Source organism: Tympanuchus pallidicinctus, unplaced genomic scaffold (genome assembly GCF_026119805.1).
Source record: "Tympanuchus pallidicinctus isolate F22 unplaced genomic scaffold, pur_lepc_1.0 scaffold6, whole genome shotgun sequence".
NCBI classification, from domain to species: Eukaryota; Metazoa; Chordata; class Aves; order Galliformes; family Phasianidae; genus Tympanuchus; species Tympanuchus pallidicinctus.
In genome coordinates, this window is record NW_026294780.1 from 38,895,163 (window position 1) to 39,025,324 (window position 130,162).

At 36.1% G+C, this 130,162-nt stretch overlaps 1 protein-coding gene across 2 annotated transcripts; it reads right to left on the reverse strand.

Annotated features, from left to right (window-relative positions):
* Positions 1-35,594: 35,594 nt before the first annotated feature.
* On the reverse strand, positions 35,595-121,280 carry PCDH17 (protocadherin 17). 2 transcript variants are annotated; one of them, XM_052705564.1, is made up of 5 exons: positions 117,695-121,280; positions 94,514-94,572; positions 94,187-94,356; positions 47,423-47,497; positions 35,595-39,760 (listed from the first exon to the last, which is right to left on the reverse strand). In XM_052705564.1, the coding sequence occupies exons 1-5, from the start codon at positions 120,302-120,304 to the stop codon at positions 39,078-39,080; spliced, it is 3,597 nt and encodes a 1,198-aa protein (XP_052561524.1). In that variant the 5' UTR covers positions 120,305-121,280; the 3' UTR covers positions 35,595-39,077. The 2 variants fall into 2 exon arrangements, with proteins under 2 accessions (XP_052561524.1, XP_052561523.1); XM_052705563.1 differs by having other exon boundaries at positions 94,187-94,359.
* Between the last annotated feature and the right edge of the window lie 8,882 nt (positions 121,281-130,162).

Here is a 130,162-nt window from a genome sequence, read left to right on the forward strand (position 1 = left end):
GCTAAAATAAAATCAAATAAATGATGAATGAATTTTGCAAAATTATCATATTAGTAAAACAGCTCTCAGAGTACATATTAACACTGAACTAAGACACTTAAAGGAACGTGGATGTCCAAATACAAAATTTACAAAGTTTTTTATTTGTATAACACAAGATTACTTCAACATGGCATGTGCCTGATATCCGTCTTTCATTTGATCAGTATTTATGGACATTTCCTTGGTGACAAGAAGTCATTTCTAGTCTGCCTCAACAACTTATATTGTAAATCTCTCCACTTTACATTACATATGAGAAAACAACTAGGAGATTAGGTTTCACATTTTGAAGTGATTATTTCCACAGTGGACACAGATCCACTTAACTTTTTCTCAATCTCCTGATTTAAAAGGTCTGTGATGAAGAAAGAGAAGTAAATTATGACATCAGTAAGCAATATCATGTTTCTCGCTGTTCATAATACACACTGTAATTTGTGAAGTGAGGAGATGGGGAAGAAGTGTTCCACTGCAGATTCACTGAATGTGCAATTGGTTCTACAAACTAATCTCAGTGCTGATAAAGTGCCTGGAGCACCTCCTGGAGCACCGTATAAGGAAAGGCTGAGAAACACGGGTCTGTTCAGCCTGGGGGAAAGAAGACTAATGGGGGGATCTGATAAAAGTTTATAAATATCTAAAGGGAGGTAGGAGACAAGTGGATGAGGCCATGCTCTTCTCAGTGGTGCATAATGATAGAACAAGAAGCCATGGCCTAAAACTTGAATGTAGAATGTTCCACGGTAGGGATGAAAGACACTAGATCAGGTTGCCCAAGAAGTCTGTGGAGTCTCCTTATATGGAGATATTCAAGACTCATTTGGATGGTTAGCTGTGCAACCTATTATAGGGAACCTGCTTTAGTGGGGGATCTCTTGAGGTCCCTTCCAACTCCTGCAATTCTGTGATTCTGTGTGATTCTGAAATGCCTAGTGCTTTCAATAACATGCTTTAACTTTTGGTTAGCCCTGGAGAGGTCACACAGTTGGACTAGATGATCACTGATCCTTCCAACTGAACTATTCTATTCTATTCTATTCTATTCTATTCTATTCTATTCTATTCTATTCTATTCTATTCTATTCTATTCTTGTTATGTAAAGAAGAGACAGCAATTGGGCATTCCGTATGCAGTAATATATACCTAAATCTTTTAGTGCCATGCCTTTCTGTTGTCTTCTTATACATATGCTTTACCAAGAGCATTTTTTTTTTAATCTGAAGTTGTATACACAGATGAACTGCTTTTAAATTTAGAGTGCATCATGGATTGACTTTGGGGCAGAGGCTCACACTAAGGGGCCCTTTGCAGAGGCAAAAAAAGAACCTTCTTCTCTCCCTGTAGAGAGAATAGCAAAAATCCTCACAGTGGTGAGTCTGACACACTATGGGCAGAACCAGGAGTGACAGCAGCCAACACCCCCATGTACAGGTGGTATTTCCGTGGAGAGCAGTGAACAGGATGGGCAATCAGGTGGCAGTTTGTGTGGCAGTTCTTGTAGGCAGAGTGAGCAGGAAGAATGGATTGTTTCTCCTCAACTGAGGGACAAGCTCAACTATTGGCTGCCTCCCAGGCTACAAATCTAGCCATGGTCTCCACTAGACAGAAAGTTCTTGCCAAAAAGAATGTGGTAACTCAGACATAATTTGCCTGACCAGAAATGTGGCTCTTCAGATCTCTGGCTGCAGTAAATGCCTGAGCCCCTTACTGCTATTGGAGGGTACTATCTATCAAGGAAACTACCTGTGCGAGGTGTGAGCATCAGTGAGAGGTGTGAAGATCTGCTCAATAAAGTGGTGTAGTTCAAGGAGGTGGAGAGATTAAGGAGCACCAAGGAATGTGAGCAGGAGATAGACTGGCGGAGCAACTGCCTGCCATACCCACAAGAAACAGACCGGGATGATACAGCCCAAGGAGTAATGGACTCCCTGCCCTGCAACTGTTGGGGTTGCAGGCAAACCCCTTCTCTACCAACCTCGATTACCCAGCTTCCTCTACATAATATGTTTGAGGCTCTGGTTCTTGAGAGAGAGGTAATTAAGGATGCAGTGGAAGCTGCATCCAAGAGGTTGCCTAGGGGGAAGGAGTCTACTCCATGGCTCAAGATTCCCTCCACCAAGGAAAGAAGGGTAATCGTTGTAGGCAACTTCCTTCTGGGGAGATCAGAAGACACCATATGTTGGTCAGACCCTATCCACTGGGAAGTGTGCTGACTCCCTGAGGCCGGTGTCAAGGACATTACTAGGAGACTGCCTAGTCTGGTTTGCCTCTCTGATTATTATACTTTACTGATAGTTCAGGTTGACAATGATAAAGTCACTGAGAGAAGCCTGAGGGTTATCAAAAGGGATTTCATGGGAGTGGGGCAGACAGCAGGCAAAGTGAGAGTTCAGGTAATGTTTTCCTCTATCCCATCAATGGCAGGAAGAGCTATTGAGAGGATCAGGAAAACCCATGTGGTAAATGTGTGGCCAAGAGTCTGGTGCCACCACAGGAATTTTGGCTTTTTCTTCCATGGGGCTGTTTACTCAGTATCTGGCCTGGTGGCTGCAGGTGGGGACCACCTAGGTCAAAGAGGGAAAATAATTCTGCCCCAGGAGCTGTCCAGACTCATTAATGAGCTTCTAAACTGGGTTTGGAGGTGGAAATGGGTAATAGTGAACCTGCTCACAACTTGAGGTGGGTTAACATAGCAAAGTTAGAGGAACAAGGAGCTAGTGGGTACCCTCAGCCTGCTGCATCTTATGATGATGAGGGCAAAAGGAAGAAATGTAACAAGACCAGCTGCCCAGATGAAGTTCCCCTACACCAATGCACACAGCTTTGGAAACAGAGTAGTTGTAAGTTCCCATGCTACTGGAAAACCACAGTGTAGCTGCTGTCAGTGAAACCTGGTGAGATTATTCCCATGACTGGAATGTTGCTATTTATGGCTACAAGATGTTCAGAAGAGACAGATGAGGAAGGAAAGGAGAAGTTGTTGCCTTCTATATCCAGTAAGGAATAGAGAGTGAGGATCTGTCCCTGAAGAATGGCCACATGTAAGTTGAAAGCCTATTGATGAGAGTTAGACTGAGGTAAAAAAGAGAGCTTTGTGGTTAACGTCTATTACATCTCACCTGATCAAGCAGATCCTATCAATGGAGCTTTCTTTCTCTAGCTACAGGAGGCATCATGACTGTAGGTTCTTGTCCTGTTGGGGCACTTCAACCACCCTGATATTGGCTGGAAAAACATCATGGTGAGATACAGGCCATCCAAGGGGCTCCGGGAATGTACTGAGGGTAACTTTCTGAGCCAGCTAATGGACAGTCCGATCAGAAGAATGCAAGCTGGACCTGTTGTTCCCCAGTGCTAGTGAACTGATTGGTGACATCAAGGATTGGAGGCTACCTGGTCTGCAGTGACTATTAGTGGTGGAATTCAGACTTCTGAGGGACATCAGACAGACAAAGAGTAAAATTAGGAAGCTCAATTTTAGGAAAGCCAATTCCCAGCTCTTCAGGGAATTGGTTAACAGAACTCTCCAGGAATCTGTTTTCAAGAACATGGGAGTGGAGCACAGGTGGAAGATCTTTAAGGAAGCTTTCCCTAGGGCACAAGAGATCTCCATCCTTTGGTGCTGGAAGTAAGGAAAGGAAGAGAAAGGTATGGCTGAATTGGGAACTTCTGTTCAAACCAGAGACAGAGAAGAAAACACAAAGGTGGTGGAATCAAGGACAGGTAACCAGGCAGGAATACAGGGATGCTGGTAGGCTCTGTAAGATGGTGTAAGATGGCCAAGTCCCAAATGGAACAGCACTTAACAAGAGGCACAAAGGACAAGAAAAGCTTCTATAGGTACGTCAACTGGAAAAGGAAAGTCCAAAAGGGTGTAACCTCCCCAATGAGAAACATAGGTTGACTAGAAACGATGGACAAGGAGAAGGTTGAGGTATTCAACAACTTTTTTTTTTTTGCTTCAGTCTTTACTAGCAACTGCTCTACACACCACACTTGAGAGGATGGTTTGGGTGGTGGGAACCATATCTCTCCTCTGCAAGCAAAGATCAGATTTGCTACCACCTGAGGAACATGAACGTCCAAAAGTCTATGGATCCCAATTAGATTCAACTGAAATTCCTGAGGGAATTAACTGATGTAGTCACCAAGCTATTCTCAATGATATTTGAAAAATCATGGCGAATAGGTGAAGTCCCTGGGAGACACAACGTCACACCCATTTTTAAGAAGAGCAGAAAGAATGACACAGAACTACTGACCTCACTACTACCTCACCTGTGTACCAGGGAAGATCATGGAGCAGATCCTCCTGGAAGGCACATGGAAGAGAGGGAGATAATAAGAGATAAACAACACGATTTCAACAAGGGTCAGTCCTGCCTGACCAACCTTGTCACTTTTTATGGTGGTATAACTGTGTCAGTGGAGAAGGGAAAAGACACTGATGTCATCTATGTGGCATCAGGAAGGCCTTTGACTTCATTCCCCATAACTTCTTGCCTGCTTCCTGGCTTCCTCCCATCCCCTGCAGTGACCAGATAAGTTCCTGAGAACAATGGACCTGCTACGAACCTCACTGGACCCATGGTGGTGATTATCTCTCTCTTGCTTTCTATGGAGACTCCTTGCTTTTTATTTCCTATCACTTTTCTATCACCCATCTCTCCTTCCCCATATCCCTAAACAAGTAGGATTTGTAATAAACTGGTCAGGCTAACATTTGACCTGTTGTGTCTTAGTCTTGCCATCTGGTATACATATATTAAAAAGAACCTCTTCTCCCTCCTATAAATTGGAGTGGGACAGTTGCAGTGACCCCCTCTATAAGTACAAACTAGGTGCTTAAAGGATGGAGTACAGCCCTGTCAAAAAAGGACTTGAGGGTACTGGTGGATGAAAAGCTGGATATGAGCCAGCAATCTGCCTTCACAGCCCAGAAAGCCAACTGTATCCTGGGTTGCAGCAAAGGAAGTGTGGCCAGCAGGTTGAGGGAGGTGATTCTGCCCCTCTATTCTGTTCTGGTGAGACCTCACTTGCAGTACTGCATCCTGATGTGGAGTCCTCTCTAGGTGACAGATATGAATCTGTTGGAGTGTGTCTATAGGAGGACCATAGAAATGATCCAAGGGTTCAAACATCTCCCCTACGAGGATAAGTTGAGAAAGCTGGGTCTGCTTAGCCTGGAAAAGAGAAGGCTCGTTGGAGACATGATAGTGTTTTTCAGTTTCTAAAAGAGGATTATAAGAAGGAAGACTGACTCTTTAGCAGAGTCTGTTTTGATAGAGAAAGGAGAAATGGTTTCAAACTAAAAGAGAGAAGATTTAGACTGGGTATAAGGAAGAAGTTTTTTATAATTAGGGTGGTGAGGCACTGGAAGAGGTTGCTCAGACAGGTGGTGGATGACCCATCCTCACATTCAAGGTCAGAACAGACAGGTCTCTTAGCAGCTTGACCTAGCTGTAGATATCCTTGTTCACTGCATAGGAGTTGGACTAGATGACCTTTCATGTTCCCTTCCAACTCAAAATATTCTATTATTCTATGACTATGCAAAAGCAAAAAAGTTCTCTACATAGCTGTCATGATCCCATGGCTGTTGTTGGGGCCGGGATTTCGGGGTGTACGCGGTTAGGGTCCTCTCGAGTTGTAGTAGACTTTCTTGAGCTTGGAGAGGAGGAGATGTAGTCAGCAACTGCGAGACCCCCCCACAGGATGTGACGCGATAGGCCCTCTCCCTGCTCTATGATTGATGTGTGGCACGTGCCCTTAGGGGCGTAGACGAAGCACATAGGTTATATAAGCTAGAGTTCACGTGTAATAAAAGCCATTTTGCTGTTCATCATATTGATGTGTACGTGCAGTCATTTGGTCCTGGCCTGGTTTTAGGTCAGTACCGTAGGAGGCAATGCAACACATGGCAAGTGAGTAGGTATTATGTTGCACAAAAAGAAGTGTGTAAAAACTTAGGGTTACTAAGAAATAATATGTATTACTATACCTTATTAGTTGGAACAAAACAAAAATAAGTATTAAAAAGATATGGCTCAATTAAAAAAAATGTAGGCATTTTAGTTTTCTACAAAATTGATTCTAAGGACCAATATACAAGATAATCTGCATAATCAGGGTTAAAAAAGCCAATGTTCTCAGAAAGGAAAATAAAATTAGTTTCATCTTTGTTTTCAGTTAGCTTCTTCTATTAACATTAATTCACTAGGATAAATAAATAAGATTATACCACGCTATGCTGCTCCTTTTTTTTTTTTTTTTTTCCCTTCTTTGATACAGTTGGCCAGGTCTGCTGCTAGAAAGAGCTGCAGAAGACAGCCCAACAAATCTTCAGAGCCTCAGGCTAGCTCACTTAACATTAAGTTGCTCTCAGACCAAAATAAATCCAAATGTTTAAGACTATGCGTAAGTTGGGGCTGAGAAAGACAGTGATACACAGCACACTAATTCAAAACTGTCCATAAATATGAACATAAGGACTGAATTTATACATAATAGAAACATGTAATGAATTCTTTATCTTTTCTTAAATTACTACCATCATAACTGCTTACATACTATTGTAGTTTTTAATAAGCTTTTAATAATCTTTTGTTAAATATTGAAATAATTGAAATTTGAATGAATTTCTGAGCCTTTTCTAGTTGATAATGATATAATAAAAGAAAACAAATTTTTGTTTTTTGAGTCCTGAAGCATTCTAACACTTCACTTCCTCATCAAAAGGTCACATCAAAAGGGGCATGCTACAAATGATTCTGAGGCTTCAGAATCCTGCTTAAAAAAATCATAGAATGGATTGAGTTTGAAAGGACTTTAAAGATCATCCAATTCCAATCTCCATGTTGCTTACTAGACCAGGTTACGTAAGGCACCATCAAACCTGGCCTTGAATAATTCCAGAGTGTCACAAGTTGAGAGTCTTTTGCTTGTGACAGGGGGCCAGGACCCCTACCACCTTTCCCCTACAGGAAGCTAGCAAAGAAGTGAGAAGGAGGAGTTACCCTAATAATGAGAAAAATATTTTACTAAAATAGTAAAGGAATGTGATATAATACAATACAACACAAAAGAAATCAAGAGTAATAGATCACAAAAATAGGGATGAGAGAATATCTCCTAAACATGTGTTGAGCTTGCACAGAGTGGAAATAGGAGGCACATCCTCTCCTCTTTCCATCCCCTGAGCCTTGTATCTGTTACTCAGAGACACTTAGGGATCAAGGGAGCAATCCTTCTGCTCCCAATATAGAGGGGGGTTCAGTCTCCTTATCTTACATGCTTTTGTTCTTCAATGTTGGGAGCAAGCTTTGCTTCTTCCCCTTACAGAGAATTATAACCAGGATGTCAATGTGTCACTGCATAATACCATACATCAAATTATCTCTCCAGTTCCCAAATCCTGCACTGCCTGTTGATTTCCCCTCACAACTTGACCACTTGCTCAAAACGTTTGTTGAGCTGAGCACAATTTGCACCCATGACTTCACCCTCAACCCTCAGAAACTTCCAGTTGCTGGAGTTCCTCCTAGGTGAAGGTCTGAGCAGCTCTGTCAGTCTTTGGGAGGTCTGCTAGGGTGCATGGTTAGCCCAGGAAGGTTGTGTCCCCTTTATCTGGTTTTCCACCTCAGACTGGCATTTGCAGCAGATGGTCATGTTTGCTAACAGAGTGTAACTCCCTGCTGCTCCCAGAAGAGAAAAAGTGCCATCTTCTGCCCTCCCTTCACAGCCTCATGATCTGTTAACTGTCACCCTAATAGCAGCACGAGCTGCCACCTATATCCAAAATGCCCTCTCTGGTCAATGCACTTCTGGACACTCACAATCCCTGGGGGTGCCTGTCCCTATGTAGAGCTGTTATGCTGCTGCTCCTGGCCCTGCTGAAACCTGCTCAGCTGCTCTCATGAATGCCTGGAGCTCTTGGCTGTTCCTAGTAACTCATTCCTTGCCCTGGGGTCAATTTCAAGAGTCATTAGAAACTTAATAAATGTGAAATTGTCATGTCTGAGAGGGAGACAGTTTACAAAGTATTGTTGGAGGGAAACTTTGTAGGATAATTGAAGAAAGGAGAGACAATTCCTGCAAATCTCGCTTGCAACATTAGGGAGAAGAACTCACTGAGAGCAGTCTGTTGAGAATGACTTGGGGGTACTGGTGGACAAGAAAGTGGGCGTGAGCCAGTGGTGTACTCATGCAGCCCAGAAGGCCAACTATATCCTTGGCTGCATGAAAGGATGGGTGGCCAGCAGGGCAAGAGAGGTTATTGTTCCCCTCTACTCAGGTCATGCAATGCCACATGTGAAGTACTGTGTCCAGGCTTTAGGCCCCCAGCATAACAAAGATGTAGAGCGTTTGTAATGGGTCCAGAGGAGGGCTACAAAGATGATCAGAGGGCTGGAGCACCAACAATTGAAAGACAGAGGGAGCTAGGCTTGTTTACTTTTGGAGAAGAAAAGACCCCAAGGGAGACTAAATTTCAGCCTCCCAGCGCTTGGGAGAATCTTGGAAACAGAAGGGGGACCAATGTTTGTACAGTCTGACAGTGACAGGACAAGGGTTTAAACTAGAAGAGGGGAGATTTTTGTTAGATATTAGGGAGAATGGTGAAGGATTGATACAGTTTTCCCACAGAACTTATGAAGGCTTCCCTGAAGCCTGAAGGCTTCCAAGGCCAGGTTGGATGGGCCCTAGGCAGTCTGATCTAGTGGGCAATAACCCTCCCTATGGCAGGGGGTTGCAAGTAGTTGTTCTTAAAGGTACCTTCTAACTAAAGCCCTTCTATGACTACGATTCTGCAATTCTATGATTCTGTGATTTTTGTTACTGTAACAAGCTGTAACATTTTTCTGTCTATATTCAGGACACTGTTATTTGTTCAGAATGTTTCTAGATGTACTGTCATTATCTCATTACCTCCATTGCCTCCTCAATAGTTGCATCAGTTCACTTCAGCTGAGATTCTGTTCTGCATTCTCAACTGGACAAATCTATACTGAAACCTAGGAGCCAAAGGTGATGAAAGTTTAAACAATAAAATTATAATCACAGTTCAGCGCACATCTGATTTCAGAAGTAACTTGTTTCTACCTCCAGATACCAAAATTAGGCACTACTCAGCTTAGATATCTTCCATATTAAATGGTGACTTGGTTTCAGCAGAGACTGTGTTAATAACACATCGATGTATTGGTTGATGCTGAATGATGGGCGGGAATGTAAAAGTACCCACAGAAAACTAAACAGACACCTAAGCTTTAGATTCTCTGCATGTACAGAACAGACATATATTAACATGGTTGAAAAAAAAGTCATCACACCTCAGAGCTGGGAATTACGTGGTGGATGTCTTTCCTGTTGTTACATTCCAAGAAGGATTCAGTTCAGAAGCTTTCTACAGAGCACATGTAGCACATCCCATCACGACTGGTTACTTCCCAAAAGGCAGTGGTAGAGCCCCAATTTCACTTTGTAGCATGTCCTAAATGCTAGCACACCTCCTTTCACAAACAAGTAAGATGTGTGGGCTCAAATTCTTTCAAGCCTGGTAGCTTTCTAACACAATTTAGTCATAATCCCATCCACAGTTCTTAACTAATGGGATATAGTCCATCTGAAATATTGGTACAGACATTCGTACTGATCAGAAAGAAATTCAAGATTCATTGGTACAGACAGTATTTATTATATGTCACTTACACTTATGCTACATCTTTTCATACAATTTCTCCAATGCCAGGCATCGGTAATATGAGGCTGCTTAGCATCTTTTCATTGATTAGATCAATATCAACATCTAGACTGTAGCTGTCTCTGTTGGACCTGATGAAAGATACTTTAAAGTGAAAAGAAGAAAAACTTGGAAAATTACAGATGGTCAGATGGTAGTTGTAGCCTGATATATTTTTAATGGCAATGTTAAAATACGGGGAAAAAAAAAAAAAAAAAAAAAACCTGAGAAAATGGGATAAAAATAAAACAAACCAACCAACCAACCAACCAAAAAAAAAAAAAAAAAAAAAAAAAAAAGGAAAAAAAGGAACTCCACCAAAACCATATAATATGTATTAAAAAAAAAAAAAAGTTAACAGAGAGGTAATACAAGGTTTCATATAAAACTCAGTTCTTTTTAATACATTTCATTAATGATCTGGAAGAGAAGATTGTGCAGTGAAATGGAAAGATGAGACAAAAATGTCAATCATGACTAGAATGGACTGTGAAAAATATTAGGAAAGGAAAATATTAAGAAACTACCTGATATCCAATTTTCTGATTTTTTGATTAACAGATGATTGTTTGTTGCAAATTATCTTGTCATGGAGTTATCTTTAGATCTGCATCCGTGATAGGGGGACAGCAGGCCCACAGACCAACAGTTGCAGAAAAGAAGAGAGAGAAAAGAAAAGTGCCAGTGGTTTATGGCTTGGTCTGGCCTGGCTCCACCTCATGAGGCTGGGAACCAGCGAACCTGCGCCCCAGGAGAGGGGAAAAGGTGAAAGGGCAGGGAGATGGTAGATGGGTCTAAAAACAGAGCAGCGGCAACCATCTGAGGAGGATTGTTAATTTACTGAATATGATATCAGAATGCAAGATAACACAATACAATACAAATCAACAAATTGCCAACAAATGAGAGAGAAATCAACTGAAAGTGTCGAAACCAAAGGCCTTACTCTAAAGCTGCAAAAAGTGTCAAGGCACCGTGTGCTTCTCTGCAATGAACAAAGAGAAGGGCTCGGGACCTGCTAGGAGCTCCACCTTTCTTCCTCTGAGTGAGAAGTCCTGAGGGGAATGCAGCTCCTCCCCTCACTCTCTGAGAACAAAGTACCCAGAAGAAGTGTCAGTGGGACCGGAACATTACCTCTTTAACTCCCAGTGCTTTATATGATGTTATGATGTGGAATACCAATGACAACAACAACAAAAATCACAAAACCATGACATATCTAAAGTAATTGATGAATTGTTTCAGAATGGACATACACTCCTAGAAGGCTCAGACAACACTGTAGAAAAGGGTGAGAAAATAGAGTATGCACTGGTGAAAATGGAAAGGATATTCTACAGTACATTCTCTGTGGCTTCAGAAATATTTGGGTCCCAGCCTAAACTCCTGAACTTTGGGAATCTCTGTAAATATGTCAGTGAAATCTTTGGATCAAAAAGGCTACCAAGTTGTTTGGAAAAACAATGTAATAGTTATTAACATGAGAAAAACTATGTAGTCTTACAGTACCCTAGTGTGGCTTTACCTAGTGAGCACTGCGCACATTACTATCCCTCAGAAAGATTTTTCCAAACTGAAAAAGTGCAGGAAAAAACCAATGATAGTGAGAACTCAGAAAGAAAATCTCACAGAAATCATAGTTGAAAAATGTAAGATTGCTAAAAGGAGGACAAGACTCAAACTCAGCAGAAAATTATCTTAAATATTATTTGTGTCATTTATTCACTAGTAAGTTTTAATGGCTCTGAGCAGCATCACCTGGATGCCCCACTGGCAGTGTCTACACGTAGGAAAAGCTGGTCGATTTCAGCTCAGCCTTGCATCTTCAGATCCTGTTTGATTATAGGGGAACCCGTCTCCAGGCCTACCTCCTGGATGGGCCCTGTCCCTGTGCTATGGGTAGCTTGTCTCCTGGCTGGATCTTTCAGACATTATTTTGTATCTTGGCCCTATCTCTTGTTGCCCCTATCTCTTGTTGCCCCTATGGGATCCCCTGGGTGTCCTCTGCATGTGATGCATCGTTTGCCTCCTTGGAAGCTACTGGTGGACCATCCCTCTGTTCTTCTCACTGTGCCACAATTCTGACAGTTTAGGAAAGAGTTAATTTTTGACTTCTGTTTGATGTGGACTCTGTGGCACAATTAATGTAAAGATTTAAATTTATTGTCATTAAAGCAATAATTCGAATGAGAGACATAGAAAGAGATAGTAGTCTACTTCTGCATTTTACATTACAGCCACTGAGTAAAGGTCTGAAATTATTTGGGGAAAATTCAGGCATCTTAGGCAATAGTGTCTCTTGCCTCTCTTGTACATATCTCATTCATGATCTGCATGTCTGATTTACAGAAGTGTTAGAAGTTGTGCTCTGAACATACAAAACAGAAGTTTAATGCCCAGCACTTTGAATAATTAGATACAAGTGATCTCAAATTGGGCATTTGGCTGTAACATTCTTGTTGTGCTGGTCTCCACCTTTAACATAGCATCCAATTAACACAGCCTAGAAGAAATGATGACGTTGATTCAAGCGTTTGAGACTCTAGAGAATCACAGTCTGTGATAAAATCACATAGAATGGATAGGAGGGGACCTTAAAGACAATCTGGTTTCAACCCTTCCTGCTACAGGCAGAGTTGCCACCTACCATATCAGGCTGCACAGGCTCCCATCCAATCTGGTTTTGAATGCCTCCAGGAATGAGGCATTCACAGCTTCTCAGGGAAAGCTGTTCCATTGCCTTACCTCTCTTTGAGCAAAAAATGTCTCCCTAATATCTAACCTAAAACTCACCTCTCTTATTTTAAAGCAATTCTCCTTTGTCTTATCACCAACAAACTGTGTAATAAGTCAGTCTTCCTCCTGTTTCTAAGCTTCCGTCAAGTACTGGAAAGCTGTAATGGGGTCTACCTGTAGCCTTCTCTTCTCCTAGCTAAATAAGCCCAAATCCCTCAACCTTTTTTTCATAGGAGAGATACTGCAGCTGTCTGATCATCATCATAAATAATTCTATGTCCAGAGAAGGATCTGAGAGGTGTACACATTTTGAATAATGTGAGTGCTGAATGAAGTCTCTAAGTACTGAGTGACACAGCTGATTGTGTCAACGAAGACAATTATCACAGGATAAATTCCAGTTGCAGTAAGAGACAGATACAGCTTGTTCTTTAGCATGAGGTGTCTGAGTGCTCCTGAAATAGGTGCTTTATAAATGGAAAAGAGTTATCATCCTTGAGAGTATTCAGGGAAAGATTATTTCCACTTATTTAGAAATCTAAATGTTATTCTGAATCAGAATTGGAAACTGAATTACTAGCACTTTATAACCTGCAGTTTTTGATTTTTTCATCCTTAATTACGATCTTTCAGAGACATTTTCCTACAACATATTCTGTTCGCATTTGGACTACTATCTAGTAACATTCTGAAGTGTCTTCCAAAACGTGGAAGGGATTTCATCTTGCTATTATTGTATAGTAAGGTTGAATAACAGCTGTTGCTAGTATCTGTCGCATAATGCATTGTGTATATATATGCATATACATATAGTCTCTTCTAGCTTCATGTTCTTTTCTCTTGAAATGTAACATTTCCTGTAAACATGATCTTTCATCGTTTCTTTTTCAGAATTGCTTATATTTCTAGCAAAATATTAAGGTCATGTGAGATGCTATAGTGCAGAAAACAATTCATACCTTGTTTACTCCTGTATTTTTCATTTACTTTCAGTCTAGTCTGTGTGTCTGACTCTCTACCACTTGTTTATTTTGCAACTGCATTGCATCTTTCACAGCTGTCTCCGTGGAAACCATGCTCCTAATTGCAGATTTTAAGGTTAAGTTGCTTCTGTTAAAAGCTGAATCTCTGAGTGTTCATTACTGTGCAGAGTAGGTAAAGAATCTCTGGTTTTCACTTTAGTCATCACCAGCCTAGCTGTATTCAACTACTCACCCCAGCTTTACAATGTTGATTGCTATATTTCACTTTGTGACTGAAATTAATTGGGAAAATATCAGAAGGATTTTACAAAGGTGATATCTATAAGAAGGGGGAAGATCTTCCTCATAAAAATTGATAGAATAAACTTCTGTTTTAATTTATAGAGAAATAGTTTATTTCTCATTTAGTTTCAAATCCTTCTGTGTGAGCAAACAGTTTACATTTGCCAAAAGTCACATGTGGTTTGTGCAAGGTCTGCTAGCAGTGTTTTTCAGTAACACTGATTCCATTTGATTTTTTTTTTTATTTTTTTTCCCCCCCCAGTTCTCCAGAATCTCCCGAATCAGGATATCTCTAGATACACTACCCATCAATGGATTTGTACAATGAGAACAACAATCTAGGAGGCTGAAATGCAGCCCCCATAATATTTCTAATGCTTCCAACTGAAAAGAACCATGCAAACTGAAACAGCGTTCTATCTTAGAGCTGTATTGTAGTTTAACCTCAACAGGCAGGAGAGCATGACACAGCCACTCACTCCCACTGGTGGGAGAGATTTGGAAAAGTAAAACTGTGAGAACTTGTGGGTTGGCAATTTAGTAAGTAAAGAAGCTGCATACAGAAGCAAAGCAAAGTCAGTAATTCATTCACTACTTTCTATTGGCAAAGAAGGGCTTTTCACACATAATGCTTACTTACGAAGACAAATATCATATCCCTGAGCATCTCCCCTTCTTTTTTTTCTCCAAGATTTATTGCTGAGGATGATGTCATATATGATATAATATGATATATATAATATGTAATATCCTCTTGGTCAACTGTCCTGGCTGTGTCCCCTTCCAGCTTTGTGTTTACCACCAGCCTCTCAGGTGGGATGGCAGAGCGAGCAAGAGAAAAGAGCTTGACACTGTGCAAGTACTGCTAAGCAGCAGCTAAAACACCGATGTGTTATCAACACTGCTTTGGTCACAAATCTGAAACATGGCACCATCTAAGCATTAACTCCATTCCAGCCCAAATCATGGCTAAAACACGGAGCCCAAGGTAGACATTAAATTGTGTCTAGGAGACACTAACTCTGAACAGTCTGGACGTGAATCACTGTGCTTGGCTGTAAGGATCAGCAATCATTCCCTTGCAGTATGTTGCTACTGCTGTCTTTTAAAACCAGCTGCAGGCTAAAAGAAAAAAGTACCTGGAGTTCAATTTATGCCGAGCAAAATGTAAAAAAAGAAAAAAAGTTATTGCTGCATCATGTTCTACTTAAGGCAGAATATGCCTGACTTTTGTGTAGGCAGATATAAACATTGTAAATATATGTATTATTTATTTAAAATATATAAATAACATTTAAAATTTATTTAAGTAAAATCATGATTGCACACAAAGCCACATTCCAAGGTACTCTTTCTTCAAACATGTTACACGGACATTATGAGAGCACATGACTTGTTATATTATATTCCCTTGAAGAAATTAAAAAAATATCTAGCTCAAGTGGGAGATAATTAAGTTCAGTACAAAATTCAGTCTATAAGGTGGAATTTCTGGAAATCCTACAATTCTCATAAAAATATTAGTTTGTCTATAACAGAAAACAACAGGAGGCTCATGTATTCCAGCATCTTGGAGGCTGGATCAAGTGAGTGGGAAGAATACAAGCAGGGAAATAATGAAATGACACCTTTTCTGGTCTTGTTTTCCTTTTTCAGACTCAACTTGATGAGGTTTTCTGAAGTTTCACTAAGGTTACTCTCTTTACACTACAGATACAGAACAGCTTTACAAAACCACGGAAAAATTTTACAAAGCTACAGAAAAAATCTTCATTTCTTGAGATACTTTAATACATTTCTGAGATTTTTCAACTTCCTATGAAAATAAAATTTACATTTTAATTACATTTTAGTTCTATGTGAAAAAAGCACTTTTTGATCATTACGAAGCTACTGTCTGCTCATCTTCTAAGGTGCTCTTTAGATTGTGAGTTATGGAAAAATCTACAAACCTACTCTATATAATTTATGTTTTCACTCCTCCTGTTTTTTGTTTGTTTGTTTTAGTTTTAGTTTTTGTTTTTGTTTGTTGTTGATTTTTGGGTTTTGTTTGTTTTTCCTGGTTGTGTTCCTTTCTTAATTCAGCTTTTCTGGATACTCAGCTGTTTACAATTTTTGTGAATGACATTTTTTGTGTATTCTTATAGAGCTGCATTTACAAAACCTATTGAAAACGTGTGTGTGGTACACAAAAAACAGGTACTTTCAAAGAGCAGTCTTTTCTCTGATTTGAAATGTTTCCTTTAAGATAGCTGTTTTCTTGAAACAGCATAATATAACATTCTATAACAAGCATCCCTTTTCTAACCCTGAGTAGAGTTCTGGCATTGGATCTTTTTCAAAATTCCAGTAGGTACTTTGAGGGTTGCAACCTTTTCAAGGCTTTCTTCTGAGATTCAGTAATACAGCTCAGATAATTTTCAATTTCCGAGATTTTCCTAGAAGTGTGGGTATCCCGGTGTACCTTGTGGATATCCTGGACTTGCGTTACTTGTAGAAAAATACAGATGTTTCACAGAAAGGAACTATTTTAAACAAAACTAGTCATCTATACTTTCTACAATCATCAAAGGAAAGAAATGATGCTCAGGTTTCTTCTGAATCTCTGTCCATCATGCTAATGAGTGTTTTTAGCAGACAGATCAAAGACTTCCAAGAGGTAGGGATGGAGAATGCATTCCTTCAAATCTACTCAATAGAAGTCCTTTGATATGTTTGGTCATAGATGGTCAGGCAAGGAGAAACACATGCTGTCAATATTGCTTAAGAACCATTACCTGACTGACAGCATGACTACTGCAGATGGCACTAGACATAAGACTAATTATTCACAAGGTGAATTGAAGCATAGTAGTTTGAAAGAATATAATATAACCCTTAATAAATATGTCTTTCAAGCTCTTACACTGTTTGTTCTGCAGACTGTGTGCTTTCTTGCTCCTGTGAAGCATCTCATCCTCCTGATTCTCATACTTCCTATCAGCCTAGACACAAACATATTACGTTCTTGGACTCCTTCCAGTGTAGGCTATCCCTCCAAATATTATTTCAAATATTTTGAATTGATGTTTACTGCTATTAGACACATACTAGTCAATTATGCTGTGGGGCACCACAGAGATTCTAGAGGAGAGCTGGGGCTGAGTGGCTTGTGTCCCATGGAACCAGACTACTCTGGGAAGAGATAGCACTGAAAAACATGAGCAAGAGTCCGTGCCTCAGAACACAAGTTTTGCTTCAGTCTTATTTTGTTTACTAATATAGACATTGTCTTCACTGTCTAGGTTAAGGAATATCCTTATGAGTGCATTTAAAGAGAAACAAATTTTCTTGAATAGATGGCAATAGCCTCAAACTACATTCTTTAGCAATTACATGACATATTACGTGACATAGCACATCCAGAGAAAATTGTACATTCTAAGGTGAATTTTTCAAGAACCAGGACGAAAATAATAATTAAAAAACACACACAAGCAGTACCCAAACATTCCTCTTCACATCTGAATTTTTAAAACTATTGATGACAAGCGATATAAAATGAAATAAAAAATATATACAAAGAACATTGTATTACAAAGAATTTAGCAACTGCAAAAAATAATCTCTGAAAATTAGTTTAAATGGTGATGCATTCATGTTGCATAAGCAAATATAGTTTTCAAGTATTAATGAATAGAATAAACAAGAGTGATTCCAGTGTCTTTATTAGAAAGGAATCGGCACCAGGAAGACTTGCATGTAGCTCTTTGATTATATCAATCTGTGAACCTAGTGACATTCTGGATCAGACCAGGAGGTTATTTAATGTGGTGCTACGTTCTGACATGCCTAGTGCCAAATATTTCAGTGCAAGTTGCAGTAGTTCCCTGGAGTGAAACATCATAGAATAAGCTTCTCATTAAGGGGTTTTCTCTCAACTGCCATAATTCAGCAATTGTAGCATATTCTGAGGTATAAGGATTTCATAGATTCATCATTGCTAAGACTGGAGAGCATTGCTATAAATCATCTGCTTTGACCTTCTGCATAATGCAGAGAACTTCTGTCTCTAATTTCTCTGTCAGGCCAATAAATAACATAACAAAAATAGCACTTTTTGTACTTAAAATTCTATTTAACAGAAAGGAAAATTTTTCTCTCTTCACATAAATATATTAAAATATTCTATTGGACTTGACTGTAAGTTCTTATTTTTAAAGAAGAGTGATCAATAATATTGAATAATCCTGTCATCATTATTATTTTAAATTATAATATTTTTTGCTTAATGTTCACTGAATGTTCCCATAGAATGCACATTATGGACACAAATTTTCAAAAGTATCTAATGGTTTTGCATCATTCATTTAGGAAGAAGGATTCATTTAGGAAACTTGTGCCATGTGAAAGGAAAAAAGGCTTTATTTAATTTTATGTGGAATATTAGGCCACATATAATGCTATATAATGTAAGCCATGTTATATTTTTTTCTGGAATTTTATTTCTGTACCTAATTTTACCCTAGTAACCTAAAAGTTACATGTTTAGCCAATTGTGTACCTAGTTCTAGTCAGGAATTGTTTTAATACATAAGAGATGGCTATAAGAAGGAACATTACTTTATAGCTACTCTTTCCATTATGGACAGACAGCAAAGCACACAGGGAATATGTAAGAAAAGGAAGAAAAAAATAGTTAAAACATATGAAAGGCTGAGGAAATGTTAGGAAAGATTTTTCATATCTTATAGAATATATATACCAGCTTATAGAAGAAGAAATACATTTATATTGAAATTTCTAATTTCTAATGAGGAAGGCAGACAAGAATTGCCAACTTCCTAAGCACTCAAACCCCTTTCTCGAGTGCTAGTTGGGAATATAAATGCACAACTAAAGAGGACTTTCTACATATTAGATACAAATAACATCTGCAGAACCTGCCTCTCCCTTCCTTCCTTCCTTCCTTCCTTCCTTCCTTCCTTCCTTCCTTCCTTCCTTCCTTCCTTCCTTCCTTCCTTCCTTCCTTCCTTCCTTCCTTCCTTCCTTCCTTCCTTCCTTCCTTCCTTCCTTCCTTCCTTCCTTCCTTCCTTCCTTCCTTCCTTCCTTCCTTCCTTCTTCCTTTCTCTCTTTTTCTCTCTTTCTCTCTTTCTTTCTCACCTTCTTTCTTGCCTTCTTTCTATCTCTTTCTTTCTCTTTCTTTCTCTTTCTCTCTTTCTCACTCTCTCTTTTTTTAATTATTATTATTATTATTTTAAATAAATAACTCTTTCCAGGGAGAGTCTGTCATACTGGAGCATCTTTTTCACTGTAATATCAGCACACGTTTTTGAAATTTCATTAAATTTGCAAGAAGTAGTCATGCAGATTAACGTAAACATCTTATTTTGTCCTAGCACCAGATTTCTGTTAGAACAGAACAAATCATTGCATTCATTCATCACCATTTGGCTGTGAGGTTCCAGGATGCCAAAAATAGTAAACACTTGTGGAATCTACAATAATTGAGAGCAACAGTAGATTGCATTTTAAGTGCTCATCAAGGTGAGAACAAGGCACTTCATGGCTCTTCGTTCACCCTTGTTAGGAATTTTGCCAAGCTAAAAGAATGCGCATTGAAGTTGCAGGCTTTAACCTTCTCTTGAGTGTATTTGTGTGGTCCAAACCCAGTGATTTTTTTTTGAGATACCTAATGCAGTTAAGACAAAAATAAAAGAGAAAGCTGAAATTGCCTTGGATGGAGAACTGTACTAATGCTTCTAACACATACTGCACTTGTGCTCAAATAGGATAATTTAAAATGCGATGTGGATACCTGCTTTGTTTCATTTAGTGTTCAGGCAGGGCAAGATGTCATGTTTAGCCATGGTTTGCTACAAGAATAGTTCTCTCTAAGGCACAGCATCAATGTCTTAACATCAAATACTGCCAATAAAGCAGCTGTTGCTTAGTTTGTCAACATATGCATATGTTATATAGCTCATAGGAACACTATCATAGAAAAACCAGTTCCATTAGAAGGTTTGTTTTCTTCAGTTCTGCACTTATACAGTGCAATTCAATTGGACGGAAAAGGTTGTCTTTGGCACTAGCTAGGCACATTAGCAATGTTTGAATTATATCTTGGCTGGAACACCATTACTTGGTCTTGAAAAATCAGTTACATTTCTAGTTATAAAATATACCTGATCTCCTTGTGCCATAATCAAGATTCCAAAAAATGAAACTGGTGCAGCTTATCTGTCTACAAAGAGACTAGGAAGGGTTTGATTCCTCATGCCTATTCTCCATTTCATTCTTTAGTATATGTAGAATGTAACAAATTAAAGGTAGATATCTTTTTTTTTTTTTTTTTTTTTTTTTTTTTTTCCTTCTAGAAACTCCTGTTCTTAAAGAACAGAAAGAAGTATCTTTTTTTTTTTTTTTTTTTTCCTCTGATTGCTCTTCTCTTTATGGCAGGTGGCTCCAAAGCAGTTCAAGGTAAGAAGCAGATGGTAATAATTACTGTAAGGCTTTCTTTATATATATGAAACATCCAGGGAAAACATATACATTAAGACAATGATTTGTAAAAATGTGTATAGGAATCTGTGTTACAGTGAATGCAAATTGCATTTCTGAGCTGTACAGGACCTTGTTGATTGTGGTCATATATTATCAGGTGACTTAGATAAATCTTCAGAAAATATAATAGACACAGAGATTCACTTTGAGATACTCTGAGTGGAAATTGCTTCCCCTTTCATTTTCTCAGCAAAGGAGACAAACAGCTTTAGAAAAAATTTTTGAAAGGTTTTGTCCTATACAGATAAAAACACAAGGCCTCCCACATATCTTGTTTCTTCTCTTTGCAGTTGTCATGCTTTGGTAAATTACTAAGTTTGCTGATTGTTAAAACTATTGAAGCTAGAAATATCAGCCAGAAATGTTACAAAAATGTATATTTTTGGAGGGAAAATATAGTATTCTCTCCCCTCGTTCTCTCCTCTTTCTCCTTGTTGGCTTAAAAAAATTGATGAACATCATTTGGGATAAAATACTGGCAGAAAAAAGTAGCAATGACACAGTGCTGTGGGACAAGTGAGATAGTACTAGATACTCATGCTTATTTAATAAAATCCATAGGTATGGAATAAATTTTTATGACTTATTTTTATCTTAGTTTTGTCTTGGAGAGGAATAGGAAGGATCAGTTTCTGCTACCAGTTATTCTGTCTTTGTGGTGCCTAGTTTATATGTACTGTGTTTTGAATGTGCCATCTCCAATGAAGAAAAAACTTTGTTATAAAAATGTGGAACAGCAGAAATCAATGCAGTCACTGGTTATTTGTTATGATGAGAAACAAACTGTTAGGAATTTGTGCAAACACAGAGGTATAGGAGAGGAAAGGCTGCCAACTGTCCTGTCAAGATGATCCTAACAGGATGTTTTCAGATAGTGAATTTGATGAAAAGTTAGTGGAAAGCGTATTACGCTTTTGAGTCCTTTGATGCATCTCAAAGGGATTGCAAGAGTACTGTGGTCCTGTAAGGACATCAGTATCCACAGAAGCTCTCTATGAACCATAGAAGAACTATACATCATCAGCCAGAATTTATCTTACTGGTAACACCAAATGTAAATCTTGGGCTGATCACAAGGCCGTACTTAGTACTTGCACAGGTGATACTTCTCTGGCCTCAAGTCTCAGCTCTAGCTCAGAAGATTTGCTAGACACTTTACTAGCACTCCCATTTCAGACAGCAGCTCTTTGTAACACACAGGGAATTTCATAGAACTATATGAAAGTTGGTTGGAATGGATGTCAGATTTATATCTAGTCTGTGCTATTATAGGACCACGGAATCATAGAATCATTAAGGTTGAAAAGACCACTAAGATCACCTAGTCCAGCCATCAACCCATCACTACCATGCTACTAAACCATGTCACTCAATGTGACATCTACATTTTTCTAGAAAACTTACAGGAATGGTGAATCCACCACTACCCAGAGTAGCCTGTTCCAATACCTCACCACTCTTTTTGAGAAGAAATTCCTCCTAATATCCAACCTGAAGTTCTTTTGGCATAACTTAAAGCCATTACCTCTCATCCTATTGCTAGTTACCTGAGAGAAGAGGCCAAATCCTACCTTTACAACCTTTCAGGTATTTGTATAGAGTGATAAGTTTTCTGCTGAGCCTTCTCTTCTCCAGAATTAATTACTCTAGTTCCCTCAGCCCAAAACTGAGCATGGTACTTGAGGTGCAGCCTCAACAGTGCTGACTACAGGAAGATAATCACCTCCCCAGTCCTGCTGACTATACTGTTTCTGATACAAGCCAGGATGCCATTGGCCTTCTTGGCCACCTGGGCACACTGTTGGCTTGTATTCAGCCAGCTGTCAGCTAACACTCATATCTTTTTCCTCTGTGCAGCTTGCCAACCACTCTGCCTCAAGCCTATTATTCAGATTTAACATGACAGAAAAGGAAGATAAAAGTATTATTAATAATAATAATTAAATATATAAAAACTGAGTGATGCCGAATGCTTACTACTCACTGACCAATGTCCAACCAATCTCTAAGCAGCACCAGCACCCCTCTGCCAATTATCCCCAGTTGTATTGTTTCACATGTTAGCTGTCCTGGTTCTGACCCTTCCCATCTTCTTGTACACCCCCAGTCTGCTGCTGGCAGGGCAGCATGAGAAGCTGAAAAGTCCTCAACCTCCTATAAGCCCTGCTCAACAATTAAAACATCAGTGTGCTTCAACGTTATTTCCATCCTTAGTTCAAAACTTCGCATACCAGCCACTACAAAGAAAATTAACTAGCTGAAACAAGGACTACTCCCAACAGTTTTTTCAGCACATACTTCCTCAGCTTCCTCAGCTCTGCAAAAATGAGAAAAGCCTTCCTAAAGTGGAGATGAATTCCACACACTACCTTCTCTTGTCATGTACTTGGTCATTAAAGCACACAAAGATTATAGATGTTGTATGCAAAATTTATTTTTGGAAAATCCATTTTGAATATTCCTGACTACTTTCTTGATCTCCACTTCTTGAAAGTAGATTCCAAGAGTATTAATTTATTGCTTTTCCTATAGATTGAGGTGGGACTGACTAGCTGACAGTTTCCTTTTGTTTCTTTTAACAATGAATTGCAGCATTTACTTTTCCTTCAAGTAATAGGATAGGCAGCAGTCTCACTAACACACCAATTGTCTCATTCAGAATCTGTTAATAAAATATTAATAGCCTGCTTATACAGAATACGTCTAATTTTTTTTTTCTGATAATGAGAACTTTTTTTTTCCTACCTTTACTGGTATCTACAGAAGTAAATTAAATTTTTCAACCTTTTCAGTATTGTTCATGGTTAGGTTGTCTTCTCCCCCCATCAGCCTGCTTTCCTTTTCCCTCTCATTCACTTTGCAAGTATAGAATTTCAACCTGTTAAGTTTTATTTTTTTTTCACCAGTTTTAGTTGTGGTTGGAATTTTGATTTCCTGTTCTTGGCCCTAATTGTCTGAGTAATTTCTCCATACTTCTCATACTTCTCTTTTGTTGCCATGATTCCCCTCCTTCCTCCCCCCCCCAGGTCTTCTGGATTCCCTTTGTTTGTTTCAGTTTATTGGGGAGTTGCATGCTTAGTCAAAAAGTTTTTTTGTCAAAACAATCAGTGTTCCTGAACAGGAGATGATTAATTACTGAGCTCTCCTCTAAATAAATCATCTCCCTTCTCCTGTCTGTCCTTGCCAAACAGTCTGCATCCACTTGCAATTGTCTTGAAGCCACAGATGCCAAATTCAGGGTCCAGGATTCAAATGTTTTAAAACCGTGATTTTTTTTATTTGTTTTTGTGTGCTTTTTTCCTTTGTTTATTTGTTTTAATTATAAGAATTCCAGAGGAGGAGGGAGTAGTCCGCACAAGTTTTGTCAACATCAGTTAGGAAAAGGTTTGATGAAACCTCTCATTAAATTGATTGAGAAAATTTGAAGTGTGGAATTATGGATTGGTTTATTTCTTTCTTCATAAAACTTGTTATTTTACTCTTTTGTTACAAAAATATTTTAAACATAAGGATATTGACAACTCTTCTTTGAAATAAGTGATTTATGTGTATATTTTACATACATATGAACTTAAGTTTTCAAGATGTCATGATTTTTTAAATGATTTTTGGTTATTGATATTCTTCACCATAACATCATACCATGCACTGCGAGTTAAAGAGTTAAGGTTAAAGAGGTCTCCAGACCTCTGAATCTGAGATGTCTCAAAAAAAAAAAAAGCAAGAAACTTTTTGTCCCTAGTGCCAGTAAGCATATTAGTTGTGGAACCAGGGCAAACCAGCCCGTAAACCATTGACACAAGACCAAAAGCTTTTGCCTGAATAGTACCATTAGAACTGTTTCAGTGACATCAGTTCACAAGATAATATTTATAAAAATGCCAAAAAATGTGAAATCTGAGATTAAATTAATCTCATCTCAAATTGTAGTGTTTAGCCACCTTTATATGTAATATGAATGCATGATCAAATGGGAGACTAAAATTTTACAAAGTTATAAACTACTATTATTCTCTGTCCCCTTTCAGAGAATCAAGACATACATTTAATCCCCAAATGAAAGAACTTTTTTACTTTTTTTTTTTTTTTCTTTTTCTCCCAATGATGGTAGTACAGTTACATAATTTGTGGACCGAGACTCTATTTTTCTCAGAAGATATTAAATCTTTCCTTGCATAATATAACAATCCCAACTGAAATCTGATGCAAAAATCCCCACTAGGAATTATTATTTATCTACAAGAACTGCCATTGAGCGATTAACAATCAATGCCATGTTTTTTACCTCTTGAAGCTCAGGGAAACACAAGCTTTCTATTCTTCCTCAAAAATCATAGCAATTAGATTATTCCATCTGGGAAAATAGTCTTAATATATGCTGCCTCTGACAGTCATACAATAGACATTAAGGACTCAGAATGCAACAGATGACAGAATACTTGGTAACAGTTCCTTTTAAATTTTGTACATAAGTTTCAATTCATCATGGTGTAATCAGGGGGAAAAAAGAACACAACTCATGCCATGAGGTCTGAAAAAGGCACAGAAAAAATCAGGTGAAATAATTTAAATTAATATTGATTAGTTTAATTTTGGCTTAGAAATAAAGGACAGTATCACCTGTTAAACAGACCAGTTTACTTAGTAGATCTCACTATGTTTTCCTTGGAGACATCCCAAAAATTGACTAGAATGAGCTACACTTAGTTGACTGAATCTGATACAACCAGATACTATGGTAAAATATCTGTTGTGTACACTGAAAATAAAGCTTTCATGTTTATTTGCAGTTCACGATTTTTCAGTGTCTATCACTGAATAAACCACAATGCTTTAAATCTAAGTAATCTTGTATTTTAGCTGTAGTAGGAATGACAAGGAAATGGTAAGGTTAGAATGTGTAAGGATAATTTCCAAATAAAGATAAATTAATGACATGGAAAAATAAAAAATGGTCTGCTATGAGGAAGTGCTGATAATAATCCAATGTTTAGTTAGGTTAAAATAAGGTTATTTTATATATTTTGCAAATATTTCTTCAAACTGCAGTTAAAACAGTAAGCGAGGGGAAAATGTCTAGATGCCGTTTCAATATTTTTAATTTAATGGACTGTTCAAAATCAGATTGAAACATGAAAACAGAAAACTTGAAATTACCATTTTATTGTAAGTGAATATGTCTAGGAAAATATTTGGAACAGAATACAGCTTAGCTGAGCCTGTGTGCCTGTTTTAAATTTTTCACTTTCCTGTGATCTTTCTCTTTGTGTCGCTGAGTGTGTGTGATGTCATAATTTAAATTTTAATTTCTGTATTCCATTAAAAGCCACTTTTTTCATGATGCTATTTTCCCTACTTTCTTAGAAATTCAAATGGGAATATTCCTTATTATTATTTAAAAGAACTAAAACCCGTGGCTTCCACAGGGACGTCACTGTCTCACCCATTCGTGTTCTATTATGAATGCCAGGTGTTACTTTTAGTGTACAAAATGGAACTCAAGCATATTAAAAAGACTTTTGTACAGGTTTTTTTTTTTTTTTTTCCCCAACACATTTATATATCATTTTGAATATTATACATGCAAAGGTCAATTCATTATCTTAAGTCAAGACTAGTAGTTTCAATGATACACTACCTATTTATCTAAATCCCTATTAAAATCATATTCCTTCTACTAGAAAATTTGACTTTGAAAAATCCATAGTTAAAGCAGCTATCTGAATCATATAACAAGACTGAATTACACCAGGAGGTATTGACTGATATATCTGATAATGTAATAAAGATGCCAATCATGACAAAACTTGTTAGTTTGAAAATATGGCAAAGAATCATTTTACTGGAAAGCTGGCTAATGAAAAATATTGCTTATGGAATGATGAGATCTATCAAGTAGATTTATAGCATACAACATTTATCAGCTCTGAAACATTTCAAAAAGATTTGAAGACTTATGCAATAAGCAATATGACTATTTTCTCTGCAGAACAATTAACACATTAAAAAGGAGGGTAAGATCTGACAACCAGCCTGAACAGTAAAGGGCTTTCTATGTAGTAAAACTCTTAAGCAGAAGACGATGCTTCTTGAGCTTATACAGGCACAGTCACGGCTGGACCACCACCTGGATGTTTTGCAAGCCCCACTATTCAAAGAGATACTGCTTGTGGGGGATTAAAGGCTGTGGATCAGATTCAGTGAATCCAAATCCCAGCAGAAGTTTGGCAGAGGACTGAATCAGTTCCTGGGATGCCAGCATTAATGGCTGAGGGCCAGACACTAATTCTGGATGCACGGCACGTGTCGCCTCCTATCTCGATTAAGCCACGTCTCTGACTTGCACACACAGCACTTAACAGCAGATTTTCTAAGGCATATGCTGATCCCAGTGCCATATGTCTTAGTTAAAAATCTGGTCCATAAGGTAGGACCATTTCTTTTCTTTTTTTCTTCAGTTATTTGATGAAGAAATAAAAACAAAATCAACAGAAATTCATTAATGGCACTCACCCTGTTTTACTCCTCTGAGTGTTTCTTCATCTCATATTCCCCTATTTCCGAAAGATTTGATCTGTACATCCCCACAGTGAAATTAAAGTAATAGTAGAAGTAGCATAGGAAAATTATTTTTCCCTTTGTGGGACATGACAGGATTCTGAAAACTCAAGTATTTACTCTTCAGGCAAATTTTGCAGAGTTGTAAAACAACATGCAAACTGCAGGGTAGAGAGAAATAAGAGAGTCAGCATAGCAAAACTCGATTAGGAAGTTTGATTTGATTATCTGTTCCTTATTTGCATCACACTGCTGTTTCACTTGGAGGTACCTGACTGGAATACTTTCACTGCAATCTGAGTATGGAAACTGAAGCTATCGGCAGAATACCAGACTGCAGGAAGCACAGCATTTTATGTTGAAACATTCTAGCATGAGAATTGTCGCTTTGGAAATTATACTCCAAACATGTTCCTGCTTCATTTTGCCTCTTGATTTAGGTGGAAGATGTCCAGAAAAAAAATGTGGTTGAGCTTGAAGATGAGAAATGGGAGATTGAGGAGCTGAAAGGTAGAATATAAGTGGATTGATGCGGTGTCTTAATGTACTGGCATTGAACTAGACAAACTTGATGGTGAATTTAGCCAGATTAAGGAGAATAAGAATCAATCAGTTTCTGATGGCTCTAAAAGTCACCATAAAAGAGAAGATGGTTGTGTATTTATCGTCAAAGAGCTACACAGAAGACCCTCTTGTGCAATAATAATTAAAAAGGCTCAGCTAGAGAGGTTAGCTTGCAAAAGAAAAAAAAAAAAACCAAAAACTGACCTTTCTTTTCTTAGAGTAAAGCCCATTAGAGGAATGATTGATTTTGTGCTTCACTTTTTTCTTTTTCTCTTCTTTTCTTTTCTAATTCTCTAAGTTACATGAAAAGCCTCAGTTTATTTTTAGCCACTTAGTCCAAATTGGGGAGGGGTAATTGTGAAGCTAATTTAAAAGTCTCACTGTATTGAATTTCACTTTCCGTGAACTACTTTTAACCTTCACATTCTGGAAGGACAGGCATCAGAAATTACAGTGCTTTTAAGTGTTCTCTAAATGAAAAGAAGAATCAAATTTTAAAATCATATCCCTATTTCTCTGATGTATACTCATCAGACAGGAATTAACAGTTACAAGAAGGCATTCTCGTACTTCTCAAATGTTGTGACAAAGAATGCTCTTTACAGTCTTGACTTTACATAAGCCTCTCTTTCACACTGGAATCATATATAATGTAGATGAGATTGGTAGGGCAAGAAATCTTAATTTATTTATTGTACAAGCGTAATTCCAGCCACCTCCTGTTTTCATTATACCAATCTAATGCCAGCCATTTCCTGTTTTCATTAGACCATTGTAATGCTAGGCTCCTACTGTTCTCATTAGTGCAGGACTGTGTAATGGCAACCACCTCATGTTTTCATTATAACAAAACTGTATGGTGCCAGCTGCCACTTATTTTACTTTACAGAATAGCATTTGAATGTAATCCATACTCTTTACAAAATATACATAGAAATGCCAAGGACCTTTGATGCCTAAGCCCCCTCCAGACAATGCTGGGAAACACCCTTCCTATTTTACCACTAGAAGAATGGAAGAGGAATTACACAGAATATACAGAAAAATCATTAAAGGCTGGGGAAATGTTAAACTGTTGTGGAAAAAGTTTAAATTCTAGTAACTGTATTTCTGATCCATAATCTATCTGGGCTTCCAAAAGATATAATGATGGTTGTAGTATTTTTTTGGTCTGGAGTGTGCTTTTAGGGAAATCAAAGTTAAATTCCCAGCTCCAGTGCATATTACCTACCTATGTAGGTAACATACCTACCTGCCTAGATAATTTACTGTAACCTGTAAATTTTCAGTCTTCTTAATGGAGCTGTGACTACTGAGGAGATAGTAAGATTTTCTCTGTCCAAAAGATTGGATTATTTAGATTTGCTTTGTTTTTATCAACCCTTTGAAAAAGGAGTAATTTCACTACTCGCAATTAATGATTTAAAAGAATCTGTGACTCCTTCTTCAGGTACAATTGGAATGAAATTAAACAGTATTAAGAACAGCCTGATGGCGAGAAGATTTTACACTGTGGGAAAGTCTTAAAAGCATAACTTTTCTGAAAGTTGGAAGGATTCATTTACAAAAGTTCAATTAAATTGTGGATGTACTGCAAATGAATGTGACTATTTTACCTTTTGCAATAGGTACTACAGTAGTAATAATAAGTAAAAAATAAACAAACAAGAAGCACTATCATGCTGAAAGGAATACAGCTATGAGGTACTGTGAAAATATTTTCAATTCACTAAAAGTTTGTAATTTAAATGCTTAGTTTTTTGCTGATATTGTATTTTTATGCATGAATATCCAAAATAAACCCATTATTATTGCTCTGTAAAGTTTATGTCACTAGTATGTAGATGTTCTGCAATTCCACTGAGATTAAATATCTGCTTTATATGGGGAGTTACAGCCTCAGGTCTCTAATGTACGAATTTGCAGTGTTTTAGTCATGAGGAGAACCAACACGTCTGTTGGTATGCACACTTCTGCTGCTTCTGTTCTAAAGCCCCGGGAGCTTGAAGGACTTGCCATCAGGATCAGAAAAAGCACCACAACAAAAGCCCATGTCTGTACCTGACCAAAATGATCAGTTCTGCAGTGACTTTGGTTTTAATTATTCATGTGATTCCAGCTTGTCATGTTTTATCTGTTGTAAGTTTTAATGATTTATAGCTTCTCTATTGCTTATGAGAAGGTGAAAGCTCTATGGGCAGGTACCACAAAAATAAAATGTCACTGTTATTATAAATATTGGTACTTATATTCACTTATTTGAAAGAAAACAGCACCTCAGAAGTACTTTTTTCCTGATTCTTTAGTCTTGATGTAAAAAGTGTGGTTTCATAAGAAGAAAAGTGTTCTTTGTCATTCTCAGATTACTGTACTATTCACATCACTAAATAGAATAATTGACAGATGTGTGTAAGTTTTGTTAAAATGATTAAAAGCTCTGGAAATCATAACCTGTCACTGTTCTCTGGGAAACAAAGCCCTTTCCATCTGTTGGGGGACTCTGTAGATGAAAGTAAAGAGTCACCTGCAAAATGACAGCTGTCACCCATAGGATTTGAGCCTTGAAGGAAGTGTAAAAATATATGTAAAATCTCTATCAAAAAATATCATTAATTTGTTACTATTTTGATCATCTCATTGTGAGCAGGAAGTAATAGCTTGTAATTTGTCTGTGATCTCTAGTGTCTGAATTAGGTCCAACTCAATAGGAAGACAGTTATTTTAAGTGATATTACAGTTTGATAAGGCACTATATGTCTATGTATATCTTCTCATGTTCTCTGTCACAGTCTTCACAATGAATAAAATTTTATGAGAATGGTAGTATGTGATAGCAGTACATTTTAAAATTACTACTTCTGAACTGTGATAGCCCAATAAAACTTTAGTTAGGGGATGGAACTGAGGGAAGTCAAGGTTTCGGTGTGCCTTTGATTTACCTATGAATACAGTGCATCTATACACTCTAACCCCTCAATACTTGTTTTAAGAAAGCTAAATGATTTTTCACTTCTTTTCCCATATCATTGCTTTCCCTTTCTGACACATTATCTGAGGTAAGGCAGGTGGAATCATACCATTTTCTGTGAAATAAAATGCAAATTTTGTTATGCAAATGGATCATTAAGAACTGAATTAAATTGAGCAGTGGTGGTAAATCAGCAATTATATTGTTGTTGTTTTTTTGTTTTGCTTTATGTTTTATAGCATGATTCCAGCTCAAATAAAATAGAACGAGACTACAACACATGTTCTGGATGGTAATATAAGTCACTACTAGAAGAGAAATCCTAGGGATGATGATGTGCTTTACTGAATTTGGTATGCATTTCACCATCACTTTGATATAGTCTTTAAAGCTAAGGATGCTGAGCAAAGTACTTTGAGTCAGCTGGTAACACAGTGTATTAATTACATCTCATAATAACTTCAATTTTTACATAATTGTTGCACATTTGTGCATGTTAAGCAAATAAAATCCTCAGCCTGGACTGGTGATTGTGATTAGTATTTATGTTGCAGTTAAAAATGAGCTTGCTTTCAGCTTCACCAATGTTGAAGACTTTCTGGATTATGTATAAAATTAAACAAAAACAGTAATTAAAGAAATTCCCAAACTGAGCAAACAGGGTTCTTCAAATACAATTCTAACTGGCTGTAAAATGCATTATGTGCTAGCCAATACGTTCACTGAGCAAGGATTGGTCTTCCTCCAGACCACCCTTCAAGGCTTGGAAATGTGGACTAGCATTTTCTAGTATGCCTTACAAATACCCAGGATGAAGGAAATAAAGAAAGTAAATGAGGAGAGCTGGCATCCACTTTCAAGAAGCTATGTTATTCAGGATTTGGCTGCAGCACCTGGTAACTCCTCACAGTTGAATGTTGTCATTGCCCATAGACATTTGAATTTCTTCCAGGAAGGAGGTAATAGAAATAACTCCTTAAACTAGAGAACTACTGGTTATCAGTAGAGCTGTCTCAGTTTTACATTCTTGATCTCACATTAAGTTTGGCAAACTACCAGGAAAGCTCTTCAAAGAACAGAGCTTGATTCATTCAAACGTCCTGCAATTGTTCTTACTGCTCCCACTGTTGCAATAATATGGCATTTCCCCTGGGCTGAGACAAGAACAAATAGGAAATGTGAGTCTGTTCAAAATATCTTACTGTTTTTCCTTCTCTGTCATGATTTCTGCCTTCAACCACAACTTCTGAATTTGAAGTGGTTTTAAGTTTTAGCAGTCCAAAGTTTATTGATAAGTTTTGAAGAAATCTTTTTTATGAAGTGGATTGATTCAGAAATTATTCTACTGAATGTTCTAAACATCACGTTACTGTTCATAGCTGGGTTTCTAGAAGCAGATGGCACTAAAGAAACCCAGAGTTTGTCTGGACAGGGCATTTATTCCGAAGTCTTCTGCTACCACATAATTTGAATTGAGGCAAAACCTCAATGTTTTTAAAAAGTTTATCTTATGGCCAAAATTAAGGCTCATGAACAGTTAATGTTTTCTTTTCTAAATCTCTTATAATGGTATATTAATGTTGTCAAAATATCTTCACATTATTATTTTCTGCTATATTTAGTATATTCACTTGATGTTATACAAATTATTATTAAATAATATAGCAATGGCTCTCATTCATTTTGTTCTTCATCTAGAATGACACGCAAGGACATAAAAAAAATCATACCTATGGCATGAAGTGTAGGAAGTCAAAGAATAATAAGAGTGAATACAATTTGTCATATGGTTTGAGACAGATGCTAAAAATGGACTGGTAATTAAATACAAATTTATTATCCATAGTATAGTTGGAAGATATTAAGTAGTTATTCAGAATATACATCTGCTGCTTAATTTCTTCATATTTTCATTTAAAAATGCTAAAATTATCTATTTTTTCTACAATAGCTGCATGTTCAATTGTTACAGAAATAGCCTGATTTAGAGCTGGCAAGTTTAAGAACTGTGATATTCCTTTTAAAAGGATCTCCCATTGAACTCAAAAGTGTGAATGAAGAACTTGTCCATAAAAAGATAAGTGCTTTAACTGGAAAATAAAAATATGCTTTAATATTTTAGCAACTATAACATGATCAAGTTTTAAAACAATTTGAATTTTAAAAAATAAATGGAGATTTTGTCTGCAAGTACTATTCTTAGTTTTTAATTGTATAGAATGGTATGTGAATTCTTTACTGAGATAAATTTGCAATGTAAAGTATTCAAAAGGATGTCATGTGCTTATAATATATAGCATGTAGCATCAAAAACGTATCTTTTAAAAGGGTTAAAAATAAGATGCATAGAACATCTTACTAGAGACAGTAATAACATAAATACATAAATGTTATTTTCTGGTGCTCAGAGATATATTGTATTTCCACTTTACTTTTTATGCCAGCCCCATAACTCATTTTTTATCATTCTCAAATCAATCCAATAAAAAGAGTTCTGCATGTGATTGCCCCTGAAATGATAGAAAATTTGCAGCTATTACAAAATGTAATTGCAGATTTGTTAAACAGTATTTCTTATTTAGAAACATATTACAAATGTTTTTTATGAACTGCATGAGCAATCAAGTGCTTTATTGCAGAAGCTCGAATGTTGGTTTTAACTTGGAAAAAGTTGAGGACAACTGACTCCCTGATCCTCTAGTTCTCTGATAGCAGTTCAGTAAGTTACATTAATAAGAATTTCATGAACTTCAAAGCATTAAATACAAAATATTTTCAGATATGGAATTTTAATTATTCAATTTATCAGTAAGTCAAAATCTAAATCTGTTATTCAATAGTCTGTGCTTCAAGCCATGTTCACATTCTTGCATTCTTACAGAATGGACATTTTTAATTACTGCCCAAATAAAATCTCTAATTCAAAGGATCTACGGGAAGAATCCCTAAATTAAGGAAAAATATTATCATTATTTATTTATTTATTTATTATCCATCCATCCATTCATTCATTATTAAGGAATCAGTCTCCCAGAGACTGGGAGAAAAGTACTTCTTCAAAACTTGAAAAGAAGGTTTTTGTGAGCCAGGCATTATCAGGAACCATTAGCAATAAATAAACAAAGATAGTCTGCTCTCTTCCCTGAATCATGACATATGCATTATAGAATATACATCTCAGAAATGTTTAAGAAGGCTCATTAATTCTCTGATTCATTTCTGCATGTACTACTGGTACTTAGGTGACATTTCACAAATCAAGCTATACGTATAGAAGAGAGACACCCCCTGTTTCCATTGGAGAAATATAATTTTTAGAGAAACATTATTAACTGAAAGAGTAAGCTTTCAGCTGCTTTTATGACTTAGACTCAGTAAGGGATAAAGACAGGGCATTTATCCCATGAGTGAACATCCTGAAGCAGTTATATGTGGCTGGCTTACAGGAGATCTAAGAATCTTTGTTTGACAGTCTGGCTACCTTCCAAATGAGAAATCAATGACTCTGTATTATGGGTAAAGAAAAGCCAGGATGGTTTATGACTTGTTCTGCATATACTGTGGATCCAGCCAAGCTCTGAATTACACACAGTTGAAGACAGCAAGACAGCAACATCCCATGTCCAATAATGCCTTCAGCAGCATAAGATACATTCTGGAAGGACTCTGCACAAACAGTGGCTTCCTAGATTTTGGAATTCAGCCTGTAGAATGACAAATATATGTAGCAGGAAAAAAAAAAAAAGGAAGGAAATAATAGGGGTTTTGTGTGGTTGGGTAGCCAGCTAATTAGATGCAGGCTGGTTTTGTTTGGGGCAAGGGGCTTGCAGAAAACATGCAATGGCTAGAAGGTAATCTTACGTGCAGGACTAGTACATATCTTCGTAAAACCTGTTGTATTCTGAACAATCTAAAATGTGATCTAAAATCTAAAATCTAAAATGTGAGCCACACTATCTGAGGAATTAACGAGGTTCAAACACAGCATTTCTCTTTTCTTTCAAAAAATAAAAATAAAAACGATTAACCAACGTGTTAAATTATAACTTCAATCAGCTGGACGTAGGACTTAGCTGTATTTTCTCAGCATTTTTCATGTTGTTTATAGCAAAATGAAATAAATTACTTTTCTCTATTATAGGCCCATAAGAAAGATATATTTTTAAAAAAAAAAAAGTAAAACAAGCTTACATTCTTTAGATTATTCTACCTGCTCGTATATTTGTATATTCGGGAAGTACTTTTAACTTTCTTGGTGGGCTGATAGCCTTTGAAAACTTCTATCCTTATTTTATAATGTTTTTGGTGAACTCAAACCAGTGTACTGAACCAAACTATCCTTTACTCAGCTCCATATACCTGTGAGCAAATAACAGCCTGTAGGGATTCAGCACATCAGCTGCTTAAAAGATAAACCTACCCAGCTTGATGAAAACTCTTCACCAGCTTCCTGTTGAGAGAAAACAGTTACACATTTCTAATAAATGAAGCAGGAACTGTCATTTTTTTGGCAAACTGATAACTAGCTGTAACAGCCACAATGCCACAAGTTGCTTTTCCAAAGTAATTACCATCAGGCTCCCTGTGGTATCCAGTGTTTAACACATTTTTTTCTGTGTTAATGAATGCAAAAGCAGGAAACACAACTATTAGTAATTACTTTTTATTCGTAGTCCTCATTTTCCAGATAGGTCACATTAAACACAGCCATTGAACAATAGCGGTTGAAATAATTAATACAATGTATGCTGCTTTTGTTTGTGGATTTTTTTGTTTGTTTGCTTTTACTTGTTTGTTTGTTTGCTTGTTTCTGTTTGTTTTATTTTTAGTGTGTATGTGTCATTCACTAGTCATTGGTGCAACTTTGAGCCATATGGGGAGACAGGGACTAATAGATGCAAATGCCAACCTGTAGCACTACTGGGCCAGAGAAGTCAAAATCTTAATCAAGTTTCACTCAGCTACACTTCAATAAATCTTGATAGCCAAAACTCCCACTTCAATTAATGGAACAATAATCACCTCCTAATCTCAAAATAGAGTAATTAAATAATAATGAATGGGTGCACATTATGCTTGGTTTCAGACTCATTTTTGACCTAAGCAATTTCCCTTTCCTTAGGCAACAAGGAGTTGAAAGTTTGTTTGAATGATGTACCCTGCTTCATGTGAGCAATTTTTGACTTCTGGATATGGCTTGGACTTCAAAGCCTAATACCTCAAGTGGCAAATCATAGTTAAGAAGACTCTTTCCTGATAAGTATGCCAGGAAAGAAGAGGAGGAAAGAAAAGATCTGATTTAGAGTCCTGATTTGACTGACCAGTCTTTTAAGGAACTTTCAGTTGTTCGATTTCATTAATCTAAAAAATAAAAATAATAAACAAAATAAAACAGAATGCCTTATGTTCTATTCACAGTGTACAGTACAGTTTTATTAGTTTTTTAACTTGCTTTCCCTTAGCTCAATCATTCTCTCTATAGTCATGTGACAGATATTTTATTTCAGTTTTATAAGACATATACATAAGGAATGAGAGAAAAAAATCGACTTTGTCTTCCATTGCTGTCTCTTTCTACAGTGGTGATTGCAAAGATACCAAGGAGAGAAAAAATATTCTAATTCTTTTGTTTGTGGTACTTCGGATGACACTTCCTTCACACATAATCATATTCATTTTGACTCAAACAGCAAAACTCACATTGTATATGCTCTGCTTGTTTGTTGATACATTATGTATCAATTCTAAATTATGAAACAGATTTTTTAACCAGGGATATGCTTACTGGAAGCCGTATGCTAAAAATCTACAACACAAGGCAGTTGTCGGCCAAATTAAATAAAAGTAAGATTTCCTAAACTCTTCCATGAAGCTGTGAGTCATGAATTCTGAATTATCTCAGTGGTAAATAAATAATCACTACTAAATACAGATAATGTGTTAAACAACTAAAGCTAGTAAATCACTAGTGACAGAGAGCCTTAAGGTAAATTCCTCTTACATTGGCACAGCCCTTTCTCAGAATATTGTGGTTTTATGTCTTCAGACATATACAATGAATTGTACAATTGGTTACTCAGTGTTAAAATCATTTATAAAATACACAAATCTCCATCACTTGACTGCATTTACATACTGGCTTAGATTTTGCTGAATAATGGATCTCACTGGCAGAGCTAAAGACTTGGTGCGCAGACACTGAAGTGATGAGCACCACAGAAATACGTATAAAAGACTGTTCAAACAATAAGAAATCCTCTCCACTATGGAATTTTAAGCTATCAAGCTATCAAGCAAAATCAATCTTGGGTCTTCTGGCCAAAAAGAAAGAAATATATATAACACAGACAACACCACATTTTAGTTACATAAATTGTCCAAAACATGGAGAGTAGCTTGATAAAACATGTACAAGATCATTTGCTTACATGTATTCATAGACTTTTTTTAACAGCAGGAGCTACGAGCAAACTGGAATGGGTGTTTCCAACAACCAAAGACAATTAATTGTAGGACTAAGTGATATCACCCTTTAATGGTAATACCAACACAAAAAAAGAAAGTTGGATGAATATTATTCCTTGAATTGATGAAAAGTATGGCTTTGTGATATTTGAGGTTGTGAAACAAAATTAAATAAAATCTTTTATATATGTTTTTATAGTAGAGCTTTTGTTTAATTTAACCAGGTGCTGTTTTCAAACAATGTGCTGTAGTTTTATGTCCAACACAATATCTGAAGCATACAGGGGACAGATCCTGAGCTAAACATTTTTTTTTTCTTGTTCTGAACCACATTCATTCTGAATGCGGTCGATTTTTTTTAAACTTTCATCTGAAGGCAATTTTGAATTTTTCAAATGCAATAGAAATACCCTTAGAAAACACAATAAAAAAGTTGAAGCTCTCCCAAATTATTCTGCAAATATTTTTCAGAACAAATGAAAACAAAACCAGAAACAATCCCCCAAAATTTACAGTATATAATTAGAACTGCAGGATGCAATTGCACAGTCTAAAGAAACGGAGAAAATACTGCTATGCCTTGACAAGTTTTGGCACTGACATACGTTTCAGATCTCTCAGCTAAATATCAAAACTTTGAAAAGAGTGACATTTCTTAAGAAGTCAATCAAATATCCTGCACTAAACAGGCTGGTTACACATATTTGGGGAAAACAAAATAAAACAAATCAAAATAAATAAGAAGGTTCCAGGTGTTGGTTCAAGAGTAATTTTTGTTAATAAACATGAGTTTGCAATAGAAGCTTCTACAAGGACTTGCACAAAACCATGACTGATGGATATATTTGTAGGCCATTCAGTTAGCTCCACTCAAACACATTTTGAACAGATTATGTACTGCAGTACTTCGTAGACCATACATTAAACAAGAGACTTTGCTCTGAGCCACTGCTTCCCAAAATCCATGGGGAAAAGGAAGCAGAAAAAAACAAAACTCATAGAGTTCGACAGCTACCGAGGCAACACTTGCCATTTACAATATAAGCCCAAATATTTTTGCAACACAACTATATATTAATTTAATAAAATACACAATATAGCTCTTATACACTCAACAATTTGGCTCATATGCACTGAATCTGCAATAAATCAATAAAAATATGTCATTTGATGTAAACACACTGAATCTTCTTACATTTGCACATTTATATGATCGTGTGATTTGTGTGGATGTCTAAGACATTTTCACTTTCCTGAGCTATTTTAGTGTCCACAAATGAATTAAAAAGTGTTAAGAACATTAATTTATTTTGTGTATTAGCCTGAAAGGTAACTTTTTAAAAGATATTTTTCTCCTCTTTTTTCTTTTTAACTTACTACTAACTATTTATAGTTTTGTTGGACACTAAAATGCTAAATAGATACTATTTTTTTTCTTCTTCTTCAAGTGAATTAGCTGATGTGTGTGCAGGACAAGATGGACTATATCATTTTACATTTAATCTTAATATGATATGAAGTGTTTTACTGATGATCAGGATATGTCTGGTTGAAAAATGATCTGGAATGGTGTTGTTTTTGTTTTCTTGTTCTTCTTTTTTTTTTTTTTTTTTTTCTTTTTTTTTTTCTTTCCTCTCTTATTTGTGGCAGATAACTTTGTACATAAATGTTTACCACAAATGAATGTTAATGTTTGGTGTCGCTTGGACTACTACAAGAACTCTTTTAGGACTTTCTGTAGAAGCCTGTGGTGACTGCTGGCAATCCACCACAGAATAGAAATATTCAACCCTGTTTTTCTTGGGGTTTATACGTAAACAGTAAAGTCAGCATCAGCTATTGAGGACAGTCTTAAAGTATCAGACGTATTTCCATTCCACCTTTCTCACACCTTTCTATCAGATTGTCAAAATGGCACCGTCTTTCCTTTATTCATATAGTTCTTTGTGTACTTGACTCTGTCCTAATGAAAGTTTGGTCAAAATGAAACCAGTGTTATCTGTCAAAAAGAAAGAGCAGTGAAAAGAACATACTTGTGGGTACTTCAGATGTTCACTAAAAGCCTTAAAGCAGCATTGGTCTTCCTTCATTCCTGTAAATCTGTTACAACCAGGGGATTTTATTTTTTTTTTTTTAATTAGTTTTAATCAGCAGAAGAGGAATGTAACTGCCAGCCTGTCCTTATTTTCCCCCTCACTTTCTGATGGCCACAGGGTCATTTCCCCGACAGTCCTGCAAGAGCTTGTCTATTTCTCTCACAACTTCCTCGGCATCCACCGACTCCCTGCCTAGATCCCGGGCTGAACGATCTAACTGTTCCAGAACAGAGTCCATCTCACTCGAGTCTCGGCTCACTCGGGAATGCACATCTGCAAAGGCCCTAGCCATCTGATCTGATGTAATGAAGGGAGCGTCTTTTGACTGTTTACTAGGCGATAGATACTGACTGTCAGTTGACAAGTACTGGCTGTTTGGTTCAGCCAAGGCTCCTGATTTCACTTCACAACCATCCAGAGGTCCTTTTGTTGAGGTGCAAGGCTCAATGCATGTCTTGGTTGGGCTGCTCGATGCTGAGGGAACCTCCTGAAGCAGAGGACTCAGGGCACGTTTGGCTTTTAAATAAGGTTTAACATTGGCAATGAGAATAGTGTGCTCTCTCTTGTCTTTCCCAAATGTACAAAAAGTCTTTTTCCCAGTGGGGTTCACAGTTTCGTAAGTCTCAGTCTCAACATTAGCTTCAACTGTGGGTACAAAGAGATTTGTGCGATAATCTGCATTCTCAGCCTGGCTGGCTGCAGGGAACTGTGGCATCCAACATCTGTCAGAATGACCAAGCACTCTGCATTCATCTGTGCAGTTAACACATTCTTCTTGTTCTGTAAAACAAAGGAGAAAGAGAAAAACTCTAGTTATAAGTGGATTTCTTTAATGAAGTATCTATGATCAACTTGTGATGGACTTACTTGACATCTGGTGTCTTAACTATGGAGAAAAAGAAAAGCTATAATTAAAATATTTCAGAAGGATGGCATAGATCTACTAGTCGAGACATTAGATTTATTTAATGCTATTCTCTATGTATTAAAGCATTCACACAGCCCAGTGGAAGTAAAAAGGGGTCATTAGAGAATCATTCTCAGAGGAACTGAGCTTCAGCTGTAAACTAATCTGCTGTAGAAATCTGTTAGGCTTTGTTCTGTAAAACTCATCCTAGAAAATAGTGAGCAGTACTTAAAGAACTCAAAAGGCATTATCAGGATTAATTTTTCAAATCAAATAACTGAGCAATGACTGCCTTTCTGGAAATACAAACACTTCACAAGAATCAGCAAGCTGGCTTTTCATTCTTGTCACCTCCATTTCTTTTGTAATTGTTATGTTGTATGACAGTCACGAAATAAAAAGGTTTTCTTAAAAAGCCTACTTTTCCTGCTGAGAACAGAGAACTAGAATTTTCCATCAGAATGAATTAAATATAAGCTTGTCAAAAAGCACATATTGCAATTTTATTAGACATGAGTATGGATCATGTAATCAGCTTTACCATTTTTGTTTTGGTGCAATAACTGAAAATGGATTTGCTCAATACATACGATTTGGAAGAATGACAAATTATGACATACTATTTGAAATGATAATGATTGTAGGATTTCTATATTCTTATTTCTTTCAAAGAATACAGTTAAATATATATATATTAATTCACTACATTTCTAGAACATAAATTTTAATACTTCCCATGCTACAAAGCTTTAAAAACCTTAGTTTGACTGCATTTTTGAAGTAACAGAATATGTTTGAACCACTACTCACCATTTTGAAATTGTATACATGACCTTAACTCAATTTCAGGAAGCAGGAAAATTCCAGAAATGTGCTTTAAACAAGGATTTTGTGAAGGTTGGTTGTTCTTGTCTTGTTTACTTTTTTTCTCAGGAATGACAGCTATGATGCAAATTACCTTCACTTCTTCCTTGATTTTTTCAGTACTCTCCAATCAATCATGACCCCATAAATCCTTTTAGTATCTCTGGGCTTTGATCAGCCACACATTGCTATTAAGTATTTTGATCAACAGAGTGGACATAGTGGTTTCAAATTTGATTTGAGGAATTCAGTACGTACAAAATGCCTTAAATTCCAGTTGCACTGCATAAACCTGACATAGAAGAATCATTACTTTTGTGAGTATCCAATAGTGTAAATAAATTTGTTCACATTTATAAAAAGACGTGAATACAATATGGTTTAAATTTACTCAAAATTGTCTTACATCACAATGATCAGTTGAATTGGAGTGAGATAATTCATAGAATCATAGAATCATAGATTGGTTTGGGTCTTAAGGGAAAAATCTTGAAGGAAAGGACCTTTAAGATCACCTAGTTCCAAACGCCCTGCTATAGGCAAGGACACCACCCTCTAGAACAGGTTGCTCAAAGCCCCATCCAGCCTGGCCTTGAATGTTTACAAGTGGGGGACATCCACTGCCAATCTGGGCAACCTGTTCCAGTGTCTCACCACCTTCACAGTAAATAATTTCTTCCTAATATCTAGTCTAATAAATGAAATAAATACAACAACAATAATGATAATAATAATAAATTTTAAAAAAAAGAATCAATTCAATTTGGTTTTTACTTTTGTTTCATTGTGTTTTGTTTTGTTTTGCTTTGGTTTATTTTATGGGCTTGTCTGGTTTTAAATCTAACATATTTAGTTACTTGTGATAAGAAAATGATATGTTACTCAAAATTTACTTAGATCTATGAATTTTTAATACAGTTCTTAAAAAAAAAAATTCTAATTCTGTATAAATACTTCCTTCCTTTCTTCCTTAAATCTAAGAATGGTAAGATTTTCAGAAAAGAAATAACAAAAGCAAGAGAGAATGAAGTACAGTTAGAGAAGGATACAGAGTGATTTTTGAGGAAAAGAATATAACATGCATGCTTTAAAGATAAAATCTGTAGGGGATCTCCAAGGATAAGCAAACTTCATGCTGATTTTAGCGTACAATACAAGCTGAAGTAGTCATAATGAAAAGCAAGATGAAAATACATTCCCAGCCCTAACACTGCAATACACTGACAGAACTAGGAAAAGTTCTGATTTTGCTTCACTCAAATAAGATGAAATTGGCACTCATGCCTGCAGGCACAACAAATACAGGACAATTGCTTAATGAAAAATGTAGTTATAAATTTCATACATATGAAGGAAAACTTAGACACCTCATTCCAACCATTAGTTCACCTCCACTAAGATTTTGGATCTTGTTTCCTAGAGCTTCCACAGCTTCAAACAGCTGCTGCATTTCAAACAAATCAAATCACAATATTCTAAATGGGATATATAGAGCAAAAATACTAGAAAAGAAGGTTTCAAATTTTCAAGTTTTAACAGGGAATGGGCAATAGATAATAAAAAAGATTGGTTAGGTTTCATTATGCATAGAAATCCAACAGAAATAAACTATAAAAAAAAAAAAAAAAAAAAAAAAGTGCTCCAAGGCCAATGCAAACCAAGACCTTTCCATAATAATTCTGAAATTTTAGATTTTGCAGATATTTTCTCTAAATTGTTTCTGCTATTTTTTCTCTTTGTCTGAATACTAGAGAATGGATTTGTGGTAAATATAGCCTCTGGCATTAAAAGTGGGTCTAGATAGTAGTGAGAAGTAATAACTGCTTCATACTCTTATATGGAATGCACTACAATGCTGAGTAAAATTTTTGGTTCTTTTAAAGGATTCTCTAGGAAATTAATTTATTTTTGCTAACTAACTGTATTATTTTGCAAATTTATCTGCATTTTGCATCATTTTTTAATGTATGTAATTTCAATTCCTTTAAATAAAATAATAAAAAAAAGATGATGCATTTGTTAGCAGCTGTTAAATGCTCTGTACTGCATAATCAATGAACAAAGATTTCTCCCTATCACTTTGCTCTCTTTTAAATTATTTCATGAAAGCAGAAATAATCTTTTTCCTTTATATCTCGCAGAAAACAAATAAATACATAAATAGAATGTAGTACTGTCTGTAAAACATAATAATCATATTTAATGCATTAAGAGCTCACAGATTTTACAGCCCTTTAGCCACTTAAAATTATCTTTCATAATTTTCCATTTTTTACATTCAACATATATACAAAGGCTGCTTCAAAAGTAGTATCTCCTATTTTATTACCTTGGCCCATGACATCAGAGGCTAATGTCAGTTGATGGTATGGCAATAGAGGTTGAATCTCCCTGCCACTATTTCATTGCATTTTGTTGCTGTGTGACAGATGGCAGCAGAGAGGCACTCTGACAAAATGATGTCTGACAGGAATGTGCATATGAAACAAAGGGATGTTATTGAACTACATGCAGAAAAAGTTACTCCAATTGATATCATCAATGTTTGCTGAATGGTTACAGAGATCAAGGAGTATAAGCACAGTGAGATGGTAGGTGGTACATTCCAGCAGAGGTGACAGTGACACGGAAGACAAACCAGATTCTGGATGGTCGTACACATTTTTATGATCATGGCATTCAGTCTCTTGTTCATCACTGGTGAAAATGCATAGCTAAGGGTAGTGTCTGCATTGAAAAATAGTGTTTTGCAGCTTCAGGTTTGCTCTTTCAGACAGTGTTATTGTATTGTTCATATCTGTTGTAGTTTCCATGGAAATAAACAGGAGGCATTACTTTCAAAGCAACCTATATACATATAAAATGCAGAGCTGAACAACTTATGTAATAAGAGATTCATTTTTCCAGTCTCATTTTAAAACTTGGCTGTACTGTGCTAATAAAATTATTCCCCAAACAGACTGAAATGAGCAAACCTGAGATGAAAGATGGAGATCAGAGAAGTTCTCAGCCACTGGAAATGCAATAACTACACTAGATACTTAGTAGTGTGCCAAAAACTATGCTTTGAGGTTTTCAAAACTGATTTGTTTAATTTTGTCACTGAGTTATGTTCTATGATTTGAATTTATTACTTCATGTGTGCACACATACGCTGAATATGAGGATAACTTACAGTATTTGCAGTATTCATTGGCATCAGTAAAAATACAAATTTTACTGGCAATCTCTTTAAGTAGCAGAGATATATAACATATAGCATATATATCATGTATATTGCATGTCACATCTTCTTTTCCCTTCTCACTTCCTGCATTTGCTACAGCAGGATTACATTCATACTCATAGTATTGACTAGTTTTCCATTTCCGATCCTCGGGCACCTTAGCAGTGAGAGAATTACATATGAAGCCAAAAAAAGAAGGCAGTTTTGTGAAGAAAAATATCCTGATTGACCTTGAAGTAAAAAGCACCTATTCATGGCAGGTTCACGAGCTTCAATATTCTAGTTTTGAAAATCTGCATCTTTCACTACACATTTTTTGCATCACGCTGTGGGAAATGGATTTCAAATATTGATTATCATACATTATAAGCCACTCATCTCACTATTAGCTTGTAATTTTGCCTGCTACATATAACAGACAGTGAGAAAAATAGAGCAGACCCACTTAGTACTAGCAGTAGAAACTACAAATATGAAATGAACTATCACCACCAAAGGCCAAATTAGTGTTTGTGAGAAAACTGAATAAATTTAAAGGCACATATATAAATATATAAATATATATACATAAAATAGGTAAAACATTGCATTGTCCATCAAGATGCGCTGGTAGAGCAATATGCAACATTGGTCTTTATTTCTATGATTGTCTTCCTCGAGTTGAAAACAAACCTTTAACAGTGCAAGAGTGTACAATAAACAGAAGCAACCTAGAGGTTTTCCAAATTCTCTGGAGCTCTAAGGGTAAACAGTCAGAAGTGCTTCATGCACTTCAGGGAGAACACACACAAAAATAGAGCTGCTAAATTATCTGCCATCAAAAGAAAGAAGAAAGAAGCTGTCTGGAAACAATAGTCACCTAGATAGGAAACTTACTGTACTGAAATTTAAGATGGTTTAGGAAAAAAAATATGTTGGAAAAATATAAACTGCAATGCAAGGTATGTATTTTAGTGTAACCTATGACACGTTATGTATTTTATTCTGCCTTAATAGAGAAGTTAGTAATTAACGTCTGCATTCTGTATCAAGTTTGTTGCAAAAGATGATCTTGTTTAATTTTCTATTCTTTCCTCATAAATACTATGAATACCTTTAAATACAGGTACTGATTTCACTGTAAACATATTTTACTAATTAATTGATTAATGCTTTGGATATTTGGCTTCCTTCAATGGCTAAAACTGAGATATTGCAATTGAATTTATTAATCACATAAAATTAGCATAATGATAACACAGAAATTTGTAATTTTTTATCTTAAGAAAAGCAAAAAACACAACAGTGACTTACTGTAGCCAAACTGACTTCATAAATTAATAGTTTTCCAACTAAGTTGGGCCCTAATTATTTTAATTGCACACACATACATGAAGCTGCAAAGCAAACAAAAAGTAAGCAATCCCTGTACATAAAACCTCAGCATATAAAAACTTCCAAGAAATATACCTCGTAAGATGAAGAAAACTGTAGTCTGTATAAAAGTACACCATGTAATGCAATGAGGAATGTGAAAGTCTGAGCATAACGAAAATCAGATTTAAAATATATGTTTGTATGTATGTGTATGTTACCTTCACAAAAGCCTGGACATACACAAGCATATATATATAAAATCATTTTTCTCCCTAAACTTGTAAATGCTTTTATCAAATTGTGTTTGAAGTGAAGCAAAGCAGACACAATTTGGGTCATAATTTATAAGATTTGACTTGGTAAATTGTCATTCATGTCCATTCTTTTCCAAGAGTTTGTTACTCACAAAATGTAAAACAAAAGTGTTCCTCTTTACAAACATGTGCCCATTAGTGAAGATTAATTTAGTATTTGTATAAATAAATACATAATTAATAGTGAATATTTTGTTATATTGGATTGACCTAGGCAACGCAAATTACTCCTCCAGACGTCCTGCTCATTTACTCCTTACCTCTCTTACAACAGGTGACACTTAGTTTTTACTACCACATTAATAACTCATTCTAATAGATGTGATTTTTTTCCTCTTCTTTTCTGTAAATACGGAAGCTAAAAAATAATCAATAATTTTCAGGGATGGTTCACTGGAATGCCTCAATGATAACAGCTCCAAATGAAAAATACACTGGAGGACTGATCAACAAAAGTGTATATTCTTTCTGAAGCTTGTAGTTGGACACTGCTATCCACCTTCACTGTTGAAATACTCTATTATTCATTGCATTACACAGGAGGCAGTGATTCACGTATTTACTGACCCTTGCTTTGCTTTACAAAGAAAGAGACTAATATTTGAATGCATATATACAGTTCACACTGACTTTCTATCATTTTACCCTTGATTTTGTGAATTTGTGTTCATTGTTAAAAGTATTTCCACTAAGAATTGACTCAGTAATGAAACAAGGTATATGTTCTGTAGCGCATATTTCTCTGATCTGACCACAAACATGTTATGAAGGGCTTGGAAAGGAACAGTATTTCCTTTAGGTTAGTAGAATGAAGTGTTTTGTGTATTTTAATAACTTAAAATAGACATGACCTGTATCTTCTGTACATATGTATAAACAGATGAACAATAAACAGCTCATGTCCAAAGGAGAATATAAATAACTATCCCTTTCAAAACTTCAATTCCTGTAATACACCTGAAAAACTTTGGATTTGAGACAGGCAATTGCCTTTACTGAATAACTGTAAGGATGGTATGTAGATATTTATTAGAAGAGGAAAATAATGGGCTTCTTTGACACGTCCTAAGGACTATGGCTATATGATACTTCTGATAAGAACAATCAGCTAAAGTACTTCTTCTGTGGTTGTATTCCTGTTTAATTACAATTGATTTTGACATAAATGAGCAGAGGTAAACAAATACTTCTATGCACATGTTTGCTGTTATTAAACAGAGCTGTCTCCATTCTCAGTATTTATATTGGCTTGTCTGTTTAAAGGCTCCTTTCTGTTAGGCAAAGCAATTATGTAGTTCAGATTAGCAGTATGACTGGCAGTAAAATAAGAACAGAATGCCACTTTTTTAAACCTCTTAGATTTTGTGGTCTTTTTCTGATATTAAAACAAAGCATTTGAGGCCTATAATCCTTACAAAGTTTTCCCTTTTTTTTTTGTTTTTGTTTTGTTTTGTTTTTGTTTTTGTTTTCTTGGTTGCTTACTTGTCTTTTGGACAGAGGATAAATAGAATATATTTCTAATGTTGACGTGGCATAAGGCATTTTAATGTAAAAAGAAGCTGGTGAGCTTATGGATTTAATTCTAGTTCAGCTGTCCAAGACCATAAATATTGGAGAAATATTGCAGTAATACAATAAGCACTACAGAACATTTAATTATTATTATTTTTTTTTTTACATAAACATGCTTTGAATTCATATTTACAACCTAATTTAATTGCAATCATATATTTCTAGTTAAAGACAGCATAACAGCAAGAAAACATTTTCATTACCTGAAAATTTTCCATCCTCACAACGGGCTGGTCCACAGATCCCAACAATGGGTCTTTGGCCTCTGCCTTGCTGTTCTGGAGGCAAATCAGACCTGTGAGTCACAGACAGGAATAGGCTCTGCTTCCAAAATTCCCAACATTGTCAGAACTTCCAAGGCACAAAAAACAGTTTCTATCATGTTCTGGGCATAACCCATGCCCTTTGACATTTATCCATACGCTTCTCAAATGTATGTTCTCAATGTATAAACACAGCCCTTTCATAGCAGACAGTGGACTGAGAACATACTCCAGCCCCACACACTGAAAAGGCAAAGGACATCCCAACAACCTCCCACAACCTTAATGGGAGCTGAGCTGCCTTAGAAACTGTCGCTTATGTTCTATTGCAGCAACTTGACAAAATCACTCAGAAGAAAGGGGATGGGATGCTTCTGGAGGCTTCATTATCTGCTTTCCTATCTGGCTGGGGCAGTTGTGAGGAAGAGTGCCTCTTCGAGTAGTAATTTCTTCCTACTGAAGAAGAAAGAGGAGAGGCTAAGAATGGACACCTAGTTTTGGTTTCTAAAGTTCACCTGTAAGTCAGACTGGTACCTTCCATAATTTGCATCAAAAGTACCACATGGCAGTCATAAAAAGATATTTTGGCTTCTTCCCCATCCTGCTGTAAAAGCCCTTCCTAGTCCAGTGCTGCAGGCAGGAATGTACATGGACTCTCTATGCCAACTCTGCACTTAGCAGTCTACCGGGCAACTTTAGTGACTTGACAAGTTCATGGTTTTAAACAGTAAATCTTACAGAGCCCAAAAGCCACTTCCTGGAAAAGAAAGGTGACGAAACTGCAGTGATTAGCAGAAGGAAGTAGGCTTGAGGATCTGTTAGAAGAAATATCTTTATATAACATATTTTCTTTCTCTTGATCAAGGCAGTTCCACAGCTTTTACTGTGAGATTATTTTTGTACTAGCACTCCAATATCAGTAATTTCCATATCTAATTTGTAACGTTTAGTAAAAGCTAACACTGTGTATTGTGTTGTGATGTTTAAGTATCCAGTAATTAAGCAGCCCCATATTGTTGCATCCTATACAAATAACGATAGATTGTACATCCAGAGACAAGGTAACAAGTGACTATAACAAACAAAAGCAATGTATGGGAAAGAAAGAAAAAACTTAATGAAAATATAACCATGCTGTTGACATTTCCTGAAAATTTTGATGTAAAAGCTTCATAACGTATCCTCTTTTGTCACACTGTCAAGCCACCAATGATTAGCTATATATTATACTGGTGAGCCTTCCTCACCAGTTGCCAATTATCTCAGCATACAAATCGTTAATTACAAAGCACTAAGCTTTTTGCTTTGTAAGCTTGTTTCAAATTTAGATGTGACAACTTGTTTACAGACATTGACTGATGAGGGTGCAACTGAGGAGAAAAACAGGCTTCCAGACAAATCTGTTTCTGTATGTTTCGGTGGCTCCACATTCTGAATATAGGTAAATTCTCTTGAATTGAAGAACATAAGGTTCTGTATAGGAGTTCAATTTTATCCAATAATGGATCAACACATGAAAGATTTTCAAATGCAGTTCTCCTTTGCAGAATCTCTCTCTCACACACAGAAAAGATATTTCTAAAGGCTATACTCATGCTGAATCACTCAAAATCTGGCTACTTTGGTGAAAAAAGGAATACAGCTTCCCCCATGTACCTACCAGCATGCCTGGATTTACAGTTAAAATCTCTTTTACCAGGCATAATGTGACAATGTCTGTTTTATACTGATAGATGGAAAAGCCCACTGGGTAACATTCTTTGCTTCAAAAGGCTGATATAAATGTCTTACACTTTGGACTTCATGGGAGGCGTAATGCATCTGATCAAGCAGGAGGAAGAAGGTCACAGGACTAAAAAACAACTTAAGAGGTTCAGGCATCTTAAGGAACTCTTGTTTGGACACAGAGACACAGACATATCTTCCCAGAAAAAGAAAATAAATAATTTAACAGTTTCATATGGAGTCTCCCTATGCCATTATAAGTAGCATATTCATTATTGTTTGATTAGATGGTGCCCTAGACTATTGTTTAGCAGATTGCTGGTGTTATGTTTTATCACTACCTTCAAAAGAGATCTTAGAATGGGAATACCCTTGTGCCAGTTTATGGAGCACTCGCACTCTTTTAGGAATTCGAGTTTCATAATGCTTTCCTACTTAGCTTTCTCCCTGCATGGTGCTTTAATTAGATCAATCAGAAGAAATAATAAGGGATGCCTTTTTAAATTTGACTCTCTAAATATAAATATTTTGGTAAGGAAAATTGTACATGTAAATAGATTGAATAAAATGTTTTCAAGTTCTCCATGAACTGTAAATGAATCTCCAAAAGGTACTAAAGATGATTTCAGGGTATGCATGTCTTCATTTCCCCAGATACTTCATCAAAACCCCTATGTTCAAGATCTCTTTCATCTATTTCAAGGATCAAGGAGACTATATATATTAGCAACACTGAAACAGAAAATCTCTCCTGGCAGTTATTTTTATTTGCAGCATCTGAGCTGCTCAATTGAGAGTCATAATTTTACTTGTCGTCTTTGCATTTGTTACAGCTTCGTTTATTATACTGATGTCAGAGGACTGTGACATGACCAAACATATCTTTAAGAAAAATGGATAATTTAGGATCTATTTTCTAAGATGTTGACATCGTGTATTCATTGTTTTCACTAATATCTTCAATTTTTAAGACTGCTAAACAGTAAAAGTAATTTTTCTGGTCTCTGGAAATCTTTCATTGGTGTCAAATTCCTATAAGAAATGTGTTTCAGTTCTGGAAGTAGCTAATTACAAAAACCACCACCAAGTCAGATGTAGCCAAGGTAATTGCTCTTACAGGTGCCCTCAGATAACTTGTACAAAAACCCTTTGAAGGAAACTCAGCAGTGAGGTAATAGATAAGTTAAACATTTTCTGCCAAAGTGAGTAGAAGCTGTAGCTGCTCCCTTTAAAGCTGCTGAAGGATTCAGAATATGTCAGTCAGTGACTATGTTATATATCTTTAAGAAAATCGTTACTGTGCAGAGATGAGGGAGATGCTATACCCTTAGAAATAGGACAAACATGCTATAAAATGCTGCAAAATACGATTAAGTTTTGAGTGTTTTTAATATTTTTCCATTTATTGGAAGCCATCATTGTAATATTTACATCATTTACAGTTTCATGCATACCTTCCACCATGATTTCATTTAAATGGGTGCAACTCCTCTCAACTTTTTTTGTTCTCTTGGATAGAAAACACAAGAGTCAATTCCAGATTTTTTTAGTTTTCATTTTCCATTCACAGCTAATGAAAAGGGGAGAAAACTGGATCTCTCCTGCCTTAACTCCCAGGAAGACAAAAAAATGTTATGTGAAGCACTGTGTTTGAAATTAAGGCTCAGTGGCTCAGTCTGACCTTCCATAAATTCTGTAAGGAACTAACATATGAAATAATTGTCTTACAGGAAGCAAGAAAACAAGCTTTTTTTTTCTTTTTCTTCAGTTCATCTGTTACAACACGCACATAGTACATTTTCTTCTCAGGTATCTAAGACACACACAGTTTAGCAGAGCGCTAAACTTATTTGTAAGCTCTCAAGTGACTTCCCAGTTGCAGCTGAAGATGGATACAAGGCAGCTAATTTGCTGCCACCAAGGGAAAATGTTCTAACATAAAAACATTCCCTCCCATAGCTTCAAAACTGTTGAGCACCTAGGGAGCCTGACTATTTGTAGAGTTGATACTATGCATATGCTTCCTCCGTAACTGTTACATGAATACATCTGGCATCTGTCTCTGTGTTAAACAGACTTAATTGTCCTTAGTATTAGTATGTAAAAATCCTCTAATCTATGTGATTAATGCAAAGGAAATAAATATTAGGATATTTATAGGTTGTTTTTGTTTGTTTGTTTGTTTGTTTTGTTTTTTTGTTTTTCTTAGAGCTATTTTTGCATTATTGGCAAGGTCTTCTCTCACTCTCTCTCTCTCTCTCTTTTTTTTTTTTTTTTTTTTTTAACGTTCTTGGTTGTACCTCCATGTTCTTTTATCTATATTAGACTTCAGAGCTCTCAGGTATTTGCCAGACATAGTTGGACCTATTCTGAAGATATGTCATAATTTCTTTAGGTGATGTTAGGGTGACTCTACATCCTAATAAATTATTCTGCTCACTGTTGCCAGTGAAGTCAAACTCAGGCAAAGCACTTGATTTCTGATTTCAATATATTTTGAAGAGATCAAAGAGCATGGAAAATCCTGTTCTTTGGTTAGTCAGACCATGCAGAACAGTAATACTCTAAAAGATGCAGGTAGTTGCATAGAATGAACAGTAAACTGAAGACTTTTGGAAGTTATTTTAGCCTGTCAATGTTCATCTCAAACCCTCCAGCAAAGTAATACAAATAAACACAAACAATAATCAGTATTGATAATTTGACATCTGCCATCATCCATGGTAACAAAGTTAAATATGCTTAACATGCATCTTTTACAAGAAGTTGTTTCTACAAGAAAGACTATAAAGCATACTCTTTCCTAAAGCAAATATAACTGCCTAAGTCTGTTTGGGATACTCCTTAAAGTTCCAAAATTGAACTATGCAGTCATCAAATGACCTGGCTGAATCTGCAGGTCCTATCAGGTACATTAAATCATATTGAGTATGAAGGCAAACTATAATTTTATTAGCTCTCTTCTTTAAACTTCACTAGCATGCAACAAGGAGACAAATGAGATCTTTCATCTAATTTAAGAAATTCTGGGAGAGTTCTCATAGGTCAAAGAATTAAAAAATGTGCACAGAAAGTGGACTGAGGTGCTGAATATCATTTTATTATCTGATGCTTAATAGCAGCTATAAGAAAATGAATAATCTTTTAGAAGCAGAGACAACCATATAATCTAATTTCCAGCAATTAAAATTAGCTAGAATTGTTATGATGACTTTAGAGACAATGGAGAACAGTGGATTCAAAGAGTTACTTTGCACTTGGTAATACGTGCCAGGTAAAATACTACCTTCACTAAATGCACAGGCAGTGTGCATTCAGGTAGATTCTGAAGTTGCCTACCTCTATTTCAGAGACACATACACACAATGGTTTGACTTTTTCAGTTAATTGGTAAAGCTTTTTAACACTTAACTTATCATTTGTTGCAAGTCTAAGGGCCCAATTTTCCTTTATTGAATGGGACTTAGGTGTGTAACTCAGCATTATGAATACTCTTTTCCAAGATGTGCTTCTAATGTGTCCATGTCAGTATGAAAAATGACCCCTTGCAAAGGAATTTTCTAGAGATTACCTGCATGTGTAACTTTCAGGATATTTACAGAATGCTCATTTGCTGTCTAGTCAGATCAAAATTCTTTTTCCACTGAGATATTTCTATGCAAAAGCAAAACAACTTATTTTTTTCCTCCAATATTGTGCTGCCACACTAATGGCGAACTACTGTATCTTTCACAAGTAAAATTTCCTTCAAAGTACTGCAGCTTGAATGCCTGCAGGAACACACAAGAACTTGCTCCTCTTCACTGAGGAAAACTGTAGCTGATCCATTCCCTCCACAAGACAGCAGCTATGGTTCCTTTGACAAGAAGTCTGGTTCTGACTTCTCGTCAGAGCTACAGCAGGGAGTGGCTTTGCTGATGTACAAGGCTGCCACCTTTATACAAGCAAAATCTTTGACCAGTATGAATAATTCTTTATAATTCTATTTAATTTTATATTTTTATTGCCAGGAATTTAGCAAGATAAATTTAGAGCAGCTGATCAGCTGCACTTCGTGTACAGAGCTAGCTGGGATAGTAGGCAGCACATAATCCTTCCTCCTGATTGAATTTAGAGCCAAACTCCCCACCAAATCTCCTGAGCCACTGTACCTTGATTTTGCTGCCCAGGTTCTGTTGGCTCCGAGTTCTATCTGAATCCCACAAAATTCATGGCACTGAGCAGTATGCAGAAGAGTGCTAAATTCCAATTTGCTCTCATATAAACAGTTCAGACCTACAAATCTTTTGCAAATATTACCAAAGCATGCATTTAAATTATGCATTACTAGGAAATTAAGAGGAAGACAGCTTTATGTATCAGATTCTTCGTGCCTTCCTGCTTGTCCTGAGAATGCAGAATTGATAGCTCTGGAACTCAAAATGAGATTTTAGGTTTTCTGAGATTCTCAAAAATACAAAATATACAATATGCCAAAATAAAATTTATTGGTACGGAGTAACATACCTCAAACACCCATCAATCTCTGAGTTCATTCCCAGAAATGGTTCTGAGCTCAAAATTCCTATTTTAAATATCCAGTAGGCTTAAGCTTTCCCATTTATTATATCTATGTCTTTCCAACATTAGCCCAAATATTCATCCCTTCTTTAAATAAATTATCAGTTTAAATTTGGCATATGCTTTTTGATTAAGTGATGGCGTTTCTGAGGGAGTCAGGCTGAGATGATAAACAGGGATCCCCACACTGTCAACAACTTTCATAAAACATCAGTCACAGTCCTCTGAAAAGATGACATGCTTATTTAGCAGTTATTTTTTTTTTTAAATAATCAAGTGGAAAATCAATGATGGTAATCCTGTAGAGCACATCCGCATTTTCAAATGTTTCTGTGATACATTAGCATGGTTACATTTAGCCACTACAGCCTACTGGTTTACATGATATTTGAATAAACTCAGTTACAGCTGGATATTACAAACTGCTTTCAGATTTTCAGCCATCTTATCTTGAAATAGATATTCTCAGCTTCAACAGAAAAAAAAACCTAATGGTATATTAAGGAAAAACAATGATAAAATTGTATGAAAAAAAATATAAAACTACTAGTAGTAGTAGTCTTCAATAGGTTAACTGCATAGAAAGAAGCTACTATGTAATCTAATTTTAAAGTAAGAAAAATGAAATCATATATTAATTTTAAATGTTTATGCAAAATGTCTCTCTTGAACTTCCCTCGAATTCATCAGAAATTAATTTGATTAAAACTCTTCCTTTGAAAGAAATAATATCTAAAGTAACATTATACTTTGCTTACTGTGAGAATCTCTTTTATAAAACAAAGAGCAAATTATCAATGAATATAATTTCCCATTTAATTTCAAACAGGAAAAAGTGGAATAAAAATACAAAATAAAGCATTCCACACAGAGAGGGATATATATACTTTGGTCACTATTTATTTTCAATTTCTGAAAAAGAAAATACAACATTTTGTGTATGCTTCCACTGTCACAGTTAGCCTTCTCTTTGATGATAACATGCATCTCTGATGACATGGATGAATACATCTAAAATTCAAGTCTTCCTTCTAGCAAGACTGTAATCCTATATAGAAGGTCAATGACAATCTACCTATTAATACCAGCTGGTTGCTAGTAGTAAGCAGCATTTTCTTATTTGGGTTTTTCTCTCTCTGCTTTGCTATTTCTGATTTCTATGGGGACCTCCATCTATTTACCACTCTAAATCCTGTTGTTCATGTAACACATACTCTTTGTTCATTTCCTAGAGGTAGACAATCAGAACTGGCATTATTGTTAGCATTCTCTGAAGACATGGTCAATGCAGATGTAGCTAATCCCCTCCTACTTGTTATTCAGCAACCAGTATCTGCCAATAGGATTTGGGAATCCCTAAAGACAGTGTTTAAAGGGAAGGGTTAAAATCAGCTTGCGTAATGACATTCTCAGTTCTTGAGATCATTCATCACGCTTATGGAATCTGTTCCATGAAGAAAACTAAGGTTGCTGATTAAATTAACTTAAAATAGATGGACAACCATCTGAGTGAATGAGATCACTGCAACTTTATTATATATGCTGGTACAAATACTTCTTTTAATCTTTTCTCAAGGCCCACGTATTCCTTGTGAAAGTCTCCATTTGGGAGATATCACCTCTAGAGCTCAACTCCCTGAGAAGCAATCATATTAAGTGAAACCTGCTGGGGTACTTGATTTAACATTAAAGTGAATTTATCAGCTATTCCCAACTTTTTGAGAGACTAATTGAATTATCAAAGGCTGCAATGGGAAATGTAAAGCCTTCTGAGATCAGATTTGTAATATAGATAAAATCCTTAACTTGTGCCATGTGAATATCTTAAAATGTAGTAACAGGCTGAGGGCTAGAACACACCTGATGTAAGATTTATTCTGCCTGTACAAAATCTCTCTCTGCCCACCAAAATTACAGGAAAGGTCTGAAGTGTTATAGACAGGAAAAGGACAAAAATTACTTTAAAACATCATCTTCAGGTATGCTGCATGCCCACATGATAAAGTTGCATGATTTTTGATATTCAAGTCAAGTTACATACTTTCACTTTTCACTTTTAATCCCTTTCAGAAGGAATATACAATTTTCTTCATTTTAAGGAAGTGACACATGATCAAAATCAAGCACGAATACATTATGTTCTTGAATTAGGGCACATAATATTGACACTATTTACACAGAAAAGCTGCTGAACATGAAGTTCGTCTGTGAAAATTCAGCTTTGCCAAAAATTTTACAAAATAATTACCTAGCAATTTATTCATTTTAAACTGTTTGTCTTTGATGTGCATATAATTTTGGAATTATAAAATGCATCTTGGCAAAAGAGACCATTTGGGGCAAAATTACAGGGCAAAAGCAGATTTGTATCCCACTGACAATTTGACAGAGAGATCTTCATACAGATACATAAACATAGATGCTCAAAGGATATCATTTAATATTTATTACAGAAACAAAGCTGTCATCTTCCATATGCATGAAAAAAAAATTATGCTATTAATATACTGCAATTATAAAAGTACAAAAAAGTCAAGCTGTTCTCATTTGCAAGAAAGCACTTTTATGAAACGTCCAATGACAAACATGCTAAATATGCAGTTTCACTTTACCCTCTGTATGATAACCTGCTAACAAAACATACAGTTCCATGAGCTATGGAACTAATTAATGATTATTTTCTGCAATTTTTTTTTTGTTATTGATTGATGTATTGAAAGGTAAGTCCATCTGAAGTTTTTGTAACAGGCATTGATAATTGTTTCCTTCAGTCAAGAGTCTCCAGTTTTTAATAATCTGAGATAATCAATTTTTTAGTTATATTGGGCAATTATATATTCTATTACAGATGTCTATATCCAGATAAAATGCAGAAACTTATTTATGAGCCCTGTGTGCTTGGGTAGATACTGTTTCAAAAGCTTCTAGTAACCAAGAAACCAGTCAAACAAACACAGCAATTTCAGGAATTTCTAAAAATGAAAACAAAATAAAACTTGAAAAATGCATCTAAAAATCAAATCATTTTATTATTATCATTATTATTATTATTATTATTATTTCCATAATTGCTTTTGAAATACTGATCTCTCTAACCAAGTCTTCTTCTTCTTGAGTATGAGCAAAGCACCAAGGAGATTGTGAACACTACTGTAAATTACATACTGTCTAAGTTTTTCAAATGTCACTGTCTGGCCTAATCAATGTAAAATATCTTTAAATGACTCCTTGTGGAACAGCTGATAAGCATGTGCAAAGAAGTTCACTAGTGAGTCCAGATTGCTTCTGACACTAAACTGATGTCATTTACGTAAACTTGAGCAATGCCTTTGACATGATCCGCAACAAATCCTTGTCTCCAAATTAGAGGGATGTGGATTTGATGGGTGACCACTCTATGGATAAGAAACTGGTTGAAAGGCTGCAGATAGAGGGTGGTCATCAGTGGTTCTATGTCCAGGTGGAGGCTGGTAATGAGTGGCATCCCCCAGGGGACTATCTTGGGACAAGTGCTCTTTAAAATCTTTATCAATGACATCTTTATCAATGACATCGACGACGGAATTGAGTGCACCCTCAGCAAGTTTACTGATGACACCAATCTGAGTGTTGTGATTGACACAGTGGAGGGAAGGGACGCCATTCAGAGGGACCTCAATAGACTTGAAAGGTGAGCCCAGGTGAGCCTAATGAGGCTCCACACAGCAAAGTGCAAGGTTTTGCACTTGAGCCGGAGGAATCCCAGGCATCCATAAAGGAAGGAGCGGTCCTTGAGAGCAGCCCTGCAGAGAAGTACCTGGGAGTCCTGATGGATGAAAAGCTTAACATGAGCCAACAATGCGCTCTTGCAGCTTGGAAAGCAAATGGTATCCTGGGCTCCATCAGAAGAGGAGTGGCCAGCAGGGATAGGGAGGTGATTGTCCTCCTCTACTCTGCTCTTGTGAGGCCCCATCTGGAATACTACATCCAGGTCTAGAGCTTCCAGTAGAAGACAGTTGTTGGAGACGGTCCAGAGGAGAGCCACAAAGATGATCAGGAGACTGGAGGACCTCCCTTACAAAGACAGGCTGAGGGAGCTGGGCTTGCTCAGCCTGGAGAAAAAAAAGGCTGTGAGGTAACCTCATTGCAGCCTTTCAGTACCTAAAGGGAGCCTACAAACAAGAGGGGAATCAACTCTTTGAAAGGTGTAAGATATTATTCTGTTAACTTCACTGTCTCGAAGCTTGCTGGGGACACAGATGAACAAGTCCAGGCAAGTCCTCAGCGAGGGTTATGAAATCCTTTGTCTGAAGATGGACAAGCCAGGGGCAGCAAGAGAGAGATGAGCTGCAGCTAAATAGCTGTGATGCGGTCTTTTCTGTGGACTTATCTCAGGATGATGGCCATCTCAGGGGGTACTCACATGACTCTTGCTCAAGCACCCAGGGATGTCACGTAGGCAGGAGGAAAAGGAGGATAAAAGAAGAACCAAAAACCATGAGGATATGTGTCTGACATCAGATTCCTCACACTACGGAATTCCTTCATGCTGACAAATTCTCCTGGGCCTGCTGCCTGGTCTAGTGTTAAATGGGGAGGTTGGAGGCCCTGCCTGTGGTAGGGGGACTGGAGATTCATGATCTTTGCGGTTCCTTCCAACCCTGGCCATTCTGTGATTCTGTGAACATCTACTAGTATTTTATGGTGTTCATACAGCTGTATACTTTTTTCCATGTGGAATGGAAGTGGGACATAATCCCAGATTCTGACACTTAGATGACTCCAAGGAAGGAGGTTTATACTCCAGCTAGGTATCTAAGTTCCTATTATAGTAAATATCAATTTAAATCTACTTAAAAGAATCAACAGAATGTTTACCTTAACCTAGACAACATTTGAGCTGAATCCCACTGCTAAATAGCTGTAAGAATTAATCTAAATGTCTAAATAGAGATGTAGGCTACCACCTTTAAATAGAAGTATACAAAAAGGCCTGGTTCTCTACCCTAAATACAAAATTGTCTTCTATGAATGAAGAAGATATATATTTTTAGAAGAAATATATTTTGCACAAAATTTTGGCAGAGATTATGAGCAGAGATGCAGATAAGATTCATTTTGTTTCCGTGTTAGGAAAGGTCTATTTTGATTTATCCGTCTTAGTACAAAATTGTGCTATTTATTTCACAGTGGTATTCAAGGAAGCTGTTTTGAAATTTCTTGGAAGACATGCTCCAGCTTGTTGTGCCCAGCTGTCTTACATCACATAAGTTAATGAAACTCATATTCTCCTATGCCAGTCAAGTAAGATCTGATTTACGTTAACTTGTTCATGTTCCTACCTCTTCCATAAGAGAAAAGTAATTTGTGCACAGATCTCCTAGTACTACTTCCAAAAACTGAGCAGAGTAGATTCTATACTCTCATATTTTGAGCAAAGTTTAAGGAAAGGATAAATTTCAAGAGATTAAAGGACAACTTGGTCATAAGAGGCCAACATATTTCTATTAGATATCAGATCAAATTTTAAGGACTGGAGAGAGTGGGAAAGGCAAAAGCATTGGGCATAAAATAAGGATTAGAAGTTTAGACTTATTATTCTGCAGAACGCACTTTTTAATAAACATTTAGGCCACAATAATTTAAATGTCATTTATCTGGATACAATTTTAATAGGCATTCAAGATCAGTGCAAACAAGGGAGGGAAATTTATGAATATAAACTGTCAGGTCTGAATTTCATTATGGAGAAAAAAGGGAAACTTTAAACCAAGTATGCCTAAGCATGCCATTTTTTACATGAATTTAAAAAACAAGTAAAAAAGAGCATTTTTTTTTAACAAGTCATTTTGAAAAATGCAAAAGAAAAACAACATTTTTAAAGTTCCTAAATAATATGTTTTGGCCAACATAGAATAAGAGGAAAGGCCTAGTGTCATATTTATGGGTCAAATCCCATTAAAAATAAACCAGCAAACAAAGCAGTGATTACCAAAATCTCCAAACCTACCTCTCAAAGCAGTTTCTTCTTCTCAGTAAGAAATAAATGCTCAAGCTTTACCTGTGCTAAATAATTGTGCTTCACTTTAATTGTGTTATGTGTGGTTTGATTGTTTCGCCTTTTTATTTTTCCTCCTTTGAATTGATATTAAGCAAAACTGAAAGAAACTGTTACGTAACACAAAAGAAGTTTGTCTCCAGTAAGCCCTAAACCAGAACGTGTTTCAGCAGAATATTTTTTTGTGTCAAGGTTTTTTTTCCAGTTTTCACTGTGTTATGAACATACAGCAATATATTTGTATATACTTATACATTTATGTAACCAATTCAATAAACAAAATTTAAGAATTAAATTAGCTTTGTAAGGAAAAAAAAAAAAAAAAAGAGTAAAAAAAACTGGAGTGTAGCTGAACTTTAACTTGTTCCACGCCTCCCTGGGACTCATCCAAAATTAGATGAACAAGAATTAAGGCAGTAGTGCTTTTTTATGTATGTCAAAAAAAATCTGCTTTTAAAAATGTGCATCTGTAGTGATGAAAAGAAAAAATATCTACATTAGATGTATTTTAACTTGCATGAATTTTAAACTGTTGCCAACTGCATGGAAATTTATATGTTCTTTAATAGTTATTTTTATTTTCTTCCTTTTTCGTATTCCTCATTCTTTTGTTTCACAATAAGTATTTCTGTTTATCTGCTCCTGTTCCACTTCCTCTATTCTCCTCTCAAAATATATAGGACGATGCTCTTTAATACTTGAGATACAGTTCTACAATGTCCACATTTTCACTTTTTCACTGAACAAAAATATACAGAAATAAACCAGAGAATTAATCTCCAAAGCTGAACAAAACCTAAATGGTTATCAGTTCAGTCTATTTTACTCGGCATATTGTCGTAAGTTCTAGTATATTTATCTATTTATTCATTATTAAGTACTGATTTAATAAAGTCATAGTTGTATATTGACTACAATTATATAACTGAGACACTGAATTGGTCACATGCATACACAGTGGCAAAGAGCAGAAATAATGTCTTAAGCTTGATATGTGTTTTACAGATACAGAAAATCTCACAGTATGAACAGACATTTTAATTTAAAATCTTCTTAATTCTTGACTGGTACCTGTGTCTTGCAGTAGGGCAGGTAGTAACAAGGCAAAGTATTTCATGCACTTTAGCAAAAAATGCCTTTTTCAACAAATTTACACTAGACAGTAATGAGCTATATTGTGTGGTGCTCAGTCTTAAATAAGTGGGAAGAAGTTCCTCTGCCCAGCTCTCAGGTATTAAGTCTGTACATCTTTTATGTTGACAGTTCAGCTTCAGGCAATAAAATAGAAGAACCTGTTCTACATGTACTGTTTAAACCAAGAGCAGAAAACCTAAACCTCCATCAATCTACTGTCTGTTTTACGGCTTATCTGTGGCAAAAATGAATCATAAGAAAGATTTGTTCTGATTTCACAGACTGATCCATCAACTTGCTGATATCTGTGAACCATGCTTTTCTACAGAGATTGCTAGTAGTGGCACAGTTGTAGTATTAAGCAACTATAACACCAAGCTACTCTCATTTGCTTCCAATTAGAGTATGTAAAACTAGATCTATAAAATGCACGTGCACACACTACATACCCACAGTCATACAAGTTGACATGGTTGGTTTCTTTTTATGCATAAGCATTTTCTAAATTATGTATTCTCTTTTAGAAGTTCTACCACTACCAAAGAACTAGAATAGGAGAATGAATTAATTCTAAATAATTTTTCCTATTAATTTTCCATCCAAATTCTTTGAATACAAGATACTTAAGGATAGGCAGTTTCTTCAGCAAATTACTTGTAAGCTCTTCAAGAAATAATCTATCAAGTTCTGAGCTGTGACTTTTTAAGCTGTGACTTTTCAAAAGACAAACCCTACACGGCTTTATAATCTCATATGTAAAATCTGGATCACAAGAGAAGACAGACAGCAGACAAAGTGTTTTCTTACCTGAAAGAAACAGTTCAACAGAGACTGAAGTCTATTTGTGGTGTTATGTAGGGTGAAAATAGGAAAGAAAAGCAAAATTGAGAATGCTTGAAAAATAAAGTATTTTTCATTAAAAAACAGAAAATTAAAACACTGGGGCAGGAATTCATTTTGCTTTTGAATTCCTTCCCTGCAGTGGTCTCTGCTTTTATGTTAACCTCGTGAAAAAATATCTCAAAAAGTGCAGTAGCAGTGCCATTAAAGTGCCTGATTTCTTTAGTTAAGGGCCACTGGTCAAACCCACAGGGTCCATTCAGGAATTGCTTTCATTGAAATAAACAATCTACTCAGGGCAAAAAGGAGTGGACAGTGGAGAGGTAATGGAAAGGATTTAATGTAGTAACTATGCATGTAATTTACAGCCCCCTTTTTCAGACAGTTATATCGAGACCACAATTTTATAACACATTCAAGCTCAGTGCCAGAAAATAGCAACTAAGCAGAGAAAACAAACAAACAAATAAACAAAAAACTGGGACATTCTTAAAAAACAAAAAAACAAAAAAAAACAATAGTTCAATATGCTTTAAATTGTGATGCAAGAATGAGAAAAAAAAGCGATTGAAAGACACTCGAGTGTAATTTAGTGGCATTTATTCCATAAACATTGTTAAGAAAATGCATAATCTATGGATTATTTAGGTATTTTTACGTATGAAAAAAAGTCTCAAAGTGTAAGCAATCAAGAAACTTCTGAAGGAACAAGCTTACAGAGTTTCTGACCTGATATCATATTCATTTAATCTACTTTAGGAAACTGCTTAAGGAAACATTCTGCTGCTTTCCGAAAGACTGACTTGGGGATTATTGGAGCTGTGTAATTGTCCAGCTGATCAGACTAAAAAGAAACACTTTGGTTTACACTTACCTTGCAGAAATGGGCAATTAATTTGAGACATAGATTGCTGCCTAAAAGTCTTGCCAAAATAATTTCTATGGGAGCAGCTATATATACTTTAAAACATACATATATTTTTTGAATTGCCTCATTTTCTAATGCTCCATCTTTATATAACATCTCTTATTTTCCCCTCGTCTGCAACATAATTATGCAGAAATCCAGCATAAAAATAGGTTGATAGGTTAGCTTAAATATTTTTAATATGTCCAGCAGATGTTTGTTCTTTTTTTCCTTCTTTCTTTCTATCCTTTTTTCCTTTTTTTTTCTTTTTTTTTTTTTTTTTTTCATTCAGCTTTTCATTTGATTTGTATACATCTATTTCTCATCCTCGAAATATGTTCAGTCAATATATGGAAACTGAAAAATAAGTCTGGAAAATGCACATGCTCATATCAGTGCATTGCAATATGTAGAGCATATAATGAGACAGAGCAAAATTCCCAGTTTCTGAAGGGAAAGTTAAAGGAGGAACTTATCACTCACCACACTAACTCCAGAAAGGTTTCTGGTTCTTTTTAAGACATTCTGTGTAAAAGTTGACAGCGTTTCAGTATATAAGGTCCTGCACTTTGGCCACAACTACCCCATGCAGTGTTATAGGCTTGGGGACGAGTGGCTGGATGATTGAGAAGAGGAAAGGGACCTGGGGGTGTTGGTTGATGCTCGGCTGAACATGAGCTGACAGTGTGCCCAGGTGGCCAAGAGGGCCAATGGCATCCTGGCCTGCATTAGAAATAGTGTGGCCAGCAGGAGCAGGGAGGTGATCATCCCTCTGTACTCAGCACTGGTGAGGCCGCACCTCGAGTACTGTGTTCAGTTTTGGGCCCCTCATGACAAGAAAGACATTGAAGCTCCAGAGAATGGCAACAAAATTGGTGAGGGGTCCAGAGCACAAATCTTATGAGGAGCTGCTGAGGGAGCTGGTATTGTTTAGTCTGAAGAAGAGGTGGCTCAGGGGAGACTACATTGCACTCTACAATTTCCTGAAGGGAGGTTGTGGTGAGGTGGGGTTTGGCCTCTTCTCCCAGGCAACAAACAGGACCCGAGGAAATGGCTGCAAGTTGTACCAGAGGAGATTTAGGTTAGACATGAGGAAAAACTTTTTCTCTCAGAGAGTGGTCAGGCACTGGAATGGCCTGCCAAGGGATGTGGTGGAGTTGCTGTCCCTGGCAGTGTTCAAGAGGCATCTGGATGAAGGGATGTGAGACATGGTTGAGTTTGTGGTAGCAATGGTAATGAGAAGACGGTTGGACTAGATAATCTTATAGGTCATTTCCAGCCTTGTGATTCTATGATTCTATGATTCCATGTGTTTTCTTATCTTCAAAATAGGTTCACTTTGCTTTTCTACTTTTGACATAAACTCAGTGTACATAGCAAAAGTAATCATGGTTTCGTGATAAATACTCCTCATTTTGCAATACTTCATTTCAACAAGTAGTACTTGACATTTAGCCTAAAAGAGATGTAAAATGTTACCCTGACAGATGTTTAAAAGGTCCACTAAAATATAAGAGTTCCTCAGTGCAGAAAAAGGTACAAGATGTTATTTTCCCCTCATTTTCCAAGATAATTCATTAAGATAATTAACAGCTCCTAATACACCCCCCCCCCCCCCCCAAAAAAAAAAAAAAAAAAAAAAAAAAAAGCTTAAGAAGTTGGGTCTGAGTGAGAAAGAACTAGTGGAAGTCTATTAATTCTTCACTTAATTAATTAAAAAGAAATAATTAAATAAATAAATAAGAGGAAAAGAAATTACAGAAGATGATACTATGTGAAATAGAATGGATTTCATTTTGTATTAAATGTGTAAACAAGCAAAATAGAAATTACAATCTATCATAATTAGAGGAGCCTATCTACTTGAACCAGAATTATTCAGAAAATGTTGAACTGATTTATAAAAGAAATGTGTGGATTGTTCTGTCTCATATTCTCATACTTTTATCTCTATTTAATATTCAAAGTATTTCAGACCACTATTGTATATATATTTTTATCCAGGCTTGTGTAAAAAATTTTGCTTTTTAATAGTATTCCAGCCTGCATGCTGCACAGAGTGTTTTTTACATTTCTGTGAAGATTCACTCACATTTATTATTTTACAGTTGAAAGAGATGGTATCCTTTATTAACAAGACGCCATGTAATCTGATGGCTCCTGCTGGAGGAAAAATAATATATGCTTTCTATTTTCATGTAAAAGATGAATAAAAGCTAAAAATTACCACAGAAGACACACACAAATTCTTAGTGTGTGTGTATGTGTGCATGTATATATACATATATATAGATAGATAGATATACATATATATGTACCCATATATAGGTAACATATGCACCTTCTAAACTGCAGGCTTTAAGGAAAAGAGAAATTGTGCCATCATAATAGTACAGTAAGTTTAATACTGATTAATAAAATAATGATTTATATCTACATATGAATTTTAAAAAACATCAGAAAGATTAATAGCTATTCTTTGGGAAAAATTACATATAAGATAGCTAAAGATTATCCGATTATTTCGTTTTCATTTTTCCTTTTGAAAGATGTCTGGATGTCTCTCCAAGTAGATTGAAAAACATTTTCAACAAAAAAAAAAAAAAAAGAAAAAAAAAAAGAGAAAAATCACCCTCAATTTTCTAATCTCTCTTAGTGATAAGGTAAGAGAAGCATTTGATTTTTTCTTTTAAATGGTATCTAGTGCTAGAAGCTTCTTTAATAGGAAAAGATTACATGATTTTGTCAGCTTGCCCAGCAAGGTTAGCCATAAATATGTGCATATGTAACAGAAAAAGAATTCTTTTGTAATGCAAAATATTACTTTTTGACAAAATAATATTTCCATGCTGAAGGAATTCTTCAGGATATTCTTGAAAGGACTCTCTTTATAGTTTCTCTTTTAAGTTACTGAAGTTGCAGAAAACTCTCTGTTTCACATCACCTTCAACTGCTCTTAGCAAGGGAATCAAAGTACAAGAGACAGTTTAGAAGGAGATAGGAAAAGCTAAAGGGTGTTAGAAGAAACTGCAAAACATCCTGCATCTTGTATATACTGAAATTACCTTGGAAGACTGCTGAAAACTACCTGCTATGTAGTGCATTGCTACTTACTGTACACTAAAGTTCCCCTAGAAAATACAGATCCTTGGAACTGATCCAGACAGACTGCAAGAGAAGGGCCTTATTAAATTATTTTTATTATCAGTGCATCATAATAATTAAAAAATAGTATAATAGTTATAATAGACAAACAGCATCATCAGTGTAAATACAAAATGCTGTTGCATGAGAGATGGTTAGTTTATGGTAGAGATTTTCTGATTATCATAGATTGTATGAACAAAACTGAAATTCTGTACTGTTGCATTGCACATTATATCATACTTCATTGGCTTCACAATATCACTTCAGGATGTTGATTGAGGAATATGCTCCTGTACCTCTGCATTACTTAATACTGTCAGCCACAAGATCTGTCTAGTTTGTTTGAACTAGGGAGAACACGCTATATGATTTTTTGTTATAAATGAGAAATGGCAGAACTTCCAGAAGTATTCTCCATGACAAAAGCCTGCATTTGTGCTGATCTGCATAACAATCAGTTTACTTTCAGGTCCTATAAATATATAAAATTTAATCATTAGGGGATATATGATTTATATTAGGTGATTAACATAATATGGAGTCAAAAGTCAACCGTTTTTGTACAGCAGACAGTTTGAACCCCCTTTATCAATGCTTCCTTCGTCAGGAAGTTACTTCTCAGGTCATGAAGGACTATTAAATAGTTCAGTAGGAATTCAACAGAGTAAATGGTGTTCACAGACCCACAGAAATATTGTAAAGCTCTCACAATTATAATGTAGTCTTCTGGGGCTGAATTCGTACCACTATGAAGAACAAGATAATCTATATACAGGGAAGGCTATATCACTTAAATATGAAAATTAGAAAGTTACCCTTCCTATGATCCCTTTCAACTCAATAGAAAAAGAGAGGGCAGTTCTGTTTGGATTCTTGTTGTAGAAGCTAAAATTCTTTCGAAGTAAGTGCCTGCACTTGTTTGACTAGCAAACAAATGAAGAATAGTTATTAAATCATGTATCTTAACATTGTGGTTTTTTGCTAATATTAAGTTCTCACAAAAAAAAAAAAAAAAAAAAAAAAAAAAAAAAAAAAAAAGCCTCTATAAAAATAATGTTTTCTCTTTTTGCTAATTAGCTACAAAACTGTAAAAAAAAAATTTCAGGTGGAAAGTGATCTCTGCATTTTCTCAATCATCATTTCACTTCTTTGATTAAATGCCACATAACTGAATATGGGTTTGTTTTTTTTCATGTTTTGGCCAGAATTAAAAAAAAAAATTAGCTACAATTGGAGTCCTCTGGGACACAGGATACCAAGCATGCATGAATTAAATGTTCAGGCACTCAGTTGTTTTCTCCTCCTGGAGAGAAAATGAGAGATCTTAAGTCAAGAGCTTAACACACCACTGGGAAGTACTCAAAGAATATTGTGATGAGTGTCAACAGAATGAATAGAAATATTTAATAGATTGTGAAAATGTGGGAAATGTTGACTTTCTGTTCTTTTCATGATAACTTAGTAGCATATTTGCAAGGAATGCATATGTATGTATTATTTGCAAGGAATGCATGTATATAATCTTTTTTTTTCTTCTACTACATGGTGAGTATAGCAATCTCCTATTCTGCTCTGCTCATGTCTGAAAAGACTGATTTCATCAAAGACATATGCCTTTCACTTCCAAATTGAAAGTAGGGCTGAAAGTTCTTGATGCTTTTAAGTTACTAAATTTTGCTTGAATACACATGGACTCTAATCATAAAGATGAGATAACTAATAAGAACAAAGCTAGCAATAAGCCATTAGTTTGGTGGTAGCGCATAGTGAGGTAAATCACACAGTGCAAATGCTCGGGTACTCCATTCCTGTTGGACACTTGTTTTGAAGAGTAAATTAAAAATAAAAAAAATAAAAATTAAGAAGGAAAAAAAAAAAAAAAAAAGAAGGTCTTTAGGGCAAGAAGGATTTGGGGACATTAACCTTGACAGAGCTCTCTTTGCCCTAAGCAATCTTTATGCTTTTGTAACATGCGCCATCAATGTTTATTTGGAGACTGAGATGAAAATACAATTGTATTTCACTCATGAACTAGTACTTATCTTTTGTTAAATGTATCCACTTAAACACTGACATAGGCTGCTGTTCATGATGCATCGTAAGAGAAAAAACGATTATTCAAATTTGAAAACCTCACATAGTATTTCTTTTCTTATTCAAATATTCCAGTAATTTTGGCTATGTCCAGAATGACTATGTAATCACATTTGAATTACTTCCCCAACTTTTGGAGAACTGCCAGTAAGTCACAAACTTTGACTTCTAAAAAAAAAATGTAGTTTTCAACTAAAAAAAATAATACACTGAATTCTTACTAGAGACAGAAATTAAGATTAGAAGCAATGTTTGTGATTAGAAGAAGTCAAACTAATAGAAAGAGGTTAGAGAAAAAAATGATAAGAAGGGGAGCAGCATGCAAGGGAAAGCAATGACAAGATTAAAAGAGATGCCTTGTGGAAAATAAGAAAAAGGTGATCAAAAGCTAAAAAGCTAATTATAAGATCAGAGAAAGCAGCAACATAACATAATTAGGAAGTAATAAGCAAAATAAAATATGAATGTGAAAACATTAAGTGACTAGAAGAATGATCTAAAATAATAAGAAAGATATAAAAAGGTAGTGCAAGAAAAACTATCCAAGAATGCTCAAGTATGTGAAAAGGAGAAAACATTAAAAGTAAAAGGCTGGAGGAGAAATATAATGATTGGATCAAAGGAATGTGGTAGAAGTCACATAAGTGTTACTAACAGTGATAAAGAATAATAGTAATGACGAAGAGGATGATCGAACTGAATTGTTTTAAAAGTCAGAAACTAAGAACTATTGCTATGGAAAAGAATAAGGATCACAAAAGGAGTAATTCCAGGTACTTTAAAACACCAGCAATATCTGCAATCTGACTAAATATATACTTCCTAATGCACATTTTAGTGCCCATCAACAGTACATAAAATATTACACAGAAATGCATTCATAATAATACAACCTAAACCATTCAGCTGTATCACAAATAATAATTATCTGGGACACTAAAAGATCATGGCAAAAGCTAATCTAATAACTCTTCCATTATCCTTTAATACTTTAAAACTGTGCCGTGAGCTAAACAGTTGTCAAAATTGACTTCTGTTTACACCGAGCTGAGTAACAGTGAAATAAACAGAGATCACTGCTGAGCTCTAATTACAAAAACAAATTGTTCTCTCTGTAATCAAGCTGAAAAGGTTAGTCTCCTTCCCGTCCTGTCCCCCGTTAGACTTTATGCTTATTGGAGGCACAAAGGCGGATGAGAGACCATATGTCATTTGTTGAGCAGATAGGAATTGTAAGAGAGGGGACATAATGGAAAGACCCCACCAGATAAAACTGATTAGCCAGTGCCTTGCAGGGATGAGGCCACAGAGAGCACAATATTGTATTTCGTTTTAACTCAGTTAATGGCATACTCCCTTCTCTTTAAAGTAGAATGGATAAAGCATGGTCTACCAGATAAATGCAATCTACAACTATCCTCCTTCAGAAGGGAGGTATAGACAGGAGAGATTATGCAGACAAGCATAAGGGATTTATTCTCTGCTAAAAACTGAAGATAATATATACTACCGTTCCTCATATCACATATGTAAAATTGCACATGCTCTGTCTTCTGCAAATTAAATATATTGTAAATATTTGGGGAAAGTTAACAACATTCTGGAACTAAACTACGAATAACCCTGCATCAGAAGTCTGCATTCAGATTTCACATTGTGAAGTACTGCTGGTATGAACACTCAATATGAAAGGAAGTAGAATAGCTCACTACTTATCATGTCTTCTAAGTTTTTATTCATTCCTACCAGGGAAAGATTGTGAGCTCTTCACTTTGAAACAACTTCAAGCTTATGTTAGTAGGCACTTTGATGTCCAGCTTCCCACCACTTGGTCCCCTTGCCAATATTTTTCTTCAATCACAATCACAGATTACCTAGTGTCTGGCACCAATATAGTTGTTCATGCCTGAATATAAAATACTGAGTGCATATTAACAGCCATCGTTGCCTGTACCATCACGTCTCTACAGATACGTAATTCATTTCTTGAAAAAAATGCTATTACAATACAACAAAAATAACACAGCTGCTCAGCAGGTACCACTGTGGTGAGAATAACCCATCGCAGTACTACTATAAAAATCTGTTTTACACAAGCCAGTCTCTGCTTGTTCACTATCAGAGACAATACATTTTGCATCATCACTTACGTGGTTTTCCTCATCTGGCATGATACTTACAATCTCTATTTCTCAGCTCTGTGCTCCAGGGACTAAAACTATCAAAGTACAAGGAAAGAGAAACACGAATAAAAATGCAATACCAACCCATCTCATGAACAGAATCAGTCACCTTTGATTTTGTATGTGCTCACAGCCCTATCCAAGACAGCTGCTAAATTACTACTTTCTAACACTGAAAGCCAGCATGAGAAAGACTCTTATTTTACAAATAACTGTACCTAACACACACAGCCTACCTCAGATAGGAATACTGATTCATTATAACAGAGTTTTGCATCTAGAATTCAATTCAAAGAAAGGACTACTGAAAAACTTCATTACGGTGGCAAAGCATACTGTTCTTTTGAATGGTAAATTACAAGCACAAAAACAATAACTAAAAAAAAAAACCAAAAAACAAGGCAATTAAATCTACTTAATTCCCACGTCCTACAAAACTATATCAGATCTAAAAAATTAAGGCTTGTTTAAAGCAAATGGAGTGGGTCATTAACAGCTTGTTGAAGATGTCAATCAACTGAAGATGTGGGAAGAATTTAAATACATGTTAAGTACTGGCAGTCCTCATTTCTTAATTTTTTTCTTGTTTTACTAAGGGGAATATTTCAGTCTTGCACCCCTATTAGAACAAAACACTTCCTCACAGTGAAGATTTCCAATTATAAATCTTTCATAGGAAGTCTCTAATACCAAATGCATTAAGAAACCTCACACTCCGTACTACCTTCTTAATCCAAAATAATTGAATAGAAATAATTTTAAAGTTTGCTATTAACACCTTGGAATTTCTAACATATATATCTAGATGCATTTTATATGCATTTATATTATATTATCTGCATAAACTGACTTTTATAGATGTTGAGATGTTGTTTTATTCAACAATATATACATTATTGTTCTGTATTGCAAGTCTGAATTGTCTGTTAAAGAATCACTTCACAATAGCTATTCATGACTTACATGAAAAAGAAGTCATTCTTCGATATTCTCTTTATAAAGTCTATAAAGCCTATAAAGTCAGTATTCTAAACAGCAATAAAAATTTAAAAATTGAATAGAAATCTGCACCATTTGCTCAGACCAGAATGATGAAAGTACACATTTGTTTGAGTATTTACAAGCAAACTGGGATTTGTAATCTGATTAGGCCTTCAATACAAACAGAAAATATTAAACAAAGAATAGTAGTGGAACTTCTATGCTCTTATCTGTAAATATTACTTATAGTTAAAATATCTCCTTTGAAATCCACAGTTTAAGCATTTGACACCTTGTACTACATAGTGCTAGCTTCTATCTTTCTATAATCCTACTTTAGTAATCTGAAAAGCTAACCTGCTGCTTAAAGCTTGAGACCTACTTTTTTTGCACATTCAAATGGGCATTCATTCAAGCTGTATGCAAGCCAAATAGCTTACATTAAAAAGACAAAATTGAAGGAACAATCATCAAAAATAGATTGAGACTATCATTCAAAATCTTAGCTATGTATATCAGAGGCATTTACCCAAATGATGTAAATGATTGTAGAAGATGAATAAAGTATTATTATTATTATTTTTTTTTTAAGAAGATGAATGAAGTATTTTTCCCCCCTTTTTCCCTCCTTTTTTTTTTTTTCTTTTTTCCTCCTTTCCTGGTTACAGAATCTGTGAAAACAATCACAGAAAATTCTGTGCCAAGCTGCTACAAACTCCAGAAAACTCTAAAAACTCCACCTAGATACAATAACTGCTCACTTATTCAAAAAATAATTTTAAAAAATTACACAGTTTTTTTTGTTTTTGTTTTTGTTTTTTTTTTTTAAGACGTTTGCCATGTTGTTTTTTTTCTTTTTTTCTTTTTCCTTTAAGCAACTTTGCACAGAGGATTTATGACCTTTCGGGCTAGCAAACACTGCTAGAAAAGACCTAATTTTGACAGAAGCAAACTTTTCCTTTTTCTAGGCTGTGGCTCCACACCTTGTCAAGCTAACAAAAACCAGCAGTATAAGACATCTGCTCAGGAAGCATTCCCACCCTGTTCCTTTATGCTAGCACTTTCATGTTATTGGTTCAAGTGGCTAAAAGAGCAAAAAATAACACATCACTGCCAGAAAATAAAATAAACAAAATAAATAAATAAATAGTAATAATAACAATTAAAAAAAAAAAAAAAAAAAAAAAACCCAAACATTCAGATATTTAAGAAGCCATGACAAATCATCAGGAGCTAACACTTGCCAGAGACAATCTGTCACATATTTATCCCTCCCTTTAAGGGAGGTTTTTTTATTCCTTTAAGCTCATTAATTACATCCCAATAATTGGCCTTCCTAGGCACCAACTGCTCCCACTTCTAAAGAAGCCTGGGCACACAAGAGATTTCTAGGATGTGAAGAATCTCTCCATGAAATTTAGGACTACAAGTATCTTTAAATTGTCTTTGCCATATACATGACATAGCTGATACAAACTGCAAAACGATGGACCGTAGGTTTATATATACTTCTGAAGCAACATCATCATAAAATTGTCACAAAATTCAAAGAACAAAAAATAGCTGTATCATGGAATTCAAGAACCGCAGACTCACAGAGTAGTTTGAGTTGAAAATGACCTTCAAAAATCATCTAGCTCCAATTCCTCCTGCCATGATCCACCTTCCACTAGATCAGGTTGATCTAAGTCCCAGACCTCTTTCTAGGAATGGAGCATACATAGCCTCTCTGGGCAACCTGTTCCAGAATCTGACCACTCTCATGGTAAATAATTCCTACTGTATATCCAAGTTAACTCTAGTCCTTTTTAGTTTAAAGCCATTACTTCTTGTCCTACACACCCTGACAGTCTCTCTTGTTTTTCCGCCAGCCAAAGAAAGAAATGATAGCAGAAATAAAAACATTCAGAATATCTAAATACTAAGACTGTCTTTTGTTTCCTTAAATCATACACTTTGTGCTTTCTCAGTACAAAAATTGAAGATATGTTTAAGATGGGATGAAATGGGATGGGATGGAATGGAATACAGTTCAGTAGGAAGAGATCTTTAATGATCTAGTCCATCACATTAAACATACAGAAGAAGGAACAGGAATTCCTTCCTCTTACTTCAGTGTTTTTGGAAATCATTATCTCTCTATGTTGTTGTTGGATTTGATAGCTACCACCATTATGTTAATCTCTTTCTTTTGTAATTAGAATCATGTGGAAATCATAGAGTAGGAATCTGGCATAAGAGGCACAGAATAAGATAACTAGTTGTTCAAAAAGAAAAGCTACCACAACATATCATGTCAACAACTCATATTTTCCACTGATTCTCAAATTGCTTTCGAAGCCAGTTCAAGAAACTGGTCATAATATTTAAGGCTTTTACTAAGTAGGATGCATCCCAGAATAATTTTCTGTTCACTGCACAATAAGACAGCTGCGTCCCTCTAGGCCACTCTTGTGAGTGTGAACTTCTCAAGGCTAGAAATAAAATGTTCTCCTTTGATGACTGTCATTTGATGGAAAATACACAACACAAGAAATAAACAGGGGCTTTGGTTAGATTCTCCTACACTGAGGAAATAATCAAAGCCAAGAGCAATAATGAAAGTTAACAAAAAACAGAAGCTAAACAGCAGTAAAAAGCTATCTGTAAACTGAGGGTTGAAAATCAGAGCCCATCTTAAATTCCTACATGGCTACATTAAGTATCACAGTGTGGTATGGATCTACTAAGATATACATCTTGTCTCTGGCTTCCTAACCACACATCTAATTCTTATTCTTGTAGCAGAAAACTATATGAAACAAGGGAAAAAAAAGAATTCAATAGAGTTCTGGGGTCCCACTATATATTTTGTAAGAAACTAAGCACAAGCAGATCTCACCACATAGGTATAGTGAAATCTAAATTATATGAGTTGTTAGATGTAACAGATTCTGAGGCACCTGGAAATCTGAATGAGGTGTAGGTAAGATGTGAATCTTATGTACTTAGCATACCATATTTACCAAAATCAATGTGTGGTATCTTTTTTTGTCCTTTTATTAGATATATGACTTGAACTTTTTTTGACATTCTCATATGTTTTACAAGAAAACAAGAATCTTTTTTTTTTTTTTTTGCTTTTTCCCTTCAAATGTCACTACTGACAATTTTTATTTATTATTTGCCCAAATTCACTCTCCTCACACACTATATCTACAAAATAGATGGAAGAGCTGCTTTGGAATCAAAATCATTTATCTTGGATAGAACAAATGGCAGGACATGCTTGAAGAGTTTACACCATTAACACATGCCACTGAGAATAAAGCATATAATGCTAATTCTCAGCATTTATCAGGCTAGAATGCAAGCTCAGATGAACAAGGTGCAGATATCCTTGTCTGGCTTTGAGCTGTTCAGCCTGACAGTGCAGTGTACCATAGCTTTACTTTCAAACCTATACTGTTCTTTTGGATGAGGAAATCCTGAATAAAGGACTAATGGCATGGCTCATTTGAATAAGCAAGAAAGCTATTGGAGGGAGATTACTGGATCAAATACACAGAAAATATTTATTTATTGGGTATATTTTAAATATACTTGAGATAATCAAAAGCTCTCTCTGTGTGCTTCTGTGCAACCTGCTCTGGTTGTCCATGCTAGAGTAGGGGAGATGGAACATGTGACATCCTGAGTTCCCTTCCTAGCTCAAACATTATGTGATTCTGAGAGTCTGTTATTCCACAAATTTCAGGTTCTATCTTATCATCTTTTTACAAGAAAAACTTAAAGAAATTTGTTTTTGTAAAGGCAGACAAAGAATTTAAAATCTATTGGAATTCAGTGAGAATCAAAGGAAAAAATGTAAAATCTCTTGTCCTTCTGTAAGTTATGAACCTGTGAAGTTCAAAACTTTAATTCCTTCTTTACAGATTATTTGGTCTAAAAGAAGCAAGCAAGTTAGATATGTCACAATATGAAACTGTTAATACCACTTAACTATTGTACCTATAGCATCTGTATGGTTCTAGCGATACCCAGCACACCTTTGGTCTAGAACAGCTCTCATTCTGCCAGGCAGTTTTAGACAGGGCTCAGAAGTTAGCATAGCCAAGAACCATGGCTATTTAATAGCTCTGTTTGGCATAATTTTTATATTGGATTTTACTTTCTACCTCAGTGAAAATACTGTGTGAAAGACACAGTAATTACAAAAGCGAATAACTTTTCTGTGCTGCAAGGTAATAGAGAATGAATATATTTTTGTAGCCAGATCACAGCACTTGGTTTTGGGGATTGAGAACCCTTGCAGTCAGTGCTTCTCTACAAAGGTAAGATATGTGGGTTCTGACTAATTCTGAGTATAGGCACATTACCAACATGCTTCTTTCTTATCTTCCAACTTTTCCTATGTCAGAATCAGCTGTGAATTTGTAGCAAAATCCAGAAAGCTGCAGAAGACTAGATAGGAGCTACAGTGTGAATGGATCTCACTGCAGAGATCCATGAAGCAGGACATGGAATACAGTAGCAGTGTCACGGAGTTTAGTAGATCAATCTATGCCTGTGACAGGGGGGCAGTAAGCCATCCAAAAATGGGAAGGAAAAGGGAAAAGGGGTAGGGAGATGGGAGCTGGGCTCAAGGGAAAAAAAAAAAAAGAAAAAAAAGAAAAAAAAAAAAAGAAAACAAAAACAGAACAGTGACAATGATCTTAGGAGGAAAATTTATTTTACTAACTATGATATCAGAATGCAAGATAATATAATACAATCTAATTGAAATTGAGACTAATATATCAAATAAAATAGGAGAGAGAGAGAGAGTTTCTGAGACCAATCAAACCGGAAAGCTTGGGACAGCTAGAAAGCACCCTCATGGCACCCCCTGCAAGGCAGTAAGAGTGAGCCCAAAACAAAGAAGGGGCCAGATCCCATGACTTCTGTGACATATAGGGACAGGTACCCAGAAATGGAGCATTAACACTTTAATTCTCGGTGCAATACATGATGTTATTCTGTGGAATATCCAAAACCAAATTCACAAAACCACGACAAGCAGCCTAAATGTGAAATGAAATATCTCCAAGATGTACCATTGAATGCCGGAGTGTGTTAAGATCACAAGTGTTTGACTGAAAGGAAAGTAAGCTTCTCTGAGGCTACCAAGGGAGAAAACACTGGAAAGTTAATCCTTATCAATTATATGGGTGAGTTTAAAGAAGATTTGTTAAATCACATTAAACCACTTTGTGGGTATTCTTATATTCTTGTTCTTTTATTTTTATATTTATTCAGCACTAAAATGCTTCTGATTCAGCTTACTATGGTTCACTTTGGAATTGATATAAGCTTAGCCACTTTTAAGCACATTTTAAGCACAAATAAAGACATCTACACTGAGATTTAGAATGATGTAAGTAATCCACCTGTAATGCTAATTTGGACAAATTTTCACAGCTGCTCCAATGCAGAAAAAGACAAAGGCATTAAGACATGCACTAGAATGGGAAAAACAACAACAACAACAAACAAACAAACAAACAAAAAACAGAACAAAACAAAAGAACAGTGACAATACTGAACAGTGATGATAATAAACTGATGCTTATATTCCTAAGTGGCATTCTGCAACTCTTTCTCTGTGAAAGAGCTCTAAAATTATCTTTCTAAAGATGAGGAAAGTAAAAATGACAATGGTGTAAGGAACAGGGCTAAAAAAAAGCATTCAATGAGTTGTGTAACAAAGGAAAAATTAAAATGTCTGAAAAATACTGACTTTGATATGGTATAACAAGTAAAAATGTAGACTATCTGTACATCTATTTAATTGTTATTCCTATTCACTAGAACACTCAGGAAGTGTGAGAACAAAAATCATATCTAGTTGAAATTAGGAAATATTGGCAGTGACTAAACACTAAAAATATAACCAATATAACCTGTGTTTGTTTGTTTAGTTGATGTTGTTCTTATGGCCATTGTTTTTCTCGAAAAAGGAAGAAAATTTTGCATTTTTACTTGAATCTTATATACAAGTACAACAAATGCGTATCTCTTTCTTAAAAATAAATAAATGAATAGATAGATAGATAGATAGATAAATAAATGAAATTTTGAAGAGACAGACTTGAGTCAACTAAATCATAAGTTAAAGGCAAAATTCAAGATGAAAATGAGACAGCTGTCTTAGATACAAGCTCATTTTTATTGAAAATTGACTTAGACAAGAGGAGGGAACATTTTAGTGACAAAGGGAATTTTTTTCTGTGGATGGAACATATCCAAGAGGAACAGGCATCATGTAAGCCAGTGTGGAAAACAAAACAAAACAAAACAAACAAACAAAAAAAACCAACATGTAATTTCTGATGAATTGTCATCAAGTATAAAAGCAGAAACGGAATACTCAAAAAGAATTAAAGCTTACCATATTTCGTAGTTTACCACTTTTGGGTCAGGGAATAGCAAAGAACTTCAGCAAATAAAATCCCAACTGAACAAGACACATAAAAATTGGAAACCAAATATTTACTTGATTCTATACAGTTTGTAGTTATTTGGGTTTTTATTTTGTTTTTTAAAAGGAGAAAAGAGAAAAGAAGAAAAAAAAACAGCAGCAGTGAGGAATCTGATGTCACAGATACCTCATAGAGCCAGTGGAAATAAAACTCAGTGTAATCATAATGCCAAGATACAAATTATATAGGAATGATGAAGTGCATTGCACTTAAATTAACTAGTCCAAGATTTCATAAGGGGATATACATTGCTAAAAGAATTTAGTTTTTAGTCCAGGGTGAAAATATAGTTACTACTGTGCCACGCTGTAGTGTTGGCCAAAAAATCTCAAATTCAGTGCCATTGTAGAAAAGAAAAAAGCAAAAACGTCACTACACTTAATGTTTAACTTCAAAAAATGGGAACTGCCTGAACATGACAGTGCTTTTTAAAAGAAAACTGAAAAGGGCACGTAAAAGACTAAATGCTTGCAGATAGTATAACAGACTGCTTAGAGATACTATATTAGGATTTCAGAGTAACTGTATACCACTTACCAAAAAAACTTTAAATGGACAGAAAAATGGCCAGCATGGAAAACAGCAGAGTAAAGGAAGCTATTAGAAGTAAAAATATTCTCTTAAAAACGTGGGAGTTGTGTAAATTAGGAATAGAAAAGCATAAAACTAAACTGATGAAAAATTACAATAAAATGTTACATAGGGAAGGATGGAAAAAGTTTTGTAAACTATTTGTTTGGGACATAGTAAGTAATAATCAGAATTTTTATAAGGAAAAGGGAGGGGAGGGGAGGGGAGGGGAGGGGAGGGGAGGGGAGGGGAGGGGAGGGGAGGGGAGGGGAGGGGAGGGGAGGGGAGGGGAGGGAAGGGAAGGGAAGGGAAGGGAAGGGAAGGGAAGGGAAGGGAAGGGAAGGGAAGGGAAGGGAAGGGAAGGGAAGGGAAGGGAAGGGAAGGGAAGGGAAGGGAAGGGAAGGGAAGGGAAGGGAAGGGAAGGGAAGGGAAGGGAAGGGAAGGGAAGGGAAGGGAAGGGAAGGGAAGGGAAGGGAAGGGAAGGGAAGGGAAGGGAAGGGAAGGGAAGGGAAGGGAAGGGAAGGGAAGGGAAGGGAAGGGAAGGGAAGGGAAGGGAAGGGAAGGGAAGGGAAGGGAAGGGAAGGGAAGGGAAGGGAAGGGAAGGGAAGGGAAGGGAAGGGAAGGATGCCAGAGAAACAGTGCATCATTGAAGGTGACAGAAAATCAGCATATACTGCAACACTGAAAGATAAGGTCACTAGCAAGCTTCCCCTCCAACAGGAAGAAAAAAAAAAAGAAGCACAGTGCAAAGGAGTCTAGGGAGATTCCAGCACTGCAGTTATTCTGGGGACATAAATCAGTCATAAAAATTGCCTGCAACTAGAAGACTAATAGTTTACGTCTTAGAGAAAAATGGGTAAAATGACTACCAACAAATCAGCAGACGAGATGGAATCCAAATATGAAATAGGAGCATTGTAACACTATCACTTAAGTTAGCTTTGGTGCCACACAAATATAACACAGCAAACATGAATGGTAAAATGTGTGATTGTGAAGAGCTGCAGATAGCTGTTGTGGTATTGTGTGACTACAATAAAATGGCACATGGGATTCAGTGTCAACACATGCAGGTAATACACACGATGGAAAACAGCAGGAACTGTCTAAATGTAAGCTATGAACTCTAAAACAGATCTTAGTATTATCCTGGACAGTCGAGTGAAGATTTCAGATCACAGACCATGCAGAGATCAATTAGAATGGGAAGCAATCTTGGAGAAGGAATAGAGATTTAAACACAAAACATTGCTCTGTTTAAATCCACAGCTGCTGTGTCTAGATTTCTTATGCAGTTCTGCTCATTCCATGTTCAAAAGAATATAATAGAAATAAATATGATCAAAGTTTTGAAAAGGCTTTCATAAGATAAGAGATCAAATAAACTAAGTTTTTTTTTTAGCTTGAAGAAAACAGGACAAGAGAAAGTATGGAAAGATTTGTGAATTGTGATTGTCACTGAGAGGACTAATAGGAAACAACTATCTACTGTTTCTCCTAAAGCAAGAACTAGGCACTGCCAGTGAAGTTATCATATGGCAGCTTCAATTGACAGAACTGTAATTGTGCACACACCTAAGTATACTGTGGAGATCATTGCTCGGGACATTATGCATGCAAAGGCTCCAGAAAACAATTGGACAAATTCATAGAAGAAAACTCCAGCCGGGATTGATGCAAATGCATCTTATTTATTTTCTTGGATTCTCTTCTTTCGCTTTTAAATACAGAGAAAAGTAATTGTCCTACAATCTTGTTTAATCACTGGAGAATGAGTGAAAATTCCACAAGGTGACTCAGATATTGCAGCTAGGTGAATCACTGAATTACCTTCAGCTGGTCTAAGTGAAGTGCAAACACATGTACATTTGCCATAGGCTGGACGACAAGAGTTAATTTGTTACCTGACAGAAACTTCCGCAGCTCAACCCTTACTAGACAGCTGTATTCATATGTTTTTAAATGCCTGCAGATGTATATCTTATGTACCAAAGAAAATGTTTAAATCAGTGCAGTAGTTGCTGAATCAGTGCTTACACTGCACCTTCCCCTCGATTTTTATTACTCTTCCTCTCATATCCATTATTCTGAATGCCAGAGAGCTATTTTTAAGCACTTAGTTCAGTTTAATAAAATATATTAAAATATCTACACCAGAAAAATTATAAGAATTTCTTATTAAGAATTTATTTTCATAAAATCAAACGCATAAATAGCTAACTACATTACTAGTGCAGACAAGATGCATTTTACAGGAATATCATTTTACAGTGTACTCTACTACAGTGACATGGAAAAAAAAGAGATGAAATCTTGATTATGATTAGTCACAGAAAGTATACATGATTTTTATATATATCACTGACTAAAAATGTTAGATGTTAAAGAGAAAATTTGGCCACCCACACAGTATTTAATATGATCACTATTACTGCAAAATTAGCACTATTAGATGAACTTACATTTCAAAATTTTAAATCAATCTCTCCTATTCCCGAAAGGATAATACTTAATTATGCTTATTTACAAAGGCTCCTCTAAAAGTAATGCCTCTTGTTTTATTCTGTTGACCTCTAACATCAGGGGCAGACATTGGTGGTACGGCAGTAGAGGTGAAACCTTCCCACCAGTATTCCGTTACATGTTGTTGCTGTGTGACAGATGGCAGCAGAGAGGCAGTCTGACAAAATGGAGTCTGATATGGAACTGTGTATGAAGCACAGATGTGCCACTGAATTCCTTCTCATAAATAAATTCCTGAATCAATAAATGTCAATATTCACTGATGCTTGTTGAACGTTTTTAGAGACCAGACAGTGGATGTGAGCACAATGAGGCAGCAGGTGATGTGTTTCAGCATTGGTAACAGTGACAGTGGTCACCTCCACTGGTGCAGATTTTTATCAGCACAGCATGCAGGTTCTTGTTTATTGCTGGCAAAAAAAAGCATAGCTAACAGAGGTGATTTTGTGGGAGAGGTAGTTGTAGCTGAGAATTTGCTCTATCAAATTGTATTATTGTGCTCTTTGTATCTGCTGTAGATCCCATGAAAATAAAAAGGAAATATTACTTTTAGAGCAACATACATAATATCATATTTAATTCTAGCGTTTATTAGGATGAAACTTTCTGGTGATTTTCTATGAAAATTAAAAATAATAATACCAAAAACTACTTAGTCAACTTTCAAAAAGGAGGTAATTAATGCCAAAATCACAATCTTAGAGTAATAAGTTTGTCTGTCAGTATTGACTCTTGGAAAATGATGCATGACAACATATAGAGAAAAGCTGTGTAAAGCTCTAAATTAACCAAAGTTATATACTACTTTACTATAAAGCCAGTTTTGCCTTCTTATTTTGTGAACTATACACAGCCTGTGAACTGTATATCTGACTGTAAATAACAAAGCCTGAACAAACACAATAGGATCCTGGTCTGAATCACACTTTCTACCATTTTGAAAATATATATCAGTAGCCACTAAAAACTATCACTATTTAAGAATATCATGAAAATTTTGAGGTTACTGTAAGAATTTATTTATTTATTTTTAAGTAGAATGGATGGTTGTGTGGTAAGAGAAAAATAAACAGGGAATAGTCAAATTTCCCAATGTAAACTGACAATCTTGAAGAAAAAAAAAAAAAATCTGGATGAAATGTTATTTCAGTACTTATTTATCAGTTAACAAATTTGAAATAGCAAACACAAAAGCATAAGACAGTCAGAGGTATCTGACTTGCGCAACACATCAGATTCCCTGAGACTTTTACTTCTGAAGGGTACTTACAGAATTAAGTATTTTTTGTAGTGTCACTTTGAACATGAGAAATTATGTGACACATTCTTGACAATCCTGTTCAATTTGCCAAAAAATGTAGTTCAGTCTCTATCTGTGTGAGCCTTGCAAGAAAACAGAATATGTTCACCATTAATAACACTGATACTAAATAGCATCTTGTGAGACCTGATCTATATTGTGAAGTATTGCTGGCAAAGCTGTGTCATCTGGAAGTGTGAAAAAAATGACAAGGTCGGTTCACACAGCTATTTGAAGGAAAACCCTGTCATGCACATAGCCGTACCAGTACATATTTAGCTTAGTTTATCTCTTTCAGGGAGAGAGTACAGAAAATTTAAGAGAACTTTTTGTGCCAATGTGTGCTACATCTTCAGTAGATAGCTCTAGCAATGGAGTTAAGAGTGGCAAGTATTCTGCTGCAGATAAACCTCCTTTACCATCATTAATGACATGTGCTACACTGGTTGTGATACAAGAAGTTAGACCTCAACCATCTTAAGAAAATATTTACTTAGATTTAATAAGATTGTTACTGTATGTTTGTGAAATGCCAGTTGATGCTTAAATGTATTTGCCAGGGATTAGAAGCCATTTCAGAATCCACTGTTCTTTAATGAACATACAAGAAGCGCCTTAGAAGTAATAAGTTAGGTTTAAGAAGATCATGAATTACTTCAACTCACCAAGTGATAAAAATTTACTGAAATTAACACTATGTATGATACAGATATCTTATATAGAGGTTAATCCTTAATATTTTTAATTCATGTCTGGATATTTAATTAACATAAATTATAATGGCTCAAGCGGTCAGATAAATTTATTTCGGTTTTAAGCTGAGGACCATAAAATTTAAGACCATCCCCTTCTTTTTCTGCGAGTCATTTCAGTAAAATGTTTTGGCACATAGGGGTTTTTAGAAGCCAAAGTACAGGTTGAGCTCAGAGTCTAATTTTAAATCTCCAACATGCTAGTTTTTATTGCTTCTGGCGCCAGTTTTCGCCATAACAAATCAGGAGAAAAACCAAATAGATGAATATTTAACCAAAGCATCAAAAGCTATGAACCTTACACAGTCACCCAGCTCTGTGAGTGAAAAAACTGCTTCCAGCTATAAATACATGGAAGAGAGAACAACAGCTGTGCAAATAGAAATTATATTCCTCAAATGGAAGAGAGATTCAACATCTCTACGTCATGACACTGATGAAATGAGAACAATTTGTTGAATAGAACCATTAGCATCTGTAGTGTAAGTAAAACACAAAAGCCAAAAAGTTGAGATAAGAAATGGCTAATGTGCAAAAAGCTGTTTCCTAAGGAAAAAAAATACTGAATTGCAGTGAATCATTCAAAACTTTAGACATCAACAAATACTGAACTACATGAGAGTTATTCACCTCATGAGTGTTTTGAGGGCATGATTCATGTAAAATAGGTCAAATTAATCATGTTCCAAAAGTATCCGTTTCTCTCTTCATTAATTCTAAAGTGTTTGTCAATTAATTAACTATATATAATGAGGGTGAGTCTCACAGAAGTAGGGAATATGGAAGATTAAATAACAGGGACCAGGTTCCCATGAATTTGTGCACTGTTCTCTTCTTTAGAAGTGCTGAAAATGTAGAGGTTCAAGTAACTAAGCTTTTTTTCAGTTTTCTTAATGAACAAAACTTTGAGATCCAGGTTTTCCAGTTTCCTTCTACTTCTGGCAGATCAAATATTTAGGAGAAAATCTGACCTTAGTTTTGAATTGATTTTTGGAAAGGTAAAATTCACTCTAAATAGATGTAAACTAATGTTCTCTGGATTTCATTAAAATTTTAAAGAATATTTTTGCTGCCTTGAACTTTTTTCTTTTCTTATATTTTATCAGATAATCTGTTTCTAAATCTGTTCTTAAATCTGTTCCTAACAGTAAGCTGAACAAAGACACTGCATCTCTAAGTAAATATATTATCATTATAATAATCCATATTTTGATAAAATATTTTTGTTCAGTTAAAAATGTATAATTCAGCAAAACAAATACCACACCATGCTTGTCCAGAAGGGGTAAGATGGTACCACTCCACTGACTCTGCTCTGAAAAGAGCAAGTACTTGTCCAGTACGGAATACATTAGTCCAGTTTAGATTTTTTTTCAGTTGCAGCTGGTCGTTGGGAAAAATAAAAATGTTGATCATGTTTTTTTTTCAAATAATTAATAAACTCAACAAAAACATACTAACTCTGAGAGGTAAATAGTCTTCTTCAGAAATCCAAAACTGTGTCTGTTACTTGTTTTTTCCCTTCTTTTTAAATGTTCTCTTCCTAAAACTTAAAATTCCAAGATTTTTTTTTTTTTTGCTTTCTTCTTCGAGTAACTTTTCCTCTGTCTATACACACTTGTGCAGATCACAAAAAAAACGACTCAAGTCTACAATGAAGTAGCTGTACATTATTCATCTTTCAAGTATGCTGGTAAAAAAATAAAGGTACAAGAGTCTTTTAATAAACAATAAGACACCTACTGTTGTCATGTACATTTGTGAAAAGTTGCTGAAGTGTATTAAATTTGCAATGGTCTGAAATTCTACTGACAGCTCATTTTAAAGAGTTTAAAGATATCTTTACACTTTAAATAGCAAAGAAATTTTTAGTCTTTAAATAGAAGCTTATTTTGTCTTACATAAAGAGGTTAAACAATTCCTTAAATCATTTAAAAATATTAGCAAATTACCAATGGGGCATTTCTAAAGCTCAGACAGAAGCTAATTCTCATTGATCATCTAACTTACCTTTGAAAGATTATGACTATGTCAAAATTCTAGCAATTTAAGCATTTCTGCCGTTTTCCATATAATGACAAAAACATGAATGTACACAAAATAAACACATAAAATTAAAAATAAAGGAATAAATATATGAATAATGAAGAATGAATAAATATCTGAATTTAATACAAATACGGATATTATTATTTTTGTTCACATGAAAGGTATCCATAGTTGAACTTCATAACTTTTATAGCTATCTATTAAAAAGTGAAAAATAATAATATAAAATCAAGAAATATATTACTCCTTTAAATTGGAAAAAAATAAATTGGGATAAATGTACAGACACACTGCCTTTATGTCACCTTTTCTTGCAGTAATAATGTCATAGGGACAATAGGCAGAATTCTCAGCTTGAATCAAACTACCTAACCATGCCGAGCTCAGATAGTAGAAAAGAAATGAAACTAATACCAGCACACAAAGTTTAGGACTATTTATTTTCATCTGTGCACAGGGATCCAGCAGACACTTCCCTTGGCTGTGTAGGTTACAGATATCTCGCACAAATTTTTCCACTGTATTGAAACAGACAAAATTCCACTTTCGTTTGTTGTTCTGTTGTTCTTAGTCTTACTCAGAACTTTTAAGGCTTGATCTTATAACTAGCTAGAGATCATGTTCAATGGACAACCTAAATTACACTTTCAAAAATAAGCATATAAGCTATTAAAACGTTCAATTTTTCATATATTTAAGATACAGATTTTGTTTAAAAAATCAATTTTTTCATGATCATCTGTGAATAATATCTTATTTGTGCATGTTGTTTACATATATAAACACATCACACTACATAAATGTTTGCACGAGGGGGACTATTAAAAGAACAAGAAAGATTTTTGACAATTGCATGCCCATTCCCACTGATTTATATGATGCAATTTGTACACATAGAAAAAAATATGATCATATACTGAAAAGAAAAGCATTTACATGTTTTAAATAAATTTTTGGTCTTTTCTATGTCACACTATGATTTGGTTATACTGGGCATATGCTCCTCTCCATTTCATGCTGCAAAGGGGAGCAGATGGAATTAAATACAGCTTGGCATGCAGTATAGAGGAAGCCATGGAGCTGTATTTTTTAGTACTACACAGGCACTACCAGCTACATATACATTAGAGATGAAACACAAAAAAGGGCATGTCACCTTCAGGAAAGGGTAGTAGTCAGGGAACATCTGTTATACATGCAGTGTTCCCTGTAGAAAAAGCTGAAACATGATGAAATATGCATCAAAAGTTCCCTATGCACTGAGGTACATTAAGTCCCTTTCAAACCATATGAAGCCCACTTGGGGAAGGGAGGTTATTTGAGTGTGGCAGCTGGAATAGAAGAAAGCAGCAGCAGGGAATGGAAACCAGCTGTTCTGCCATTCTGGAAATAAAGATGGGCAGTAGGCACATAGAGGCTGATACACTGCATGCATATATCATGGCATACAGACAGGAGACAAAGTTTCACTGAGCGGTAATTAGCTAACCATGTTGAAGCTCTATGTCTGAGCAAAGTCCTCGTTAAATCCTAAGTACTATTACAGTATATCAGGGATACTTGTTGTGAAGCACTGCACAGCTCACATTCTTTTCAGTTCTTTCACATGGTGAGCTCTTCCCATAAAAGATGCTCACAGACAAAAGAGTATAGAACAGGTCAGTGCAATTTTTCCCTTTCAGTACACTTTACTTAGGACTAGACAGTACATCTCACCCTTACATTTAATTATGATATCACATAAAGCAGGGCTAGAGTGGATACCCTGGCCCTCAGAAGGTTAAAATAAACATGATTATTACTGGGAAATGTATATTTAACCTGTTTAAAAAACACCATGCAGGAGGATTCTTTAACGTACAGAGGCAGCCAAGCCAGCTTCAGTACCTAAATATCTTTATTGCAAATTCTTCTCCGTATTGAACATAAATAACTTTCCTAACAAACTTAAAAAAAAAAGAGGGAGGGAGGGAGGCAGGAAGGCAGGAAGGCAGGAAAGAAGGAAGGCAGGAAGGCAGGAAAGAAGGAAGGCAGGAAAGATGGAAGGAAGGCAGGAAGGCAGGAAGCAGGAAGGCAAGAAGGAAGGAAGGAAGGAAGGAAGGAAGGAAGGAAGGAAGGAAGGAAGGAAGGAAGGAAGGAAGGAAGGAAGGAAGGAAGGAAGGAAGGAAGGAAGGAAGGAAGGAAGGAAGGAAGGAAGGAAGGAAGGAAGGAAGGAAGGAAGGAAGGAAGGAAGGAAGGAAGGAAGGAAGGAAGGAAGGAAGGAAGGAAAAAGGCAGTCATTGCCTTATTTATAACAACTTTTTTTTAATTCACAAAGACTTTTGTTATACCTAGCTCTTTGCTCCTTTAAACTAATCGAAACTCTGAACAAAAACAGTTCACTCAGTAGTTGCATAAACCACTATTTTCTTCTGCTATATCACCTCTCTGTTGATTCTGAATTTGTCCAGGTCTGACTTAAAAATGAGTACAATGTCTGTCATTAATGCAACTCTGGCCTAAATTAAATTATACCATTTTTTCTTCCTCTGAAAACCAGAAGAATAGAACAGCAGAAGAGAAGTAAGTATACAGCAAGAAAGGACCAGAAAAAGGACAGAGTGAATTGTATACAGAAATTAAAAGACACACTTTGTTCCAGAAGATTTAAAAAGAAATAGTGTTATTCTAACTGACACATTACTGAATGGAATAATTAATTCCTGTCGCTTATTTAAGACACTTCTGTTGATATGTGTTCCCCAGATGGAAATAAAACTAATGATAACTAAAAATCAACTTCAGGTTTCAAGCTAACAGACATTAGCTTTAGAGCAGTCCTATCTGCAGAACAATTTTTTTCAATTTGGTAACAAGAACGTGGCTGGAATGTAAAGTAGGATTATATCAAAACTTGAGCAATATCACTTCTAATCATATCTATATTTTTGTTTGCTTAGTGAGAGGAGATACAATCATACAATGATGATATAAACTGAGAAAGAAGGGAGAATATGTATATGCTTTAATTGTCTCCTTTATGTAACCTGATAAACACAAACATACACAGACTGGGAGGGAATTATCCTCTAGTCCCATTACAATAGTTTGTATGATATTAAGTGTCCATTCAATGCATAGATGTATGCCCTAAAATTTCCATTAACAAAAGTAAGCATAGCTAGAGAACATCCATTTACCATCGAGAGGAATGCATAAATCCTGTAACGATGAAAGCTACCAGTTTTATGATTTCCTCATTTCAAAAGTTGTTGATCTTTCTATGCCCCCACTTTTCTTTCAATTTACAAAAAGAATCTGAAAATAAAAATTGTTAGCTGAAGATAATGATTTTGACATAGACGGGCCTCATTTTACTGATAACAGCACATACATCTCTTGCTCTTCTAGTGGGAATAAAGCAAAAAAAAATAACTAATGGATTCTAAGACTTCCAAGAACAAACTGCAACACAGTGACTGAGCTCAGCCCCAGGAAAGGCAGTGTGAAAACAGGGCATATAGAAAGGAAGCAATGAGATTTACACTAGCAACAGGCAAGGAATAATCTGCTTTGTTCCCTCAAAAACAAAGCTACAGCACCTAAATGTTAAAATTTACACTTACACCTCAGACAAAAGACTCATGGTAACTGACTTGATCGTGAAGTGCATTTTATGTACATTAATTTACAAATAAGATCATCCAAGAACACACTTCTGTTGTCTTTTTTTTTTTTTTCCACTGGTACAGTTTAAATCCTTTAGGGTATTGGCAATAATATATCTAAATTGATTTGGTTGTGAAGCTTATAATTAAATCAATTTACACAAAAAAAGAAAAAGACAACTTTCAAACGTTGAATGAATTTGTAATTATAAAAAAAGTAGAAATAATGGTGGGGGAGGAAGGGGAGAAATAAATTAACTGAAAAATGTAGTATAACACACTAAATGTTCCAAAGACCATGCTGTGCTGAATGGTTATAGTCCCTCTTTTATTTATTTATTTATTTATTGTCTCTCAGTGACACGTTCTGTGTGTGTATAGGTGCAGAAATTTCTGCATGCACTGAAAATCAATTATAGAAATTTCCCCCATAATCTGAGGCTAAATCTAATAATTAAAAGTGATATACACCATTCACAAAACTTCACAGTTACTATGCGATAACAATCTGCCAGAAGCTGAAACGTACCTGATTAAAAATCTGGTTTGGCAGAACTCAACTCTAGTTGAAAAGCAGGATAATAGGCAATAACAAAGGCAATAATAGGCTATGGTACTCTGATGCAAAGTGCATTCACTGTCACTTCAGCTGCCAGGATGTTTGCAGTTTTTCTATTTTGTATCAATGAAAGAAGCTAAGAAAGTAGTCAAGGTATTAAGCTAATCCATTTCTTCTCCATTACGGTGCCACTGCATATCCTTTTCTCATTTCTTCCCAGACAAGCTCCTGTTTCATCAGATTTCTCCTTCCTCACCTGGATAGCTTTGCTTGAACTCCAAAGCCACTCAAGTGAGCAGAACATGCTACAGAGAGAAGCTATGCATAGAAACACACTCCTTTCTAACAAGGAAGCACCAAACAAACTAGACTGCTTCTAAACACATCTGGCTATCACTCAACTCACACGTCATAAAGTGCCACTCATGAACCTAGACTCAGTATCAAAATAACTGACAGGTGAAAAGTGAGCCTGAATTCTCAGGTAGAATAGAAGGCCATCTAAAAATAAAACTTAAAAAGACATTCAACATAAAAGCAACAGAGGGAGAAAAACGGCTTAGTCTTTATTTTTCAGAAGTATTTGCTCATTTTTTTCACAGTAATTTCCTCAACAAATATATCATAGATCACTGGATATGAACATAAGAAAGGTTATGACAGTCAACTGCGCAGCAAAGGTGACTGACTCATTCCTCTGGTGTGATCATTAACTTAGATTCAAAGGGGGAATATTTTTCTAGTTTCTCAAAATGATGCATCACAGAATATTTGCATACCTTGGTGAGTCTAAGAAACTCTTGCAAACATGTTATCTAGATCAGCTTTAAATTGCCGAGTTTAAGGCACTAAGAATATTTGACATTTTTCATAGTACACCTATAATTAAAAGTGCAAAATATTAATCTAAAAACTAGATATCAAAAGATACCAACAAAAGATTCAATGTGAACCACAGACTTCACAAGAAGGAGAACAGTTATAATGCTACACATTCTCTTGAATTCAGAAATACTATTCTCTTGACCAAAGTATTAACAGTAGAAAGTTAGAAAGGAAGTTCTGTCAGTTTAGATGTAATAATGAATGTGTTAAATGCACCAGTGTGGATATTGAGCTGATATAAGAAAATCATTGGAAAGTTCAGAAAAATTATTCATAAAAAATTCTGATAATATCTACTCTGCTGCAGTTAGATAAAGTAAGGTATTCAATTTCAGGGATCTTTCTTTTTAAAAATTGAAAATAAAAATGCACAAGTTACTACAGTCTTGTTCCATGAACATATTCAGTGGAGCAATCACAGAATTACAGAATCACAGAATTGTAGAGGCTGGAAGGGGCCTCTAGAGATCATGGAGTCCAACCCCCCTGATAAAGCAGGCTCCCTAGACCAGGTTGCAAAGATAAGCATCCAGGCAAGTCTTGAATGTCTCCAGAGAAGGAGACCATTAAAAAGTAGAGTTAATGGTTTTCATTGAGATGCAAAATATCTGATACAGTCTTTATTCTTTAGACAGTTGCATGCAAGTTTGCGTCAGCTTTGTTCCATGTGTATTTTCATTGTGATTATGAAGAAAGTGTTGTATTTTCATGTGATATTTAATCTTTTTTATTATTATTTTTTTAATTTTTATTGCTGAAGATTAACTCCAGCTCTTTTATCCTAGCCACATATATCTTACGTTAAAAATGTGTAGTTTCCAGGTTCCAGAAAAACCTGGTAAAGTGGTCTTAGAGGAGTTTCTGACACCAGTGTTAAAGTTTTCTTTCACTCTTTCTTCGTGGATGTACCTCTGATTTTCCTTTATTCTTAGGATCCATGCTACCATTAACCAGGCAAAAGCACGTGCAAAAATGCCCTCTCTATGGGATACAAGTGTGAACATCAAGCATTTTGAAAGCAAGATTTCTGTTGCACAGTGAGTGATATACTGAACAACAACAAAACTAATAATATAGTAATAATAATCTGCCAGAGATATATTAAATTAGAAAAGCACCGAAAAATCCAAGAAATGAATAAATTATAAGCAACTAGAAAAAAACATCCCTATCTCTACACTGTTTTACAGATTATAAGATAAACATTCTCAGGACTTACTAAGAAAGTTTAGAATGAACGTGTTTTTGTTGTAGATATCATTTATGGATTACAATATCATTTTCATCTTTGTATGTCATTTAAAAAAACACTGATTGTAGTTTTTATGCACAAGCCACAGCAAAATAAAAATATTATTCTATTATTTAAACATAAAATGTGAATAATACATGCTACTCCAGGTGGAATCAACAGGAATTTTTATGTAACTTGACAAACAGTGTTTAACAGTGTTAATTCGTGTGAGATTTGTAAGTAGGATGATCTTAAACTGTCTGAACCTGTGAAGGGGTTTAAAGTCTCAGGAACAAAATGGGGAAAATAAAAGGTAAGCAAAACACACGTCTAAAATCATTCCACTGAAAAAGTAAGTCATAGGGAACAAGCTCCTTTGTAAGACAGCCAAATCAGTATAAGTAGGGAATAAGTTGAGAAATCTGATCTGATCAAAGACAGACAGATATTTTTATGCAGAAAATAGCTTAAAATTTACAGAGAAGGAAAAAATTAATATCTGAAAGGAGACATGGCTTATTGTCTCAATGTATTTTAAAGGCCTTTGTTTTGCCCCTCTTTTCTAGAAGTTAAATTATTTTGGAATCTTTAAACAGAAATAATCATGTCTGAAACTGCTACAAAACACTGAATTCCTACCCTTTAGCACAACCTAGAGAGATGACAGAACTGACAGAAACACAACTTCTGACACTGCTTCAGGTGTCACCATAGAAAATTAAGCATTCCACCCCCATTTCCCAGACAACAATTCTCCTCTAAAAAAAATGCAATCCTCTTTCTACCTGAATCACATACATTGTATTTCTTACTCTTCTTCAGCGTGGAATGGAATGGAATAGAATAATGTGTAGAGAAAGCCATTTTGTTTATTGTCTTTCAAAAGAGAGAAGTTATGTTGGACTAAAAGCCTTGATCACCAATACTCAATGAGAAGCTATCATTGATTTTATTGAAAACACTACACTGCACCACATTTGTTACTGTAATGATTTCTACTCCCAAAGATGCTTGCTGTTGGTTCAGTTTTTGTAATATGCCAAATGATTTTATTACCACATACTTGAGATGGAGGTAAACAAATATATGTTATTACCATTTGAAATTGTATTTTTTAGGGGAAAGAAAAGTGATTTATCTCTCTACGCTAATTATTTATTTTCTAATTATTTATTTTTTCTTAGTAAAAAACATTACATAAACATCTGCTGCTGCAAAGCAGTGGCTAACAGTACTTAACATCCATAGTTCAGTATACATTTAATAAGAATGTGAGGAATTAATACGAGCCACTGCTGTGAGTTGTTTCCTGATAAATGGGGACTCTCATAGAAACATAATGATAAATGCAAACCTCCAGATAACTTTTACTGTTACAAAGGAAACATGGAATAGAAGAGATTGGCTTAACCTGCTTACTAATGTTTTCATATTTTGAGCTGTATTGTTCTTGATGTTATATTGACAGACTGTGATAAAATATGAACTCTGGCTATATGCTGATTTTCTAAAATGCTCTCACTTCTTAATTATTTAGAGCAGTAAATTATTTTCCCAATTAAACTTTTTCAATTTTAGAACCTCATTGCTGTACTTGATGGTAGAAATCCACCCTTTTTGCTAAAACAAAACTGAGAAAATTAGATGCACATTCAGTTTCTTTAAAAAAAAAAAAAAAAAAAAAAAAAAAAAAAAGTCTAGTGCTGCATCTTTATACAGATCAATGTCTAATTATAAGCAGAGATTTTCTGTGGCAAGAGGTTAGGAAAAAATAATCTTTCTGGCATTTATTAGTTGGAAAATAAGGTCATATTTGAGGTCAACCCTCAAATATACACAGAATAAGTTATACTGCAGCATTCTAAATATTCTACATAGCAAAAGTCACATTGCAATCCCAATATAACCAGAAACATGTTCCTAATGACTGTATAACAGATCAGACTGGGCTAGCTACAAAAGCAAAACAAAACAACAAAAACCTAGATCAAATTAATCAACAATTAATAAAAAACTCATATTTTTTTCTGCTTAATTATAAATGTAGCTTCTCAATAACTTATTCACTTATTTAATCATCTCTTAACTTTCTCTAAGCCTGAATCATCTTTTAAAAAACTAACCTAAAATAAATATATAGAACATTCCAGCAGTAGTGCTCTTTCTTATTGCCTACAACCTCTGCAAAATCACACAAACACACAATGCTTAAGTGCTCAGTTTGTCAATATTTTTTTTTTTAATTGTTTCTTCTGAAATAAAAGACCTCATAATTAGATAAAGCATATCTGGAAAAAAAAAAAAAAAAAAAAAAAAAGTGCACTGGACACACGCAGATTTTGAAGAAATATGCTTATTTGTCAGAATGAAAGCTTGCAGAGATTGTGGTCGTTGTTCTGCTATAAGTAATTTTAGCTGGTTCACAGACACTTATCTTTGATACCAACCTAGAGTGTGGGTGAAATAATACTAAAAATCAGATTATTTTATTTTTTGACAATTCTCATACTACTATTAATTGTGAAATCAACATTACAAATAGAAATATACATCCTTGAAATGAAAACACTTTCTGGTCAGTTTTTACTGTTGTCTAATATCCCGAATCTCTCTTTTTTTTCCTCGCATCCGAACTACATGAGGAATGTAAATGACTGCTGCTCTTTTATCTGTTGCAGTCATGTCTGAGTTGAGTTTTCAAATCACGATTTGGCTGAAGAACAGTATATAATATATCACCGGCAATGCCAGTGGAGATAAAGTACTTTCTAATCATTTTAGAGAAGTACTAATTTTATTTTATTTTATTTTATTTTATTTTATTTTATTTTATTTTATTTTATCTTATTTTTTTAATCTATTTTCGTTCTACGGAAGAAGGATACTTGTGGTTTCATTTCATATTCATTCTGAAAGATCATGAATGCCTTTGCTCTGGGCTAGGTACAAGATTTACAGTTTTCTCTGATAGTATTATCAGAGGGCTATTCCACTCTGTTACACTGCAACTGCAAAACTAATAGGTTTATAATGATGGCTTAACTTTACGCTTTGTAAGCACTGGAGGCTTCACTCACCTTGTTCAAGTGGCTGGCTTTTAGTTGAAGTAGTTTTCATCTTGAGTGCCTCCCTAACAGACATGTCACAGCAGGAGCCTTTGTTAGTGTCTTGGTCACTGTCAGCCTGATCACTGTCCCCATGCCCGCTGTCCCTCAAGCTGGCTCTTTCTGGATCCTTGAATGTGGAGCTACTGAAATACATATTTAAAAAAAAAAAAAAAAAGAGAGAGAGAGAGAGAGGGAGAGTTGTATTTACTTGTTCTAGGTTGAATTGTACTCTTTGGCCAAGCAATTTTGACAAGAATGCAAATGGGGAAGCTGAGAAAGTTATTTAATAGGCCTTACCTTTGAACAAACTGCTGCCTGCTGCCCATGTAATTGGGCTCTGCGGGAAAATTGTCTGTCTGCGAAAGAGAAGGAAAAAAATACGTATAGTTGTACACTGGACAAATCTCCTGCAGAGCAACAAGATTTCCTAGAGGAGAAATGATTAATAATTCAAAAATTCCCTTAATCTTTAGATTTGTACATTTTAATTAAATTGGAAAATGCTGGCATGTAATTATGTGCTCAGAACAATTAAATGATTCCGGTCCACAAATTACCTGCTAAAGTAAACAATGAGGCTCCAATAAGTGGCATTCTCTGTGAACAACCTGACAGATGACTCTGTTTATGTTTTTTCATTAGTTAGATATTAAGACTGATGGTTATTGAAAACGAGAGAAAAAAAAATACTTTTGTGCATTACAAAAGTAAATTATTCAATAATACTAATTTTTAATCATAATTACATCATCTACTGGGATTCTGAAGCCCATACTATTGTAATACAATTTCATATGTTTCCACAAAACATGCAAATTAAGAAAAGAGAGAAGAGAAGAGAAGAGAAGAGAAGAGAAGAGAAGAGAAGAGAAGAGAAGAGAAGAGAAGAGAAGAGAAGAGAAGAGAAGAGAAGAGAAGAGAAGAGAAGAGAAGAGAAGAGAAGAGAAGAGAAGAGAAGAGAAGAGAAGAGAAGAGAAGGAACAAAGAAAGAAGAAAAAGAAAAAAAAAAAAAAGAAAAGAAAAAAGAAGAAAGAAAAAAAAAGAAAAAAAGAAAAAAGAAAAAAAAGAATATTTGTACTTGTTTAGATTTCGGTGTTTCATCTGTTTTTAAATGCTACTGGGAAAGTGCAAGTATGAAAATATTTGGATTTTCTCTCTCTAATTTTCATCAGTATTAATAACTACATCTGAATAATGAGAACCACACATGCAAGCAAGAACATTAAATGATTGTTGCTGACAAGTGGTTTGAAAAAAAAAAATACTTTCATTAACTCTGTCATGAGTGTATTTTTAGCAGCATGAGCTAAGTAATTGTAGAAGCAGAAGTATTTACAGCATCCAGACCAACATGGAGTCATGCCAAAGGGAACTGAATTCCCCTTGTGTCATCAGCTAAAGTTCTTTGGAAGAAAGAGAGACTGAATCTTTCACAAAACCCCATATACTGTAGATTCGCGCATGTCACTTCGTCTTGCAGCTGACCTACTGACAGAGCGCCTACTGTTTTCTGCATCACTTAGGATCACACCACTATGCTTTGCAGCAGTGATGAGTTTTCCAACAGCATCTCACATATCAGCATCAGTAGCACAGGCAGTACTCAATTACTGGAAGGCCCAATATAAGATTTAATGTTGTATAATAATTGTTTAGAAAAGTGACTGGTCTCCTAGATATTTATTTTTCCTTGACACTCTCCTTTTTGTCCTTTCTGATTTATTTTTGCTTGACTGTTTCTGTTTGTTCGTTTGCTTTTTGTAAACACATGGTAATTAGAAATATTTGCTATTCTTTGTATCATTGGAATACTGGACCTTGAAAAAGACATGAAGTTACATCTGAAACATAACAGTCAAAGCTGGTCACAACAGCAAATAAGTAGCCACATGCCACTCTCAAAACATTTGTGAAATATATGTGCTCATGGATACCTTGTGTGATTTAAGGAAAACACAAAAGATAAATTGTCTTCTGTTCAGGAATTTATGAGGTATATTTACACACACATTCTTCTTACTGGTAGATAAGTCTTTTGGTTTTTAAAAAATAGGATAAGTTAAAAAAAATATTCACATTTTGAAGTATTTTTTAATTTAAGTTGCAGAGTATGTTGCATATGACTTTTTTATTGTACCAAAATTACACACTATTTGAAAATCTGATGTACGAGAAGAAAGTTGTTCTTCAGAAGCATTAAAAGGTGAGCTTATAAAAGTTCTTAAATACTGTCCAAGCAGAGTAAGCAATACAAAAAGAGAATTCTGAAGATTTGGCATACAAAATCCAGTGTGGTGCCACTGCTTTTCCACGTCACCTTTTCAGAAGTACTCACATTTTCAGCTACAGATAGTCATACTTTTACAAATCTAATTACCTCATTTAGGGGTCTTTATACTGAGAAACAGAGAAGATTCTGTTTTTAACCAATGTCATTAGAATATAAATTTGCTGTAACTGTTAGCATGCTTAAAGTTATAAGCAGAAATATTGAAAGAAAAAAAAAATAAAAGGAAGAAATGGAGGCATAACATTCTTATATTTAATCTCTTAAATGTAACACATTATATTTCAGAAGCAGCCTTAATTCTGCATTTTATTCCTTTCTTGTATTCACTTGTAAGCCAGCATATCTAGTGAGCAGCAAATCCACATCATATATATAATCATTACAACATATACAGTCTGATACTTCTTAACCCAAATAAATCTATATAACTGCCAAACTCATATCTGTTTTCTAAGTCAAATATCTCAGTTATAGATGCCCAGGAAAACTAACCTTGTGATTTTTATTTTTATTTTTTTTTTCATGCAAGAAATGTGCCTCCACACATAGCAGCTACTAGAATCAACACTTCCATTTTTTATGATGTTGTCAGACAAGATGTCTGTTACAAAATGCATTTTCATCAATTCTCTGCTATCTCATTAAGAAACATAAATCAGACTCTTGCCCTGGAATTAATTATAGCAGCTTCTTAAATGTGGTGCTAAGGACTTCTCTGTAATCTGAATCATGGTCAGAACTGGTCAAACATTTTGTTTCTGCATGTAATATACCATTAAAAATATAAATTTTAAAATAGAAGTTATGACAAAATCTTGGCTCCAGTCTTAATAATGGGAGTTGCTTCTGAGAAATTCTGTATTTGTGGTAATAAATGGCCTTTAAATCAATCAAAATCAATCAAAATTTGAGCAATTTCCTTATATTGTATTTTGCATCTAAACAAACAATTGTCTTTTTACAGTGAGTTCAGAGCTGCAAAAGGACAACTGTAAATACTTGATAACCACAGACATCTGTACAACTCTAAGTTGAATTCTTTTCCTTCTGTTCTAAAACCATTAAGCTTTATCCTGTTATAAACTAGAAAATTATCATGCTTGTGATGATCTGTAACAGGGCACTCTGAGATCTAGGCAATAATTGTTTTCCTATATTATATGTAAAAATAAACATTTAATTTTAAGGCTACACAATTTAGAGTAATCTGTTATACATAATCTGTATACAACAGATTACAGAGAGATATGAATGTCTATTTATTTATTCTTTAATTCCAGTTGAAGTGAGAGATCATATACTTAAAATTTTTACACTTTCTATAGAAGTGATATTACACATTTCAGTTCATGCATTAATCATACCTCTTAACACCACATAGCTGTGATGTTAAAAAATAAGTGCTACTTTAAAAATGTATCAACAGCAAATAAGTCCTTCATTCTTTGAGTACACAGCCCTTTTCCAGAAATTAGAATTGGGTCTCTCTGTTTGCCCCCCCCCCCAGGTTTGTTTCAATGCGTCTACAGATAAACATCAACAAGCTGACCTAATCAACTAAGATCTCTTTACTAATATTACAGATACAGGTACCTACACAAGATTCGCTCCATTTCGACCATCTAGCTTTAGGTTTGTTCTGCTGCTAGAGCTGACTTCCTTCCATAATTACGGGGATAATATAGATGACCAGCAAGATATTCAGTTTGATAGCTAACACTAAGCAAGTTGCATCATACCAGGACTGAATTACATATAATTATAAGTACCTGATTAAAAAAACACCACAAAATATGTTACTCAAATTGAAGACTTAGAGCTAGAGTATCGATTAGGTGACTAAGTCATGAGTTTTTAATAGGAAAAAACAAACAAACAAACAACAGACATTGACAGAATGTCTACAAGGAAAACTGAAGGAAAACTGAAGTGAGAACTGTCCATCATCCTGGATGAATACTGGTGAATTAAAAGTCTGTGATATCACTCTAACCTATCACACTTCTCCTAAAGAAGTTTATTTTCACAGACTAAAACTAATTTATTTCCAGTGAGAAGAGGTATATTATTTCCAGAGTTCTTACAATGGCCCCCTAAAAATGCATTCTTCTATCCATCTGTCCTAATATGTGACTGTACAGTAAATTTGAAGTCTTAAGAACACTGTCATTACTGTGATGTTACATAAAAGTTCTTGAGGATTTGAGTACACACTTGTCAGCTTTGCCAGAAGAATGGAGCTCATAAAAATGATATTTTGAAAGAAACCAGAACTCACACAAACCTTCCAGAAGCCACTAAAAGCAATTAAAAAAAAAAAAAAAAAAAAAAAAAGCTATAGCCACTGCCTTTCAACAAGAATCTTAAGACTTGATTAAGACTTGATTACATTACTTTTGAAGAAGAACACAGAAGAGCAGGCAAATTAAACCTGTACAAAACACACTTCTGGTATGTGGTCTTCAGCTGTGGCAATGTAATTGCCACAGTCTAACTGTCTATCTTGAATAATCACTTGTTTACCAGTCTTCAAGTGCTGTTGTCAACGGTCTGTAAAGCCATTCATTCTATTACAATTGTTAGTGCTTCCATATTAAGATGAAACAGTGTCTTTGTAAACTACAATTATTGGTATGTATTGTTCATATATGGTGAATTTGGAATACTAAATTTTATAAATTTAAACTGCTACTCTAACAATTCTAATGATTAATTGGCTATAACTTCTAAAATTTTAATTTAGGGAAAACAAAATGAAAAATTATGGCCAAGAAAGAAATATCAAATTCTTTCATAAAATCATGTTCACAATATTCTATTGAAATGTTTTTGATATTTTACAGAGAAAAAATATTTAATAGTGATTCTGCAAACGTGTGTATAAATAACAATATATATATATGTGATGACATATATATTTTTTCAAATAAAATATCAGGATTAAAATTGCAGCCCCATAACAATCAATCAAATTTCAGGAAATTGACTACTGCTTGGTGAAAGAATGGGCTTCTGCTTTCAAGAATTCCTATTTAAAAACAAAATAAAACAAACCAAAACTATGACAATGACAGGAACAACAAGAACAACAAAAAACAAGAACAACAATAAAAAATAGCTCCTAGCTCTTTTCCTTCTTTTTTTTTTTTTTTGTTTACATTTTAATAAATATCTTTGTTATAACACTATTCTGAAACTTTATAACAAGCTTTGATGTATTTCATATTGTTTGAATAATACTGAACAAAAGAAAAAGTTTTCATTTTAACAGACCTCTCTTCTGAAAAAAATGGTTCATAACCTCAATATGACTGCAACAAAAAAAATGAGGAAAAGTGAGAGAGAAAGAGGGAGAGAGGGAGAAATGCAATATTTAAGTATTCTTGACAAATTATGTCCAGAAATAATAGTCATATTAGGGAAAGATGTATTTAAAAAATGTAAAAAAGAACTAAAACATTAATCAGTTTTATGAATATTCGGCTACTAGAATATTCATAATTTTTTTCACAGAATTACAAGAACAAGTATCACATTTTCAGAAACGATTCAACACAACTCTATTTTATGTAGATCTTCATACCTGAAACTATGATAAAGCAAAACGTCTTTACGGACTCTAAATTCTTTTTAATTAAACATTAACTACAAAATGAAATATCTCTCTTCCTCATCAGATGACTACTTAATATCTACTTCAAGCCCTTTCTGCGTCTTTTCTTGAGAAGTATCCACCCTTTCCCCATGAAGCAAAAATCTTATGTAATGACAATCATTTACAAGACAATGTAAATGTAATGTATTCTGCCAAATCAGGTTTTAAAAGAGCAGAAAATTGTCTTGATTTTGTTAGAAACAGTTTTGCTCAATGTAATACAATCTTTCACAAAGAACTTCTTAGTCTTCCACATATACCTAGTGAGTGTGTTTGCTTAGCCTGAAGAACAGTTTTTGATTTCACAAGACTTCTTTCAGTACGAAAAGGTATTACCTCAGTATCAAAAATAAAATAAAATGTTAAATAAAAAGAACTGAGCATAAACTTCTAATAAACGATTCTATTTTATCTGAAAGGCAAAATTAAGCAAGCTGTTTTAACAAATCTTATCCTAATATGTGCTCTTCACTTTGTCTTCGAAAATATTTTTGAGACAATTTATATGAATGTACATATTTGAGATGTTTCACATGTTGCAAAATGAGTATTTTAGAGTTATAAGAACAGTTTATTTACGTGAATTTCTGACATGTGTGACATTGTTGAAAAACACATGGCAAGAAAACCAGAGAGATGCACAAGGCCACAGCATTCACCAGTCTCCTGTATGTTTTACTGAAGGATGTTGGTGTTTTCTCTTTCCCTTGAATGAGAAAAGCAAAATGATGAGAGTTTGTTCCTGGGTTACTCAGTCAAATAGTTAGAGGGGCTTCAAAAAAAGTAAAAGTAGGACTCAGGAGACAGAAACTTTCATTTTTTTCCTGTGAGTAGAGGAATATAGATTTTCTCCAGATATATAGACTGATCCATGTACTAATTTTCTTAGCACGTACTACAGTTGTTACACATGTTACAGATCTTTTCTGTTAGAGAATTTCTTTCAAAGTATCACAGATAGTGTAGTACTGTCTCACTGAAAACAATTATTTTTCAAGTTTTTACTAGAATTTACTCCGCAACGCACAAGGCACAAGAGAAGACAGAGCCCAGATGATAGTGATTTAATGTAGTGTGAGGTTAGAAAACACAGGGCCAAGTGAAGATTTCTCTCACTTCATTGATGCACCAAGCCTGAATTCTGAAGAAGTTAAAAAGGTCACTGTAAGAGAGACAGTTTTTGTGTGGCCCTGGTAGATAAAGAGACCTGTAAGACAAGAGAAAGGGTGAGTTCAGACTGATCAGTTTTTCACATATAAAATAAAGATAACTCCTTAACTCCTCAGCCAGAGATACAGGATACACATTTATGGGCAGACTTAAAAGCTAGGAAAAATTGTGGAAACTGAACCCAAAGCTTCCTCCTATTAAAAAGGGAATTAAGTAGATTTTCCAGACTGAACTCCAATTGTTGTTGATCTTACGGTGGTTTTTAGGCTTCTGAGCCTCATTTTACTTTGCAGTGCAGAACCAAGAAATATAAGCATTTAATGAAATTTCCACAGTCTGGAAAGAGAACGTGCAGATTTGTCAAATGGGACTAGAAAAATCTAATTGCTATATGAACTATTTTTTTGGAGAGTGTGTAAGACCAGAAGAGGTGGAAGAAGTGCTAAATATCACACCACATAAAGAGCTCTATCTGAAAGTACAATAGCTCTCCTTCTGCTATCACAGCATCAATAAATAAACATAATGAAATTCATGACACATTATTGCATTGTTCTGTATTGCCTCTATTCATTTAAAAATGATGAATACATTTAAAATAATTCACAACCTGTCAAACGCCTGTGAGCAATGCAGTTAGACTGGTGCTTTAAGAAGTCTTTGTGAAGATCTTATGAGAGAGCTTGATACAAGCTAAATCAAAGTGAAGATAGAAGTATAGGAAAACAGAATAATGACTACTTCACCTGAATCTACTGGTACAGTTGCATCCAATATATTTACACTGTTCACCAGTGATATGTACTTACTGAAGCTGCACTGTCAATAAAAAACACATTAAGAACCTTCTGAAAGAGCTTCCCTGTCAATTAGATTGAAGATACATTCTATCGCTCCAGTTTTCCTGTCAATTTAATATACTGGATCATATTAGCAGTACTGGCTTGTCAATAAGGCAAATCCGAATCCTATTAATGGAGTTACACTGCCAATATAATCGGCTTCCTGTTTATCGAGCTCCCCAGTATTTGGGAAAGCTGCAAAATGGGATTATAAGGTTAGGTTGCATGCATCTGTCTGTATAATATATAAATATTTGAGGAGTTGTATCCTACTGTGAAGAAACACGTGTAGTCACTTTTTTTCCTTTTATATAAACTTCAGAAGACAGAATAGTGCTGTAATTTACCATCACTTAGAAAATACTAAATAATCCTCATTTATCACATTGTTCCCTGCTTGCTCTTATTAACACTGTTACAGAACAGTCTACTTGTGTGCCAGAAACACAGAAGTGCCAAAAGTTGTATGCAATCCATCCCACTTGCATGAGAGTATCTGTGCAAGAAAATAAAAAAGATTAAATATGTTTTAGCAATAAAATCTGAAATACTCAAAAATTTCAATGCTTATTTAGTCCTTGAGTTGTGCTATATAATCTCAATAGAATTGATGCTTGTAACTATAATTTTAGTGCAACAGAGACCCCTGGAAATAAATAATATGAGGTACTGGTTCAAGTATTAAAAAACAAACAAACAAACAAAAAAAAAAACACTAGTTCAGCAAGCCTTCTATTTAATAGAAGCCTTAATGAAGTTGAACATTAGTTGCTTTTAACCACATTCAATATTAAATAACTACTCTGACTGGATTAGCAGAATATACAACAGACATTAAACCTGATTATATTAAAAAAAAAAAAACAAAAACAAAAAACAAAAACAAACAAAAAAAACCCCCACTTTTACTTAAAAAAAAGGAAAAAAGAAAAGAAGAAAAAAGTAATTGCATTAAAATGTACTGGGCATTCTCTTATTTAATTAACTCTTTATATCTAACTTGAAAATATGGATTTAAAAAAAACATGGTCCAAAATGACAGTTAAAGGTCAATGAATCAAGTTGCCAATTATATTTTCTGGTAGCAGATGGGTGCAATGAAACCTAATGATTGAATTTGAAACGCTTTAATGCACCTTTTATCCATGGCTCCCACCATATTGAGTCTACCTCGGTATTCCTAACAGATATCATGTTTACTGCATAGCAAACACAACCACGGTTAGCTAATCAGAATGAAATCTGCACTCCTAAGAACATCCAATTTATTGAAGAAATATCATACCACAGAAGCAGAATAACACTTGGAAGTTTATCTTTGATATCATTAGCCTTTTTTTTTTTTCACTTTTCACTCCAAAATACATGTTAAATATTAAGTCTCTAAGTTAACACATTAAAATTAGATGGAGATTTAAAAAAAAAAAAAAACCTACTGCCTTGAAATTTAAAGAGATCAAAGTATTTGTTATCATTTCAAAAACATTTTTATTTCCTTGTGTTTTCAACCCTTTTTTCTGTGTGAAAGCAACCTTTTTTTTTTTTTTTTTTTTCTTTTCTTTTCTTCACATACAGATATTCTAAAATACAATCGTAAATTGCTGGCATTTTTATTTTTAATGGTAACACATATCTGAAAGAACTTACTAAGCGGGATCACCCAATGAAGCCAATAAGAGTTGTGGAATATGTCTTATTCTTACCACTGCTGTTTTCTTGTTTTTAAGAGCAGCACATCACAAATGCTTGCTGAACAGACAAAAGTTTTATTAAAACTAGAATACTATCTGGTGGAGAAGGAGATCAAATTATGGCTTTTTAACACTGACAAACTGCTTTGTACTCATAAGGTTCAGTAAAGAGAAGCAGAAAAAATATTTTAAATCTTTTAAGTTCATGTTAACACCTATCCACTACATTTACCTTCTGTCCAACCCATACTCTCACTAAAAGCAACAATAAAACTCCTAGAAGCCATGACCTGAGGTCTACTGAAATCAATGGATGTTTTCAATTTGGTTTCAATAGTTCTTGGATCATTCTTCATAGTTCAATTACAAGATAAGTGAGTCTTTACATAGCGTGCTACATTCCCACAGTACGTATGTTGTACGCTGTAGAAAGCTACAAAGAAGCAGGAATATTACTATGGTGATAGAAAGTGAAAAAAAAGTCTTATACATAATATTCTTTTATGCCAGCATATAGTCCTCTCAGTGGATGACATTTAAACCAACTTGTAACAGCAGCAACAAGGAAAGGTGATTAGCTAGGCAGAAAACACTATATGTGGCATAAGAGTTCAGTTCTGTATTTCTTCACTTCAGAGTGAAAAATGTCAGCAATAAAGGTAACATCGGACCTTGTTCTGAAGTCACACTGCCTGCACAGAAAATGTACATAAAGAAGACCACTGAAGCTTTCTTTCAAGATGATGGACAGAAGAACGGAGATAAATCTAGATCGCTTATTTTCCTCTCAAGCTGAAACTTTATCCTCCTCCTTTTCCTAAAATCCAGAAAAGCAATGATTCCTCCCTTAAATTCCTCAGGAATTAAGAAGCAAATTGCAGATGCTAAAACTTACAATACTTTCTTCTGTCTAGTTTCTTATTTAGGTCATAAGGCTATTTCAGTACTTCATTAAAAAACATCAACAAGTTATTCTATAAGTGATTTTGGAACATTATAAAAAGCCTAACTTTCTCACAAATATCTTGGCATAATTATTTCCTCATAATGTTAGAAAAAGATCTACCACTAAATATGCTGCCAAAATTATGGCTGAATTTATGACAGAACAGTTGATCATAAACTTTACAGCTTCACATGCCTGTGTAAGGAGATTTTCAACTATAAAATGGTGATGAGTTGATTTATTATTTGTGACATAAGATAAATAATTTAGGCTTGCACAAATTTAGCAAGAGGTTCTGTCCCTAAATATGCTTTAAAGCCATAACATTCAGGTGCCTATGATGAGGTACCTCATAAAATGTAGAGTTTGATTGAATACATCTTGAATACAGTAGCAATGGCCAAGTAGCTGTAGACAGAAAAAATAAGGCCTTTTGATTACAGCACTCCGTATAACCATCCACATCTCTGTCACTTCAGTGTCAACATACTGCAATGACTTCATAGTCTGTATATCAGTTCAGGAGATAGAGCAAGCAAAGAAGATTGCTATTTTTCTCAACAGGAAAACATTTTACCTATAACACAACACCCACTTAACCCAGGGTTCTCTACAGGTAACTTCTATACTCACAGGTATTTTAGGGTGTGACCTTGACATGTAAATTCTTAATAACCTGGGAGAAAATGTTCTGGATTACACCTCTCATTAAAGCTTGTCATACTGAGACTATGAAAGTAGATTTTGTTCTTAAAATAAACCACATGACAAAGGGTTCTCTGCAAAGACCACAGAAAAATTTCTCTTTGTTTTAAACTTACGTTGGTTTGTAAACATCTAGGACATTTCTACAAGATTCACCACAGAGACTCGATATCAATGCTAATATTTGACTGAGGGTGTTGCTGGAATACAGAATTCAAATTATGGATTTGTCTCGATATTTAATTAGCTCAGCCAGCATTTGAGCACATTCTTTCAAAAGCAAATGAATATAATTGTATGTTGCATATCATGTTTTTATTCTCTTAAATACGAACTTTCAAAGAAAAGAATTAATGTAACCTTGTCTAAACAATGCATATATCACAAAAGTCCCAAGTTATTATTCAGAAGTTTATGTATGGAGGAATTCTCTTTCCAAATGGGAAAATAATTGAAATATGGCAACTACTGTGCAAGAAATTCTAGAGAAAATATCATATGTTGGGCAAAAAAATAATTTGTTAAGGCAATTATGCATTTGGATGTGCTGCTCCCTGCAGGTGGATCAAGAGCCCACATGAAGTCGCACCAATAGACTTCTTCATTGGAACTCAATGAGAGTTAAGTGCATCATATTCCATAAAAATAGAATTAGGATATAATTTCTAGAATGCCACGTACCAAACTTCAGCAGAGTTTCTAAAGCCTATGGTATGAAGCCCTATGTCTAAAGACTTGTAATAGGATTACTGCTATAACTTTAACCATTACAAAACAAACATCACCAATATAATGATACCAACAACTTTAATAGTGTATAAGGAATAGACAGTTACTTGCAAGAATTAATCTGCCATTTCACACATCTGCCCAAGGGAGGTATCGTAATTGCAAAAAATTTACTCTTAGACTGCTGAGACTCTTAGTAATTATGTTTCTTTTTTTAATAGAAATAGCCACAGGTAGTAACAAATTGGGTTTTGAGATGGGGAAGTGGGCATGCATTCTAACCTAAATTACTATGTAATTGTCTTTATTATAAAATACTATAGAAAATATATAGCTCAAAATTTAAATTGGGAAAAAATCTTTTATTTAAGTAATCTCCTCTGCTGGCACTTTAACATGACTGCAAGCAATTTATCTCTATCTAAATATCTTTGCCAATACTAGCCAAAATTCCTGAGGATTATATTTGTTTAATAAAAGCAGTTTTCTTTTGCTTTACTTTATCCAAAGAAGATAAGCTAACATGTAGGTCAGAATCTGGAAATCTATCTACTCACTCATGCCCAAGGTTATTTTGCCAGTATCAATGCAGAAGGAGATGAAGAAAAGAGGCTCCTTGTGTTTCTGCCCTTATATTGTGAATGAACTGACATTGAAGTTTTCTTCAGAATTCTGGAATTCAGTTTGATACATGGAATTACTTAACATGAGCTACTTCACAATTGAAGGAATTACTGTTTCTTTTACAATCACATTATTGTGATGATGGGATGTGTATTGTTGAGGAAGATGGTGGCCAATTGATAAATAATAAATTCATCTAGCTGTTCTACCCCTTGCAATAATGTATTTTTTGACACCTGAAAAGAAGCTACAGGTAGTTTAAATAGACAGAACACATTCACAGATGGACAAAATGAAGACTGTGCACTCAAAGAAAAAGCATTTTTCACCCCATAGATACTTTCTCTGTTGTAGAAGAAGGTGTAGATTGACACCATCTTCTAAAACACTGATAATGCATAGTGTTAAATAAATGAATAAATAGATGTGCGTTGCTTGTTAATAACTTTTTTTTTTTTTAAATCCAGCTAACTAGTTGTTTTGAATCTGTGCTGCTGTCACATCTATGTATCTACACATGAACAGTTTTATTATCTGACATAAACTCTAGACATTCAAATAGCTTCCAAGGCTTCATGTCTTCCATTTTTTAAAAGGCTTTTAAATTTGGTATTTCCCAAGCACTCTAAATTCCACTATATTCTTATTGTCATTTGATCCACTGAAATGATGAAGAGATCAGAAAAGAACACACTGGGTACTTTACAGCTGTGGCTGGATAATCTTGCTCATGATCATCAAAGCAGGATTGTTTTTATGATCTTCAAATCTGCATATCAAATTACACAAGTCTATGCAAAAGAGCAAAAATATCAAATATTCAGACATCAGGACTATCTCAATAGAGTACTAGAGAATGCAGTTTGAGGCTAAGTGATACAAACAGCTTTTGCAGCTTTGCAATGTTTTTAAAGTAAGGGAGAAAAGCAACAGGGAGCAGTTAAGCTAATACAGACTAAGAGATTCTGAGCTTAATTCTACATGTGCTTACGCATATCAGTAGCTCCATTTCTGTAAGCAATCCATTTAACTCAGTGGTTCTATTGACCTAAATTAAAATATTCACTGAATAAGTGTTCTAAAGATCGTTCCTTGAAAGACATAGTACAAATGCAATTTAAAAGAAGGTTAGCATCTGTAAGCCTCAAAATTGCCTATGTACTGATTAAAGACGTCATCTTGTTTTTTCGGCTTTCATTGACAGTCTGTTCCTCAGTATCAGAGCAAAGCCCAAGTTCTGAATCGGAGGGACATTGTTAAAGCAACATTTTTAGTGTTTTTTGTTGTTGTTTTGTTTTTGTTTTTAACCTTTAAAATGTTATATAATTTAAATATTTTCACTGAGTATCTTTAGATCACATGGGTTTACCTTTAAAAAAAAAGAAAAAAAAACCCAAAAAACTGAATTGTAGCTAAACAAGCTTAACTGTAAGTGGTTGCTTAGCAATCAGCAATGAACAAGACAGAAATATAGTAAGTAAAGATAGTGACTGACATGTTCTGTGTTTGAATCATGGTATTCATTAAAATGAACAGTGTAACATCAACAGAGGTTTAAAACAAAACTCTATTAATAAAATAATGCATACAACTGTCTTCAGGAACAAATTATGCTTTCAAAAGCTACAAATTGTGATTCACATGTCTGTTCTCAATAAGAAAGTCCTTTAGCTATTATTAAAAATACATTAAAATCCTTCAAAATTTGGATGAAGCCATTATTTACCTTTTGTTTTTAATTCAATTGTCAAGTGTGCTTCCAATGATTTTAAACATAGTATATATCTACAAAGCAAGCAAGAGTTTATAGCTTTGAAGACTTGAAATTGATTTTTAATGCACCAGCTTTCAAACACTACAAAGGCTGCTCTCTGCTGATAAAGACAGTAAACAAGAAATTGTCCTTTAAATGTTCCCTTTAATGTTTTTCTTTAATTAAAAATCAATCAAAAAAAAAAAAACCAAAACCCTCCAACATTGTGACATTAAAAAATTAAAATTAAGACATTAAAAAGTGTTTAAGGCTTTCTGACACACGAGACATTCAAACTAGAATGAAAACTTGTTACTTTTGTTTACTTCTGTCAGTTTAGAATTTATTTCTTCACTCTCTGAACATTATTAATCAAGAAATAAACACAAGTTGAGATAGTTTATCATTGAACATAGCTATTTTTATTGTATAGAAATGTTAAAATTGAGATAAAATAAAAGCAGATTTTTAAAAGTACTGAAGTAAAATGATTTTAATAGCTTTGGATTATTTTAATATATTCCTTTCCTCTAATCAAACCAAAGCCTATTTATGTAGATTAGTTACATCTAGAGTCTCATTTATCCAACCTGTATTTATCCTTTGATCACAAAGCTTGTTAACTTAAATGGTCTTTTATTGTTATGATTCGTTTTCCCATAATTATGCAGTTTAACTGCCTGATTTTTTTTTGAATAAATATATGCAAACGTGCCAATCATAAACAACAGTGCTATGCTAGATGCTCAATGAACTACAAGAGCCATTTCAATACAATAAAACTGCCTGGAAGTGTTCCAGGGCAAGCACTGCAAATACCAGTAATCATAGTGTCACTAGAACTAGTACAGGCAAATACAAGTGTGTCACATGTACCAATAGATGGTCTGAAACACTGCCTGAAACTCATTTCACACGTCTATCACTGAAAGAACTTACAATGCATCGATCAGAGGTCCCACCCACACTACTTGTAATGAGAGTTCTGCTTTTCCCTTTTAGAGTCCTCCTTTGGCATGCAGTGAAGACTGCAGCACGCAGCCACACAGCATGGAACAGGATGTAATTAGAAACTCTTCTGTTATGGGGAAAAGTATTTTATGAACCAGAGGAACTCTGGTCTGATGCATAAATGACAAAGGCAGTAGAAACTTCCACAGATAATATGAAATACTGTTCTCTTGAAGCATTTACTTTCCTATAGGGCACAAAATTGAGAATAGATCAGCTTGGGGGTTCAAACGGGTGCCATTTCCTCACTGCACCAAAAGATGTACACTGATCTTCATGCTCTTTCTGCACAAGCAAGGTTAATAATTGGCTGAAACATTTCAGCATCATCTATACACGTAGAGGGACTTCTCAATTTTTAGGATGAAGTATAGGGAAGTATTTTCTTATTTCAAGCAACTACTATCCTTTCTATATAGTTAGCTCTGTACTTCATGCAATTCAGTAAAGAGATGCTTCTCTTGTGATCTGAATAAGCAGGAATGGTATCAGAAGCCTTTGGGAATAAGAAGGAGGTTATTTGAAGCATTACCTAATATCCTAATTAACAGAGACATTCACATGAATTTGCTTGTTCTTGAATGTAGTAGTTAATACTGAGCATTTTATCTAAAATGCTTAATAATTTATTTCTCTATTTCTTTCTCACAGGATTTATAGTAATTAATCCAGAATCTTCTTCTGGAAAAGACTAAAGTAGAATAATAATAATAATAATAATAATAATAATAATAATAATAATAATAATAATAATAATAAAGTTGTATTTAAAAGATCATGAAAAATACATTACAAGAGTTTAGAATGCACCCTTAGCTAAGATTTATTGCAGTCAGCATACTCCGTTTCATCCAACCACATCCAGAAAAGCTGCAACAAATAGTTAATCTCCTTGCTGCCCCCTTAGAAAACCTAATAAATGAAACACACTCAAAGAACTTTTTCCAAAATGATATTGACACTCTCTTCCTAGTATCTGCTGTTTTTTATTTATTTATTATTTTCCTATGTAGGTAAGAGATTGCATTCCCCTGAGAGCTTTATTTTTTTCCTATATTCTCAAACCCTTTAGCTTTAATTTCACCATTTCTCTTCAGCTGAAGTGGAGATACAATTGAAAGCATAAAGCTCTCAAACCATCTGCTGTAAAAATTTGTCCCAACTGCTCTACTCTGACCTTTTGACTTTGATACTTTTAAAGATAAAAATGGACCTGCTCTGGTCAACAAATCATTTTTTAAGATCTTTTCACAAGAAAATTCCTACCTGTTGGAAAACACTAGTAGCAAAATGTAATTCCTTTATATTTACATGCGCTCCTCAATTTTGAAGCAACCTCTCAAAACCTCTGCCATGCATGCAATATGTTTTCATCAGAAAGAAAACAGCAGCCTGGATACATACATTTGCAGATAATTTGGCAAGGCATTTTAACTTTTAGAGGAACACTGAGGAAAGAAAGATGAAGCAAGTTCTTTGAAAACATAAATATTTCTCTGTACGTTAAAGCTTCTTGAGGAGGAAGATAATAAAACGAAAACAAAATCCCAATACAGCCATATACAGTGACCAGAACATATTCTCTCATTCATATTTTTACCTTCTTAAAGAAGCAAGTTTATAACTATGCCTTTTTATCAGCAAGTGATATTTTCAAATAGGCTAACCTAATTACAATTTTCCATATATCAATATTTACTGATTGTTACGAATGTCACATTCTGCACATTTTTGTAAAATTAATGAAAACATATGAAACAGGATTTTCAGCAATATGTTCAACAGAGCACTTGATTTCCTCTTGCAGCTGCACACCTGATTGTGTTACAGTTCACATCACAGAGCTGAGATCTTCTAAATTCTAGTCTCATCAATTAATGTCTGTAAAGATGTTGTAAGAAAACATCACAAAAGGATGAAGTCAAAAAATAACAGGCCTGATCACACTATTCTTAGTTGCACTATGTAAGAATCTTAGTCACAATTTACTTCAATCCACTGAAATAATTGATGAAGATGAAATTATGCTATTGACTGATGTCTGAGTAAAACCAGGCTTTCTTTTCAGTGCGGGTAAGAATAACAGAAACCTGGCCAAATCAGATGTTAAAAGATTACTCATCAATGGATCAGTCATGAAAATTGCACTGGTAATTACAATCATGTGTGAAATTTACCAGTTAAAGTTAGGAAATAAGAGTGAGCACCAAGATAAGGAAAGCTCAGACAACTTTAAGAGCCATTGAGAGGTGAGACTTAGTAGATGCTGCATGACTTGTCTCATCACTTATTTTAACTGTACTTTCTACTACTCTCAGAATTTATAAAACAGCAACTTCTAGAGAGACATTATTATTCTTAATTTATTGGTGACCAAGAATTCCTATCGTGGCAGTGTCAGTTTCTTTCTTAGATCAGTGTTCTCTTAAGTTGTCTTTCTCCATGTATTTTTATTGCTTCATATTAAAGCATTTCATCTTGGAAAAGTTCTTTAGATTTCACATGGACCTATATATCAGGAATTACCCTTTTGAAATAATGTTGCTATAAACAATATTGTCAAGGAGATCAAGACCAGGGCAGCAATAATGCAAAACAGGGAACAAATTCTGCTTCCTCTGCCTATTTCAGCAACTGAACTGGACACCACACTTTGCTCTAGGTTGCTACACTTGCTCCAAAAATGAATGTACTTTGTCACAGTATTACGTTGTGGAAGAACAGAATTATGCTTCACCCAAACACAGAAAATGTCCTGTCCTGCAATTCTTGTACAGCTAATCACAGTACTGACTTTAATGAATAAGCAAACCTAAAGCTACAGAACTACAGAATACAAAATCCTACTAATTGCAGACTGTATTTACACAATGCAAGGCATTCACAGGAGTTATTTTGCAAGACATCTGCCCTTGCCAGATTGTAAAAACTACCATAATTCATCTGAGTCAGGCTGTTCTGAAATTTATGACAATCCTTAGATATGGCCCTAGAATACATTCAAACATGTAATGAGTACAAATTTGCCAATCTGTAAATGTGTAGAACTGCCCCTGTGTCCTCTTAGTGTAAAATATTAATTTCTACTAGCTGTAGTGAGAGAGAATAACATTTGCAGAGTAGATACAGAAATCAAACTTACTACCTCTGATTTTAGACAGGAATTTTAAAACACTGAGAACGATGCAACTTCCGTAAGGAAAGTTGCATGCTTCTTTTTTGCAATCCTGACATTTTTGAGCTGAAGTTTCTCGAAGTAAAGCATGAAATGATATAATATCTAAAGAGAGAGCAGTACTAATGTAGCTCATGTTTTTATTTCCCCTGAAGATTGCATCTTCTTAGGTACTACTAGGCACCTGGCAATGAAGCTGCACTGGGAGTTAACAGTAATCTGTTGACACATCGTAAACATCGGGTGCCTAAAGTATTAAGAATGATCTGTACTTTATCTTAAAATGCTACAGGACTGCCTGGCACAGCAACTAAAGTGGTTCCCAGCTTGAGAGCTTCTTGCAGAACTGCCATTCTTTTTTCTCTGAGTTGTATATCAAAACCTGTGGACACTACTTCCTTTATTAACTCCTGTCTCATTCCTCACATGTATTCAAATCTTTCCAAGTTGCACCACAAGAATAGTAAAAATCTCTGGTCTTTGTAGTAGATAGTTTTCTGCACTACTGTCATGTCACTTTGAGAAATCTTTTTCCAGAACTTATATATTTAAGGAACCTATTTGTTCCCCTGTATCCATTCATTCTTATACGCTGAAATCCTGCAGGAAAAGAGACTGTCACTTGTTCATACAGGGAAAGGCTTCCCCATAACTAACACAAACTGGTCATCATATAACCTTTTGTTATGAGAGACATGAACATACACATGTATGTTTATACATTTTTCACACACCTATATATATGTGTGTGCTTTATATATGCATATGTAATATATCTTCTTCAAAATAAAGCAAAATACTGTTTCTCTTTGACAGGAGAGTACATGAACTTGATGTACTCACCAAAATGAGATGAAGAGAATTTGCCCAGTAGACTTTAAGATCTCAACTGAATTGATACTGCCTGTCAGCCATGTAGACACTCAATTTTCTCCAGTCTTCCCCATTTTTCCCCAGTAAAAATGAATAGTTTGGACTCCAAGTGATTGAAAGACTGCATGGAATATTTAATGTGATAGGGAGAATTGTACAGCTCTTGTCTGCATTTGAATGTTTTTCACTGAGTTACTCTTTGAAAGCAGTGTTTCTAAAATATGTTTAGAATGGGATTGCTGAAGTAAAAAACAACAGAACGTGATAATGTGTAGTTGTTCTAACTGCACGGTGCATTATTAATGCTGTTCTTTATACTTATCAACCTCACGTGCATGTCAAATCACAAATGGTCTATTTTCAGAAACCATAGGCAGTTGCAATTCTCTTATAAGCCAATAAATGCTAGAGGTATTCAGCATCCTTGTCTATTTATCCAAAATTTTACACGTACCTATAAGTGTGCATGTTTAAATTATTTAATTATTATAGTAACTAATGACTTCTCTGACTCACATAAATAACACACGCAATCATTACAAGTAGCTAAATGCTACAAAGCAGTGAAAAAAGACACAAGTTGTTAGACCTTGTGACTAGTGAATAACAGGAGTCACTCAAAGAGAGGGAAGATTACACTACTCTATAATATATATGCAGCAGTATTTTGCTTCTAGTCCTCTGGGGTGAGTCTGAAACCCATAGCCACTAAGGAACAGTTTATCCCACAGGTATACAAAGATACAAATTGTGCTGTTTGTAGCATAATTTCATTAGAAATCACAAAGCCTATTGATGTTAACAGTTCCTACCGAAAAGGAGGAAAAAAAAGGCAAGTACTCTTATCAGGAGTGAGAAAACTTGGATCTTTCAGATAAATAAATTACTTGATTTTAAATATTTACAGACTCAATCGGTCTAAGCAATAATGTAACATTATGTATATACATATGTATATACACTGCATATAAGCATATAGATATACATAGATAAACAAAGTTACAGTATCTGATTCCTGTTACAGAACTTTGCTATTCTCACTTGCTGAGAAAATGAGAGTGAAGGAAAGCAGTTTCATTGTATAAATAATATAGTGTGAGATTACCACGATTCGGCAATATACCTGGAAAAACTCAAGTGAATATTCGCTAGGGAACACTTACACAACCATTTGGCTTTCTCTTACTGAAGTAACAAAGAAAACTGCCGTTTTGAATTGACTAATGAAAGCAGATGATAAAGCAGCTGCTTGGATTCTGTATCTTTTTTTATCCACTGGCTATACTTTTGATTCCTAACTGTGCAATTTGCTCTTCTTGTGTTTCCTGTGATACGTTTAGATCCACAGAGAGGACTGATATTTTACAGCTTTTCTGTGAGCTTGCAGTTTGAATTTTATATGATGCAGAAATGGAAGACCAGACAGAAAGTAGTGTATACATACTGAATTCAAATTTTATACACAATTTACTCTAGAGATGTAGAGATGGAGAATACAAAACATATTTCAGTAATACAAAATTAGAGTGAAGCAGGATCGGATTTTCCCCTCTGACTACTTTAAGTCTGCGCCCCTCCTGAACTGAAAACAACTGCTCTGTTTCACATGATGGTTTTGTTTGGTTAATACAATTACAAAGTAAGTACATTTCAACAGGTGTTCACTGGGGAAAATGAATGTTTCCTAATCTGCTTGCTGGACCATCTAGGTATCCCATGCTGTGTCGGATATTCAGGGAAAGCAAGAGTAAAATATTTGATAAGCCTGTATGTGCTGTGTGGAGTTATGGTAAGCATTTCCCACAGTCGCCATATCGAAAACTCTTACAGAAACCACAACACACCTTTGTAAGGGAGGAAATTCCTCTTTTAGCTTTATATAGACCTCGGGAAGAAAAATAAATAAATAAAAAATCATGACTGATATCATACACTGAACACTTTAAAAAAGGTACCATATTTTCCATAGGGATTTTACACTACAATTGAATTTTTACTACTCAGTAGCGTCAGTACATGAATTAATTGCTTTATATAGGCATTACATGGTTGTAGGAAAGTAAAATCATTTGGCTCTTAGTAACTATTACACTTGCCAGTAGGTTAAAAAACAAAACAAAACAAAAAACAAAACAAAACAAAAAAAAACCTTCTTTTTTTTTCTTAGCATTCTGACCACTCCATTTTACAGTAAAAAAAAAGTTGACATTACTTAAACATGTGTCATTGAAAGTTATTTGTCTCATAAAGCATGAATTATAAATCAAATTATCTCTGGTTGCGCCCTAAACTAAACTCTTTCCTGAAGTGTCACTTTTTGTTAAAATCAATTCCAGATTTTACGTATTGCTCTGCTCACCTAATTGACAGCAACACAAATTCATGATAGGCATAAAATGAAATTGTTTCTGTGACATAACTCAACTCAATAGTGGGTTGAGGATTAGTTCACAGTGACCTTGTACAAACAGCCTTTACTTTTTTTTTTTTTTTTTTTTTTTTTTCTTTTTTTTTTTTTCTTTTTTCTTTTCCTGTCAAAAATATTCCATTTACAGGCTATCAGTTACTGGAATTTTCGTTACTTAACTGATGGATACTTCTATTTAGTTTAAAATGTTAGATGCAGCTGGCAACTAGAACATCCGGTGATCACAGACTGCAGGGTAGCATAATTCAAAGGTACTATGAATTTTCTTTTGGTACATCAGGTGTCTAAAGTGCAACTTCTTTCCCAGTAGCTGCATATACAAAGTGAGTCTGTGTCACTTCTGATACACTCAGCTCATTCCCCTACGACTCAGAACAGCATATTAGGAGACTACAGGACAAAACAAATATGACATTTCAAATATATTTAATAGTCATTATCCAGAGCCTGCTTTCAATCCAAACGTTAAAAATCACTTTGGAACATACCTGAAATATTTGAACATTAAGCTGCATTAATCATAAAGCAATATTTTAAATTAAATCAACTGGAGCCAAATTCTGCCCTCACCTTCCCTCTGTGAGTGCACTGCTCTAGAATATGTCTTCTGAGTTTGCAATACCCGCTAGAAATTAAGTAAATTGATTAGCACCCTATATCCAATGGTCCAAATTCTGCCACTTCTCACATTCACAAAAGTCGGTAGAGGACAGTATGGATATAACTGACAGCAGAATGCAGCCCAGCTGTAATTTCTAAATGTAATTTCTTTGGTAGAAGACACAGCATGTAAGTCTTTCACTATAAAGCAATAATCAATATTGACTCAGGCTACTGGAAATCTGACTAGTTGTTTTGCTGTTTTATGACTGGACATGAGCTTTGTTGACATTTAGGGGTAGGAGGGAGTCACCACATACATTTTTTTCTACTTGACTAAACAAAAATTTTTGGTTGTTTATGGGGAGAGGAGGAGGCAATGGGGCCCCGATGATACTGTTCTGTGTCAAAAATAAATATTTATGCATATATATTCTAAAGAAGGAAGTTAAAAAAAATAAAAACATGCATCTTGAAAAGAAAGCTTGTATTTACATACAGGATTGGAGGGCTATAATACACTGTTGCAATAGATGTCCTCAGTGGGTAGAGTTTCTCTCATGTCCTGTCACTACAGATGATAGGATTGCTCTGGAAACACCCTCCTCCATCTCCACCTCCAAACCAAAGCCAAGTGAAACCCATAGAAGCGTCCACTTCTATCTGATGATCTTCTAGGAAATTACCCCAAAGTGCCCCAAATGTATTAAATGCCTACCTGCACCCTCACACGCACCTCATTTACACTGCCGTAACTCCATCTGTTTCACTGGGCACTTACTTTTGAGTCACACAAGAAACAATTGTGTGACAGCAGAACCAGACACATCAAATGTGATCTGCTTCCACTTTTATTAAGTCCACCTTTTTTTAGTGACTTGGGTTGGTCCCTTCAGTGGTGTCTTACAGCAGATTTCACTGCAGACAAAACGTAAAGTTAAACCAGCGTCTAAAGTGAGGTCCAGGGAATTCTAAAAGTCTCCTACCTGAATTATGGACATCCGGCTCGGGGGAGCCTCGCTGGCGTTAGTCCCTTGCCCTGTGAAGCTGGTGTGGCAGCCCACATGTCCCTGGGGTACAGTCAGGTTGTTGGAGGCGGGCTTCAGGTACATCACCTCAGACCTGGGAGAGCTGAGGGGCAGGCGGGTCTGGTAGTCAAAGTACATGGGTGAGGTGGCCAGGGATGGGCTGCTCACCACGTTCATGACATTGAGGGGGCCCCGGCTGTCCTCGCCCTCACTGGGCACCAGCATAATGTCATTCTTGCTGATCTTCTTCTTCTTGCCCTTGCCCCCTCCACTGCCACTGCCTCCTCCTCCCCCGCCACTGCCTCCCCCTCCTCCCAGCTGAGGGTGGCTATACTCGGCAATGCGACAATTATAGGTGCGGATCTCCTTGTTCTCTCGCTTGCACTTCACAGCAATAGTGATCATGGCAGCCAGCAAGATGATGGAGACAGTGCTCAGGGTCACGATCAGGGGCAGCGACAAGTCCCAGTGCGGTCGCCGATGCTGCTCGCCATTCACTTGTGGCTCGCCAGCCTCGGGTAGGGGCCCTGCCAAGGCCCTGACAATGAGCTTAGCCACCGCAGAGAGGCTGGGCTTGCCATGGTCACTGACTTTTACCACTAGTTCAGCCACAGGGCTGAGCTCCTCCCAGTAGGGGTGCAAGGTGCGTATCTCACCGCTAGTGGGGTCCATCTCAAAGAGGTGCTCCTCATTGCCTTCCACAATCTCATAGGTAAGGCGCCCACTCTCCCCAAAGTCACTGTCCAGAGCACGAACGGTGCCCACAGGATACCCCACCCCAGCGTTGCGTGGCACCTGCAGCTCAGCGGTGTCATTGATGAGGGCAGGTAGGACGATGAGGGGTGCGTTGTCATTGACATCGAGCACAGTGACACGTACTGTGGCGTTGCTCTCACGATGGGGTGAACCCGAGTCCTTGGCCAGCACGCGAAACTCAAAGTGCTTTGTCTGCTCATAGTTAAAGCTCCTCAGGGCATAGATAGCACCATTGGTTGGGTTGACGGAGACATAGGTGTAGATGGATACGTCACCCACGTGCCCAGGCAGAATGGAGTAAGAGACTGTCCCATTTTGGCCCAGGTCAGGGTCTTGAGCCAAGACAGAGCCCAAATACTCTCCAGGGATATTGTTCTCGGGCACCTGCAATACATAAAGATTCTTGCTGAAGCGGGGTGGGTTGTCATTCTCATCGAGGATTCGGACAGAGAACGACTTGGTGGAGTTGAGTGGGGGGTTCCCCCCGTCACGTGCCACGATGGTCACATTGTACTCATCCTGTGCCTCACGGTCCAGGGGCCGGTCAGTGACCACAGTGTAGAAGTTGTCATAGTTCTCCTCCAGTGTGAAAGGGACAGCTCCAGGCCCACCACCACCTCCTAGCACCCGGCACTGGAGCTGCCCATTCTTACCCGAGTCACGGTCAGTGACTCGCACAAGGGCAATGACAGTGCCTGGTGGGGCAGCCTCACTCAGTGCTCCCTGGCGAACGGAGACAAAGCCAATGGTGGGAGCATTGTCATTGCGGTCAATGAGGCGGACGGTGACCTTGCAGTGAGCAGGGATGGGGTTGGGCCCCAGGTCTCGAGCCTGGACATCAATCTCTATGAGACCACTTTCCTCATAGTCCAGGTTGCCCTTGACACGGATGAGGCCACTCTGTGGGTCGATGCTAAAGAGGTCACGGACACGATCAGGTGCATAGCCACTGAAGGAGTAGAGCACTTCACCATTGGTGCCCTCATCAGCATCAGTAGCATTGAGGTCAATAACAGCTGTCCCTAATGGTGCATTCTCTGGCAGTTCAACCACATAGGAGGCTGCCTCAAAGACAGGGCTGTTGTCATTGGAGTCAATGAGGCGTACATTGATCTGCACCGTGCCCGAGCGTGGTGGGTCGCCACCATCCAGTGCTGTCAGCACCAGAGTGTGGTGGCTCTGCTCCTCACGGTCTAATGGCTTCTGGATGACCAGCTCCGGAAACTTTGTGCCATCACCGCGGGACTTCACATCAAGAGAGAAGAGGCCGTAGTCATCACGGGTTAGAAGGTAGGTTCGCAGCCCGTTGTCCCCAGAATCTGGGTCGTGAGCACTGGTGAGTGGGAAGCGGGTGCCTGGCGCAGCATTTTCTGAGATGTCCATGTCCACCTGGTCAGAAGGGAATGTCGGTGCATTGTCGTTCAGGTCCTGGATCTCCACCTTGATCATGCAGATCTCCTGATCGTTGGCGAACACCTCAAGAGACAGTTGGCATTTGGTGCTGCGCCGGCACAGTGCCTCACGGTCAATACGTTGCTTGGTGTAGAGCAGCCCACTCTCCCCGTCCACATCTAGGAGGTGAGGGGCCGAGTTCTCCAGCACCCGGAAGGTGGACTTGGATCCGCGTCCGGGGCTACTGCGCTCAGCAGGCAGCAGCCCACCACCTGCTGCCCCCGTTGCCAACCGCGCATCGCGGCCAATGTTCCCGATGACCGTGCCTGCTCCCTGCTCCTCTGGCACTGAGTAATTCAGGTTCTTCAGTGTCAGGGCAGGAGCCCAGCAGAGGAAGAAGCAACAAATGGAAAGGTACATCCCCGAGCAGGGGTGGGGAATGGCAGCAGCTGCAGTGGTGACCAGGGTCGTCCCTGTCTTCTCTGCCTCCTGCACTAGGTTTGCTCTTCCTCCTCCGTCGTCTCTTTTTTTTTTTTTTTTTTTTTTTTTTTTCCTTCTCTCTCCCCACCCCTATATTTTAAGTTCCTGAACCTGTTGCTCTAAAACATCTGCAGAGACTCAGGATGAGAGGCAGCAAATGGACCATGTAGCTCAGAGGGAGGGAGGGAGCAGACGGAGGGGGGTGGCGGGGGAGGGGGGAGCAGCTCCGGCAGCGTCTCAGGAAGCGCTCGCCGTGATTGCGGTCCCCTCACAGTTACTTCGGCAGTCCAACTTCGGCAGTGGGAAGATTGAAAAAAAAAATCAGAAAATTTACAAAAGATCTTCTCCTCCGGGCAGACGAAGCGTTCCCGATCCTTGAATGTTCACAGATGTACAAAGGATAATAAAAATAATAATAATAAAAAATCAGCGGCGGTGGTTGTGTTTCTAAAAAATGATCAAAAAAAAGATTTCTTTCTTTTCTTTCTTTTTTTTTTAAATACGTGTATTCATACATACACGGGAAAAGGGGGTGGTGGCCACAGGTCTGTAAGCAGGGGGAGAAAAATCTTATTTGCTACTCATCACTTGCGATGCAATTGATGGAGTGGAGGGATGGGAGAGAGACAGAAGGGAAAAAAAGTCTCAGCTTGTTGGAGGAGCCCTCTTCGTGTGCAGTGAGAGGCAGTGAAATGTCTGATAGCACCGCGGGGCTGTTGGCTTTCAGGGAGTGTTTTGCTGCATTTAGAGATCTAATCTTGCATTGCTTGCGGCGGAGAGCTGCATCTCGCTGCCATCGGTATTTCCTCCTCTGTTTCCAACACCCTCACTCTTTCTTTCCCGAATCAAAAGGCAAGGGGATGAGAATGGCAGATCAAAGGATAAAACAAATAAATTAAAAAAAAAACACACACACACACACACAAAAACAAAACAAAAAAAACAAAACAAAACAAAAAAAACAATAACCCACCACACACACACAAAACCACAAAAAACTAGTGTCCGGATCTACAGTTCCCTTTCTCTCCTTCTACTACCAGCCTCCCACTCGCCTAATAGGGTAGGGAAAAAAAATAGTGAAAATCAAGAAACCCACCAGCTCATCATCACCATTAGCAGCAAACATGTATCTTTTAAGAGCAATCGCAGGCTGCGCTAATCAGATGCACGCTCGGGTTTCTTTAAGACAGGCCAACAGCCGCCGCCACCACATCCTTTCTCTGTGCGTCTATGCGTGTGTGCGGATGCGTGTCTGAGGAGCTGCACTTTTCTCGCTGCAGTTTAATCCCAGTTTGCTTTTCTCTCCAGTCGAGAGGAAATCAACAGGCAACCCATGGCTGGACGCATAGATTAAACAAGAGCGCGAGAGAAAGGAAAGAAGCGGGGGAGTGGAGGGGGGAGGAGGAAAGAGGAGAGGGAAAAAAAAAGAAAAGCGCGCACACACACACACACACACACACTCTCTCTCTCTCTAAAAGGAAAACAGTCTCTGTATTCACAGGGCTGCGCTGTCAAGTGCCTCTCTTTTCTTCCTATACAGCATCTCCTCCCAGTGATACTGCCACCTAGTCCGCTTCATCCAGGGGAGGAGAGAGAAGAGAAAAGCAATCCCGGTGGTGAATAAAGTGGCAGGTCTTTTAATCGCCTGATTCACCTATATTAAACCTATGCAGCTCCGTGGCGGAGTGTGATGCATTTTTGCAGCCCCGTCAGGCTCTCGTAGTCTCTCTGGGCATCTCAGTAATAGTGCGGAGAGCAGCAGCAATGCCAGATGCGTTCGCCCTGTCTGATTTACCTTTCCCAGTAAATACTGGGGAAAGGCTGCTCAATTTTGTTTCAGGTTCTTCTAGCAACCAGAAATAAATGAATGGCAGACCCCAAATGCAGGTGTTCCAGGCTGCTGGATGAGTCAGATCCAGCGGAACAAATCACATTCACTATCTCCTCATGTTCCTCCCTTCACAGACATTAGTTGCAGCTTCTCCCTAAGGCTTCTCTGACTCACTCTATAGACAGAAATAATAATAATAATAATAATAATCAGATGTATGTTTTGGAGGGGAGGGGGGGAAAGAAAAAAAGAAAAGAATGAGAGAGGGGGTGTCGGATCCAGCTACACTTTTACTATACCTCTTTCTCCGGGAGACTGAGGATCAGGAAAACAAGGCTGTTATCCACGAACTGGCACAGAGGCGCGTCTGTCTCCTGTTTTGCTGAGTGTTTTTAAACCACCTTTCCTCAGTGTTATGTGTGCAATAATCAGAGCTCTTTCAGATTAAAAGAAAAAAGAAAAAAAAAAAAAAAAAAAAAACCAAAACAGAAGAAAACACCCCAAAACAACATAGGTTCCCAACACACAGCTCTAGTTCCGAGTCTCAGTCCTGCACTGCTTTTTCTCCTTTATTTGAGTCCGGACCCAAAGTACAGAGTTAATGCTGCAACCTGTGGTGGAGAGGCTGGCGAAAGCCAAAGCAAAAGCACAATTTCTTCTCTGCCTCATTGGTGGGTGGCCCCTCGCAAACAGACGGTCGCCAGCCTTAGCCAGACAGCACGCAAAAGGAACGCCGACTCCCGATAAACCAGATCCATGGCACCAGCAGCCAGCAGGGAAGTGGAGATGCAGCGAAAATTCAACAGTTGGAGCCGCTCTCTGCCTCTCACTCCCCCCCCCCTTTTTTTTTCCCCTCTCTCTCTCTCTTTTTTTTTTTTTTTCCTTTTCTTTTTTTTTTTTTTTTTTCTCCCCCTCCCTGTTCCCCTCCGCCTCGCTTCCCTCACTGCAGCACTCGCGGGGCCGCCTCGCCGCGCTCTCCCAGCGCCGCTCGCCGACTGCCTCTATTCACCTCACGCCGCGGCTTAAACATTGATACGGATTCCCCGTCAGCCAATCGGAGGCGGCGGTGGCGACCGGCCCCGACGCCTCCCGACCAATGGGAAGAGGCGGGCGGACGAGGGGCGGGGCAGCGGCTGGAGCTGGGTGTCATTGATTAGATTGCTTCGCTGGGAGTCGCGCAGCGTGCGCGGTGCTCGGGATGTGGGGCCTCGAAACCGAGCAGCACAGCTTCCCCAACCCTTCCCCAACCCACCTCCCTTTCCCCTCGCGCGCCTTTCCTTCCTTAATGCTTTCTTTTTTTTTTTTTTTTTTTTCCCTTTACTATTATTTTATTTATTTTAATACGTATTAACAAATCTTCTGCGATGACGGGCGGAGAAAATAAGGAGGAGACGCGAAGGGCGCACTCCTTCTTCAAAGCACTGCGAGGGAGCACCCGAACCCCTCCGCTCCCCCCCCCCCCCCCCCCCCCCCCCCCGGGGACTACCCCGGGTTGCAGGGAGGAAGGGGTGGATGGGGGGAGCCCGCCCCCCTCCTCCCCCCCTCACCCCCTCCAACAGCTCTGCAAGGAGCCGCTCCGGGGGGGTGTCGCCCACCCCTAAGGGAATGAGCGTGGGAGCAGCGCTGCGGAGCGCTGGGTGCGGTGAGGTGCGGTGCGGTGCAGGGCGAGCGGCCGCAGCGCCCTCCCCACCAGACGCGGCACAGCGTACTGCGCTCCCGCCGCACGGCACGGTCCGGCACGGCACGAAGGGAGGTTATTTGGCGCGGGGGGAGAACTGAGGCTGGCAAGGTGAGAGCTCGGATTGCCGGAGTGCCGGGAGGAAGCTGCCATTTGTGAGCTGTGAGTGACGAGCGTGTAAGTAGCATGAATCATTTAAGGTTAAAAAAATAACGAGGGGGAAAATCAACTCCGGAGCAATTAGAAGGCGCTCCCGGCAATTATTTTCAGAGCAGCTTTTATAAGATTCGTTTTAAAGAAGCTGCTCTGTTGCCTTCCTCAGTAGGGTAGCCTCCAGCCCATTCGGTGCCCGTAAACATCATCTGACTTGGAGAAAGTCTTGCTAATGCATCAATGCAATAAGTGCTCTTTCTGGACCCATCTCCCATCCTGGAGACGTCTCTGTAGCTCGGGTACAGACAGGATGCCCTGCAGAACAGTCATCATAAAACCAACGCTGTGTTTAAATGCAGCATATAAATAAACCATCCATACGTTAGCAGCAGCGTAAAATCACTGCTCTCAGATGTGCCAACTTTCAGTGTGAGAGCGACAGACAGACGAAATAAAGGAAATGTTTACAACATGCTTTGCTTTCCGAAGGAAGGCTTCAGATTGGCTGATGGAAATCGGCGTACTCGGCCAAGTCACTTATTTGGAAAAGTCACTCCTAAAAGCAGGAGGGCTTTGAAAACGTAGCTAACACCAGAGCCAGACCCTGGGCTGCCAGGAGACCTCGTATCACCGCAGCTTGAGCCCTGTGCTCTCCCTTCCTTATCCCTTACATCCAGCCCGCAAGCTGTCTTAGGATGTCCAGTTATCTCCTGTTCAAGTTCTGCTAACTGGAGGAAAAAAAAAAAAAAAAAAGAAAAAGAAAAAAAAGAAAAAAAAAGGTCATTGTAATTATGTATTGGCTCCCTCTAGCGTGCTAGGGACACTGCTGCATCTGGGGTATGTGTGTATGGCCTGCGTGAGTACCTACGCGGGAGCTCAGAGGGGGCCGGTGGAGCATCAGCAGGGTAAAACAGTCATTTCACTATTACACTGGTATATACTGTGTAACAGGTGTAGGGCAGTGTATCATTTGGTTTACTGATGTTAAATTAAAGAAAGAAAAAAAAAAAAGAAAACTGAGTCTTTTCTTTGGGAGCACGCTCGTGTCTCCATCACTTTTCTCACCAGCCCACAGACTGCCTTTCCTTTTACATGACTCAGCATTGCACAGTAAATACTCCATCTCCACAGTGAAGTCAATACATCTGAAGGCACTTTGCAGTTTGTAAAACAAGTACTCAGGACTATCAGTTAAAGGGAAAACTATATAATCTGTTATCCGAGTACCTATGTTCTTTGCTTGTAAATCCTGCCTTTTTTTTCATCAAACGTCTTGCAGCTTGTAACATCTAATTGATACAAACATGCATAGAATATTTAGAGGAAAAATAAAACGTGAATCACTAGCAGTGGATCCTCAAAACTACGGCTGCCTGTCAAGTGATGATGATAAGCAAAGTTCTTATCCCTTCACTCTGCAATTTACTACGGTTTTCAGTACTAACTTCAGTAAACGTACTTTTTAATACTCATTTTCAGGTCTTTTTATTAGCAATTACAAGTGATTCCTTGGAAACGATTTCAGCTTGGCATCTTTAAAAACTGTGGCTCCTAATCCCAACAGTGGCTTAGGTGCCTAAATAAGAAACGCTAGATAAAAAAAATTGTTCCTGCATATGAATGCATGCCTTTCCTAGGCTGATGTTTGTTACATCAGACAGTTTATAACAACAAAATGACATTTATTGATTTTAATCCACCTGTGCAAGTAATGAATATTTTATTTGTTCAATGATTTTACAGTATATCTAAAATGCTTTTTTTGTGTCAAATTTGTAGAGCACACTAGATGTTTGATAGCTAAGACTTGCATCATAATTTTCTACACACTCATCAGGAAATTGCTGTACTTTTCACGTAGAAAAGATAGAAATAAGATGTGTGAAGGTAATGCCAATGAGTGCCTGTATGCTGTGTGCCATGTCACTGTGTACTGAATTTGTACTGAAAAAAAAAACAAAGCAAAATAATAACTACATTTAAAGTTGTTTATTAACAGATTTGTGAGAAAGCTGTAATGTGGAGGGGCAGAGACAAAGTGTAAATCCTAAATACTATAGCAATAAACATATACAAGAATTACACTATCAGGCCAATCCAAAACAAACAAAAAACATCATTAAATGCTGTATGAATGACTGAGAAGCTCAGCAAAGGAGCAGAGTCCAATATAACAATAATCAAAGGAGCAGAGTCCAATATAACAATGATCTGTATGTGGAGGAATCAAATAATGCTTTGGAAATCTAATTTTGGACACTTGGAATGTCTGTTCATTGGAAGCTGTAGTCTGACTTTAGCCTAAGTAATGGGTAGTGATAGAGCTTAACTCAAAACTAAATTAAAAACAAACAAACAAACAAAAAAACAAAAAAACACTTATTAGTCATGAGCATAATACAACTATATTCAGAATTTTGAGGGGAGTATTCATTGTAACATCTATGCTCAATCAAAAGTTTTCAAGTGAAAATATTTTATTTTAGTACAGATGATGCTTAAGCACAGACAAAAAAAAAAAAAAAGTTTCAGAACAAACATCCCTAAACAAATAAAGTAAGAAGACGAAGAGCAGATCAATATAGCTAAATGTCGAGGTTCAGTATTTGTTTGAGCCTAAAATGTATCATTGGGAAAGCCCACATCCAATCACCTTGAAAGCAATAAAAAGAAGGAAAATTAGAAAGGCCATGAAAGGAATTAAAGGAACAAGAAGTACATCTATTGGAGAATAAAAATACCTGCTCAAATACAAATGTATACTTTATCAAAACAGGGAAGCCATGAGAAAAAACTTGTGGATCTACTAGTTTACGAGCTATATAGAAGAGGAGGTACTGCAGAGAAATTGGATGTCTGCACTACACTACTCATAATGAATGAAGACATTTTCTCAAGTCTGCTTTCTTTTTAGTAACAAAGATGAGATGTGGGTGTGTATAGAGGTGTCACCACAGAGATTCTCAAAGAGCAGAAAGTATCTAACTAAATGGTAGTCATCAAGAGTTCTTACAGAGTCTAAAAATGAAGTAAATGAACTGTTAAAAATATGCTGTCATTAAGATCAGTTACTATGTGAGAGGATTAAAAGGTGTAAAATCTGTTTATTGTCAAGAAAGACTAAAGGGTGATCAAGGAATTACTTGAGCAAGCTTTACTTTTAGTATGAGGGAAAATTAGTTGAAATGACAATAAAAAGTAGAAATTATATGGCATCTAGAGAAATGTAAGAGAGCTACTATCCAGAAACTGAATGAAATCAATAGAAACCTTTCATCTGATTTGATTCATCCCATAATGATGAAGTAGTATAACTTACATAGATTAAAAGGACATTTCTTCCATCTATTAGTGTTGTTTCAAAGTACCAACGGAACAATAGATTAAATTACTTTTGTGGCTCTGCATGGAAGTAGTTTTATGTCAATTTAAACAGCAGGATTTGGAAGGGAGAATAGTTACTGGGAAAAGCAACAAGAAGTGACAGTACAGTAGGTGATGGCAGGAGAAGGTAAGTGTTTGGGTAGGTGGTGTTAGTGGACTAATAAAGAGCAGGAGCCAAGAAGTGGGGGGAATTAAAAAAGGATACTGAAGTGGAGCACTGGGCTATTAAAAATACTTGAAGGAAAGAGAAAGTGCAAGTAGGAGATAAATGTGAGATTGTTGCAGAAGTGATTAAGACTCACTTCTTCCATCTAGCTGGGATGTAATTCATTTACAGTTCTACCTGTGTCATTGTGAGGAGGAAAAAAAAAAGAAAAAAAAGAAGAAAAAAAAGATCTATTAGGCTTAGAGAAAGGATGACTTTTAGGCCAAAGATGAGTGACTTAAGGCTTGGATTCTTATGCCTCCTTTCAGGCATGTTGTCTAATGACTGTTTAGTACAGAATACAGAAACACCAATTTATTTATTTATTTTTATTACAGTGAAAACACGACGCAGAAAATTGTGTTTCAACCAGACTAAGTAGATGTTTTCTTAATAATTCAGAAGAATAAAACAATCTCTTCAAGAGCAATCGAACTAATAGAAACCTGTTTCCTACAAGTATGTGTTTTAATTTTCCCACTGCCACTAGTATCAGCTTTCCCCTGTGTCTTCCATTACCCTGCAGATGTGAGAGGCTAAGAGTGCCTGGAAAGGTGCAGTGGGTGCTTTTCCTTTTCTCACATACGGCATCCTTTCCTTTCCCATTCATACCCATCGACTTCAATTAAATTTTAAACTATAATCACCTTTGAAATTTCTGTCCCTCTTGCAAATAACATTGAAATTGGCCTTTATGTTATGAAGTTACTGAGAATAATGATAGAGAAAGATAGACACTCAAGTAGCGGTCAAGTGGGCTGTTTGTTTACTTACATAACCTTCTTAAAAATAACAAACCAACAACTAGAATATTAAATATAAGTAAAAGTAGTAGAACATATTAACCATTCTACTGTAACATGATCCTAGTTCTGGAGGTACAATATGACAGGGTAAAAATGATTGTATGATATGACTTGGCATGTTGCAATATACATGCACAGATAATGCTAGCAAGTTAGGAATGCACTGTGTAAAAATAAACAGCAGAGTTTGCAGTATGCATTAGAAAATATGTGCATTTTGAATTAAAGGGTGTGCTCTGAAGCATTTACCAGCTTTTCTGAAGCAAACCTTTTTATGTACTCCTTTAAAACTGACATTTTTTGTGTTCATGGTAGTTTGCATTAAGACCTGTAGAAATCAGAAGCATATTTCATTTTCACTGAAAAACTAAGGCCTTTACAGATGAAAGCCTGTTTTGTAAATTATTTGTGACAAGTCTGTTTGAGATCAGACCACATACACTCTTTAATATTGCAAAGGTTTAACTATTAAGAAATTTTAAAATGTCATTAGAATTTAATTGATACTCAGTGTAGTAGATGGTGTTTGGTTTGTTTGCAGTTATTGCAGGCTAATATTTCCTATGTCTTTTAAACACCGTGAGGCAGGACAGGGAGGATATTTGTCTGCTTGTTCTCCTCTCCTCTGGGCTAGGCTGCACTCTGGGAAGTGGACAGGTTGTGTCTTCTGAGAGCACACAACAGAAGAAATGTAAGGAAGTGCAGGATAAGAAGGAGAAGGACTTACAAAGAAAAGACAAAAGCAAGCAGAAACTCCAGAAAGTGCTGAGAAACACATGGAACAGAACGAGTATTGATGTTTCAGAGAGGCAGGAAAGAAAATGTTCTCCTGGACTGCAGGAGGGAACTGCAGAGCTGCTGTATGACATCCATATACCCTGTCACAAAAATATGAGCTAGGAGATATTTATTTACACACTTTTATTCTACCTCACTTTGGGATATTTTACAAAACTTTATTTTGAAATCTGGTCTCTAAGGTTTAAATCCCCTCTGGGAGTGTTGGTAGCACTCACTTTGAGGAAGGGGTGGAAGCAAAAGCACCTCAAAGATCTGGGTAACTGGCATGCATTGTGCAGATGAAACAAATCACTTCTCACAGCCAAAGCAAGTAGCTTGCAGCTAAGTGGAGTTATCTAACCATGCTAACAAACAATTTGACGGTGGGGAAACACATGGCAGTAGTGCAGTAGTCGATTAGAATGCAGGTTCTGTGTATACCAACATTCAAAGATACAGAAATTTGCCTTAAACAGAAAGAGCAACCTCGGAGAGAATAACCTCAGGATGAGCAGACATGATACTGAAACTTGTATTTGTGAATTAGATTAGGCATTAATACAGTATGATTTTGGTACTCTGGGACCCCTCTGAAACTTAGGTGTGAAGCACACACTCTACCCAGTAGACTTCAAAGTTATGTTATGTAAACTTAATTGTGGAAATAATCTTTTTCCCCTCTTTTCATTTTAAAACAAACAAAACCCTCAAGTCCCTAAACAAACAAGATTACTTTCAAGCTGCAGGAGATTTGGGTCACGTATTCAAAACAATTTCCCTTATTTTAAACCTCAGAGTGTTGCTTCTTATGCACTGGTTAAGTTTTTATTGTTCACTCTTTTTCAGTAGTGTTTGCTGGCAGTAGCCAAGGATTTGTAGAATTTTTTTCCTCTCAGAGCACTGCTAAAAGTTTGAAGGCTGTTGTGTCAGTCAGACAGATCAACAGTTTGCTTGTGAA

What these genes read in the sequence shown, in the direction of transcription:
- PCDH17 (XM_052705563.1), bottom strand. Translation starts at nt 120,304, where the DNA reads ATGTACCTTTCCATTTGTTGCTTCTTCCTCTGCTGGGCTCCTGCCCTG. An exon ending in AAGCCAGCCACTTGAACAAG is followed by an intron (nt 47,498 to 94,186) that starts GTGAGTGAAGCC and finishes ATTTGCCTCCAG; the next exon opens with AACAGCAAGGCAGAGGCCAA. An exon ending in TGAGGATGGAAAATTTTCAG is followed by an intron (nt 39,761 to 47,422) that starts GTAATGAAAATG and finishes TTTGTTTTACAG; the next exon opens with AACAAGAAGAATGTGTTAAC.